Raw genomic sequence first — 144179 nt, forward strand, 5'->3', positions numbered from 1 at the left:
CCCTCTATTTTCATTCTGTTTATTTCTGAACATTTTAGCTTGCATACCTAAATGATCAAAGTCTAAAGTTAACAAATATTTTAATTTGTTACTGTCTTCTCTCAAATAATCCAATCATATGATTTGTGACTTATATGCTATTATTATAATATAGTGTAATTTTATATTTTAATAATTTTCCATTAGATCATTTTTAGAGTTATCCCCAATTTTTCATCTTTCTGGTTATAATTTCTTCTTACCTTCCAGTCCTTCCACCTGGGCTACTTTATTTTAGCTGAATACAACCTTCTTTTAGTTACTGTCAGCAAGCTCTTCTCATTTTTACTTATCTGAAAATGTCTTTATTTTGCCCTCATTCATATAAGGTATTTTCACATAGCAAAGCAAATACATCATCACGGACTTCTTTCCATTGTCATTATGGAGAGGTCAGCTATCACTCTAAATGTATTCCCGTGTAGGTATCTATCTTTTTTCTCTGGTTGGTTTTAATATCTTCTCTCCTTTCTGGTATTCCACAGTTTCAGCACAATGTATCTGGGAGCAGATTTCTTTTTATTTATCATCCTTCAGATTCTAAGATTCTTTGGGGTTCTTGAATCTGTGGATTGGCATCTCGCAGAATTTCTGCAAAATTATTACCTATCAACTCTTCAAATATTTTCTCTCTTATATTCTCCCACTCCCTTATTTTTTCTTTAAAAATTTATTTATAATTATTATGGATACATCATAGTTATACATAATTTATGAGATACATGTGATATTTTGATACAGGCATATCACATAGTGTGTAGTGATAAAATCAGCGTAATTAGAGTATCCATCACCTCAAGCATTTATCATTTCTTTGCTTTAGGAACATTCCATTTCTACTATTTTGGTTATTTAAAAATATACAATAAATTGTTGTTTAGTCATTCTATCATGCTACTGACTACTAGATCTTATGCATTCTATCTAAACTGTAGGTTTGTACCTATTAAATAACCTCCCTTTATTTGCTCCTCCCCACTACCCTTCCCAGCCTCTGGCAACCATCATTCTAGTCTCTATCTCCATGAGTTAAATTTTATTTATTTTTTTGCTCCTACGTGTGAGTGAAAACGTGCAATATTTGTCTTTTTGTGCTTGGCTTATTTTACTTAACAAAATGTCCTCCAGCGCCATCTGTGTTGTTACAAATGACAGGACTGCATTCTTTTTTATGGCTGAAATACTTCATTGTGTATACATACAACATTTTCTTTATCCATTCATCTGTTGATGAATACTTAGGTTGATTCTATATTTTGCCTATTATGAATAGTGCTGAATAGTGCTGCAATAAACAAGGGAATGCAGACATTTCCTTGATGTATTGATTTCCTTTCTTTTGCATGTATATACAGTAGTGGTATTACTGGAACATATGGTAGTTCTATTTTTAGTTTTTAGAGGAACCTCCACACTGTTTCCATAATGGCTGTACTAATTTACATTCCCACCAACAGTGTAGGGTTGGTGGGAGAAAAGGTTTCTCTTTCTTCTTATTCTCACCAGCATTCATTATTGTCTTTCTTTTGGATAAAATTCATTTTAACTGGGGTGAGATGATGCTTCATTGCAGTTTTGATTTTCATTTCTCTGATGATTAGTGATATTGAGCATTTTTACATATACTTGTTCGCCATTTGTATGTCTTCTTTTAAGAAATGTCTATTCAGCTCTTTTGCCCGTTTTTTTTTTGGGGGGGGGTTATTTTTTACATTATACTTTAAGTTCTAGGGTACATGTGCACAACGTCCAGGTTTGTTAAATGCATATACACATGCCATGGTGGTTTGCTACACCCATCAACCCATCATCTACATTAGGTATTTCTCCTAACGCTATCCCTCCCCTAGCCACCCACCTCCCGACAGGCCCCAGTGTGTGATGTTCCCCTCCCTGTGTCCATCTGTTCCCATTGTTCAACTCCCACTTATAAGTGAGAACATATGGTGTTTGGTTTTCTGTTCTACGGTTTGTGTGATGAGAATGATGGTTTCCAGCTTCATCCATGTCCCTGCAAAGGACAAGAACTCATCCTTTTTTATAGCTGCATAGTATTCCATGGTGTATATGTGCCTCATTTTCTTTATTCAGTCTATCATTGATGGGCATTTGGGTTGGTTTCAAGTCTTTGCTATTGTGAACCGTGCCGCAGTAAACATACATGTGCATGTGTCTTTATAGTAGAATGATTTATAATTCTTTGGGTATATACCCAGTAATGGGATTGCTGGGTCAGATGGTATTTCTGGTTCTAGATCCTTGAGGAATCACCACAATGTCTTCCACAATGGTTGAACTAATTTACACTCCCACCAACAGTGTAAAAGCATTCCTATTTCTCCACATCCTCTCCAGCATCTGTTGTTTCCTGACTTTTTAATGATTGCCATTCTAACTGGCATGAGATGGTATCTCATTGTGGTTTTGATATGCATTTCTCTAATGACCAGTGATGATGAACTTTATTTCATATATTTGTTGGCTGCATAAATGTCTTCTTTTGAGAAGTATCTGTTCATATCCTTCACCTGCTTTTTGATGGGGTTGTTTGCTTTTTTCTTGTAAATTTGTTTAAGTTCTTTGTAGATTCTGGATATTAGCCTTTTGTCAGTAGATAGATTGCAAAAATGTTCTCCCATTCTCTAGGTTGCCTGTTCACTCTAATGATAGTTTCTTTTGCTTTACAGAAGCTCTTTAGTTTAATTAGAACCCATTTGTCTATTTTGGCTTTTGTTGCGTTGCTTTTGGTGTTTTAGTCATGAAGTCTTTGCCCATGCCTATGTCCTGAATGATATTACCTAGGTTTTCTTCTAGGGTTTTTATGGTGTTAGGTCTTAAGTTTAAGTCTTTAATCCATCTTGAGTTAATTTTTGTATAAGGAGTAAGGAAGGGGTCCAGTTTCAGTTTTCTATATATTGCTAGCCAGTTTTCCCAACACCATTTATTAAATAGGGAATCCTTTCCCCATTGCTTATTTTTGTCAGGTTTGTCAAAGATCAGATGGTTGTAGATGTGTGGTGTTATTTCTGAGGTCTCTGTTCTGTTCCATTGGTCTATATATCTGTTGTGGTATCAGTTCCTTGCTGTTTTGGTTACTGTTGCCTTGTAGTATAGTTTGAAGTCAGGTAGCATGATGCCTCCAGCTTTGTTCTTTTTGCTTAGGATTGTCTTGGCTATGAGGGCTCTTTTTTTGGTTCCATATGAAATTTAAAGTAGTTTTTTCTACTTCTGTGAAGAAAGTCAATGGTAGCTTGATGGGGAGAGCATTGAATCTATAAATTACTTTTATAATTTTCATGATTTTGATTCTTTCTATCAATGAGCATGGAATGTTTTTCCATTTGTTTGTGTCCTCTCTTATTTCCTTAAGCAGTGGTTTGTAGTTCTCCTTGAAGAGGTTCTTCACATCCCTTGTAAATTGCATTCCTAGGTATTTTATTCTCTTAGTAGCAATTGTGAATGGGAGTTCACTTATGATTTGGCTCTCTGTTTATCTATTATTGGTGTATAAGAATGCTTGTGATTTTTGCACATAGATTTTGTATCCTGAGACTTTGCAGAAGTTGCTTATCAGCTTAAGGAGATTTTGGGCTGAGATGATGGGGTTTTCTAAATATACAATCATGTTATCTGCAAACAGAGACAATTTGACTTCCTCTCTTCCTATTTTAATACCCTTTATTTCTTCCTGTTGCCTGATTGCCCTGGGCCAGCCACTTCCAATACTATGTTGAATAGGAGTGGTGAGAGAGGGCATACTTGTCTCATGCCAGTTTTCAAAGGAAATGTCTGTTCAGCTCTTTTTTTTTTTTTTTTTTTTTTTTGAGACGGAGTCTCGCTGTGTCGCCCAGGCTGGAGTGCAGTGGCCAGATCTCAGCTCACTGCAAGCTCTGCCTCCTGGGTTTTTACGCCATTCTCCTGCCTCAGCCTCCCGAGTAGCCGGGACTACAGGCGCCCGCCACCTCGCCCGGCTAGTTTTTTGTATTTTTTAGTAGAGACGGGGTTTCACCGTGTTAGCCAGGATGGTCTCGAACTCCTGACCTCATGATCCGCCCGTCTCGGCCTCCCAAAGTGCTGGGATTACAGGCTTGAGCCACCGCGCCTGGCCTGTTCAGCTCTTTTGCCCATTTTTTTGTTAGGTTATTTGATTTTTTTTTTCCTATTGTTTGAGCTTCTTATGCATTCTAGTTATTAGTCCCTTCTCAGATGTGTCATTTCCAAATATTTTCTTCCATTCTGTGGTTGTCTCTCTACTTTGTTGCTTGTTTCTTTTGCTATGCAGAAGCTTTTTTAGCTTGACGTGATCCCATGTTTTCATTTTTGCTTTGGTTTCCTGTGCTTTTGTGGTATTACTCAAGAAATTCTTCCCAGACTATTCTTGTCCTGAAGTTACTTCTTAATGTTTTCTTCTAATAGTTTCATAAGTTTACATCTTAGATTTGAGAATTTAATTCACTTTGAGTTTATTTTTGCATATGTTGAGAAGTAGGAATCTAGTTTCATTCTTCTGTTTATGGAGATCCATTTTCCCCCAGCACCATTTATTGAAGAAGGTGTCCTTTTCCCAGGGTATGTCCTTAGCATATTTGACAAAAATGAGTTCACTGTAAATGCATGAATTTATTTATGGGCTATCTAGTCTATTCTTTTAGTCTATGTGTTTTTATGCCAGTACCATGCTATTTTGGTTACTATAGCTTTGTAGTATATTTTCAAGTCAGGTAATGCTTCACTCTGTTCTTTATAGAAATCTGATTAGGTGCACACAAGACCTTCTTATTTTGACTTCCATGCCTCTTAACTACTCTTTAATATTTTTTATCTCTTTGTATCTTTATGATACACTTTTGCATCCTATTTTCAGACATTTTTCTTCCAGATTATTTTCTCTTCATCTTCGTCTAATATTATTTAAACTCCAAGGATCAACCTGTGATATGAATCCCCAATGATTATTTTTCTTCACACAGTGAAAATGTTTGAGATAGTCCATTTTACTTGCAACATCCTGGAAAAGTATTATTTACGGTTTACCTTCTCAGTGAAATTTAGCCTGTTGTGATTCTTGTTTTATGAAGGGAGATGGTCTCCTATTAGATCTTCTTCCTTGGCTGACCTCTGGAATTTGTTTCCTGAGCCCTTCCTCTGCAAGATCAAATTCCATTCAGATAAAAGCTAGGTTCAGCATTCTGCTTATCTCTCTGGATCTCTAGTATGTATTATTTTATTTCTAGGTCAATGGCACAGTCTAAAAGATTTTTTAGAAATAATTTATCCTGACTTTTTAGTTGTTTGCAGCAGAGAGTCAATCAACTTGTCCATTTTGTCATATTTTCTGGTCTCAACCAAGTTTTTATTCTTTCCTCTTAAAAATTCGGATCCCTTGTGCTTTCTCACTGATTGAATCAATGAGTTGCAGCACTTTTAATAATGAACAGATGGAGTCTGAAGCCAAGAAGTCATTGCTTTGGCCCCTAAAGATGTTCTTAAACTTAGACTGTAGTGAAGCAGCATTCTGGAAAACTGAGTTTTGTTAAAAAAAAAAAAAAAAAAAAAAAAGAGTTCTTCAAAATAGCAGAAGCCTTGTGCTGGACAGCCTAAGCCAATGGCTGGATGAATTCATGTTTGAACCTCAGGGTTTGAGGGCCAACATGGAGCCAAGGGTGAAGGGGTGGCATAGAGAGACAAGGAGGCCCAGCATGAGCCAAGAAAAAAGACTGTGAGTTGCACTGATTTTTCTACAGAGGTTCAAGGAGGATGAGGCTAAAAGCAGAGATCAGGCAGGATAACATACACCTCTGCTGGTGGTAAGCAGGTGCCAGCAGGTTGTCTAGTAGCCAGAGAGGGCAAGAGGCATGTCCTTAGAGGCCTCTTAGAATCCAGGACATGACAAGTACCTAAATATGGACACTGTGGACCTCTTTCCCAATGGTATATGATTTATTGAGCTTTCATCTGAACTCTGAAACCATCTTCAGGGGGAAAAGTGTATCTTTGAAAGAAAACAACAGTCCTGTTAAGAAGTTTGAACCTTCAATTTGATTGAATAGGTAGTCAAAAGGACAGAGCTAAAACATGAACAAAAAAAGAGGCTGTTTTAAATAGGCAGAAACTGGGACACTTCTAGTTGGAATATCAAGCTTCCCACCCACCTAATGGATGGACAGTGAATAGAGATGCCTCACAAGAAGAGACTTTCTTATGTAGGGAAAGAGAAAAAATTATAATTATTACAAATTTCATAGATTGTGCATATCTATCTCTCTATGGATGGATGGATGGATGGATAGATAGATAGATAAATAGATAGATAGATAGATAGATAGATAGATAGATAGATAGATAGATAGATTTTTGAGATGGAGTTTTGCTCTTGTTACCCTGGCTGAAGTGCAATGGCATGATCTTGGCTCATTGCAACCTCTGCCTCCTAGGTTCAAGCGATTCTCCTGCCTCTGCCTCCCAAGTAGCTGGGATTACAGGCATGTGCCACCACACCTGGATAATTTTGTATTTTTAATAGGGATGGGGTTTCACTATGTTGGTCAGGTTGGTCTTGAACTTCTGACCTCAAGTGATCCACCTGCCTCAGCTTCCCAAAGTGCTGGAATTGCAGGCATGAGCCACTGCACCTGACCAATATTGTGCATACATATATTTAACTTGGCATAAAAGTACAAGTAATTTGGTTAATTAATTGATTTAAGTGATTAATGGTAATTATATCAGAAAACCTAAGTGAACAAAGTTCCTTTTGTTTATTTTATTTTATTTTTTATTTATTTATTTTTTTTGAGACAGAGTCTCATTCTGTCGCCCAGGCTGGAGTGCAGTGGCGCAATCTCGGCGCACTGCAAGCTCCGCCTCCCGGGTTCACGCCATTCTTCTGTCTCAGCCTCCAGTGGAGCTGGGACTATAGGCACCCGCCACCGCACCCAGCTAATTTTTTGTATTTTTAGTAGAGACGGGGTTTCACCGTGTTAGCCAGGAAGGTCTCGATCTCCTGACCTCGTGATCTGCCCGTCTCGGCCTCCCAAAGTGCTGGGATTACAGGCGTGATCCACCGCGTCCGGCCCAAAGTTCATTTTAATATTTACCTTAAAAATGACATTTTTGGCCAGGCGCGATGGCTCACGCCTGTAATCCCAGCACTTTCGGAGGCTGAGGCGGGCGGATCACGAGGTCAGGAGTTTGAGACCAGCCTGACCAACATGGCGAAACCCCGTCTCTACTAAAAACACAAAAATTAGCCGGACATAGTGGCAGATGCCTGTAGTCCCAGCTACTGAGGAGGCTGAGGCAGCAGAATTGCTTGAACCCAGGAGGCAGAGGTTGCAGTGAGTCGAGATCGGGCCACTGCACTCCAACCTGGGAGACAGAATGAGACTCCATCCCCTGCCCCCATAAAAAGACATTTTTGTTGATGGTCTTTGATTTGACAATTACATGATCTTAGGCATGAATACAAACTACTTCAAAGTTCTCTAGGCTATTCAAACAGAACCATAGCTTTTGTGTGGAGGAGATAAGTTACTGTACCCCAACAAAATTCTGGCCCTTACTTGTAAACTGAAAGGAAAGAACTAAGGCACTATAGTAGCTAAAGATAGACAAGTTGACCATGTATTTCAAAATGACTCAGTCTAACGGTCCTCCTACTTCTTGAAATGTCTGAGGAAGAGAAGAGAATACTTACCAAGCAGGGAAACTCAGATAGCTCTTTTAAAATTAAGTACAGTGTATTTCACTTAAAGTCTGAATCCATCTTATTTGAAGGAACCATATTTTCTTCCAGTCCTATTTTCAGGCAATTGATTTTTTTTAGCAAAACAAGCTCTATTTCAGTGAACAGTTACATGCAATTCATATTTTGGCTGGAAAGCTTTCCATATAAATAAACTGTGATTAGGAAATGCGACATTCATATTGTGGCATTCAGAATACTTTGGGTACCATAAGCATAAATAATAATTTTATACCAGATTTAAGTTTCCAGTTTTACTATTTATTTGACCATTATTTATTATATATTTAGGCGATGCAGACAGAGTAAGGAAGGAGATAGACATGGTTCCTAACTGTGAAGCTTACAGATTAAGAAGTATAAGCTATGAGTCAACAAGGAAGAAACCAGAAAAGGAAGAAGACAGAGTTGATGAATAAAGGAGAAGGAAGGGAGAGAGAAGAAACTCACAGAAAAAGTTTGGTGTCCCAGAAATCAAGGCTATTCATTGAGCCAGTTTATTTAGTTATAACGCCACTATGAAGAAAGATCAACTGGGCTGACTGTCTAAATGGGCCTGAAAATTAAGTAAAAATACTAAATCTAGGAAAACTATCTAACAACACCCTGAGTGAGACTCTAATTCTCTTGTTAGTTCCTTAACGAGAAACTTTCAAAATAGAATGACTAATGGAAGACTTAAGGAAGTATGAACAATATAGAAATATGGAATTATCTTGGTAATGTCTCAAACTGCATTAATACCAAAGAGATACCTCTCAGTGGTGACAGCTGCTTTGAGAACTGATTTCATGCTGTCCTCACTTTTAAAAATTATTCATACTAAAAGGCAATTGATAATATTTTTATGAACAAATAGCATTTAATATATCTAGGGATATCAGTATTTTTAAAATATAGTAAAGCTTTATTGAAAACCAAGATTAATAAATTCTTTTGGTTTCTTTTGTGACTAAGTTCACTGGAAAAAAATTAGAGGAACTCAAGTTATTTTCTCACTCCGTGGGAGAAAAGTTGTGAATTGAGAAATTGTGCTTCTAAACACTTAAAGGTAAGGAGCAATGGATTTTCATATTCAAGGAAGAAATTGTGGTAAAAAGTAAGATTAAAAAGATGTAAGATTTTGGAATGAGCTGTTGGATAGTTATTTTAAAATATCTAAATTAAAATATATCCATTTGGATGGGCCGTGCCAGACAGAAGAAAGTTAAAAGTGTATTACTCTGTTGAGAGATGTAATAAGTAACTACCAGAGTAAAGAGGGGGGGAAAAGGAGACATGGGAAGGCTCAGGAGAGAACATTGAAGAATATATTATATTGTTAATAGCAAATAGATAAAGGAGGATGAATATAGTTATGAAACTTAGATTGCTGGTTAAGAGCTGGACTCCCAAAACAAACACATGCTGTGTCTGTTATGAGAGAGAGATGAAAAAGAAAAAGAATGATCAATTTAAGGGAGCACCATAGCTCATCTAGGATCTCCTAACAGTGAAGCTGTGAAATAGAGCAGTGTGAACACACAGAAAACCAATAAAGACATGAATGGGAACATAAGAATTCCAACTGAGAAATTGGAGGGAGAAGAACCAGCACTCCAGTCAGTTTAATTACATATCTGTACTTTTTGTTGTCCTTCATTATCCCAACACCATATTTCTCTATGTCTATGAAGGACAGAATGAAAGTGCCTGAAACACCAGAACAAGAATTAAAGCAGCTTAAAGGAAGAAGCAACAGTAGTACTTAGCATTTGTAAAGTTTTGAAATCCAAGTTAACTTTTTAATCTCATTTAATTGGATTTCTGTGATGCCTCACACTAAAAAGAGAAGACTCTTGGGCTTCCTTCATCTTACTGGAAAGTAGAGGAAGCCATCCAAAGACAGCAGTATTTCAGTAGTGCCAGAGCCAATGTCTGCAGATGCTATCACTTGTCATGGGACAAATTGGAAGTGAGAAAATGTAGAAATAGCTAGGAGCTAAGACAGCACACTTCAGATATGTTCATCAGAAATATAGCATACTTGAGATATTGAAAAAAACATTTCCACACCCTAAATCTATGAATCGACATGTATCAGACAAAGCATGAAGGAGAATCTTGTTTCTTTTGCCTTTCCCTGCCATGGTTCAGAAAGAAAGAGAGATATATTAGCTATTTTACACCAAGACTTCAATGCAACAGTAATTTTCTAATGAGATTCCCTCACCATCTCTGTCACCTGCCCAGTCCTTGCTTCATAATCTTTTATGACTAAAACTAGTATAAAAGTTGATTTTCTCCATCAACTAAATTGTTTAATATCTCTGCTGTAGAATAGTTATAGACAAATCCCAAACATACTTATTAAAGTTATGTGACTCCATCCCACTACTTCCCTTTATACAACAGGCCAATTTCAAATAAAAATACACAATGAGGTTGTCATAACCTTTGATAATTTATTCTCAGTAACCATAATAAGAAAAAACAGCCCCATGTTGCTCCATTCATAGATAGCAGACACTTATCTAAATAAACACTTGATTGTCTAGCCTTGCAATATTATTTGTGTACTGGTGAAAGATTCTCAGTTAGGTTTAAGAATAAAATAAAACTTCTTTAGTTCAAATTTTTCTTATTTAGAATTGTGTTAAGTCACCCTTATTGTCTGTTACTGTTGTTAACATGTTTACCAAGCAAAATATTCTAGTGAAAATATAAAGGAAAAAACGTTTAAACTGAAATCATTCTTCTCATCAGATTCTTAAACACTTATTTATACTGCTTTCTCCTAATTAAATGCAATTAATGGTATTTATGCACTCATCTCACAAATTTGTGCATCATGATTAGATGCTTTTTCAGTAATATTCACAATTTTCAGAACTTTGTAATTTATTTAAAACACTTTCTACAATATAGTTGCAAGATTCAAGAACTTTTCAGGGAATGTAAGTTAATATAATAATGTATATCATCCTAGCTTTTAAAAATTACTAGCTTTGGAAATTTTAGATTGACTAGGGAAGGCTTCATTGAGGTAATATTTGAGTAAAGACCAGAAGAACAAGCAGATCTCTAGGAAAAGAGCACGCCAGGAAATGTAAACAACTTAGATGATGTGTTTAAGGGACACTGCGGTAAAATATGACAGAAGCAGTGTGAGTGAGGGAGAGGGCAGCAGGGCATAAGATCAGAGAGAAAATAGGGGATACTGATCATGCAGGGACTTCCAGGTCATTATAAGGCCTTAGGCTCTTAGTCTGAGATAGAAAGCCATGGGAGGGTCTGGAGCAGAGCAGTGATATGCTCTGACTTAAGGATAAATAGGATAATTATGACAATAGAGTAAAATAGGTTGAGGTAGAAACAGGAATAAGCAGTTAGAAGGCTTTTGCATTCTCTAAATGAGAAGAAATAATTTCTTGAACCACGATGGTAGGAATGGAGGTGATGAAAAGTAGTTAGTCCTTGATATAGGGTCCTTGATATAGTCTAATAATGCAAGCACGTTTTACTGATGGATTAAGTTAAAACTAAATAGCTAAAATAATTTTATAAGACCATATATTAGAAATTTACAAAGATGTTTTAACTAACTTGTGAGACAAAGAAGAAAGCATAACGAAAATTTTAAAAAGGAAATATTTAGAATCAAAGCAAAAGGTGTGAGATTCAGCTAAAGCATACCTGAAGGAAATTTATAGCCCTAAATGCTTGTATTAAAATGGAAAAGAGGCTAAAAATTAATGAGATAAGCATCTGTTCTGCCAATGGTGACAGAATGAGGTCAAAGAATTAGAAGGAAAGAAATAGTAAATTATAAGAGCAGAAACTGATACAATAGATGATTCATATAAACCAGAGTCATCAAAGTCAAATTTAGGTTCTTTGAAAATATTAATAAAATCGACATAATTGGCAAAACTGATTAAGATAAAAAATAATAATATTAAAAATGTTATCAAAACTCCAGGGGTTCAATCTAGGTCCTGCTGCTTGCCACACAGAAAGTCAATCACTGAGACAACCAGTATTGCCAGGGAGGAAGGCTTTAATCTCATTTAATTGGGCTGCAGCCAAGGACATGGGAGATCAGTTTCAAATCTATTTCCCTGGCCAATTAAAATTAGGGGTTTATATAGCAGGAAAGAAACACAACCATGTATGGAAAAACAGGAACTAGGGAGAGGTAAAGAAGAGGGATTGGTCAACAGGAAGCAGGTGGTTGGTTAGGCAATCATGACAACTGGGGGTCTGGCATCTCATTGTCCAGATACAGTGATCTGGTATGTTTTAATTCCTTGATGCTATCTGGGAGGCCTGATGGTTGGCTTCCTGAGAAAGGAACTCAGATAAGACAAATGTAACTTTCTCAAGTTTCAAGACTGGAAGGGTAAATTTCTATGTTTATTTGAGAGAAACAATTAACATAAGTTCTATGGGATAACTGGGCCAGTTTCAAGAATAAAAGATATGAATATAGAAACTGAGCGATTCAGAAGATCATAAAAGAATATTACAAGTAACTTTGTAATATAGTAGCTTAAAGCTTATAGCAGCTTAAATAAATAAAATGGCCAAATTTCTGGACAAAAGTAATATAACAAAATGGACCCAAGAAGAGACAGAAAGCCTAAATAGTCCAATAACCATAGAAAAAATAGAATCAATAGTCAAAATTTCCACACAGAAATAATTTCATGATCTAATAGTTTTATTGACAAATTCTACTAAACATAGGAAACAAATATTTCAGAATATAAGAAAAGAAGTGTGAGAAAACATTTTAAATGGTCCATTTTCAAGACACGATAAATCTAAGTACTGGCAGCCAGCCTGCAAATGTAACAAACTGCTGGGCTCATGTACCTAGAAGGTCACAATAAGCAAACAAAATGTAGAGGTGGGGTCAGCTCATTAAAGAGAAGAAAGTTTCATTATTGGGAAATTGAAACTTAATTAAGAGGGGAAAGGGATGGTTTATAACCTTATAAGGGGAATAATGAAACTTAGGCAACATTCGGGAAGATTTTAACCCCATAGTTCTCAACCAGTGAGGAACTGGGAGAGGGACTTGTGTGGTGAGAGATAAATTACCTGTTGTGACTGCCCCAATGTGCCGGCTCATCAGACACCTGATCTTTCAAGACTGTTATTAAAAAGTCTAACTTTTGCAGTTCTTTGTGCCTCTAAGTCCATTCTTTGGGTTTGGACGGGTGAGTGTGTTTCTCACAACCTGGTGGCCCATCCAGGATCTCTGTACCTGCATGGAGTGGGACTCCAGCCAAGAGGGGAGAAGTGTCCCACTCAATTTAGGTGGCCTGCTGTGTCCAGGTGTCCCAGCTCCCCACTGAAGCCATAGATAAACCCGAGACTGTTACTCAGGAGACAGTGGAGGTAACACAGGGAGAATAGCAAGCACCACGGCAACCAGGCAACCTCGTGCATGAGTCAAGGTAGGAAAATTGGACTATACGTACTGCCTTGGTGGTTGGGCATTTTCGGAGGTTGAGTATGTGTGTCTGAGACATATCCTAGATACAAAGCAAGTGCAGAGTCCCAATCTGTGGTTCCATTATCCCGCGAGGGAAACAGCTGGAGACAGACGAAGCAGTTGATTCACAGGGTATAAAAGAAACATCCAAGAAGGGGGTTGAGTACACAGGAAAACTCAGACATGAGGACCAGCTGAAAATGGGAAGCAAAAATTCTAGGCCTAGGGAACAAAGGAAGGAGGGAGCCAATGTGGCCACCTCCAATATCCCTGCAGATAATTCATAGGGAAGGATGTTACAGGCTTGGGGAAATAATCCCCAAACCAGGAATAAGGAAAAACAAAAAATGATAAAGTATTGCTGTTTTATCTGGCCCAAAGACCCCATTAGTAAGCCTTCAGTCATTTAGCCTAAGTTTGGCTCAGATGAGGATTGGGTGTGTCAAGCTTTAATTCTCTATGTGAATAATAAAACCCCATCCTCACAAAAAGAGATAGGTTATGCTGTCTGCTGGATCAAGTAATTAGCCCCCATGGTCCCCCTCAAAGAAGAAAGGGAAAAAGGGATAAAGTAAGAAAGGAAAATTAGAAAGAGAAAGGGGAAGGAAACAGCAAATGTAGAGGGCCAGAGAGGGACAGAAAGAGTTAAGTTGCTGACCCTGAAGGCAGGGGAGAGCCAGCTGCACAGCTGTGTGTGAGAGCTGGCTGCTAAAAACTTTTGATAAAAGCTGCTGCTGAAGCTTTGTCGTTTCAGCAGAGCTGTCTGTCTTTGCAGACAGACAGGAGGGAGCCAGGGCACAGCACGGCTTGGCTTGTGTTCAGAGAGAGAAAGAGGAAGAAACTGAGTGTAAGGGAGAAAGGAAACAGGAGATTATAGAGAGAGAGATAGAAGGAGAAAAATGAACGAGAGACTGGAAAAGACAGATCAAAGAGAGACACAGAAGGTGAGACTGGGTAGAAAAATAATGTAAAAGGAAGGAAGAGTAGAAGAGGAAGTGAGAGGATATGGAGAGGTTGGCAGGGCTCAGGGAAGGTTCTGGAGGTTCAAGCAACAAGGAGGTGCAGGGAAAGGGTGCAGTGAGGCCACTGAGGAGGGACAGAGCCCAGGAACTGGCAGATGCAAGTGAGAAAGCGATGTGGAGGAGAGTTTAGGATTAGGCTGCTTGAAGAGTAGTGGTTTGCCTACAGCAAAGTAGCTGTTTGTCAGCAGGCAGTAGAAAGGATTCAGGTTATGGAAGGGTAAATGGATGAGATAACCATTAAGGATTTTGTTGTTGTTTTCCTGAGAGGCTGTAAGTCCACCTGGGGTAGCTGTCAGTAAGGCTGCAGAAGGGTTGGGGGGCTACATAAGGAAGATAAAGTAGAAACTGCAGAAGATTGATGGATGGAATGAAAAACCAATTGAGGAATTACTGAGGGAAGCTCAGAAGGTCTTTGTAAGGAGAGAGGAAGAGAAGCAGAAACAAAAAGCGAAAATCATGGTTTCCACTGTGGAAGAGGTAGTCAGGAAAAGGTTAGATCAAGATCTCCCTCGAAGGAGACAAGGGAATGACAGATTTCGACACAGAGAAAGAAGGGAAATGCAGGGAAAAGCTCCTAAGACTATGAGTGGATGTTACAAGTGTGGAAAGCCTGGGCATTTTTAGAGAGAATGTCCTGAATGGAAGAAAAGAAGAAACGCTCATCATGACCGTTGATGAAGACTGGGGAAGTCAGGGTTTCCTTCTGAGTAGGTCCCACCAAGAACCCTTGATAAATTTGGAGGTGGGACCTGAGGGAGGAAAAGTGACACTTTGGGTTAATACTGGCGTGGCTCGCTCCTCCCTAATTCACCAACCAAGGGGTGCAGAACTCCACCCAGTAGGGAAAATTGACACTATCAGGGGTAAGAGGGGAGGGATTTGAGGTTCTGATATTTAAGAAAATGTTAATTGGGACCACAACAAGTTGAGGGGTCACTCTTACATGTTTCTGAAGCAGGAACTAACCTCCTGGGTAAAATCATAGTTGTGAGATTGGGTTTAGGATTAGGAATAGAGGAAGGACAAATAAAGGTAATGATGGGCCTCCTAACAGAGGAGGAGGAAAGAAAAGTTAATCCCCTTGTGTGGGTTGGGAAGGCAACAGGGGAGGGCTAAAAATCACACCCTTACAGATTGAACTAAAACAACCATGAGAAGTAGTTTGCAGGAACAATATCGCATTGCTATTGAAGGGAGAAAAGATCTCCCACCAGCAATGGAGGGATTGATTAAAAATGGGCTATTAGAACCTACATATCACCATAAAATATTCCTTTGTGTCACTTATCTGGGAGGGAGAGTTTCTGTGTTTGTTCCCAGACATCTTCCAGCTGCAGGCATCTTCCCCCAGTCTGCTTTTAGCTTCCCTTAGTGTGCCTAAAGGGAAAGGAATGTGCTTATTAAGGCCCACTGTTTTTACTGGGGCCCATTGTATGAGTGTGAAGTTTGGTGATAATCCAGGAGTCTTCCCCTCTCCCTTTCTGTGCTTAAACTGTTTATCTGTGATTTACAACCTGAACTTTCAGGTTGCCCTTTGTTAGAGGAGAATGATTGCTTTGAACTGCATGAGTTTAGGAAGGAAGCTACCTCAAGGGTGTTAAGGGAAATTATGGAAGGTTTACAAATTAGATGGGATTATCATACTCCTTGGCATCCCCCTTCCTCTGGAAAGGCAGAAAGAATAAATCAAACTCTCAAAAAGTATATCACCAAACTAATCTTAGAAACTAAAATGTTTTGAACCAATGTCTCCCAGTAGCACTCCTTAGGATTAAGACAGCCCCAAGAAAAGACTTGGGATTGTCCGTCTATGAGTTATTATATGGACTCCCATATTTGGACAGGGCTATAGATCTTCCTACTATGGAAATCAAGGACCAATTTTTAAGAAATTATATACTGGCCATATCCTCCACCCTGTCATCCCTCGGTTAAAAGGACTTCTGACTCAAACTCTGCCTCTTAAATTTGTGGTTCGCCACTTCCAGCCTGGTGACTTGGTGCTGATTAACACTTGGAAAGAAGACAAGTTCCACCCAAACTGGGAAGGTCCCTATCGAGTGTTCCCAACCACAGAGACCGCTGTGCGAACAGCTGAATGGGGTGGACTAACTATACTACAGTCAAGGGACTGGTAAAATAGACCCCGGAAGGGAGGGGAAAAGACCAGTGCACAGGTCACCTGAGGAACCCTTAAAGTTAACTCTGAGAAAAATGTAAAAAGAAAACATGGGACCGGGTGCAGTGGCTCATGCCTGTAATCCCAGCACTTTGGGAGGCTGAGGCAGGCGGATCACGAGGTCAGGAGTTCGAGACCAGCCTGACCAACATGGTGAAACCCCATCTTTACTAAAAATACAAAAATTAGCCAGGTGTGGTGGTGCGCACCTGTAATCCCAGTTACTCAGGAGGCTGAGGCAGGAGACTCGCTTGAACCTGGGAGGCAGAGGTTGCAGTGAGCTGAGATCACGCCATTGAACTCCAGCCTGGGTGACAGAGTGGGACTCCATCTCAAACAAAAAACAAAAAAAAAATGGTTTTTCCCCCCCTGTGTTGGGAAAAAATCCCACAACATTTTCCACCCAGCATAACAGATACATCTCCTTTTTCTGCTAGTATCATAATGCAAGACATGACATTTTTGTTCCCTGGGTTTCTTTCCCTGTGTTGACAGCCCCTAACCCATATACCTGAGGTGCTACTTTTGGTTCTTGGTCTAGAACAGCTGGATTGTCAATGGTGATGAGTATAGGACTGCATTCTGAATTCTGGCAGTTATTTGACAAGGAGCCCTTGGCCCCTTGGACACATGTAATTTCTTCTTCATGTGGCTGGGATGGGCTGCTATACAAAGAACAGAAGGTCAAAATGGAAACTGGCAGGGGCCTACTCCCTACCCAATCAGGCCCGAAACCAAATACTTGCTGCGTTTAAGTCAGCACTCTTCTGGTGGTCTACTATTAGGAGTGTGAATTGGATTAACTACATCTATTATAATCAAGAGAGATTCATCAGTTATGCTTGGAATGCCCTCAAAGGGATGGTTAGCCAGTTTGATGCCACCAGCCCAGTGGCCTGGGAAACAGGCTTGCATTAAGACGTGATACTAGCAGAAAAAGGAGATGTATGTGTTATCCTGGGTGGAAAATGTTGTGGGATTGTGAACAAATCACCCTAGGGGGTCTTTCCCTGTGTTGACAGCCCCTAAGCCATATACCTGAGGTGCTACTTTTGGTTCTTGGTCTAGAACAGCTGGATTGTCAATGGTGATGAGTATAGGATTGCCTTCTAAAATCTGGCAGTTATTTGGCAGGGAGCCCTTGGCCCCTTGGACACATGTAGTTTATTCTTCATGTGGCTGGGATGGGCTGCTATACAAAGAACAGAAGGTCAAAATGGAAACTGTCAGGGGCCTATTCCCTACCCAATCAGGTTGGTGATTAATGTAACAAAGACGGTAGCATCCCAGACTATAAGATTTGATGCCTGCCAGGTTTTACCTTGTGGGAATTTAGAAAATCAGAGATGGCTCTCGCAGGCAGATAAATATCTTTGCCCTGAACCAGATACAAGTTATAGTAAGGTATTACCCTGCCCCAGCTGGGATAACATATGGTGGACTACCCAATTTCAGGGTTGGACAGTAAACATAGGGTAAGTAACTCTGAACTGGAGACCCTTGAAGAATAAACTACATGTGTCCAAGGGGCCAAGCGCTCCCTGCCAAATAACTGCCAGAATTTAGAATGCAATCCTATACTCATCACCATTGACAATCCAGTTGTTCTAGACCAATAACCACAAGTAGCATCTCAGGTATATGGATTAGGGGCTGCCAACACAGGGAAAGACCCCCTAGGGTGATTTGTTCTCAAACTAATCAAGGACTCAACCTCCCATTTGCCTGGGACTACTCCAAACCCAGACCCTAATAAACACTTTGCCAAATAATGACCCTAAAAGGGTAAAAATAATTGAGGTAAAGGATTTAAGGCAAACCTTAGAAATTGAGACAGCATACAGGGATGTGAATGCCTGGGTCAAAAGGGTCAAATTTTTAGTACGAACCCTCAACAAGAGTAACTGCTACGTGTGTGCTGCAGGACAACCTCAGGCACAGGTGGTTCTGTTTCCCCTAGGATAGAATACCGATCCTAAAGGAATGTGTTGCATGTTGGCTGTATACCAGGATAAGGATGCTTGGAGAAATGAGACCTATAAGACTCTGTCATTGCTCTTTCCCACATTACAGAGGTTGGATCCCAGAGCAATCCTCTCATTCTCTGTAGGGAATATGAAACACTCGTCTTGCCTCTCTAGGCAGGGGTCAGAGTTCAGTAAGCCCATGGGAGAACTCCCAACTTGTACCTACATCCTAAATGTCACTGGTTAGTCAAGCAATGGCAATTACTCAGCTCTCCATATACCCTAGGCTGGTGATATTGTGGGAAAAGGAACCTCCATAACCTGTTACCATCCAATTGGACCGGGACTTGTGCTTTAGTCCAACTGGCCATTCCATTCACCCTGGCATTCCACAAGATACCTGAAAATACACATGGCCACCGAATCCGGAGAGATTTGACAAATTCTTTTGATCCCAATATATATGTTGACTTGATAGGAGTCCCTAGGGTGTCGCCTAATAAATTTAAGGCCCGAAACCAAATAACTGCTAGGTTTGAGTCAGCACTCTTCTGGTGATCAACTATTAAGAGTGTGAATTGGATTAACTACATCTACTATAATCAACAGAGATTCACCAGTTATGCTTTGAATGCCCTCAAAGGGATGGTTAGCCAATTTGATGCCACCAGCCAAATGGCCTGGGAAACAGGCTTGCGTTAAGACATGATACTAGCAGAAAAAGGAGATGTATGTGTTATGCTGGGAGGAAAATGTTGTACTTTCATTCCTAACAATACTGCCCCAGATGGGACCATCACAAAAGCTTTTCAAGGGCCGATAACTCTAGCCAATGAACAGTCAGAGAATGCTGGAATTGATGACCCATTTACATGTTGGGTAGAAGGTTGGTTTGGAAAATGGAAAGGCATGATAGCGTCAATCCTTACATCTCTTGTAATTGTGGCAGGAGTCTTAACAGCAGTGGGATGTTGTGCCTCTAAGTCCATTCTTTGGGTTTGGATGGGTGACTGTGTTTCTCACAAGAAGCAATACTTTCCAACTCATTTCATGAGGCTAGCATAAGGTTCATACCAAATCTTGTGGAAGGTAATAAATGAAAATTATATGTTAATTTGATTTATGAATGTACATGCAAAAATCTTAAAGAAAATATTAACACATTTAATTCAACAATTTATAAAAACTATCATACATCATGAGCAATTTTGATTTATCCAGGAAGGCAATATTAGTTTAAATTTTTTAAAATTAATGTAATTAACACATAAGTGATGAGAGTTTAGTTATATAGGCAAATCTCAGTAAATGAAGGAAAAAGAACTTTATATGATTTAATATAAATTCAAGAAAAGATATTAGCAAAATAAAAATTTCTTAACCCAATATAGAGCATTTATATCCCAAAGAGACTTTTAAAAAGCTAACCAGCCTCATTCTTAAATGTATATGAAATAGCAAAGGGCCAACAAGAGCCAATTCCCAAAAAAAGAAAAACAAGGTGAGCATCTTTGCCCTACCAGTTATCAAGACTTACCACATAAAAATATATTGTAATCAAAGCAGTACATTACTGTGAAGGGAAAGACAAACTGACAAACTGAAGAGAAACAAAAGCAGATCTGCACTTACATGCAGTAGTGATATTTTACAGGATGGTCATTGCAGATTAACAGGATATGCTGCCAGGACAATTGTTTATGAAAGTAGAAAAAAAAAAGAAAGAACAAACTTGGACCTTGCCCAGCATCATCACTGATCATCCCTTCCCACATTTACTCTTCTTTCACACACAAGTGTCTATCTCTGTGAACAGCAATACCATCTACCCAGTTACCCAAGCTGTGAACCTGGAAGCCCCCTTGCCTCCTTTTATTGCCCCAACATCATATTCTATTAATCCTCAAATCTACCCCTCTTTTTACCAATCCTTTACTGCATTAACTCCTACGAAGGCTTCAGGAGTCAGTTCTACGACATTTTAAGAAAACTCAGGTTAGGTTCTCCTCCTATGTAGTCCCATCACACCTGTAACCTGTCATCATACTTGCACTATTGTAATTGCCAGTCTATATTTAGGTAAGTTTCTGAAGACCTTCTAAAAATTATTTGAGGAAGAGTATCTTGTGTGGTTCATAGTTTTATTTTCAGTGCATAATATGCCAGAATATATGGCAAACATTCAAAAATATTTGAAGAATACATCAATTAATCAATAAATGATTTTATGGATGAATAGATACAAACTGAATAAAAAAGTAACTGAATTCTACAACTGAAACATGTGAAATGTGTTTATGTTCATTATTAATATTATTATTTTTGCAATATTCTCCAAATATATTCCTTTTTTTGCCAAATAGATTTAGTTTAAGGCAGTATTATTTCAGGCTATTTGAAAACCACTTTTGTCACATTCCTTCTTCATGCTGATTAAAGATATTTAACATGTAAGCAAAAATATTCCAAGTTCTATTTTTCGAGAATGATGTTTCTCTGAGAGGGAATAAATCATTCATCTTGCAGCATAACACAGGTTGTTACAGAAATTTTAAAAATAATTATCTTTCCTCTTCAAATAAAACATTAATTAGAATTGTCTGGAACATCTTAGGTACCCCAATACATTTTTGTTGAATGAATGAGAGATTAAAGGTATAAACTGTGTTCAATATATTTTAAAATCTAGACATGACCCTTCTTCTATATTTATTATTATGTTTTTGTCATTTCTTTCTGAAGGAGTTTGATTGGCCGATACAAGGATTGCTTGTTCCGAGCAGTCCTCCCATGAAGAAACCCATCTGTAAGACAACGGAGCCATATGCCCCTGTGCGACTCAGAGTTTTGCGGAATGGAGACAAGAATAGAAACAGATCCCTTACTATCCTTGGTCCAGACATCTCACCTGGATGGAAAACACAGTAAGAACAACTTGTTCATACTTATTAAATACACTTTCTAGTTTCTACAGATTTTTGTGTTCTTCATTATGCACGTTTTTCTGCGGGAATTCTGTATTTATTTAGCAAAAGGGCTCTCATATTGATATTTGAAGATGAAAACAGAGACTAGGACTCATTTAGTTTCTTCATCAGGAATTTGATTTGAACTCTGCTGATACAGAAGTTAATGGATTAGAAATGAGTAGCTCTGATTTTTAAAAGTTCTATTTTTAAAAGTTCTATGATCAATGTATATTTGAATTAGCATTTTTGTTTGAATTTTATAAATGTGTCTTAAAATAATTGAACTCAACATCCTTCTTAAATATAATTTTGTAACTCCTTATTTAAGTTAAATTATACACGATTATGTTTAAATATTTATAATATTTAATGAACAAATATAGTTCTCAAAAGTATAACTTTATATAATTTATAGTCTTCCTTGGAATAACATTTTAAAAGTTTATCACCCTAGAAAAGCGTTTATTGACACTTTAGCTTACCTTATTATTGGAATAAAATTTTCCCAATAGCCAATATTTTCTCCAACATTGAAGAAAAATCACCCACTGTATTTTCATTTTATGACAAAAGGCATCATAGATCATTGAAGAGCTCTGATGTAAAGAATGAGTTAAACACATTGTTTCTCATATTATTAGCAGCGATATTACCTCTTGACCTTTCTTTTGAGATGTTTAGAATATTTGAGGCTGCTGATAATAGCTTAGTATTACTTTCTTCACATTGATTAAATATACTTCATACATCGCTGAACAATGAGTAACATTCAGATTGGCTGACCACTGAACTGCCTGTAAGGATGATAAAGTAAAAAATTAATCTTCAAAGTAAAGTCAAGCCTGAAATTGAATTCTTTGACGCATACATTTCATAATTAGCTCATTCTGCTAGATGTAAAATGTGAGGGTAATGTCCTTAAAGTAATGTATGACTCTTCAAAAATAACACCCAAAGTTAACACAAAATTTCTGTTTCTTCCTACATTCATTTTTTTTTCTTGTTTTGCATCTTTAATTGTGGCTCAAAGTTACATACAGATATTATCTTATCACATCAATGTTTTAAAATGCATGGTTCAGTCAGGTAATCCAAACAAATTTTAAGAGATTGAAACAGTAAATTTGGACAACTGTTCTAGCAGAGAATATGTGAAACGCGGTGCTGCCCATATGCTATGTTCATGGAACAGTGTGTCCCAGTTCATTAAGTATTCAGGTATTAGAGTCACTTAGTTCACCATGTGAATTAATTACTCCCAAATAATTAAAATACACTGGCATACACTTAACACTAAAACTCTGCTACATATAGTTTAATTTCTCTGCTGATTCACAAAGTGTTCCATAAGATCATCAATAGCATTCCCCCACACCGCCCCCTGACAACCCACACCAGAGCTGTATGTAAGTACTGGTTCACAGAAGGTTTAAATGGAAAGTCTTGGCTTACATTGCAGGATGGCTGCATTGTCCAGCTTCAGAGAGCTCTGCTCACATGGTTATCTGTATGAATGGCATCCTCGAATTATGCCAGGCAGAACCCTTGCTGTGCCTCAGTGTATTTAATAATACAAGTTACCTATCTTCCAGAAGAAATAACTTCTATTGACATATAAGGATATATTACTTTCATTAACTTGAAACTCATTTATAAGAAGAAGGAGTGTTGGGCTGTTTAGTGTCTTTACAAGCAAAATCATGCTAGAATGATGAAATATAGATGTACTTTAACCAAATCTTGCTCTAGTAACATGCTGTCCTTTAGCTATTTAGTAATTTACTGGAGATAGTTTTGAGGAGTTTTTGTTGTTGTTATTAGTTCTTTCATCTACAAAGCCTAAGGAAAATCATATAGTATTTGTTCATTAATTAGTCAGTTATTACTCTAGTGAGTGACAAGATCTTGTCAATTAGTGTTAATAATGACTGTCGAGTTCATATAAATTAAGACCTTCATAATTTTTCTTGTGTCACAGGCAAATTTCATCTCTCAGAAATGTAAGTTAAACAAGAAAAATGTTATAAGTGATATTTAAGGAATTTTAAGAAGAAAGGCCCAAGATGAGGCTCTGAAGTAAATTTTATATTTTAGATTATTACAATATATGTATTACTTATTAGTAAGTTATGATCTCTGAACTCACTTGAGCTCCCTAATAGAGCTTGTAAGGCCTTTTATGATCTATCCCTGCATATTTCTCTAGCTCTGTTTCCTATCAACACTCCCCCTATTCCCACTCTCAAACCACCTGCCACCACTTTCCAACACTTCCTATGTACTTGAATAATAAAAGTCTTTTGAGAATGAGTTTAGATTTCCTTTCCAAATATTGACCCTGAATGAGATGCTCTCTCCTCTCGAGTTAGTTGTGGCTGCTATGTACTCCAGTCCTGGGCCTTCCACCAGTACGGCACCTACAATTCTGTTTCATGATTATCTGCTTATGTTTCATCCATGAGACAGAGAACAGGGATGCTTCATTCATAGCAGATGTACAATCTGCTATGTTACAATCATAGATCATTGTGTTCTGACTAATCAAGTTTTAAGGTATTAGAGAGTCACTTTGTTAACCACATGATTAAGGGCCCACATAGGCCTTAAATTAGTGACCACTGAATGAATGAATGGTTAGCTATATTTGATCACCATTTACAGTGAATGAATGATTATGAAGTATTTGATAACTATTTCATTTAATAAAATATACAGATTCTAAAAATGCACAAAATAGTTTTCTAACTTAAAACTATGAGCAGATATATATTCAAATTAAGCATCTTTTTCTATGATTATCATTGTTTATTTTTCAGTTTAAAAATTTTAAATTTGGGGTTAATAGTAAGACAATATACTAGTAAAAAATTACAGGTAAAATGAATGTAATCTCTGAATTTTCTTCAAAGTTGAAAAATTTATATTTCATAGTGTTCAGCATTATTAGAAGAGAAATAAAATAGTGAAAATGTATTGTCTTATAAAATTACTCATAGTATGAATATTTATGTAATAACGTCATGTTATTTAATATTTAATATGAAGTTAAATATTTCATTGTGATAGTTTTTGAAACTGTATATTTTAAAGAAAAAGATTACTTTAGGGCAAGTCATGATAAATTAAGACCTTATAATTTTTCATATATTAAAGTATGTCGAGATAATTGACAGTGTATTCTGACATATCAATCAAATCTTGGATCATTTGTTTCAGAAGTGTTCACACTGAAAAGAAAGAGAAAATCTGTGTCACTAAATATTCTGAAACAGAAATGGACCAGATAGAATTTCATCAATTTTTGGAAAGGTAAACACTTAATATTCTAAATGCAAATGCGTTTTCCATTTAAATACCTGAATGATTATTTATAACAGATAACATACTATATATATGACAAATACATATATATAGTATATACTATATATGGTATATATAGTTAAACATATACTCTATATATAGTTAAGTATATGCTATATATATACTTAAATATATATAGTATATTATATTTGGTTTATATTTGCTTGCATTAAGGATGGAGTAGTGAAATTTTTCTATTTCACCTATTATAAACCAATTTAAATATATATAAATTTGGTTTATAATAGGTTAAATATTTTACATATATATATATACACGTGTGTGTGTGTGTGTGTGTGTGTGTGTGTGTGTGTGTATATATACCTACCTAAGAAAATCAGTTGTTAACATAATGATTCTGGAGTTTCTAATCTGTGGAATATATAAAGCATGTGAGCCTATGATACCAATGGTAATTAATACAATTTTTTTCCCCTAAATGTCAAGGTCTAGCAAATTCCCCTAGCTTTCCGAATCACCAATTCTGTAAATATAAATTAATCTCATTTAAAAAATATATTTCACAATTTACAGCACCTTTCTTTGGTTTATATTTGGTTGAATTAAGAGTGGGGTAAATTTTTGTATTTTACCTGTTATAAACCGATTTTTAAAATATGACTGTCTTAGTCTGTTTTGTGTTACTGTAAAGAAATACCTGAGACTGGTTAATTTATAAAGAAAAAAGGTTTATGTGGTTCATGATTCTGATGGCTAGAAAGTTCAAGATTGGGCGTCTGCATCTGGTGAGGGCTTCAGGCAGCTTCCACTCATGGCAGAAGGTGAAGAGGAGCTGGCAAATGCAGAGACTACATAGAGGAGAAGAAGTAAGAGAGAGACGGAAGGTGCCAGCATCTTTTTAACAGTCAGCTCTCAAATAACTAATAGAGTGAGAACTCACTAATTTCTGGGGGTGGGGGGGCATTAATCTATTTATGAGGGATCTTCTATCATGACTCAAACACCTCTCATTAGGCCTCATCTCCATCATTGGAGATCAAATTTCAACATGAGGTTTGCAGAGGACAAACATCTAAACCATAACACTAACATATATCATGTTTATGAAATATGTTGTAATTTTTCTTTAATCAGTATTTTCTTACCAAATCAAGAATTAGGTCACTGCTGAAAGGTTGGAGCACTTGGTATGAACTTTTTCGCAAAATATGCCTTGTCGAATATAAGGGGATAGTTTTATTGAGTTTAAGGAAAATTATGCTATCTTTAGTTATTTAATAATTCACTCTGGACAATTTTGAGGTTCTCTTTGTCATTGATTTTTCCATCTACAAAACTGAAGTATGATCTAATGGTATAATAAGTCCCATTTTAAAATAATAGATACAGGACTTTTGTTGTTGGTGGTGGTACCTTCTACTTTCTGTAAAGTTGCTGGCAACATAGAATATTGGAAAGACCACTGGATTAGGAGGCAGTGGAACTTATTTTAACCCCAGCATTGCCACTAATTAGCTGAAAGTCTTCAGCAAAGCCCTGTCCTTCTCCAAGGCTTGTTTTCCTCAACTGTTAAATCAACAGTTATCTGTTGTATTTATATTATGTACATCAACCAATGTTGGATGTTCTGCTGGAGGTTTTTGGTGTCTTTTCTCTTCTCTTCTCTTCTCTTCTCTTCTCTTCTGTTCTCTTCTCTTCTCTTCTCTTCCTCTCTCTCTCTCTCTCTCTCTCTCTCTCTCTCTCTCAAACAAGGCATTGCTTGCTCTTAAGGAACTCCCAACTAACTTTTGGGGAAGAAAATTTGCTTAGTGAAACAATCAGAAAGCCACATGCAGCAGTCTTTATAACCATACAGAATTGAAAATGATCAAGCGATCATTTATATGCTGATATATATCCTGGTTTACATATAACCAGGAAAGAGAGAGAACATTGTAAGGGACAGCTGTCAGAGAAGGCCACGTGGAGAAGAAAGAAAATGAGACAAAAATCCAAAGCAAGACGATAAAGAAAAGGAGAAAGCACATGACCATAGCTTCACGAAGGTTTTGTTACCGTTTCGAAGGAACTGATTAGCATAAGAGCTCCACTGCTGCAGAGCTGTAGCTGACTGTGGATCTGGGAGGCATAGCTCCTTTCTTTAAAACTAGGGATCTTGCTATGTTGCCCAGGCTGATCTTGAACTCCTGGCCTCAAGTGGTCCTCCTACCTTGGCCTCCCCAAGTGCTGGGATTACAGGTATGGAACACCATACCCAACCTGCTTTATTTACTTCTAAGCTAGCCTTAGAGAAGTGGGGGGCCTGATTATCTGTTTAATTGCTTTATCCCATTGAGGAAATAAAATTTAGAAACATTATAAAGCTACGTCTTGCTGATGAGCATAAAGTCAACTGAAGTTCATTTACTGTAAACAGTACATTCTAACACAAAATATATTTAGGAAGAATCTTCTACTTCTTCCATAGGCAGGATATCCTCACAGTATTGTTTAGGAAATGCTCCATCAGTCTCCTGTAGCTCTACTTTTTCCTCACAATTCCGTCTATTTACATCTGTCCTAAAGCTTGCTGTCTAGGGTCCAGCCTCTCCCACCTCCAGCCCATTTTCCACCTTTCTGACAGTTATTTCTGAAAAGCAGACCTGATAACACCACATAATTGCTGTAATGCCTTCAATGGCTTTCTGCTGCTTATGGGCTAGAATGCAGGTTCCTCAGTCTGGAATCCTAAGTACTTTCAGTTGGTTTCTGCTTTATTTTTCAGTTTCATCTGGTCCATACCTTCCTCATGTCCATACACTCAGCTCCAGTCTAGCGCTTTTTGATGAAATCCTGTTTATCGTTTAAAACCCAACCCAAATATCACTCCCTTAGATAAGGGTTCTCTGGAAAAATTAATTGTTTTCCCCTCTGTTCTCACAGCACACTGGCCAGGTGCCGATGGCAGCACCTGTGACTTCATATTACACTTCAGTGGCTTACCTTTCTCTTCCCTGACCAGATTCAGAGCTCCTCAGGGAACTACAAAACTGTCATTCATCTCAAAATCCACAAGGCTTGTCCAGTGCTTGTTTGGGAGGGCAGGGGGTTGTGGGAGTGGGAAATCAGTGTTCAATGTTTAACCAGGCTAAAAACGTCTATTTCAAAGGTAGTTAAAGGGCTATAGTCATCACTTCTGGTGGAGGGAGCTGAGGAACTTGGTGACAAATTGGACTTTGACAACCTTGGAGAAAGAGCAAAACTACATCAGAAAAAAGCCAAGGAAGATTTTTTTTTTAGGTAGGAGAAAGAACACAGGCACAGAAATAGAAAAGTGTGGGGCATACCGAGGAACGAAAAGTCAATAGCAGTGTGTCTAGCTATTTATTGGTCATGTCTGGGACTGTGCTAAGAGCCCTTTTCAAAATCAACCTTTCATCTTCACAGAAACCCTGGAAGGTAAGATATCTAGCCTTAGACAGGTTAAATAATTTGTCCAAGTGCCACATTTTGGAGAGGAAAATGAGACGCAAATGGGTCTGACGGGCCCCAGAGTCCAGCTTATGACTAACAGTCCTGCGGAGAGAGTTGTCATTACGGATTCAGGGCCCTGATTTCTTTTATTTTCTCCCTTTGCTGCTGGAAGCTTTCTGTATGCAAGGTCAATTTTTGTGTCTTTTATTACAGGTGCACTGAGATTTTAAATTTACCTTCTGCAGCTCGGAGATTGTACAATGAAAAGGGGAAGGAAATATTTGCCTTAAAAGACCTGCAAAGAGATGAACTGGTAAAGACATGGATTTGAACCTGGCAATATTAATTTATGAATACCCCATCCAAGAAAGAATGCCCTTAAATATAAAAAGCTTTCCATTTTAATCCTTATTTTCTCTCAGAATTATCCTAACTGAGCAAGCATCAGAAAATAATACTAAGAGCTAACATTATTCTGGCATGGTTTTCAGAGTGGTATATAAATTAAACTTTTTTTTTTTTTTTTTTTTTTTTTTTTTTTTTTGAGACGGGGTTTCACTCTGTTACCCAGGTTGGAGTGCAGTGGCGCAGTCTTGGTTCTCTGCAACCTCCGCCTCCCATGCTCAAGCAATTCTCCCACCTAAGCCTCCAGAGTAGCTGGGATTATAGGCATGTCCCACTATGCCTGGCTAATTTTTTGTATTTTTGGTAGAGATGGATTTCAACATGTTGCTCAGGCTGGTCTCAAACTCCTTAGCTCAGGTGATCCACCTGCCTCAGCCTCCCAAAGTGGTGGGATTACAGGTGTGGGACACCGCGCCCGGCCGAATTAATCTACTTAATATTCATCATGATCTTAGACTCTAGAAATTAAGGAAGAAACTGGAGAAGGCCAAATTGTTAATCATTTGTAATTTCTGTCTCCTGCTCTGAAGGAGGTAAATTCTCTGCTCTTTTTGAGAGCTTCAAAATGTAGTTGTTTAATGGTTTCTTACTAAATGGTGATTTCACTTTTTCGGGACAAAATTATGTCTACTTTTTTCACACACTCTATTTGGGTGACTGGAGAAGGCTGAAAAGCAGAAGGACTTTAGCAGCCCAGCTTTTCCCCTCATTTATAGAATTTGAGGCATCCCGTTTGAAAAATTAGAAAAAAAAGATACCTTCCTTGATTGATGCCTACAATTCTTTGAACAGAGAACAAAGCTTGTACCATTTCGTCAGAACTCAACTCAGGCCCTGAACCTAAATAGTCCTGGAGAGAGTCTTAAACAGAAGTATCAATGGCCAATATCAGAGGCAGAATGGCAGGGTGGAGAGTCTGTTGTTCTCAGAGACTGCTAGATCTCATTTTGAATCCTGATGCCGTCTCTCCAAGCGTTTTGTGTGTTTGTTTTTAGTGTTTTTGTTTGTTCTGCTATGCTATTCACTGTGGGTTTTTGTTTTTGTTTTGAGACAGAGTCTCACTCTGTCACCCAGGCTGGAGTGCAGTGGTGCGATCTCGGCTCACTGCAAGCTCCGCCTCCCGGGTTCACACCATTCTCCTGCCTCAGCCTCCCAAGTAGCTGGGACTACAGGCGCCCTCCAGCAAGATCGGCTACTTTTTTGTCTTTTTAGTAGAGACGGAGTTTCACTGTGTTAGCCAGGATGGTCTCGATCTCCTGACCTCGTGATTTGCCAGCCTTGGCCTCCCAAAGTGCTGGGATTACAGGCGTGAGCCACTGCACCCGGCCCACTGTGGGTTTTTTAAAGAATGAATTTAAGGTAGATTACATTAAATCATACAATACAAAAAATTAATTTAATGGTAAGTATAGATGAGGCCACCATGGCAAAGCAGGTATGAGTGGAAGGAGGATAAGATGGAGCCAGGAGTGATTGTATATTTGCTAGAAATTAATCTGTCACTGCTCTGAAGAGTAACATGAAAATGAAAACATAAACAGTTAGTTACATCATTAAATATGTCCAAAAGAGAAAAAAGAATCTGTTGTTCAAAAGAAGAAATTTTTGGCTGGGCACGGTGGCTCACACCTGTAATCCCAGCATTTTGGGAGGCCGAGGCAGGTGGATCACCTGAGCTCAGGAGTTGAAGACCACCCTGAGCAACATGGCGAAACCCTCCCTCTACTAGAATACAAAAAATTAGCTGGGCGTAGTGGCAGGTGCCTGTAGTTCCAGCTACTCAGGAGGCTGAGGCATGAGAATCACTTGAGCCCTGGAGGCAGAGGTTGCAGTGAGCCGAGATCATGCCAGTGCACTCCAGCTTGGGCTACAGAGTAAGAGTCCATCTCAAATAATAATATTAGTAATAGTAATATATATTTACTATTATTAGTATTATTATTTGAAGTTTTCCCTGGGTCTTCGACATAGAATGTTGAATGTTTGCAATAATGACTTTGCAATGACCAGAAAAGTCAGCACTGAGGTTCTCTTTCTTCTTACTGAGCCTTTTTCAATATATCACTTTCTTTTCTCATCTGTAAAGAAATATTTATCCATTTAAGGACATTTAAAAATACATAAAAGCAAAAAAAGGAGGAGAAGAGGAAAAGTATCATCCATAATCTTGTCACCTGGAAATATCCACACTGACATTTTGGTGTTTGTACTACAAATTCATTTATACCAGGGGTCATTAAACATTTTCTGTAAAGAATGATATAGTAGACATTGTAGGTTTTGTGGGCCATATGGTGCCTGCTGTATATCAGCTCTGCTCTGATGCATGAAAGCAGCCATAGACAACATGTAAATGAATGGGCATAGCTGTGTTCTAATAAAACTGTACTCACAAAAAAAGACAGGGGACCAGATTTGGGTTTTAGGGATAGTTTCCCAATCTCTAATTTTGCCAATCTCTAATTTATTCCTTCTTTCCTTCTTTCCTACCTTCCTCCCTCTCTCCCTGCATCCCTCCCTTGCTCCCTTCTTTCCTCCCTTCCTTTCTACCTCCTTCCCTCCCTCACTCCCTTCCTCTTTTCTTCCTTTCTTCCCTCTTCTTCTTAAACAATTATTTTTTTAAACTTTTGTTTTGAAATAATTATAGATTCACAGGATGTTGCAAAAATAATATGGTACAATACAAAGACAGTTTTTTCACTTAATACAAAACTCTTGAAATTCATTAAAGCTGTTGCCTTTATCAGCAGTTTGATTTTTTTTGAAAGTACTGAGTGGTATTCCATGGCACCACAGTTTTCTTTAATCATTCACCTATTATATTAATAGTACATTTTGATTTTTTTGATTGTCTCCAGTTTAGATTATTACAGATAATGCTGCTGTGACAATTATATACAGGATAAGAGATGCTTTGTTTGATAGGTATATGTTTCATGTGGAGAACACTGGATCAATCCTGACCTGTCCATTGCTCAACAAAAGAAACAAATCTTCCTGAGGAACCTAGCATCAGACATTTCTAAAATTGAAATCTTCTGTAGCATACATAAAATAGAAGGTAAGCATTGGAATTATTTACCTTAATATATGCAGCCAAAATGAAAGGCTTGATGATACTGTTTTTAAAAAAGTCAAAGTTTGTTTAAACAGGTAATATTTCACCTCTGCATCTTGCTGTTTAACTCTTTAAAGTCATTTATATGTTTGACAGGATTGAGTATTTTAGTTCACACTACAGTTTGAATGTGCAAAGAAAACATAATCTTTTTATTTTGTCGTTAACAGATCTGACCTTCTTTGTGAGCCTCATGCATTCTCCAGTCATGTTTACATTTTGTTCCATCCATTAATTTAATTAGTCCCTTTAGGGAGAGCTTTCAGATTTCTCTATCTCCAGACTCTCATGTTAAGTTCCTCTCTAAGATAGAAAGAAAGCACTTGGGATGCAGATCTTCTTGCTTCCTGGGCTCTGCTGGCTGAAGTCTATGACTGGAGTGACTTGTGGTTCCTTCTTTTGGTTCAGACGATACTCTGGGTGGGTGTGCTTCCTCCCTGACTCAGCCTTCTCTCTGCTTCCTGTGGCCCTCTGGAGCCTGGCTATGACTGAGTGGTCATCTCTGCAGTTCTTGCTACAGAGCCACCTCACCCCTGCTTGGCACACACTTTTGGAAAGTTCCCCAAAAAGATTCTCAGCAACTCCTGGGTCTTAGCTGCACCTCCCAGAAACCAGATCCCAGTTCACGTGGCTGGCTGTGCTTCAGACTGGAGTAGCAAGGGTAGCTAGAAAGGGGACGTCATCATGGTGTCCTCAACAATGGCTGGTGTCCTAAACAATGGACAGTGTCCTCACTGTTTCCCCAGTTTAACTAAGATACCCAAAGTGAAGCCTGTAGAGAGAATCAGGATACACTGTGCTAGTTTTCTGGCTTTCTCTGTCTTGTTCCCCAAATCCCCTCTGACTCAGGAGTGGTGGTTTTTCTCCAGGTCAATCCTGAAGTTAAACCCTTGATACACTAAGTGGGAACTACAGGCTTTTGGAGAAACCATAGATCATGACTGTATCATCCTAACTTCCATGGTCGACGGCAATGTGCTGTTTGAATGTCAAAAACTATCTTTGGACTTTTGCTTTTATTTTATTCAAGTTCTGATTTCCTCATGATCCTCCTCCTTCCCTTAAGTTTTCTCCAGGAACCAGGACAAAAGTCCATATAGAGAAAAGAAAAAGAGACAAAAAACATTAGTATAATTTAAAACATTGCCCTGTGATATATATTGAACACTGTATAGTAAAACTTTGCATGTGTCGTTCAAGGCTTTCACTGGGACTGGGATTGGGACGTCCACTGATGAGTTTTGGATCCCAGAGAATGATCTAGAAACATATATCTAAATAATGTAGCCCATTTGAATAATTACAATATAGAATAACTGATCTTTGGAAAGACCTATTTTTAGTATTTTTGACTAAGGATATCTTGAGAGTAAAGAATCTACAAAAATTAATATTAAATTCAACTGAGTTTAATAAATAACCTATGAATAGACCAAATAGATGGATTTTTTTTTTTTTGCATTTGTATTTTAGTGTGTGTTTCTAAATTCCTGATGCTCTGCAATTGTAACTAATATGTCCTTGCAATTTGTGAATTTCTGCTCAGCTCTTGTTTTAGAAGTCCAAAGTGACATTGTATCTGGAAGCAAGCTTGCTGTGCATAAACCTGTAGCAATTTTTGGAGAAGAGAAGCAAGTTACAGAACCAGAAGAAAAGCAAATGCAAAAAGATGCTCTAACAACGGAAAATGCTTCCAGTGAAATTCTGTAAGTAATCAATGTAGCCCGAAAAGCTACCTGTCTGCTGTTTGAACTCAGCTCATTAGCCCGATAACAGCACAGAGCCCATGCAGGGAGCTCATGCCAAGTTTGTGAAACTAATGGCAGGTGAAGAGCTAGTATTTAATTAGTTCTCCAGCAAAATGATACAACTACAGCTTCAATGTTCAACCATCACAATGGTCTATTTTCAGTAATATTGTTATAATGTTATTATTTTTAAAAGGCTAGAATTTTAGGATAGAAAACATTTATTTGAGGAATTCATCAAGTTTTGTTTCCATAAATATTGACTTCAGGATAAATTAAGCTTCTTCCCTAAGTTCAAGCTAGACACATGTTAATATACAGTTATCATTCTGGATCATTGAAATAGCTTTCTGATTGCTCTCTGTTGCCATAATATCTTCCTTCCAATTTCCCTCTAAGTTAAACTGTAGACGATTAACTTTCTAATGCACAATCCTTTTCACATAGTTTTTTTAAGGGCTACCTATTGCAGACAGAAAAAACTTATTCATCTGGAATCCCAAGACCTTCTGACCTTGGTTCATGCCTGTCATTGACCCTCATTTGCATTCCCATGCCCACTGTCTTTTTCTGACACATGAATTCCAACCTCCAGCTCAGCAACAACAAGCTGTTGCCTGCATATTGCACATTCTATTTATGTTCTGTTGCAGACCTCTGAGCCACATACGAATTTCTCTCCACTGCAGTACCTTTACTTGCCCCGTACTTATCTGTAGAATGACTCTTTAGCATTGAAGTCAATTACAGCAATGACTGTACGTGGCAATGTACTTGTCAGTCCCTCTCTCCCTTGCCTACCCCTCCCTCTACCAGCCTGGGAACTGTTGAGGGCAAAGACTCTGTCACGTGGGTTCTAATCATCATTTACTGAATAAACGAAGGAAAGATTGAATGTGTTTCAAATTATAAAACCAAAAATACCTGGCCAATTACCACCGCAATAATTGTGAGAATAACTTATATATCATTGTTATGAATTGTTTCTATCCTCAATTATAAGAATATGAACTTTTAGAAACCAAACTTCCTTATTTGGATAGGTGATTCATTTGGTCCTATGACTGACAGTAACAAAGGCACCAGAAGGCATTTTTCAGAGAGAATGATTAGTCTTAGATGGCATCTTTCTCAACAGTCAAGGAATTTACCACAAACTTTCACATCCCCTTCTAAAGGAAGTGTCATCTATCCTTTGAGTAATTTAGTCTGCACTTGGAAAAAAAATAAACAGAAAGTAAGAGAAAAGAAAGAAACATTTTTGAGAGCAAAGATTCTCATTGTTCTGAATCAGGGATTTCGTGATGGCCTGGGGTCCTTGAGGTTAAAAGTGATTGGGTTCTCTCAGAGTACAATGCAGGCATCTCCTGCATATTCCAAGCAGGCTCTTTTGCTCAAGCCTCTTCTTGAATACTCCTAATAACAGAGAGATCACTGTTTTCAAGGAGGCCCATTCTAACATTTAAATAATTATTTAGACCATCTCCATCTTATTATTCCATGTGTTTCTCTGTATTATGCCCTATTCCTCTTCTACTTGGCAGCTCTTAAACTATTTTGAAATATTTTTTAATACCCTGGGTTATCTATTTTCCAGGCTGTCACTAGTCATTTGAACCATTTCTGATGACACAATCCTGAAATCATCCTAAATCATCTTACATTAGGAAGTCACTGTAAGATTTTTCCCAGACTTTCTTAAATGTGCTTGTTTGGAGGTTTTTGCATATTTAAAAAATGGGATGATTTAAGGAGGGACATGCATAAAGCCAGCAGCTAGAACATCAGTCTAGAAGGATCCTTCTTGATTGCTTTTTTATCATAAAGGTATCTGGCACAAACAATAAGAAAAATGGAAAAGCAATTCTGGTAGCACTTGCCTACCATTTTTGTGCTTTGCAGGATAAAAAGACTTTTGGAACATAGAGAGTAGGGCAAACTTTCTCATTTCCTCACTGAATCACAGGTACCTGCCCACCTCTTAAGCCTCGTCTAGAACTACCATCCCCTCACTCACTGCCTGTCACACCACTGTCTTTCTGTTCTTCAAATGGGCTAACCATAATCTTGCTTCATCGCATTTTCATTTGTTCTTTTCTCTGCTTGGAAGGCTCTCCCTCTAGATCCTCACGTGACTGGCTCCTTCCTATTGTCTATGTCTCAATTCAAACATCACCTCTCAGAGAAGCCTTCTTTGACTTCATTGCTAAAGTAAACCTTACCCCGTCCCAGTCAATTTCCATTACAATATCCTATTTTATTCAACGTATGGCATTTATCTTGTTTATTCATTTACTTGTCTATTTAATCTCTCTTCTTCCCACTAGAATGTAAACTCCATGAGCACTGATAACTTACCTGTCTTGTAGATGTTCAATAAATATTGATTAAAGGAGTGAATAACTAACGAATGATTTGTTCGATGAATGAACAAATCAATTAATAAAGCAAGATGGACTGAAAAATGACTGTTCTAAAACTGACCTGACTATACCTTATTTGCCAGGAAGTTCAAGAGCTGATAGAGAAATTCCGAGTAAGAAAATTAAACCTCTGGATTTGGGTGAAGAATCTTGTTTGCATCTTTCTAACTTTGTTAAAGCTAAGAATGACTTTTTTTCCCTCTCTCTCTTTTCCTCAAAGAAATGGAATTGGTGAGAAAGCTGTGGTTTTTATTTTTAACACAAGATGGCACTGTTGTTTTTTTAACTGTAAAAGGAGAGTTTTGCCTCGAGAAGCCGCTTGTGCTGCCTGCAGTTCTGAATGAGGCAGTCATTACCCACCAGTTTCAAATCTACATGTAATACTTCTATTACATTTGAAAAGAGTATGGTCAGCTCTGCTAGCACAGGAATTGTCCCTGAAGATTTTGGTAATTTAATAATGCTTGTAGTTACATCAAATTATCACAAGCACCTTGGTGATCAGTCTGTCCCAGAGAACTTTATTTACAGGTATGCAGATTTAGAGTGCTGAAATAGGCTTGCTGCTTTGCCTGTATAGTTATCCTTCCTCAATCAAACAGTCCTCATATCACGATCCCACTGAAGGCAAATGTGCTCTCAACAGTGGCCTGGAAATTTATATATACAGATCTATATGGCAGCTATTGATCCCCTTTATATCTTCATTTTAATATGAAGTCAGAAGGCTGACTCAATTATTCAAACTATGACTATTTACTCTGTTTATTGTATTATTCTCTGTCAAAAGCTGGCTTATCTGTGCAGATGCTATTTGAGTTTCCCTAGATTTCTCTGTAGAGAAATCTTGGAAAAGTTAAGATTTCTTAGCCTTGTCTAATGAGTAAACTTTACAAAACCGGGTAATCTAGGCTGTACTGTTCGAGTCAGAATTATGACCCAATTATGGGGTAGACAGAGGGAGTCTCATTACATGTTCATTGTGAATTTCTCAAACTACCGAGTAGTCAATCTTTATGATTTTTGAAATACAATACATGGTCTCATTTTTTTCTGAGTAAACATGACAAAGATGAATGCTGTTTATTATGTGATTGAGGGATTTTATTTGTAGCCTTATATTAAAAGATCTAAATGATGTATTAGTAAGATGTGAATTTCAAATATCAGGCACCCTTATGGAAATAAGATTTATAGATCCACCAACATCCTGCAGAATATGATCAGACTACACCTCAGAAAAAAATTTTATGAGCACAAATGAGATTTCTTAGATTAGTGTTTGCTTCTGAACCCTGATAGAGATTCACATGCAAGAGCTCATCTTCGAATGAAGGCTTGTCACACACTTCTCAGGTATGCCTGGCAGAAAGCTTCGCATGACTTTGATGAGGATGACAGTCTTCCAAAGAAAATGGAAAAAGGGCTCTTTGAAAATGTGGAACCACAGAAGAAATACAGGTAAAAAGTTGCAAAGGAATCCTCTTAAAGATTTCTGTCTAGTGTTAGTTTTCTCACCTTGGGACACATATATTCCTAAGAGTTTTCACTGCTGTTAGCTGCTGTTTCTATCAACATGCACATTTTTGTCTTATGGTTTTGATTAAAATATTTATGAAATTTTGCAGGGACGTCCTTTACTCTTTGGTTTATTTTGCTCAGCATATAATCTCTTACTCATTTGTGTTTTTTCTATTAAACAGTATGCTTATCCACCTTTGCCTCCTGACAACTTAGCACAGAGCCTGTATATTTGTTGAATGAGTGTGCGAGTGAACTTATGAATAAGCATTTAAGATGCCCTGATGTTTTTAAGAAATTAAGAAAATGCAGTTTCTTCCTTATTAATGTTTTTTGTCAATGTCCAATGAAATGACAGGAATATATAGTACTTTGTATTATTTCATAATCTAATACTTTGTATTATTTCATAATCTTTAGATACTTGACATTACAGCAGTTACTGGAACATGTGAATTAAATGTTTTTGACACTTCAACATTTAGCACTAGGCCATGCACATAGTAGGGGCCTATTAGATGTTTATAGATTAATTGACAATGTGTTGTGATATGTAACATGTTAATTCTGCTTAATATAAGATCCTTAAGAGAGCCATTTAAATTATTAATTCATCATTATTTTATGATGTGCTATGAATTGTCAGAGGTGAGTTTAAAACTTGGAGAATGGTGTTCTGTTTCGAGGGATACTGTAGACAGAGGATAGAAACAATCATAGTTTGAACAGAATTCCCTTATTTCTCTGTTTTGATTCTACATGCCCCTGGCCCTGTTCTCTTACTTAATTTTAAATTTTACTTTTTCCTCTTTAAATTACCTTGTCAACTGAAGTTCTTTTCTCTTTGCTAATGAATTTTCAAATATTCTCCTGGTAAACATTTATTTCTGTTACAAAATAAGCTCAGAATTCTACTTCTTATGTCAGCTTAGAAGTGCAGTGCTAGTAGCGTTGCTGTCATTCTAATGCTATGGTCTATCATTGCAAATTCACATGGTTCATATTGGAGCTCTCACCAACAGAACTTATAATCCCCAGCACATCAAGTGCAGGATCAAATGCATGAGACATTTTTCTGCCACTAATGGAGGTTTCTTTGTCTCAGCTGTTCACCAAAGCATAGTAAATTGCACAAGCATTGCCATCAGCAGTTCGAATACAGAGATGGGCAGATTATAAGCCTTGCTGCTCCTCAGCTAGTCTTGGGGGTTCAAGGTCCCAGTCTCCGGTCAGGCATGGAGGTGGTCTTGGTGGAGAAGAAATCTGATGGTAGTAATCAGCGCTGGATACATCAGGAAGACAGCAGGTAATCACATTATATTTGCGTTTAATATATCAAAAGGTGAATAGGATCCTAATAAGTCTAGCATGGACCCCACAGAACAAGCTGAACTATATTTGAGAGTTCTGGGTCTTCTATTTAACTTAGCTGATAATTCTTTATCCTAGCCAAAGAAGAGGAAGGGAATAAAATCAAATGTAAATGCTAGGTAAGCTACATACAATTTATCTACAATCAGATTCAGAGAAGGAATTTTCACTCTGATCTCCTGGGTATACAGTTTTATCTGGCCATTGGACTGAAGACCAAACTCTCATCAATGTCATTTTTATGAAATGAAGAGATCAAATAATTCTAAAAAGTCCCCAATTTTCAATTTTTTTGATACTTTTCATTAACTTACTCCCCATCCTTCCCCCAACACACACCTCCCCTCTCTCCTCCACCTTCATAAAATAACCAATTTGTGATTTCCACTCATGCAGTATAAACTAATTCCTATCTTAGCAAATATATCAACCTAATTCAGTGTCTGGTCCTGGATCCAAATTTAAACCAACTACAGTACTGTACAAAAGTTATTTTTGAGATAATCAGGAGAAATATAAAACAGCTTGGCTATCTGATGACATTAAGGAAGTCCTGTTAATTTTGTTGGGTGCAATAATGGTTCAATGGTTATGTTAAAAAAAAAAGTCCTGATAAGTTGGAAACATATTGTAGTATTTACAGATAAAATTAAAAGCTATCTTAGATTTGTTGTAAGACATTCTATCATGAACAAAAATTTTAAAACTTGAGGGGAATGGATGAAACGAGAATGGCAAAATGTTGATAGCTGTTAGGTCCATGCTGGTTGATTACACATTTCTCTCTCTCTCTCTCTTTTTTTCTTTTTTGGTGCGTATGGAACATTTCTTTAATGAACAAAAAAGAAAACAATTCCCTGTTTTTTAGATTGGTTTGCTTCAAATTCTACCATTAGTGTGATATGGTGGGTCTCCAGGGACCTCTTTAATCTCTTGAAATAGTGTACAAAATGTATGTTTGTGCATCTGTGCAATTTATTTTTTTCTGGGAAAGAGCTGAGATTTTCACTGGCTTCTCAAAAGTTCTGTGATGAAAAGGCTTATGAATCAGTACTTTGAGGGAGGTTGCACAAGCTTCAGCAGGCGGCAGCAGCGGGCCCTACGTGGGCAGGAGAGGAGCTGGTCTTATTCTGCCCACTGAGATGAGCAAAGCCTCCAGCAAGGAGAACTTGCTGGGCTGTTGTTAGAAAATATGGGAAAAGCAACTGTGTAGACAGACCTGGTGAAAGTGTTTCTTTACCCCATTCACCTGGGCTAAGCTGCCTTTGCAATGTGGAGGTAGGACAGCAGGCTTTTGTTTCTATGAATGGTTTGCCATATGGAACCAGAATTCATTCATTCAGCTACCAATGGTTATTGAGGGCAGTGTTTTAGGAGCTGTTGCTTTACGAAGAACAAAACAGATAAAAAATCTTTACCCTTATGGAGCTAACATCCTAGTGTTTCCTCATTTCTACACTGTATTTAGCAATTTATATTACTGCCTCGGTTTTCTGTATTACAGTAGAGGTCCCCGCTTAAACCTAAATTGGAATTTGAGCATGGCTGATAAATTTGGGTGGACATGCATGGGGAATGAGAATGTGACCCTGCGGCAAGAGAAAGCCATTGCATGAGTTTGACCCAGGATTACTTGGTCATTGGAAGAGAATACTAGTTCTGAATCTTACTCAGTGTCTGTCAGTGTTGTTTTGTTTTGTTTCTTTCTTCCTTCCTTTCATTATGACTGCTGTGGAGAAAGAAGGAGAAGGAGAAGACTTTAAGGGAAAACAAAAAAGATAAGTCAGTCTAAAACTCTATGAGATGTTGGGTCATGTGTAGCACTGCCTTGGAAAATCTAACCATGTGTAACACAAAATAGAAGGACAGTTTCTTTCCATCTCCTCCCACTTTGCAGAACATTCTATACTTTTGTCATCTTGGGAGCTCCTCATGTCAAGCCACGGAAAAGAGAGGCAGTTAGTGGAAGGGACATGGTGATATTGGTTGATCCCTCATGGGAAATGTCAGAGTCCAGAGAGAAGAGGTGGAGCATTGGGGACCCAGTGGGACAGGATTTGCTCATGAGCACAAGTCACCCTCTAGGAACACCCAGACAGACTTGGACAAGAGAGGTTTTGCAGAAGTCTTGTTGATTAGGTGTGGGCATGATTCAGAATCATATATGTCCCACGGCAGAAGTGTGTTTGCACAGTAACAGTAATTCTGAGCTTTATTGCACATCTTCCCTTAGCATATTGTTCTCTTTCATGTAGATGGGTGGCTTTTAAAACTCATTTGTTTGGATAAGCCGATGAAACCTAGAGAACCGTGCGTTACACTATGCAGTAGAACTCAGTGGAAAATTACATTTATGTTAACCACAGTCTTTTTATCCTCCATATTTTACCCAGGCAGTAAATTAGGGTATATATACCCATGTACATTACATATGTGTATAATATATATCACCCTATGGCTGAAAGAGGCTGCCCAAGAAAGGATAAACTTGCAATGGGGTCCCCTCCCCAAGGCTGGGGTTCAGGACTCATTAGAAAAGGTATGGTTCCATTCCACTGAATTGCAGAGCTGTTTTACTGGCATGCCTGGCCAGTTTGTCTGTGGTGGCTGGGTGTCTTAGTCTATTTTCTGTTACTTATAACAGAATACCTGAAACTGGGCTGGGCACGGTGGCTCACGCCTGTAATCCCCGCACTTTGGGAGGCTGAGGTGGGAGGATCACCTGAGGTCAGGAGTTTGAGACCAGCCTGGCCAACATGGTGAAACCCCGTCTCTACTAAAAATACAAAAATTAGCTGGGTGTGGTGGCACATGCCTGTAGTACCAGCTACTCGGGAGGCTGAGGTAGGAGAATCGCTTGAACCCAAGAGGTAGAGGTTGCAGTGAGTTGAGATCGTGACACTGCACTCTAACCCAGGTGACAGAGTGAGACTCCATCTCAAGAAAGAAAGAAAGAAAAGAAAGAAAGAAAGGAAGGAAGGAAGGAAGGAAGGAAGGAAGGAAGGAAGGAAGGAAGGAAGGAAGGAAGGAAATACCTGAAACTGGGTAATTTGTAAGAAATGAAATTTATTTCTTACAGTTATTGAGGTTGGAAATTCCAGCGTTGAGGGGTGCATCAGGTGAGAGCTTTCTTGCTGCTGGGGACTCTCTAGAGCCCTGAGATGGCACAGCTCATCATACAGCACAGGGCATCATACAGCACAACACATGGCGTCACATTCCTTTTCTTATAAACCCACTAGTTTCACTCCCATGATGACCTATTAATCCATTAGCCCTTTCATCTATGGATTAATCCAGGCAGACCCCTCTTTATCCAATCACCCCTAAAGACTCCACTTCTTAATACTGCCACATTGGGAATTAATTTTCAACATGAGTTTTGGAAGGGCATTCAAACCATAACACTGAGTGAGCAGGACATAATACTCCGGAACATATAGGGGGGTGCAGTCGGTTGCTGGGCACACCAGCATGCAGAGGGAATGGGGTGCTGGTACACTAGGAGGCCTGAAGCATGTGGTGTCCATGTCAGGCGGGCACTGAGCAAAGGAACAATAGGCAAGCCTGGGCTATGAAGGTGCCGGGAGACCTGCATCCTGGGCACCTGGCTGGAGCAGAACATCACTGGGTATTCTTACTCCCAACCGCTGACCCCCTGCCACAGCCAGAAAGAGCCGGAGAGCCCCTTCATCCTGCAGTCTTCTTCCAGCACTCTCTACTGAGAAAGCTTAACATCACACTTACTGTGGGGGAGAAATTCTTAAAGGATTCACATTCATTATTACAGAGCATGCATGGAGCTGAGAGGCAACACAGTGCTAAGTGGCACAGAGGGAGATCTAATCTGGTCATGCTACTTTGTAATGTGGCTAATCCTGTTTTCCCAAGGACCTTTCACCTGGTGAGTAACCCTGACCTTGTGCTGGCGGTGTCTATGACCAAGACTGGAAATGAAGTTTGTGGCTATCCAGTTATTGTTCAGGTAAGATACGTATGGCTAAAGATTAGTCATGGCCTTTTAATTAAATTTAAGTAAAGCTTTATGCTTCCTTGTAGTGGAAAAGAAAACTGTCTTAGAATCCTATTTGAATGTTGTTAAAATATTTACAATAGTCTGCCTAGATTTTAAATTGAACATGTTCATGTACCTCTTAATTTAGTTTAATCCAACAGATGGTGATTGTGGGCTTGCTGCATGTCAGGCACTATGCTAGTTACTGAAATCAAACCCAATGGCAAGCATGAGAAATTGTCCCAACAGCATTCATGAAGCTTATGGTCTCAGTGGTGGCTGCAGGCAGGTGGATGGCTATTAGATGCACCTAAATTTGATCATCAGGAACATATGCAAGGCTCCCGTTTCTAAAGGCCTTGGCAGCTGGAGAGAAAGAACCTAGTCAGGGAGGTCTTCCCGAAGGATGCAAGATCATCAATGTTAATTCTACCAAACGACCCATTTGAAATTCTCTTTTCATTCACTGTTGCAAATGCTTATAGCAGCCAGACAATTTATGGAGACTCCAGAGAAGTCTGGCTTCATTTGAGTTTTGGACAAAGACCTAGGAAGATCTTTTTTTCTCTTTCATATTTTTCTGTCATTCTCACATGCTTATAACCAAAACCACTCTTAAACGAGTATGTGTTTTTCTTTGCTAGTAAGGGAGAAAGTGTAGAAGCATTCCTGCTTTGCATTTACTTTCTGTGTCCTCCTCAGTATTTTCCATCCTCTTGTTGAACAGAATAGATTGCCTCCAAATAACATTTGTTTTATTCTGTGTTTTTAATAGCAACGAGGCAACTTGTTTTGCAGGCCCTGAATCCAAAATTGAGACATAGCAATCTGGACAAATATCAAAGCTTAATTAAGTCTTCTATCCTGGTGAAAAATATGGACTAAAAAATTATTCTAGGAGATACAGTACATATAACAATACGTTCTTCTCTGTCAGGTGCCTCTTCAGTACAGAACACAGTGAGATACAACCCCATACACATACAATTTTAGTACCTTAATCATTTTCATAAAATTATAGATATGGATGGTTTCTCCCAAGGTTACCATTTTGTAAGAAATAATTTGACCCCAAGGTAATTTGGATTACCTTTCAAGAATTTTTTGTTGCTAGTGTTGCATTTATTGAAACAACTGGTTTGTGAGAAAATATTAAAGTTCATGTAAAATAATAAAAATGAGGCATAGCAGGTTAATGCTACTAGATCCTTTTCTGTCCCTTGAAAATACAGTCTTTGGTTTTTCAGACCTCTGAGGGAGGCTTTATTGTCTGACCCATTAAATCAATTCTTGGGACTCATTTATTTTCTTCTTTGCTATCAAGCTCTCGCTTGGTAGAGTAGATGTTATTTATTACAAAAGTTCCTTGAGGTGTTATGATATATTTAATTAGGACTAGTCTACTGGTTTAAGTTCTGTTCAATTGAAACTATTTCTTTACTTGTACTTGAGCCAGCTTTCACAATTAGAATAAATATATTGTTTCTATTACATGTTTAACTGAATGTACTTAAGAAATAAACCTCTTTGATAATCAATGAAATGTAAATTAAAATAGCAACAAGGTACTTTTTTTCATTTATTATATTCGTGTTTTGGAAATATTGCCCATTTTTTGGCAAGAATGTAAGGAAAATGGGTCATTTAGTATACTATTGGCACAAGTGCAAAGTAAAATAATTTCTCTAGAAGGCATTTTGATATAATCTTTAAAATGATTTTTTTATCAGCAACTCTACTTCTAGAAATTCATCCTAAAAATTATCATGGATTTCCCAAATATTTATTTACACTATTTGTTTATTTTAGAGAAATTTTGAGAAAGAACCTACATGTTTAACTATTGAAGATTAGTAAAATATCCCTACAATGAAATGGTATATATTTTTACAAGATGTTAGAAAAAGGTTCAGGGAATATTGTTAAGAAAAAAAATTGCAGTTACCAAATTGTATGCATTTTATGATTCTATTTTTGTAAATCAAATAATGTGTATTTATAAAGATAAAAAAGATTTCATATCTAATCACTAAAATTTCAAGAGTAGTAGTTGTTACTGCATGGTGGGATTATGAGTAATTCTCTGCACTTTCTGGATTTATGCAATGAAAAACAAGACTACTATAACCCTCCCATGAACTCACTTGCCTCCATATTTTGCCTCTTTTTTTCAGAAATATAAGCCATACAACAATGGAGCTGCCAATCAAAAGTGGCGTTACATGAAAGATATAAAAGCACTTGTGGCCTTTCATAGCACTGCCTTGGATAAGGAAATTACATCAGCAAATTATGCTGGCGTCTGTACATCATCTGTGATTAAAGAGGAAAACATTGATCAACCAGTAAGTGGTTCCTTCCTCTCAAAGATAAAAGAAAAATAGGGTAAAAGAGAGTAATTTAATAAAACAAGAAAAATTTTCTCCCTAGAAGACTTTATGATCATACAAGTTGAATGCTGATTTTTGAGTGAAATCACTTAGACTCTGATTCTAGTAGTAAAGAATGAAGGAAAATTGTGAGAAAAAACCGAATTAGGTAGTTTATATTAATCTAACATACTTAAAATTTTTATTATGGAAATTTTCATACATATTTCAAAGTAGAGAGACTAGGACAATAAGTCTTCATTTATCTATCATTAGTATTTAACTATTATCTAGGTTTTGCCATGTTTGCCAACCCCAGACATTATATTATTTCACCTCCATATTAAACACATACTTCTAAAAATTTTGGACATTTTCTGACTTACACTCATCATGCCATTCTCACAGCTAACAAGATTAATAATAATTCTTTGGCCATCTAATATTCTATCCTTAATCAAATTTCCCAGGTTGCCCTAAATTTTTTTTTTATGGTTTGTTGGTTTGTGTCAAGATTCAAATAAGGTCTCCATGTGACACTCACTGGCATAGTCTGGCTCCATTTTCATATTGAATGCCCCTTAATGGGATTTGTTTACTTTCTTCTTTGTGGCATCCTTTGACTTGTTTCCCCATCCCCCATAATTTCTGTAAATGAAATTGAGTCCTATATTTGTAACTAGATTTATGTTTAACATTTTTTTTTGGCCAGAATCTTCACAGGTTTTCCCACATGTTTCCTATTTATCACTCACATAGGCAATGTGTGGATTTTCCATTTTTAGTCATGATAGTTATAAGTGGGTTCAGGTGTTTACAACCTGATTTCATGTTTAAAAATTCCCCAATGACATTTCACTTGATGTTGCCCTCTTGTTTCAAAAGGGTCAATTTTGTCTAATTCTATCATTTTTTCCTACATTGATTAACTAAACTTTTAATAGAAGGAAGGACTTTAGCTCATCAATTCAATATCTGACTACTCAAAAATATGGTTGTAAGGGAATGTAGGATGAACCCTAATTCTTTCTATTGATCTCACTTATCTATTGCAGTGTAACAAAATCCCTGAAAATTTAGTGGCTTAAAAAAAAAAAACCATTTTTTGCTTTGTGAGCCAGTGATTTGAGCTGAAGTCAGCTGGGCAGTTCTGCTGGTCTTGTCCCAGGTCACTAATGTGGCTACAGTCATCTGGTAGTTCTTTGGTAGTTGGGTGTTTTTATGGGGATGGGATGGTCAAAGATGGCGTCCCTCACCCATCTGGTGGTTGGCAGGCTGTTAGCTGGGAACATTTGGTTCTTCAACTACATGGCTTCTTGAGCAGGCTAGCTCAAGTTTGTTCACATTGTGGTCTCGGGGTTCCAATGGCAGCCAAAAGAGAATAAGCTCCAATTTGCAAGCACTTCTTACACATCTGCTTGCATCGCATTTGTTAGTGCTATGTTGGCCAAAGCAAGTAACACGGCCTTTCTCAGATTCAAGGAAAGAAGAAAAGAAAGATTCTACTTCATGATTGGTGGACCAAAATGTCACATTTTAAAAGGGCATGCAAATAAGAGTAGGATGGTTTTATTGTGGCCATCTTTACAAATAATCTGCCACAATTTCTAGTGGCCAGTTTGTAGAGTTTTAAACTGATGCCAGTTTACTTCCAACAGTCTCCCATGAGTTGCAGTTTTGTTTTTATTTGCTTGGGGTTTATTTGTTTTTATTTATATTGTTAGCATCATTAAAACTCATAGGATTTTATATATTTAAACATTTTCAAAATGTTTTAGTTATGGTTCTTTCTGTTGTTCCCTAATTGTCCCATTTTGGGGCAGTGGAGGCTCCTTCATGTTGGCTCCTGTGTCTTTTGGACATGATGATGGCTTCTTCTCTTTCAGGACACAAGATATCCCTTCATTGTCTTGTATATTTCTTGCCCCAAATCTGGAGCTGGCCATTCCTCCAAGAAGCTGATTTTACACACAGTTTATATTCATTGGTGTTGAATTGTCATTACAGAATTTGGAAATACTTTAAATTTTTAAATTTAGCATTTTGGCTAAATTTATGCTAAATTTAAATTTAGCATAAAATTTTAAATTTAGCATTTTGGGATGTTAAAAGTGCTATATTTATATTGTAAAATGTTCTACAGCAATGCTATAACAATTTAGATGCTCCTATATAAAGCCATCTTTGTCTCCCATTTTAGGGATACTATTATCTCTCACCTGATGGAAAGAGAAAAACTATGCTCTGCTTGGCTTGTGGACAATCCATGAGAACAGAGAAGGGATTGAAACAATTGCTTCCAGGGGTTCCATTCCTCTGTATTTCAGGCACCAAGACTCAGAAGCCCTTCTTACAAGGGCCATTCAAGGTCATCAGTGTGGCTGAGGTATGTAATGATCTGAGCTCTGCTAATGCATGTATGGCAACAATTTGGAAACTTTGATGCATTCATTATCTGCCTTGCACTCAAGTTCATCTCCACTCATCCAATTCATCTTCCTCAGATGCACCTTTACCATTCTACCTGCATTGATTTCCTTTTCCCCATTGTAATTTAAAATGCATTGTCTATTAATAGTTCAATAGACTCTTTGAAGTTAATTGGGCACTTCTGCAGCTTTAATCATTTACTGACATATTTCACTGTTCACAGTGTTGCTTTTAGGTGAGGAAGTAACCACAAATCTTTACTTCATGGAACAGCTTTTTGCCTATATCCACAGGAAAAACTTCCTTTTACTAGTATGGAACATTTCAGGGGGAATTGGACGTGTTGTTTTTAATGACTGTTCAGATTGGGGTGCCTGAATTCATACATCCATGTCTAATAGTATTTAGACTTCATGGAGGAAAAAAAAAAAAAACAAAAAAACTCTGCCACTTTCCTATAACTATAGAAGTAAAAACTAAGGGAACTTACACGCCTGAATAAAAAGGAGCGATTCCTAAAAGGTGAAATATCTTCCAGCATGGTGTGCTCTTCAGGGCTTGCTCACCCCATCCCCAGATCACCCTCCTCCCTTCCCTAATCCTGATACGCATTGGAGTTACAAAAAACAGGTTACAGAAAACATCAACAGAAGCGATAGCTTTGAAGGAGAAAGGAAGTCAATCCTCTGGGAAACCTGAAAGCATCTGGTTTGCTTTGAAGATAGTGGGATAATGTTAAGGAGGTGCTGAGGAGTTGGTTGGAAAGAATCTCCAATGCTACAGAATTTCAGACAGAACTTTGCCCTCAGGGCAGCATCCTAGTTTGGGATGAAAAGGGAAAGCAGAAGAGTGATGTTCACCACCCTTACTACCATGTGGTTAAAGCTACAACCATTCCCCTCCCCATTCATCAACATCTTCCACCATATGGTGGAATCATCCTAAAGTTAAAAATTCAGAGGCTATCTATAATGTTAGTGTATGATTACTTTAATCCAGGCTCTCTCTGGCCATTGCAGAGAGAAAGCAAAAAACAAATAAACAAACAAAAACAAGAGAATGCCAAAAACACAAGCCAGATGCCCAAAGTCACCTAGTGGCTCAGTGACAGGCCTGGGAGGGAACTGAAGAATTTGGATCCAACATCCTTCCAACTCTAGTATTCAATATCTCTAACACATGAAGAGAGCATTGCAAAATGTAGACACCATACACACATACACACATTTATTAAGAGACTGAAGTGTAGCAAACTAAAACAAGAAAGTTTGAGTAAATGTACAATTTATTTTAAAAAATAAATTAGGTTGATTTGTCGTGTGACGAGGCTGAAAAAACTCTAAGTTATTACCAAGCACGTCTATTGTCTTTACGGATGAAGACCTGCACGCAAGCTGCATCTCACAGTGGCATGGCAGCCACACACCAGAAGGCAGTGAAAATAATTGCATACAAAAATGGGGATGGATATCGTAATGGGAAGTTAATTGTGGCTGGAACATTCCCCATGGTAAGTGGCGATCACTTAAATGCTGTTTGTATCTTCAGAGGTAATGATAATGGCAATTCTTCTGACAAGAAAAAGCAGTGGGATTGAGTGATAAATGTCTCTGGCCAGATTCACCAGTTAAAGCTGATGAGATCAAGATCTCTGTTTACTGAAAGACATTTTATTTGATTGTATGTCAGTGGATACAGACTTAGAAACCCAGAATTCAGTTTTTAGATTGGCTCTAGAGTAGAGATCTGTAAGAAAGAGGAAAACAAAGCTACTAGATTTTCTTCCTTCTTATGATAGACGGAATGCCTTTTTCTGCCTTGTTTCTCATGCCAGCTTCAAGTTGTATGTCATCTGAATCATCCAATAGATGCCACCTCATTCACCATCTGGAGTATCTGGGCATTTATTTGTTGATAGGATGTTTTTTTTTACTTTCAAATTGGGGAAGCGGGGGCTGTGTTAGGAGCACCTATGTGGTCTGCCTTTGGGGCTGCTCCTCATAGTCATAGGAAGAGAGGAGAAGCTAGAAGGCCCAAACCAAGCTTTGTCCTTGCACTACTTGGTGATTATCTTGACTATTCACTCTGGCCAATGCCTTTAACAATGTATTTTACAAGTGATGTTTGATATGATATGGAGTTACCCTGCAGACTTCCTTGCAAGCACACATATCTATTCCCTCACCTCTTTGGTTGAAAATATGTTTTTAAATTAAGATATTGTTATTCAATAGACTAAGCGAAATACAGAAGTTAGCAACTCCAAGATTCACCCAGGGATCCACAGCTGGCTTTTATGGTCTTGGGCAAAAATTTTAATCTTTCATCCTGTTTTTCCATCTGCACAATGGAGGTAATAATACCTGTCAGTTCTTGGTTTGAAGGTTAACTACTTATTTATTTTGAAGCGGTTTATCAGTATGAAGTATTACAACAGTTGTATAACTTATAAAGCAACAAATTTGAAAGTGGATTTTTAAGTTGAACATTTCTTAGAAGATACTCTGATGCTAAAATGTATTAATATATGTCAGCTGCCATGTTAAATTTTTGGAGCTAGGAAATTTACAGCTGGATTGGACTACTGTTGTGAAATTAGGTAGAACAATCTAATATGGAAAATAATCTCTGATCAAAGATCAACATCAGTAGTAATTCAGCTTTCTATTTTCTCAAATTCAATTTTTTTTTTTCAGATTTTTAGAATGACAGGCTTTTAATGATTATTCCCAACCCTATCACTTTTGCCTGTCAGATTCTTACTGCCTGTGTTATCTAGCTTCTTACAGAATGCACGGAAAAACTCGGGCTTGCCAGAGCAGCCTCCAAAGTATATACCAAAGATGGAACTCCAATCTTTACCTTGCGTGATTTGGTTTTATGGGCTCTAGATGACTCCTTTCTCCAGAGAGACTCTGAGAAACAAAAGCAAGATGCAGCTCCTGTTGGAAAAGAACAGATAATTGTTCAAAGTATGGAAGGTTGGCTACAATCTACAGCATTTAGCTGATTCTATTTATGCTTGATCATAAAAATGTTAAACATGATTATTTCATTTAGTCACTTCTTCCAGAATTTCAAAATCATCGGAAGCTACTTTTGTGACCCAAAGAGTGTCAATGAAATTCTCATGTTGTTTTTACCTTGCAGAATTATAAGAAAAATTAAAAATTAATGCAAATTTTGATTTTAGCACTGAAACAATAAATAAATTAACGTATAATTAATAAAATATGTTTGACAGTTCAGCTACGTTATGGAACATAATCATTTTTTGTTCTTACTCAGAACCAAAACCAACTGGAGACCACTTGAGAAATGGGGGCCGGATCAATGGAAATCTCTTGCTACTATTAGAAGGGAAGGTGTCCTCTCTATCTCTCTGTGCTTCTACCGTCATTCAACTCCCCTTCCCTGGCTCTGTCTTCTCCACTCTTTACTATCTCCCAGAAGCTCCAGTCAATGACCATCTATTGTATTTTTGGGTACATTGCATGGTAACGGTCTGTTTATAGCTGTGTGTGTCTTATTAGACTATTTGCAGTTTGAGGGCAGTGACTGTGTGTGTCCCAAACAACAGTCTGCTAAAAAAAAGCAAGTCTTGGTAGTAGTGATTCAGTAGTTTTCTCAGTATGAGATCTCCACGGTTGTATTGAGAGGCATAATTTAGAAGTTAAGAACTTGGGTTTTGGAGCCAGAATACCAGGGTTCAAATCCCAGCTTTGTCACTTGCTAGCTCAATGGCCTTGGGTAAGTTGTTTAACTACTCTTGTATTCCAGTTTTCTTATTTATAATGTTAGGATACATTTTAAACTATATTTTACTATTTTAAGTTTCTTACATAAAATTTACATATTTTACTATTTGTAAAATAGTGAATTACTTCATGGTTATAGATATATATATATATTTAATATGTCTCCATTACATAGATTACATTGTCTTAGTCCACTAGTGTTGCTGTAACAGAATACCACAGGCTGGTTAATTTATAAAGAACAGAACTTTATTTCTCACAATTCGGGAGGCTGCGAAGTCTAAGAGCAAGACATTGGTAGATCTGGTTGTCTGGCGAGGGTTACGTTCTCCAGAGGGGAATAACGTTTTGTCCTCACACAATGGAAAGCAGAAAGGGCAAAAGAGCCCAGCACTGTGCGAAGCCTCTTTTATAAGGGTCTTAATTCTATTCACAAGAAGAGAAGCCCTTATGATCTAATCACCTCTTAAAGTCTCTTTCTCTCTTAATATCATTACATTGACCATTAATTTTTAACACTAGAATTTTGGAAAGCACACATTCAAACCATAGCAAATATATCTATATATCTATATTTTCACTTGAACACATATATACGTACATATATATATATATTTTCAATATCTGTATTCATTTGATCATCATTAATATATTCGTTTGGTCCGCATAAATATGAATATATATTCATATGTGTATTTATATATATACATGCACATATATAACTTAGAACAGTGCCTGGTTGATATTTACCAAACATTCAGTGAAATTACTTATCACTTTTGTGTATAGGATATTACTTATTTCGTCTTCAAACGAGTTTTAAGAAATAATTATGTGAACATTTAATGCCTAGCTGATTGCTGAAGCATATATTTCTGCCTTTATTTGGCATATAGAATATCTGAACTTCAGGTTTTATAAAATTATAATTTAAAACACTATTCTTTAAATTCTTATTAAAAGCCTGGTTGCAGTAATATTATTAATGTAGGACTATCAAAAAGGCATTCTTTTGATTCCGTCCCTTCCTCCCTATATTCTAAAGGGTATGCTTAAATCAGGCAAGGCTATCAGTAGACTGCTCCCTTTATGGAATTGTGGCTTGGTGTTATGCCATCAGTTTGCATTAAGGAACTTTAAAGAAACAGCTGTTGGTCAGAATTCAACATGGTGCTTACTATGCAGGCAGTGGTTAAGAGCACAGCCTTCATTGGCAGATGGCCTGGATTCTAATCCTTACTCTGCCACCACCCAGCTATGTCACTAAAGCTCAGTTACCATATCTGTAAAAGAAGACTGATAATAAGCCCTAACTCAGAGTCTTAGAGTATCATTTTTAGAATCACATGAGATGATATATGTAAAGGCCTTAATAAAATACCCAGTATATAGTAAGTTCTCAATATATATTAATTTTCTATTGCAAGGTACTGTTAGCTATATCGCAAATAGCCTCTTTATGAGGACCCTTAAATGAATTTTTCTCAGATCTCAGAACGAAGAAAAGTGCATTTTCTATGGAATTTCTCACTATATGTGGGTCATATGAAGCTGGAAATTGTGTTTTTCTCTTTGCTTTGGCCATTAGGAAACTCAGAGCCAAAATTTTGCTTTATTCTAGCCAGTAAAAACAGGGTATTTATTTCTGTTTAACAGTAAAAATAATATCTAACATCTATTTGATGCCTATCAGAGTAAACAGGCCAAACACTATTTCTTCTAAGCATATTACTTTGTTCTTTTAAAAAAAAGAAACAGCAGAATGAGATATTATTATTCATTTAAAATATAAGAACACTAAGGTACTTTATCCCTGGCTTTAGTCTATTCCTATACTCCTTTCCCCTGTGCTTGATTTTTTATCTCTATTTTTTCCATTTTGGAGTAGGTATTTTGGTAAGCCACCTCAAATTTCTTTCAGAACTAGGTGATGTGTAAGAAAGAAATTAAAACATATTTACAATCTTATTAGCTTTTTTTGTTGTTGTATATGAAGTTTCTGACCAAATTTATGCATTAGTCTTTGATTTTGGCATTGCTTGTTTAATCAAATTATTAATGAATAATAAAATATTTTGAATAAACAAATTCAGAAAGCAAATTTATTCATTATTCATTGAACAATGATAAATGTGTCATTTTTCCACCAGAAAATCTAAGAATGAAAGTGAAAAACAGATTATTTCCAAAATCTGTGACATCTGATAGTTTGGATGGTATAGATAAGTCTTTGCTTACCCTCATCCTCAGAAATCCTATTGCCATCTGGGTATCTTCTGGTGAACCATTTCTACCTCCAAATGGTAAGTTTTTTGTTTTTGCTTTCTTTCAAGCAAGTGTATGAAGGGAGAGAGAAATACATTTTATGCCATCATAAGAAAATGAATTAAATGGGTATAATATCAACATAATAACATCAAATTTGCACAAAGAACAGAAGGTTCATCAATTAATATGTGCACAAGGATAGCTATACTCTTGTATTTGCACATTTGCCTGTTTTTTTCTTACTGGAATGGAGTATTCTGCATGGAAAAATGTCTAATTTAGTTGATAAAGAGATCCTTGGTCTATAAGACTGAGAATAATGGTATACATTAGAAAATAACAAATGAGTTTAATTCACATGGAGGACGACCTGTCTGCACATTTTCATTTTTAAGAATTGCACCCTTTAGGCAGTAGGTGGATGTTTAAAAAATGAATGGTTCCAAGCCAGGCTTTCATCACCTCCAAATAGTTTGTGGAAGTGGAAAATGAAATATGGCTATTGCATATGGTAAATCTATATAATAAAACAGCATCGTTGCTCTTCTTTTTTTTACCCCTCCATTCCATAAAGAAATGCCTTAAGCCCTGTCATCTTTCAAATGAGGTTTCTTTTAATGACCCTTACCTTTTAATTACTTGTTTCTAATTGAATCTATTTCTTTGAGCAGAAAGTTCTTTATAAATTATTGGTGTGCGTGATAAATTACTGTTGATAAAGTATCTTGTATTTGTATTATTCTAGCTTTGCAGAAAGCAGAAAAATTAGAGAAACAGAACTGGCTGAAAAAGGACAGAATTCTGGCTGATCTAGATACCATGAGACACAAAATGAGACAGTTAAAAGGTCAGTATGAACTATACCAAGCATAACCATATTTAATTCAAAATGTAACCTCAAATTGCTAATGGTTATTTTCTACCATTAGATACCAAGTGTTTAACTAAGGAGCATTATATAAATATTGTTTTACATAAATCATTTGAGCAAAGTCTAAAACCTAATAATGTATTTTTGGTCTGATTTTGTATCTGTAAATTTTATATTAAAATGAATACCAAATGACTTCTGCATATGTTTTAAAAATTAGGAAAGTACCTGGGCAAGAGAAACTGTCCCGTTGTTTTGAAATAATCTCTCAATGGACATTTTGTGGGCTTTGGAATTAATCTTTAAACAAACCTTGCTGTCATTCCTTGGGTATTGCTAGGGAAGAATTTTTTTTTTTTTTTTTTTTTTAAGTAGTCTGAATGAGGAAGTACTAAAATCTTCAGAAGTCAGTGTCAGTAACTTAAAATGACTCCTTTTTACACAGCATGAGACATGCTAATCACAGTCCAAGTGATCAATTATTGGTCTCCTCCTTCTATTCTCTTTAACACAGAATCTTAGGTTTCTGACCTTATACTATTCCCAGGACTTGAGATACAAATGGTTCTTTGGGGAGAAACAGTGTACTATGGACTTGAGTCTAGGAAGGAACAGATTTCAAACTCAGTAACTGCCACAGCAGAATTTCAACTCCTGATGCTGTCTTGTATTAAAAGCATATGAATCTTGCTTCACTAAACAGCAGAACTAGTCCTAACTGCATTAGACTGAACTGTGGTTTGAAATGGCTATTACCAGCTGTTACCAAAAAGAAGAATTGGGTGTAAGTGAAAATAATTACTACTACTAACTTCTACCACTCCTACTATTAGACATTTTCACTTGAATGTTCCATGGACGTGTCCAGAACTACAACTGTCATATTACCCCAACACCAATGCCTCCTTTGTTTCAACTAGTAGTGGGTTCTACTACCATCCACCCAGGTGTTCCTCCCCAAAAACCTGGAAGTCATTCTTGGAATCTCCCTCTCTCTCACCTTCCCCAACCAAATATTCAGTAAGCCTTGTTACTTTGAATCTGTTAAGTTGATCTCAAATGAATGTCACTCTCTCAGTCTATATATCATTATCCAAGTTCAAGCTACCATCATCTATATATTCCTTGGACCATTGAAACAGTTTTCTAACTGGTCTCCCTGCTTCCGTCTTGACAACGGTTTCCATTCTATAAATAATGGTGACATTCTGAAGTTGAAGTTATCACGAAAAAATGCAAAGGTATTATGATACTCCAGGCACAAAATCTTGCAAGGTTTCCTATTATCTTTAGGACAAAGCCTTGAAACTCCTTAGCATGGCCCTTTATAATCTTGTTCTCTGTAAGTTCCTATTTCTTCTTGCCCACTACATTTCATACATTTTAACTTTCTTTTAGCTCCCCAGACATATCATGCACTCTCTTAACTCTGAGCTTTGGCACATTTTAGTTCCCTATACTTAAAAGTTTTCCCTCTGCTGTCCTCTTAGGTTGCTCCTACTCATTCTGTGTTTTTAAGGTTACTTGTTACTTCTTCCTGTAAGCCTTCCTCAGCATTCCAAGCCTAGGGTAATGTGGTTTATCACATTCTGAACTTCCCTCCAATAGTCATCATCACATTATTATGATTACCTGTTTATGTGACAGTCTTTCCTATGTTAGATTATACATTCTATACCGTTCTCATTTGTTCTCTGAATAGTTGTAGAATGACTGATTTAAAGAATAAATGAAATTGCAACCATTCGCTGCAGGGAGTTTCCTAAGCTCTATTCCTGCATCAGCTTAAATGCTGAAAATAGCACCTGGTATGGCTGCCTTTATTAAATTCTGATTTTATATTGTCTTCAGTTTTTATTACAATTAAGTATCTTTTTTTTTTTTTTTTTGAGATGAAGTCTTGCTCTGTCGCCCAGGCTAGAGTGCAGTGGCGCCATCACAGTTCACTGCAAGCTCCACCTCCCAGGTTCACGCCATTCTCCTGCCTCAGCCTCCCGAGTAGCTGAGACTACGGGCGCCTGCCACCACGCCCAGCTAATTTTTTTGTATTTTTCGTAGAGACAGGGTTTCACCGTGTTAGCCAGGATGGTCTCCATCTCCTGACCTCATGATTCGCCCACCTCAGCCTCCCAAAGTGCTGGGATTACAGGCGTGAGCAACTGTGCCCGGCCAAGTATTTTAAAAATTTTAAGTTAATTTGTCATCAACTACAATACCACTGTTTAAAACTCTGTATTTTGTCAGTGATGTCCATTCTGGAGGGATCCATTGATGTGGTTTCTCTTATAATTTAATGCTAACATAAATCTTGTCTCTATTGACAAAGTGGTATGTTTTCTGCTATTAAATATAAATTCAACACATGCTTATAAAACATTTACCCTCATGAAGGCCTTTTTCTAGCTGGTGAGATTATGAGGATAAATAAGAACAAGTCTTAGTTAACTGCAAGGTCTGTAAGATTGTGAGCTTCTTCAGGGTTGGCTAAAACAGGAGGTATGAATAGTTGTTAAATCAGCTATTCTATGTTATCATAGCCACTGGTAATTGCAAGAAGCATTTATTGAGCATATGCTATGTACAAAACACTGTGCTAAGCTGATTTTACATTTCATTGGTAAGCATGAACATTGCTAATATTAATCACAATACTAGTAATTACTTTGTTGGGTTTTCACGATTAAGTAACACATGTCAAATCTTTACTACATGGTTAGTATATAATAAATACTCAATAAATATTGGTGTAAGGATTCCTGAAAAGGCAACTCATTTACCCACTTGGGGTTTTATAAAACTGATAAATAAATAAAACTCAGGAATGGCAGATCAGGCTAAATTATCAATGTTACATGTAAAAGCAATGTTGGAGCATTTAATTTAGTGTGAAAGTGAAATAAGTCTGCTAACTGAAACCCTAGATTGGGTGGGCTTACCCTTGCAGACACAGGTGATTCTGAATAAGGGTGGGCCTCCCAATAAGACAGGGAATGGGGAGAGCTGTCTGGGCAAGACTCATCCCATGAAAGAAGAGCAAAGCACTTGTGTTCTCTAGTTTCTAAGAGAAACAATGGGCCGAGAATCCCCAGCTTATTTTTCCCAATTTCCAATCAGAAAAATAATCTGCAGTATCAGTGGGGCTCCATCCTCAAAATGAAACAATAGGACTAGGGAAGAGGCATGTCTCATTAATAGTTAGCGATTATAATTACTATCCCCTGATCTCATGTGAAATAAAATAGGATATATGGGAAAATGTAATAAGAAAATACAAAATAATTCATTCAATACATTATTGCTTGGTTTCAATTTATGTTATTCATACCTATGTAAATAATAGTTATCATAAAAACCTTTCCCCAAACTAAAATCTTTTGTGATGACATTGTCTCTTCATGAAAATGATAGCACAAATGCATTCATTTCCTTAAGACCATTAGAAGCAAGTTGACAAAAAAATGCATAATGTTTTTTCCTGTTTTCTATACTCAATCCCTAGCTCTCAACAGTATAAATTATAAACTGTTGCTGAACTCTCTGTAGATGAGCAAAATTGTATTGTTCAAAATGTATTCTAAATAAAATATTTGTTGAAATGTTATTTATAAAAATGTGTGGGCCATAAATTAATGTTATCTGCATTCTATAAATAGAGTTGGGTAAAAACTATATTTAGTATAAATTTGTGTTATGTATTTGTGAGGTGCCACCATAGTCTTCTCAAAAGTGCATTGCTTAATGGCATTGTCACTGTAACTCATTGACTGATTGATTCAATTATGTTTTCTTCACATCCATAAATTGCATATGAATCCTTATTAGAGACATAGCATTCTGGTTTCCCTGAAAAGTCATTGTTGCCATTTATTTTTATGCTGGATCTCTTTCCATAAACTTGAGCTAGAAGAGCACAAGTGCTTTATACTCTATAAGTACCAGATTATTTTCAGTTTCGTTTGAGTCATGGTCTGAAAATCTTCACATTAAAATTATGTTGGCAACAAAATTAAGACTCAACTTCATTTTAGTAATTCAATTGTTTTATGAACCTAAGTGTTACTCTCTCTAAGAAGCCTTCTGTGGTGCCTCAGACTAGGTTAGCAACTCCTGTTAGGAGCTGTTATAGCTCTTGTGCTTTCCTGGTGCAACCCAATTACAATCCACTATTGGTGTAATCATTTCCTTGATGTCTGCCTTCCCAACCAAACTTGAGGCAGGAACTTATTCTCCAACATGTTTGTGCTTGCATTATCCAACACAATGCCTCACCCACAGCTGTTGCTTAATGTAGGTTTTTGGAAAGAAGATACAAGAGAAAGCATTATTTTTACTTAGTAAGTTTAGAGATCAATATGAAATGCGGGCTGATTATATCTTCAACACAAAAAGAAAACAATTTCATAAGTGTGACTTTTTAAACCTGTTTTATAACTATTTTAAGTGGTCTAGTAGAAAGAACACATAAATTGGAATCACCACACTTATTAAATTATGCCTGTGATTCTTTAGAATACAGTATTCCAATAAATATTTTCTCTTACTACAACTTCCTAACAGCATAAAGGGCACAGCAGAGGTGTCAGAAACTAATCGTGCTCGCAGGGTATTATTAGATGGAAAAAAAGATTCCTGTCTCTTGGGTTAATATTATTTTAGAAATACTTAATCCCCAGGCTGCTAAGCTAATTGTGGGGGAAAGGCTTATTATTAGTAAAGAGAACAAAACATATGTTCCAATACTGGAAGGATGATAGGGGCTATACAAGGTCATGAATTCTATTTGACTAAATTACCGCTGAACCATATCATGGATGCAAGGCTGGGGCCAGTGTGGAAATCAGCATGTTATCTTCCTCTTCTATCTGTAGAGTACGTATGTGAATCCTGGCTATTTAAAGTCTAAAGCTCCCATATGAAGAGGTATTGTTAGATATTATTACCTTAGGCATCTTTGCTTTTATGATACATTTAGTATTTTAGCCTATGCTCCTGTGTGGAATGATTTATACGTAGAAAGCCAAATCAATTTATTTGAAATCTGAAAGCCTATCATCAGAAACAAAATTTCTAGGACTTGTTTCCTCAGGGCGGCGAGTAGCGGCATGTCAGCCAGCCACCATGGTTCCTACCAAAAGCCCCGTGCAGCCTGTGGTGGTTGAAGGAGGCTGGACTGAACAGACTCAAGAGGAAATTAAACTCATGAAACTTTTAAGACATACAGAGGTATGTTCTTTGGGATTCTGGATATTAAAGACGCTGCCCTTTTTATGAGTATTTAAAAGTACAATATTGAATTTTAAAATGACACTGTTAATATATTCTCAGCATCTGATCAGTTATGACCACATAAGCATATGCCAAGCATTGAGTTGGCATTTGAAGAGTAGCTGTCTAAAAGACAGCCAGCTCATATGAGGCTCTGTTTTGTTTGAATGGAGACCAGAAATTATGACCTTAGCAAAGAAGAGAAAAAGGCCCAGTGGATATGTACAAAGGTAATTGTAATAATTGTAGTCAAGTAGAGCCTTCTGGCTTCATTGCTCATTACTCCTAAGGGCATGTCTCAATATGTAAAAAGAGCAAGGAGCAAAATACTAATTGCAATGGAGACATTCACAAGTGAAGAATTAAAAAAGTGGTTTCAGTCCAATTGGTTAATCAGTCAGGACTGCCAGACATAAAAAAGTCGAAAAGATAAAGGTCAGCTGTTGAGAGGGAACCAGGGAGAGAGACCAGGGAAAACTTTTTTGCTTTGTGAAGTTTTTCATCAAAATGATATATTCCTATTTAATAAGATTTCTCAAATTCGTGAAATGTGTTCAATCTAAATCTTAGGCACGTGCCCAAGTCAAGGTTACTAGAACAAAAGGAATTGACATCCCTAGAAATATGACTTCGTGCCAAGCTAAGAAGGATAAATCACTGACCAGGGAATGAATGCAAAGCATTGAACTAGGACATGCTTGAGGTAGAATAAAAAGCTGCCTGGCAGGGATCTGGCAAAGTATAAGGGTGGCTGCTGTATTTTAAAAGACAGTAAGTAAGAAACAACACTCACATATACTCTTGTATGCATTTATTGGTTAGAGGAAATAATGTGATTCTAATAAAAAAACTCATCCGTTAGATGCAGAGAAATCTCTCAATAGGGGAAACATCATGCAAAAGTCCAAAAATACTTCTCTCTTCATTTCTTCACATTATAAATGAAAGTTAAGTGCTTTGCCAAAATGATTGCCTTATTATTATTATTCTAATGATTGCTCTTGCCTTTAGTGTTTCATTGAAGCAAGGGAGATTTACTAGTGTCAGTGACAAGAGAGGCTAATGTGCTTAATAGTTACTTCCTAAAATTTTTTCCATATAATTTATTAATTACAAGATATTTCTGGATTTTATCACATTCTTCACAAACACTATACAGACAGTTCTCTAAACACAACATTCTCTGGGTTTTTCTTGACAGGCACACCTTTCTGAAATCCGAGCAATGGAATCCAAAAGAAATTATCCAACTGCAACTAAACCTATAGCAGTCAAGCCGAGCAGCCTGTATAAGCAGCCCAACACAAAACGAGTGTGGATTTATCTAAATGGAGGCAGACCTGAAGATGGCACTTATGCCTGGGGCAAAACTGTTTCAGAGGTAAATCTAGTGTGAAAAGAGTGTTTCATAGGCCTGAGTTCAAATCCCAGCTCTGATATTTCTAGATTGTTTGGTCAAGCAAATTACTTCTATGAACCTCATCTTCTTGTCCATAAAATAGTAACAGCACTTTCCTCGTAGGATTGATCTCATGATTGAATGAGCTTATATGTGTGAAAATGTGAAGTTCAATGTGTCTGACATAGATGTGAATCTGAATATGACACTCGTCCAGCAGAGAACTGTGCCAGTTCAACCCACTCCTACCAAAGAGTAAAATCTAAACTTTAAAGCAATTTTCTTCATTCATTTTATTTTATTATTATTATTATTTATTTATTTGAGACAGAGTCTTGCTCTGTCACCCATGCTGGAGTGCAGTGGCATGGGTCTTCATCCGTTGTAAATCCAGTTCACAAGAGTGACTTTTTTCACCCATCATGAATCATTTACTAGATATGTTCTATCTAAGAAAAACAATGATACTCATTAGAGAAAGCCTATCATGTTCTTACTACCCAGAGTCCTAGAGCTGTTCGAATTCTCACTTCACAAAGTTAAAATATTGACTAAGGAAAGAGGAGTAACAGTTCATTCTTGGTTTGTAATTTCAGTCAGGGATACAATTCTGACATTTTTTTCTTAATCTTTAAATGAAGACTTTAGGCACATAATAAATGAATTTGGGTAATCTTTCTAAAAGTCTTATCTGTTGCAATGATGTCTTAAATAGTAGTTTGTCTTTTTTATTTTGTGAAATGTTTTCATGAATTTTTCTGGGACAAGTGAAAGTCATGTAGAGATGTCGTTGGTGGTGGGGGATGTGGATAGGCAAGATAGTATAATAGACTGGCTTGGAGAAGTTCATGGAGGCTGGTGAGAGCACATAGAGTAGCAGGGCCACCTGAGATGGTTCTGCCCCTGGACATTAATCCAGTTTCAAAGTGTAAGGGAGACCACTCTTCTCTGACAGGGAGTTTGACTAAGAATGGTGAGAGCAACTTCATATCAGAAGTTGACAAACAATTTGTTGTACTTGAGAAATAAGAGATTAAAATGTGAAAATGGATACCCCAAATTAGGAACATAAGTAAAGGATCTTCATACATGTAGGGGAAAAAGGAAAGTGATTTTTTAAAAAGATAGTGAAAGCTTTTTCAGAAGAGAGCTACCTAGAAAAAGCACTATAACAAAGCTGAAATGTCTTTCCCTGCTGGTTTCTTAAAAAATCAGGGTTCATGTTATAGATGCTAAACGTTAAAATGCACTTAAGTACTGCACCTAGAACTGATAAATTTCTGAGAGAATATGCAATGATTAATAAATGGGTAAAGGGTAGAGCTGAGACAATGGGGAAAGATAGCCTATCAGATTCAGGGTAGAAAAAGCTTACAATAACTTTGATGAAGATTACTTATATCTATATCTAACCGGGGGATGACTTTTTGATTTATGTGACTCTCGTGTAGCATATAAAAGGCATTTCATAACTCTTATTCCATGATCATATAATTTTTTATGAGCTTTATATATGAACAGCCCTATGCTAGATGCTGTAAATTATTTTTCTAATTTATGTCTGTGGAAATATTTTTGTAAACTTAATAGTGCTATATAATTGACAGCTTAACATCCATAGTAGTAAGTAGCAGTGGAGTCTGTGGTCTCCTTAAATTAATACGTCAGATTGACAGAGTTTTAGAAAATATATCTAAGGTTTACTTGGGAATGTAGAGAAATGGGCACTCTGGAAGTACAACTCTTTGGAAGACAATTTGGCTGTACATAGCATAAGAAAGTATATTTGCAGAATTTGATCCCAAGGATATTTTCATGAACCTAGGCAACAATTATTTATTAAGAATATTTATTACAAGCCTATTTCTAATAGAGCTAGATTATTAATAATTCAAAACCTCATCAATGGGGAGATGATTAAATGAATTATAATACATAGGATGAAATACAGTAACTCAAAATTACCTTTTTGAAATAATAATAAAGATGTTCAAGATATACTTAGTGAAAGAAGCATTATGTAAAGCATGTGGAGTTAAGTTCTGCACATATATATGCACAGATATAGAAAAAAGACTGGAATGATTTTATTAGATGGCCATATTATGGGAGACCTTTATTTTTCTTTCTTGTATGTTTTCCTATGTGTTCTATATTTTTAATGGTGAGTCCAGATTTTTTTAATAAGGAAAAGTTGCATGATAGGGAAGCTGATATTCCTCTGAGAGAAGTACCAATAGAATGTGATAAATGTAAAATTAGCAGTGAAGGCAGGAATCTCAGTTGAGAAAAGGGAGCACAGTGCCCACCTAGGGTAACAGACAAGGCTTTACAGAGGAATCAATAAGGAACTCTGATGGAACTTGAGAAATGGAGGAGATTCAACAGTAAGCAGAAAAAGCATTAAAAAGGATGAGGGGCACCCATCTAAATATAGGTGTTAGAATTCACAAAGTATATTAAATAGGTGCCCCGTGGACAGAGAAATTGGAAGAGATAGATGTGACCAGAGAGATTGTTTAAAAGCATATGGTAGACCCCATATACATAGGTATTAATTTTCTCAGTCAGCCATAACAAAATACTATAGACTGAGTATTAAACAGCAGAAACAACAGAAGTTGATTTTCTCACAGTTCTGGAGGCTGGATGTCCAAGATCAAGGTGCCAGCCGGATTGGTTTCTGGTGAAGCCTCCCTTTTTGGCTTACAGACAGCCACCTCCTTGCTGTGCTCACACATATTCTTTCCTTTGTGTGTGTGTGGAGAGAGAAAGGACTCTGGTGACTCTTCTTTTTCTTGTATATAAAGAAACCAGTCTCACTGGAATAGGGCTCCACCCTTATGGTTTTATTTATCCTTAATTACCTCCTTAAAGGCTCTATCTTCGAATATAGTCACAGTAGCGGTTAGGGCTTAAACATGAATTTGGAGTGGACACAGTTTAGTCCATAACACTATCCTAAACTCAACTACTTAAACCACTACTTGCCTGTAAATAAAGAAATGGAATGGCGAAATCAATGTTTTGGGAAGATTAATGTGGCCTACATGTATAAAAGGACACTTAGAGAGTATCTAGAAACTTTTAATCTCTTCCTTTTTCTTTTCCATGCTGTGTATTTTTGTCTTTAGGGGCTTGCATGCGATTCTTTGTCATCAGTTAGGAATGTATCCTTTCATACTATCAGGCTGTATAAAATGCCTCTGGAGGATGGACTGTGTGTGAGAAATGAACAGGCAGCAGGAAGGGTAGGGTTTGGATTTCACTGGGGTGTCTGGCTAATGACACTGACTCCAAAGAAGCTCAGAGTTTCAGTGTTTGAGACTTTTGCTGGAAGAATGAGAAACAGAGCACATTTCAAAGTGCTTCTCTCTACCTTCTATAATGAAACCCCCAGATGGTATTTGAATCCCATCCAATGTGGACTTTCTCTCAACTGCTTTCACTGCTGTCGCTATTCTGGATGATTTAGCCGTGTTCTTCCCACCCACTCTTTGAACATTGCTAGACTTACTCTCGTCTCCAACTCTTGTCGGCTCATCAGTCATCAGTGCACCAAGGCAGCTCTCTCTCCAGGGTTAGTGGCTCTTTCTGCAGGACCAGCATCTTTCTCTGATTTATGATTGCCTGTGCCCCTCCTTCTATGGTCCTGAAGCATTTGTCTTCTCCCATTCCTGCGGCAGCTCTCTGATTCTACAGAATCTCGAAATCAGAGTGTTCTTCCTTGCCCAGGAATGGTTCTGAATGCATGAGCAGAAGCTAAAGGAATGAAAAAGAGGTCTTTCTGATTTGGATAGGCAAGTACCTCACGCCCACAGGGAGCATGCAATAGTTCTATGATGCCCATGTGCCCCACCTGAGGAGACCTGGTCTATGAAAACAAAACTCAGAAAACAGACTGTGGGTGAGCAATTATTATGGAACAGTGTTTCTTCATCCTGAACTTTGTTATTGCAAAAACATTTAACTTACAGTATACACTTTAAAGAGGATACTTCAGTAAGTTTAGATACATTTGAAAAACAGAATTAAGAATGTCTTTGTTTTGTTTTTTTGTTTGTTTTTGAGATGGAGTTTTGCTTTTGTTGCCCAGGCTGCAGTGCAATGGCATGATCTCAGCTCACTACAACCTCCGCCTCCTGGGTTCAAGCGATTTTCCTGCCTCAGCCTCCAGAGTAGCTGGGATTATAGGCATGGGCCACCACGCCCGGCTAATTTTGTATTTTTAGTAGAGATGGGGTTTCTCCACATTGGTCAGGCTGGTCTCGAACTCCCGACCTCAGGTGATCCACCCGCCTTGGCCTCCCAAAGTGCTGGGATTACAGGTGTGGGCCACCACGCCCAGCCTAAGAATGTCTTTAAAGGTCGTAATATGACTAGATATCTTAGAACCTAATTGTACTGAAAATGTCTACTTTTTTCTTTTTAACTCATCTGTATTTGTTACATTCTTTTAGGGCAGAATGTGACTTGGGCACTACATTTCCATGCACAAGCCTCACTGAGTTACTTTTTGAACAGCTTTACAAGATGCTTAGGTAGGCTTGTAATTTTGCTCCTCTAAACAATTTTTTCTCTTTCTCTTTCTTTCTTTTTCTTTCTTTCTTTCTCTCTTTCTCTCTCTCTTTCTCCTTCCTTCCTTTCTTCTCTCCCTCCTTCCCTCCCTCATTCCCTTCCTCCCTCCCTCCCTCCCCCTCCCTTCTTTCCTTCCTTCATTCGTTCCTTCCTTCTTTCCTTCCTTCCTTCCTTCCTTCCTTCCTTTCTTCTTCTTCCTTCCTTTCCTTCTTTCCTTCTTTCCTTCTTTCTTGATGGAGTTTTGCTCTTGTTGCCCAGGCTACAGTGCAATATCATGATCTCAACTCACTGCAATCTCCACCTCCTAGGTTCAAGTGATTCTCCTGCTTCCCAAGTAGCTGGGACTACATGCTTGCACCATAACGCCTGGCTAATTTTGTATTTATAGTAGAGATGAGGTTTCACCATGTTGGTCAGGCTGGTCTCAAACTCCTGACCTCAAGTGATCCACCCGCCTTGGCCTCCCAAAGTGTTGGGACTGCAGGCATGAGCCACCACACCTGGCCAAACAATACTTTTCTTTGAGAAATAAGCCCTGTGGAGAATTACATTAAGTTGCTTCTGTTTAACATACTTATTTCTAGTGGACTAGTATATGTAGAATTGGCAACCACAGGGCATGAAAAGTTTAAAAAGTAGATCCTAGAAGAATAACAAATACCTTCCTTCTAAACATCAAGGTAGATTTCAGAACACTTCAATGCCAACATATTTGGTCTACTAAGGAATCTGGCTTGAACACTTTAGACCTCAAAGTTAATGTTAGGCTACATACATCTTACAGCACACATTATGTTGATCTGTTAAAAGAAACCAATTTGAATTTAAAAAGCATTCCTAACTCTGCTTTAGTGCCTAAAGCATCACAGTGTCGCAAGTAGAAGTTGAAAGACATCTTATCTTCCCCTTAAAGGAGCTGTTGTCATGCCTTACAGATCTTTTTAATGTTAACCAAAATAAAGGGAAAAAGTCATTGAAAATATATTATCAGAGAGAATAAAGATAAAATATTGAACATGAGTACAAGTCATTCTTGAGTCAGAGCTTAGTCTATGTCTTCCATGCATGATGTGTCATTATCTCCTTCAAGGAGCAGCATTTCATCAGTTACAGCAGATAAAATGCTTTATTTTCATATTAAAAAATTGTTTTTTGCTAAATTTATTGACTTTACATATAAATATGTCTTAGGAGAAATCAAGTAAAATAACCATAGATTGAATTTATATCTTGCCTTTAAAGTATGTTTTAGTTAAATTATTTATATATATTTTTTCTGTTTGTAAGTAGAAAACATGATCTCTACAGAACAGTGACATTTTAGTGGTAAAGAAAAATATAAGAAATACATCTTTCTGGGATCTTTTGAAACTACACAAATTTCTCTCAGATACCTATCTCTATATATTTCTAGGATAGCTCCTCATTTTTCCCACTCCAGATAGAAACTCAACTGCCATACCCTTTGGTTTCCTTGGTGTAGAAAAAAAAAAAAAAACAGTGACTGCTATGGATTGAATTGTGCCCCCAAATTTATGTTGAAGACACAAACCCCAATGTGACTATATTTGGAGATAAGGCCTTTAGTTGGTAATTAAGTTAAATGAGGTCTTAAGGGTGGGGCATTAATCCAGTAGAATTAGTGGCCTTATAAGAAGAGGAAGAGAGAGAGACCTCTTTCTCTCTGCTATGTCAGGACACAACAAGGAGATGGCTGTCTACAAGTTAAAAAGCAAGTCTTCACCAGGAGCTGAATCTGCTGGCACCTTGATCTTGGACTTCCCAGACTCCAGAACTGCAAGAAATAAATTCCCATTGTTTAAGCCACCCAGTCTGTAACATCCTGAGAAGAAGTAGTGACTATTATTATAGAAAATTTAGAAAAATAATAAAATAAAACCATATGTATCTACTGCAATCTCTTTTTGAAAATAATCTCTATGAATTTTTTATTAATAACATTTATTCTGTTTTCTAATTAGGAAACAGCATGTAGTCATTGTATTAAAATTAGAAAAAGGATAAAAGCACCAAGAAGAACATGAAAATTATATCATCCACAAATAACCAGTTATTACAATTTTAGTGTATATATTTCTAAACAATGATAATTCTTTTTGCCTTTGTGATCATAGTAGATCACATGTATATACAGTTTTACAAGCTGCTCTATTCACTTATTGTGACTTTTCCCCCCATATAATTTAACATTCTTTTTTTTTCTTTTTTTTTGAGATGGAGTCTCGCTGTGTTGCCCAGGCTGGAGTGTAGTGGTGCGATCTCGGCTCACTGCAAGCTCCACCTCCCGGGTTCACGCCATTCTCCTGCCTCAGCCTCCCAAGTAGCTGGGACTACAGGCACCCGCCACCACGCCCGGCTAATTTTTTTGTAATTTTTAGTAGAGACGGGGTTTCACCATGTTAGCCAGGATGGTCTCGATCTCCTGACTTCGTGATCCGCCCGCCTCGGCCTCCCAAAGTGCTGGGATTACAGGCATGAGCCACCATGCCTGGCCAATTTAACATTCTTTAAAAACATTATTTTCAATGGTATCATAACCTTCTATCAAATTGATGTATTATTTATTCATCCAGTTTTCTATTATTTGCCAGTTTGGTTGTTCTTCATTTTTTGCTATTATAAAGAGTGCTGCAATGAACATATTGATACATCAATCTATATTTATTTTCTGATTATTTTCCTTAAATAATTTCCTAGAGGGATTGCTAGGTCATGTTAATAAACATGCCTAAGAATTTTGATACCTATCACCAAAGTGTTTTCTAGGAATGTTTCAGGAGTTTATACTCCCATAAGTAGATATTGAGAATTCTCATCCACCTGTTGCATACATGAAGATATCAACAACACTGCAACAAAATCCAGTGATTTAAAAACATATTTACAGGTTCGACAGAAGAAAAATGTTATACCCATATTTCAATTTATATATTTTTAATTACTCATTGAGGTGATTTTTATTTGTTTTATGTTATCACTTATTGGTTATCTCTGAGTTCCCTACGTCTTTTGCTATTTTTCTATTATATATATTTTTCATATTGATAAAAGCTTTTTAATAAGTAGTAAGGGTATTACATGTAACTTTATCAGATTTATTGTAAGAAATTTCCAATTTACTATTGTGTCTATGGAGTTTTTTAATGTATAGAAAGTAATACATTTTATAAGTTTGTTCATTGCTCTTAATGTTCATATTTATCATCCTGAGGTCATATAAAGATTCACCTGCTTTTTCATCTAATTTTTTTAAAGTTGTATTTTTCTCTTACTTTTCCTTTTTTTCCTTTTTCTGGTGTAAAATTTGAGTGAAGCAATTTTCTCTGCTTTATTTGTTTGCTTAAAATTATCTCAGCTCTGTTCACTGACTAATCTTTTTTTTCCCTCCCCTCTAAGTTGGAATACCAATGCTGTGCTAAAATCTTACATATACTAGCTTCTGCTTTTAAATTATATAAAGTATGTATTACTTTTTAAATTATATATATTTATATTTTAATATCTGAAAGAAGTTGCCCATTGTTGCACTTCGTTGTCAGATTTTACTTGAATATTCTTGCCTGTTGATTTTTAAAGATGAAATTTGGAATTACAGTTCAACACCATAAAATCATCCTATAGGATTTTGACTGAAGTTGTATTAGACTATTAATTTCCTAAGAATGTAAACCTTCTACATTATTCAATTTCTACAACTAGGCTGTGGTATTTTTATTTATGTATTTTTTACATATATTAAAATATACTTAATATACATAAAAAAGATTTATGTATAAGTTTTTTTTCCTGTCCATCAGCAAAATTTTATGGCTTTTTTTTTTTTTTACAAGGGTCTTAGATTTTTAAATAATTGTTATTTCTAGTTGATTTTGTTTTGGGGATAGATTTCCCCCCACTGTATTTTCAAAATGCCTATTTTCAGTGAACAGATAAACTATTAATGTTTTAACATTTATTTTGTATTTGGACGCTTTGTTAAGTGCTTTTATTTTTGTTAATTTCTCATTTGATTCACGTAAGTTTTCTAAGAATGAAGTCATATTAAATTCACATGATGGTGATTTTGCTTACTCCTTTAAAATAACTGTTTCTCTTAATCTGATTTTATGTTTTATTGCATTGCTTATAATCATTAAAAAAAATTCTTAACAACCACAAAAGAAGAAAGCAATATCTTTTGTCTGCATGAATGATAAGAAAGAAGGCCGAGTGTATTGGCCCATGCCTGTAATCTCAACACTGTGGGAGGCTGAGGTGGGAGGATTGATTGAACCCAAGAGTTTGAGACCAGCCTCAGTAACATTGTGAAACCCTGTCTCTACAAAAACAAAAATTAGCTGGACGTGGTGGTGCACGCCTGTAGTCCCAGATACTCGGGAGACTGAGGTGGAAGGATCACCTGAGCCTAGGGAAGTCGAGGCTTCATTGCAAACCCCGATCATGCCACTGCACTCCAGCCTAGGAGACAGAGTGAGACCCTGTCTCAGAAAAAAAAAAAAAAAAAAAAAGATGAGAAAGAATACTTTGGTTTTCTTTTTCCTGCCCACCGCCTTTTTTGGTCGTTTCACATATTTTTTTTTTTTTCTCTATGAAGACTTATTTTAAAAGTTTTAATTCATTTATTTTCTGATTACTTTTGTAAGAGGTGTATCATGTTCTGATAGTCTTAATGCTTAACATTAGTCATTTTATATTATGACTTTCCCATAGTCAAGAAATTTGATTCATTTCCTAATAATCTGAAATATTTCTGTGTGATATGTCTTCTGAGGTTTTGTTTACAGGATGACATCATTTGTTTCTTTTAATCATAAATTGTAACTTGGCTGGATATAGAATTCTTATGTTAAAATCTTTTCCCCTAAAAACTTCATAACTTCATAGATTTTGCTTCACTTTCTTTGGTATTCAGTGTTACAGAAAACAAAGTGTAAATATAACTGAATTTTTCTCCCATGCTTGAAATCCATACTTTTTGCTCTGTAATATTTAAATTTTAGTCATATTGAGAGGTGAAGCCAGCTCGACTTCCTGGGTCAAGTGGGGACCTGGAGAACTTTTCTGTCTAGCTAAAGGATTGTAAATGCACCAATCAGTATTCTGTGTCTAGCTAAAGGTTTGTAAATGCACCAATCAGCACTCTGTAAAAATGCACCAATCAGCACTCTGTGTCTAAAGGATTGTAAATGCACCAAGCTAAAAGATTGTAAATGCACCAATCAGCACTCTGTAAAAACGCACCAATCAGCACTCTGTGTCTAGCTAAAGGTTTATAAGTGCACCAATCAGCACTCTGTAAAAACGGACCAATCAGCATTCTATAAAATGGACCAATCAGCAGGAGGTGGGTGGGGCCAAATAAGGGAACAAAAGCTGGTCACCCCAGCCAGCAGCGGCAACCCACTGGGATCTCCTTCCACACTGTGGAAGCTTTGTTCTTTTGCTCTTCACAGTAAATCTTGCTGTTGGTCATTCTTTGGGGCTGCATTACCTTTATGAGCTATAACACTCACTGTGGAGGTCTGCAGCTTCACTACCAAAGTCAGCCAGACCACGACCCAGCAAGAGGAACAAACAACTCCTGACGTGCCACCTTTAAGATATGTAACACTCATTGCAAAGGTCTGCGGCTTCACTCCTGAAGTCAGCAAGACCACCAGAAGGAAGAAACTCCGGACACATCTGAACATCGAAGGAATGAACTCCAGACACACCATCTTTAAGAACTGTAACACTCACCGTGAGGGTCCACGGCTTCATTCTTGAAGTCAGCGAGACCAAGAACCCACTGGAAGGAACTGATTACGGAAACAATATTGTTCATAAACTTTGCCTTATCCTAGGTCAGCCTACTTTATCTGAAGACATGGATCTTTATTTGGAACAGGAAAGTTTTCTTCTATTTTTTGATAACTGCTTAAGGTTAATGTATTCTAGATTCTTCTCCAGTAATGCCAATAATGTATAGGTATAATATCTAATGTCTTGACATTCTAAATATTTTTTTCTCTCATATACTTTATCTCTTTTCCTTTCTCCATATCCTGTGAGATCTTCTCCACCTAGTCTGCCCTAATACTGATTTAAATTTCTGTAATATTGAGTCTTTTTTCTTTCTTACCTTCTCTCCTCTTGTCATTCAGCTCTCTCTCCATCCTCACTTGAAACCCTATTTCTTCTCTCACTAGCAGCTATACAACTTTGGTTATTATATTTAACCTCTTTGTTCTCCATTTTTCTCATCAACAAAAGGGGGACAATAATTATTTCCACAAAACAAAATTAGATTGTTTTTGAGAACTTTTAGAAAAATACACAGTCCCAGGGCGGGCACGGTGGCTCAAGCCTGTAATCCCAGCACTTTGGGAGGCCGAGACGGGTGGATCACGAGGTCAGGAGATCGAGACCATCCTGGCTAACATGGTGAAACCCCGTCTCTACAAAAAAGTACAAAAAACTAGCCGGGCGAGGTGGCGGGCGCCTGTAGTCCCAGTTACTCGGGAGGCTGAGGCGGGAGAATGGCGTGAACCTGTGAGGCAGAGCTTGCTGTGAGCTGAGATCCGGCCACTGCACTCCAGCCTGGGTGACAGAGCGAGACTCCGTCTCAAAAAAAAAAAAAAAAGAAAAAGAAAAAGAAAAAGAAAAAGAAAAATACACAGTCCCTAGAAATGTGTCAGTATGTTTTAGTCAATGTTACTGTTATCAGCAGCCTCAGCATCTCTCCTGTATCTCAGCAATACTCCTTTCCTTTAAGCTATGGTTGTCTCATTTCTGTGTGTATCTGTGTGTATATTTATGGAAGTCATATTTTTTGAATTTGGGGGGAACACAACACAGATATTTTGAAAATGTACTCCTGCTGTAAATTTTTTTCAAATTTTCACCTTGAGTACAATGTACCCTTTTTTATGTTGTACGGTATTTTCATAAGCTTTACATTGTTGCTATTGTTGATTTTTCTATTTATATTTCCTTGTACAAGCAGAGATCTTTTGATAACAGAATAGGTTAGTTCTCTTTGGTCACCCTAGACATCTGCTTGGGAGCTGTCAGAATCCTCCCTCAACACTTAAGTTGAAGGATTGGTTTGTATGCAGAGTATTTAATCAAATTGCTTCTGACTGCATGGTATCTGGCAGGAGTAAGGCTGCATTTAAGACTACTCTCCTGTTGGTCCTCTCTGACTATCTTATTCTATAGAGGGGAATATATTTTTGGATAATTTCAATTATTATTAAATTCAATCCATTTGTCCCTTACTCAAAATACTGGGTGAAAAGCTGCACTTTTTGAATTTCATCACTCCATCACTCTTCTTGTCTTGGCTCATATTACTGATGCAGTTGCCAGATGCAAGGCGTCATAACATGCCCGTCCCCAACCCCTGCCATTCTGCCTTGTTGTGAGTTATAGCCTCTAAACAGATCTATAAACAGAAGTATTGATGGTCATTTGGAGGGATGATGTGAACTTGGTACCTGCATTTTGGGGGAACAGGCTTTTGGCCCTCTAATAGGTGAAAGCCATACAGGCAGGTGTGTAGAAACCTCTCACTTTCTTCCTGCTTGCTTTTATTATTTTGTCTTAAAGTTTTATTCACATTTTAATGGAATTGCCCTCAAGGGTCTGGCAGCATGTTGACTAATCTTTCTAGTACCATTGACACTGTATCTCTACATGTGTTTTTACGAGTAAGTATTCAAGACAAATTGAGAGAAGTTTAATAAGGCCTCTCTAGGAAGCTTTAAAATGTGTCAGTTGAAAACAAAAGACTTTTTAATCATAGAATCATAGAGCCAGTGAAGTCTTAGACCAAAATTTTCATTTTATCATTGAGGAGACTCTTTTGAAGCAAAGTTACCTGTCTGAAGTAACAAAGAGGCCAGAGCCTGGGTCTCCTCACCTTTTGATATTCTAGTTCCTTGGTCATTAAAAAAATTGTTTTTAGCTATTTTGAGAAGTCTAGATTTTCAATCCAGTTTTTATCAAATTTAGGAATTTCTTAAATAGCGAGTAGTTTTCTTCCTTGAAAAAAATATGGAACTACAAGGTAAGCTTCACTGGAGAGTCCTGAAGCTCCTCATTGTTTAAGCCCTTTAGGGAACCCTTCTTCCCATCCCTTCTACACCTATGTTTAACTATCAGTGGGCAAATAATCAAACTGGGATAACAGTTCTCTTAGAAGAGTTGGTTCTTTGATACATGATCATATTGTGTCATTCCATATTCAAATGTGGCTGTTCCTCTGTGTCTCAGCTGCTGCAAGACTGCTCCTCTCGTCTCAAAATGACCCACCCAGCTAGAGCACTGTACACCCCCGATGGAGAGCCAATTCAGTCCTGGGACGACATAGAGCGAGATATGGTCATCTGTGTGTCTATGGGACATGGTTTCAAAACCCCAAAAGGTATGTGTGATACTTTCTTTTCCATCAAGTTTTTGAAGAATTAAAGCATTCGGTCTTCTCTTCGAAGAGCTTATATCCCATCAGAATGACCTTTAATAATTATCCTCCCCAAGCATTTCTACTCCATGTTATGGAAGTTAAATTTATATATTTATGTCCTGGAACCTCGTGTTAACACTATTTGCTCTGGAGAATTCAATCGTATTTCAGTTAATCTTGAACCTTATCCAGGGGGCTTATTTGCAGAAATACCGAGAGCCTCATTTGAAGGTATTCCCCTAGTATGAACCCTGAGGAAAGTGAAGCTCCACTGATTTACTATTTTTCAAATTATTTAAAACGTAATGTTTTATTAATAGTAATTATATGGTTTGTAGTTTCTTTTCTTTAGTAATAAGTAAATATTTTCTAGAGTTATTATCTTGTCTATTCCTTGGTAATTTTCTTTGATAAATGACAGAAATTGAAAAGGACATATATTTGTTATTGAATGAACTCTAGTTCTTTATCCTAAATACCCTGATGAATTTAAAGCCTGTTTTTGTAGGTAGGTATATATTAGCAAAGATATAATTTTTGGGAGATTCCAAAGAACATTGTTATCACTCTAAAGGAAACTAAAAGATTAGGTAATGAATTGCCTGGCATTCCTATATTAGTAATAGTAGATATTTTCTTTTAAGAAGTCACCATAAAATTATTATTACTATGTTATATGTAATGTAGGCAAAAACTTCAAAACAGTTGCGATTGTATCTTTACATTTTGCCCAGAAAGGACAAAAGGATAGAAATAGAGACCAAAAGGTAGGGAGACAGGATTTATTAGGATGCCTAGCACTGTTCTGAGGGAAGCCACAAATATTCCCCCTGCACCATCCTACATTAGGGATGAGGCGCCAGTCCTTTTATTCTTTGTTTTCTGCTGTTCCCATCACCCATCACTACCCATCACCCTGGCTCTTGGTGACCCTCACTACATCGGTACTTAGAAGAACACACCAATGATGAGGTCCTTATTATCAGTAAGTATTAGTTAATAGCTTTCTGTATCCCCAAAGTGTGTAGGTTATAAAATAAACATAAGCTAGGCTCCTCTTCTGAGAGTTTTCAATCTAAGTAAGAATATGAACACACATGAAATAATTAGAGTGCAATCAAATAGTGAGCAAATGTGTTTAGTAGGAGGTACCTTCCCAGTCCCTTCATTATCTGGGCTTAGTCTTTCATATTCCTGGGATGGGCTTCTGTTGCCTGTACCACACCTTCCTTGCAGTATTGTATTCATTGAGCCTGTGTGATAAATAAAGCTAAATATGCTTCAGGCAAGCTAGCCAAAAGGGTATCCAACGACAGAGAGAGATGTCGGCTGCCTTCCCAGAAACAAACTTGTCAACAATAAAAAACTGTGACTGGAAGAGAAAAAAAATGGAAATGCAAATATTACTCTTTCTATCATTTGCCTCCATGTTAGCTCTGTGTATCTTTGATAAAGCTATGGAGACGAATGTTCATTTTTGCATCTTCAATTCTATAAACACATAGATTACCATCATATGAAAGTTTATTCCTTTCCTATGACAATAGGTTCCCTATGTTACCTTCATGGTGAAAGGATTAGTGGTTTCCTCCTATTGTCTCAGTTCTTTCCAATGAGCTATATGTGTTCTAGGAAATTACAGGAAGTCTCTGATTGCAGAAAGTCTGATTTAGTCATTCTTTAGAAACTTATTTTACTCTTGCCATTTTATTTTTTTCCTGAAATAATTAAGTTAGTAATAATCATTTATTAGAAATCTAAATATTCAGAATGCTTTAAAAAAGAAAAGATAGAAATGCAACTATATGCCTATATCTATTAAGGAACATTTAATTAATTAATCATTCCACTCATGATTTTTCTGTGACCTACTGGCTTAAGTATGTAGGAAAAAAATAAAGCAGTCTGGGAGTTTCAAAACCACTCTATAATAACTTATTTTATGCATTATAATACCAAAGAACATTTAGTATGTGAAAGTTAGTCATCAAAGAATCACATTGGGTTTTTAAAAGAATCAATTGGATTTTGCAAAACAAACCAGAAGCTATTAGAATGGCTTCTTTCAAAACAAGCCTCTGACGAAATTAAAAGAGTGTTTTATGCCATTTGCCATAAAATCTGAACACTGTTCTCACTGCTGCTTTCTATCTTTTCAGTGGGTCCAATTTTTAGACCAGCCCTAGGTTAACTTCCAATTCAGGCTTCATAATAAACCTGGAAAGAAGTCCTCCCTAGCAACTTCCACTCTCTAGCAATCCAAAGACTATTAACACATAACTGATGTGATAAGAAGTCAAAGTTGTAATGAGAGAGCCCAGGGTAGGAGCCAAGGATTTGTGAGGGGTCTTCAAGTTTTTCATCATCCTGGACTTTTAATTCTTTTCTATAACATTGACTTGTCTCTCAACTTCTTCCTCTTCTTTTTTTTTTTTTTAACAGAGTCAAAACAACTGATGGCGATCAGAGCAAATTATGTCAGAATCCGAAGGCAGCAGGGCCCTCAAGCCACAGACATTGTGGTGTCACCATCCACAAAGCTGCTGTCTCTGGCACATCTCCACAGTTAACTCCTATCAGAACCATCGGATTTTCTGCTATATTTTGCTGGTATAGCTATGTGCACATAGTCATGTTTGTTATGACATTATGATTATTTATCTCTTTTATTTTCATGCAGTTTCCCCCTTTCTTTTCTGAGACAGGTTCTTGCTCTGTCGCCCAGGCTGGAGTGTAGTGGCACAATCACAGCTTACTGCACCCTTGACCTCCCAGGGCTCATGTGATCCTCCCATCTCAACCTCCCAAGAAAATGGGTCTACAGTCACGCACCACTATGCCCAGCTAATATTTATATTTTTTGTAGAGATGGGCTTTTGCCTTGTTGCCCAGGCTGGTCTTGAACTCCTGAGCTCAAGCAGTCCTCCCACCTCGACATCACAAAGTGCTGGGATTGTAGGCATAAGCCACTGCACCCAGCCCTATGCGATCTTTTATAAAGGTTATTACCCTCCGCATTTTACATAAAGTGACATTTGATGCCTCAAATTTGTTCCTGGAAAGACAACAAAACTAGACAAAATAATGCCAGCAAAATAACTATCATTGGTGTATTTTCTTCCAAGAAAAAAAGGAAACTACTAGTCATTAGTGAAATACAATTTCACAGGATCAAATAGCTTATGTAAAATGCTTTTTAATGTATAATCAAACATTCCATCAAATATTCCATATATCAAATAGAAAATATGTTCCATATATGGAATGTTTGAAAATACAAAAAGACTCTGACCACTAAACACTAAATTTGACCCTACCTGATACTTTCTGGCTCGGCCACCATATTTTCCAAACCTCCATATTAAAATCCTTAATATACTGAATACAAATCAAATGGCTGGTGGCCACCAAATGCCACACAAATCAATCCTTTCTTCTCCAATTTCTCATCAGTTTCACCTGTAGTAACAGTGCAGGACCTTTTATGGGGTACAGTTAGATTCTGTTCATGAGAGTAAAGCTTGGCAATTCCCAATATATGCCCAGTGATCAAAAGTCATAGACTTTGTCCTCAATACAAAAACTTAGGGAAAGGATATATGCACTATTTAAAACAAAAATTATGGAAGGTTTATTTTTAAAAAAGAAATCAGGGGAGATCCCTAACAGTCTTAGGTATTAATCCTACAGGAAGGGAAGAATTTACAAGAAGAAAGAACCATTAAAAAAAAAATGTCAGTGACAAATCAGAGTTTAGTTTCTGCTTTTGGTGAAAAATTTCCAGAGAAATGCTCTTCTTCCCTGTCTTCCTCTGAAAACCACTCACAACTCTATATGAATATAAATTGCACTCTGGCTAGGTGTGTACAGAATGGCTCAGCTGGGCTCACTTCTCAATCCTCCACTTTAATGTGATGCAGGAAGGCAGTATATCATTTCTACTGAAGGGGGCTCTTGGAAATCGCTGCAAAACGCCTAGTATTTACTCCCAGTCTGCAAATCAGTAGGGCTGCATGAATAAATTCCTGCTGCCTCTGACACTACTAAAAGCAAAGCACATTGAGGTGAAATTTCACATGTTACATCAACAGCAATTTGCCCTTTTACAGACATTTTCTCTATGTGTTGTGCGATGTTAGAGATGTGAAGGTATTCCAATGAAGCTGTGTGCCATATAGGAGAAAAAGATTGCATGTGACTTCGGTTTTGCCCGCCCTTCCTTCCCTCCCTCCCTCCCTCCCTCCCTCCCTCCCTCCCTCCCTCCCTCCCTCCCTCCCTCCCTCCCTCCCTTCCTTCCTTCCTTCCTTCCTTCCTTCCTTCCTTCCTTCTTTCCTCCCTCCCTCCCTCCCTCTCCCTTTCTCTCTTTCTCTCTTTCTCTCTTTCTTGCAAGAAAGTCAAAACAAGAAGGGTTAAAAAACTTGCTCCCCATTGGAAAGGGAGCCAAGAGGACTCTTGCCAGTTGGGCCTCTCCCTAGAATGACTCAATCACAATGCCTCTATCGACAATTTTTTTTTTTCATTCCTTGAAAACGAAGACATCTCTCTAGGTGCAAAAGTACTTATCCCTTTCTGCCAGGGAAAAGTTGATTTGCTATGAAAATGGCATAATTTCACCCTGGATCAAATGTGCAAATTCTCGTGAAGTCGTCACTGTTGCATGTGAATACGCCTGAAGCGAAAATTGGTAATATCACACAACACTGTATCAAGCACCAGGAGACATAAGGCAAAAGTCTTAACTGAGCTTTTCTATTACTAGTAAATGGGATTTTAGATGTAATGTAACAGTCATCAACACATCACATTTTACCAGCAAGGCAGCAACACTTACTTTGTAGACGACAGCTAGCCCTGGGTATCTTGGTAGTTCATAGCCACTTTTAGCTTAGACTAAAAACAGCCCTGCTCTTTCTCTACTCTTGACCTTCCTCTTTGGTTGGCTGAAAGGTGGACTGTGGAGCAGTTTCTCTACTTCAGCAAGGACTGTAGGATAAGACCATTGCAATTCTGTTCAGCCATTCTAGGGTTTTAATAAATGCAGTAATTTCCTTTGGGAACATGTTTATCAAATTTGAATCAGCCTCATATATATAAGTCAGATTTCAGTATTTTTCTATCAACTGAAAACGATTTATTATTAAATACTAAAGCAACCATCCCTAAGTCCATGGCCTTCTCCAAAAATTTATTTCCTGCTGGTTCACAAACACCCTTAAGGTGATCCAGATGTTAATCAACAGTGTAGAAGCATTTGGGATTTTCCTCAGGAGAACTGCATTTTTCTGCCCACCTCTCTAGCTTTTGTGGCCTGATTAAGTGTTAGGGTAAAGTTGCATGTTTCTAAGCAAGTAAACTAAAAGCAATATGCCTGAAAGTCTGGCAGTCTTTCTGAGAATAACTAACAGTATTTATAAATAAGAAGCATTTTATCTGGATGCTTATGTCAGCTTTGTAAAACAGGATATATTAGTAATGATTCAAAATGCAAAGGTAGCTTTGAAGGGCAATAACCCTAAATCTCTGTTTTTTTTTCCTTGATTGTTTATCATAATTAAATATTGTTTTTCTAATTAAAAAAACAAAGCAACAATCAAATGACAGCAGAAGGATAAATATAAATGTATTCTTTTGTCAGAGACTCACTTAGCAATTGTGGCTCCTGGCTGTTGCAACATTTGTGAGCTAACCTTCATTAATAGCCCAGGGGTGCTGACTGCCATTGAGAGATTCGTGATTCACCATGGCAGCAGTTTTTTTTTTTTTTTTTTTTTTGCATCATTTGGAAGCGAATGATCAAAACACACAAATCTGCATTATTCTAGTACATCACAAAATCAGATGCAAATGTCCCCAGTTATGAGAAATTTAGACTCAGTGGTGATTCTCAGTTGTTTCTATTGAATCACTGGTTCTGGTTCCCTTCTGGCTTTGAACATATCTCAACCCCGTGTCCCCTCCATGAGGCCAAGTAAGTAGAAAGAAAGAGTAACAGGTTTGTTCTCAACACAATAAATTAGAATTCTGCATAAATGGTATGGTTTGGGGCTGAGTGGCCATAAGCAACTATAAAGCAAGATCAACAAAGACCACTCGGGAGAAAGCTGATGAAAGTAAATGGACTATGCAACTGTAGATATTCAGTGGGTACCTGCTGCCAGCTATAGCATTTTCTAATTCGATGAGTCTGGATTATGAAACTACTATCCATAGGCTGTCACCCTGTACCAAATGTATAAACAGAAATATATGACAGAGGAAATGTATATGCCCATGATGCAACTGGGTTGAAGGAGAGAAGAAGAAAGGTGATGAGAAATTCTATATCTATGGCAAGTAAAATGGTGATTCTGAATTGGATGTGCTATTGCTCACTGTCTGTGGTATCCCTCTGTGGGCTTGCAGGCAGATACAAGCTTCAGTCGAGCTGTTGGACCTATCAGGTCCTAGCTTGTCAGTCCTAGAGCAGTAATTTCAATATTGGAAACTGTTATTAGCGTTTTAGCTCAGGTGCACATACTCAGGAATGTCAGCTCTGTCAGACCAACTGAGGCAGCTGGGTGGTCATCTCTGGTGCCACCACTGGAAGCTGTGTTTTAAAGGAAATTTCCTGAAGGGCAGTGTCCTTTACTCAGCGACTATGCTGGAGAGAGGTGGAGGAGAGGAGGGAACTTCCCAGGGCTCCTAGGTTACTGCCTCTAAAAACCTAAAATCTGATTATATTGGCCTCATTTCCATTACTTTTTCTCCCTCTTCCCTCCTCCCTCTTCCTCCCTGCCTCTTGGCCTTTTCCCGTCTTCCTGGCCTTTCTCCTCTAAGAGTCTTTGAATCCCATCTTTCATTTAAAAAGTAAAAACTGTTTCCTGGAACTATTTGTGTATTGGCAAAAGACACTTCCTTAATATGATTCTCAAATTTGAGTGTGCACAAGAAACACCTGGTGTGCTAGATAAAATACAGATTTCCAGGCTTGGTCCCAGCACTGGTTATAATCTCTATGCCTGAGGTGGTATAAGGAATCTGCATTTTACCAAGCACCTGGGAAGAAGCTTGAGCACAGTGTAAAAAACTTTGCCAAGAGTTTTGGGCCTGCCAGGGACAGCGCTGTTTATTATAAGCAGGGCATGGCCCAAGTGATAAGTACCAGTTTTAAGAACAAAGTCTGTATTCAGGGGCTATGAAGACAATGAAACATTTGCTTTGTATGTGAGTGTTTGAGTCTAAATAGCCTCATGTTTCCTCATCACAGTTCCCTTAAGAAATGATGGAAATGTTCTTGAGTCAGAAATAACCACCCAGAGATTTTAACTAGGACCCAGACATTGGAAGGCTAAACAAGTGAGTTTCAGGTGCTGAAGTTTCCCATGTCCATTAAGCTGCCTTCGATGCTGATAAAATCTTGCTATTTTAAAGGTCACAGGAAGAATATCAGTGCTGTAGTACATATATCATGGAGCAGAGTACTTTTGAGGGTGGGGAAAATAACCAGCTTCCTGGAGTTTTCTTATACATTTTTATATGTACAAAGGACAGCTTTGGAACAAGGACAGGATTTCTATTTTCCATCATTGCTCTTTCTCCTGTGAAGGAGTTACTTGAACCTCTCTTTTCTGTTTGCCCTAAGTCTAGTCAACATGGAAGTCTGAGCACCTGCATCCCTGGCAGGCTCACCCAAGAGTGTGAAAATCCACAAGATATTATTTCAGTTCAGTAATAAATTATCTTAGAAAAATGAATTTTCAAGGTAGTTCTCTTGCCACATCAATGAAATCCATATAGCTTGAGAGACAGACACTTAACTTGGAAGACAGACACTTTCCTTGGAAAACAGAGAATACAAAGAAAATTAGTTTTTCTAACACCTAATTCATGTATATACCAGTTTGTTTCTCTCTCTCTCTCTCTCTCTCTCTCTCTCTCTCTCTCTCCTCTCTCTCTGCACACACGCACACATTTTTATATATTTGTACATTTTTATATACAAATATAAAAGTTTAAATTTTTCCTTGCCTCTTGTTTAGTCATTTTGATAGGGTAAGTCCCACTGTGGATTTTGATTTTTATTACTCTCTCTTCTACTACTCCACTCTCTAAGCCAGCCCGGCCAGCAGCTTTCCCAATGTTAAAACTGTGTGTGTATATATATGCAGGAGAGAAAGAGAAAGAGAGAGAGAGAGAGATCAGCTGGTATATACATGGTATATGCATGAATATATATATATATATATATATATATATATGTGTGTGTGTGTGTGTGTGTGTATATATATATTCAGGCACTCACTGTTCTAGGTGCTGGTCATGCAAAGGTAAATGTGACAGATGTGATCCCTGTCCCTGCGGGGCTCATGCTGTGTGTTGGGGAGGAGAGGCATTTAGAAGTTAAATACCCACATAAAATAATTATGTGTAATAAATAGTTACACATTGTGTTAAGTCTTATGAAAGAAACCAAGTTCAGTTAGGAGTAACTGGAGGGGAGGTAGGAGTGACATACTTAATGAATGGCATGTTTAAAGCCTTATATAAGGAAGTGACAGTTAAGCTAAAAGACAAGAATGAATCAGCCATTCCATATGAAAAGAAGCAGAGTGAGGGTTGTGGTAAGGAACAGGCAGAGGTGAGAATCAGGAAAGAGCGTGGCATGCTCAAGCTACCAAAGGAAGGTCTAAAGTAGCCACTGTCTAACAGAAAGATCACAGGAGCCACGTGGGTAATTTGAAATTTTCTAGTAGCTACATTTTTAGAAAAGTTAAAATAAATGTGTGAAATACATTTTCATACTATATTTTATTCAACTCAATATATCCAAAGTATTAGCATTTCAACATATCATCAATGTAAAATTATTGAGGCATATTTCCTTGTTTGTTATTGTTCTAAGGTCTCCATATCCTGTGTATATTTTATACTTACAGCACATCTCCATTCAGACTAGCTGTATTTCAAGTACTTCATGGCTACTTTTCTTAAAAGAACTAATTCTCACACACACACACACACACACACACACACACAAAACACTAGGACTGTTCTAGTTGCTGGGCAGGCAAAGGTGAATGTAATAGTTGTGACTGCTTGGATAGTCCTAGAATGTTGGAGTAACAGGCACAAGATGAGCTTGAAGAGGCATGCATGGGCTTGATTGTGAGGGCTTTGTAGGTAGTGCTAAGGAGTTGGGAGATTATATATATATAAAAGTGCACTTTATATATATATAACTTGAACAAGCTTAATGTAATAAGCAATGTCTAGTCCAACATTCACATTAGTTCTCTTTACTGGCTTCCCACTGCAATCTATATGTGTGTGTGTGTGTGTACATATATGTGTGTGTGTGTGTATATATGTGTGTGTGTGTATATATATGTGTGTGTGTATATGTGTGTGTGTATATATGTGTGTGTGTATATATATGTATGTGTGTATGTATATGTGTGTGTGTGTGTATATATATGTGTGTGTGTATATATATGTGTGTGTGTGTCTAAGTGTACTTAATACACTAAGTATACTCAATACACTAAGTGTATTCATGTTTTATCACCATAATTCCCTTAAGAAATGATGGAAATATTATTGAGTCAGAACTAACCACCCAGAGATTATAACTAGGACCCAGATATTGGAGGCAAAACAAGTGGGTTTGAGGTGCTGAAGCTCTCCAATTAATTAAACTGCCTTCAGTGCTGATAAAATCTTGCTATTTTAAAGGTCACAGAAATAATATCAGTGCTTGATATATATATATCAAGCTGGAATAATATAAGTGCTATATAAAAAGATAGAGCGAGAGAGAGGGAGATAGGTAGATAGATAGTGCAGTGGGAAGCCAGTAAAGAGAACAAATGTGAATGTTGGACTAGACACTGTGTATTAAGTTAGGCTTGTTCAAGTTACAGACACTCACTCAGTTTACCTCTGGTGATGGAGGTTTGTTGGGAGGATTAACAAGGAAGTAAGGAAGCACAGGAAAGCCCAACAAACAGGCTTCACAGTGGCCTTTGTTCAAGACGCATGCCTGTCTGGGTCCCAGTGGCCACCCCAGTAGTCTGCCATTCCTGCTCTTGACTTCCCTGTTTCTCTGTGCTTCTTGGTCCTCAGGTGAACTTTCTACTTCTCCGAGGGCTCTTCTGTTGTACACTAAGATATGGCAGCTGCCTACTCATGGCTTCTGTTGCTTCGTGGCTTCTGTTTATATTTTTTCCTGCCTTCTCTTTATATTTATTTTGGCTTCAGGGTCACTGTACCATCTGAACTACTTTCTTTGTGTCTTCTAACAGAAGATTGAATGGATGGCTTTTACACATTCCTTTAGATTAGGATGTCAGGGACACATGACGCAAAGCACAGTTTCCCTACATAAGGAACAGTGTGGACTGATCTCTCCTTAGAAGCTGTGAACATGGCATTGTTAGCATAGACATGTATTTCTGCCATTGTTATGGTTCTTTTCTCCCTTCACCACTGAGGAAGAAATTAGCAATAGGATCAGCTAGGCTGTCACTATTCCTAATCAGTCAGTGAGAGGCCTGCCCTTGGGTATACACTTAAAACTGACTTTGGTGGGGTGACTTTGATGTTATTTTCTAAGCAGCTGACACAAAATTGAGGTTAGAATCTGTGACTTTGATGACAGTATCAGGATTAATACCATTTGAGATCTTAAGTAACACTTCTGAACATAATCAAGTCTGTCTAAAGAAGTGGATGTTGCAGAGATTGGTAAAACTCAAGACACTCTCTGATTGGCATTCAGGAAATTTTTTCAAATCAATCCCAGTGTCAAACCCTTTTTATCAGACCTTTCCTTGCCTCTCGTTTAATGTAGTCATTTTGATAGGATAAATCCTATTGTGAATTTTTATTTTTATTACTCTCTGTCCTCCTACCCCACTCTCAAAGGCCAGACTTGCTAACAGCTTTCCTAATGTTAAAATATGAGTTCTGTTCACTGAGTGTGACAGTGGTCTGCTGTGTTTTGAGTTGTAAATCCTTGTTATTCTCTAGGATACCCATGGAGCAGTGTTATCCATTAGATAACACCTAGCTCCCATGGGAAGGTTGATATGGGCCATATCTATACATTTAACCAAAGCTATGTCTTCAAGAGACTTCTCAGGGAGTTTTCACCAGCAATAGGGGCACTGCAGCGGCAGCACATACCAGGGTCAATAGGACTCTACCTCGCTCAGGAAATGACGACGGCAGAGGTTGATTTTCATTTGCACAAGCATACAACTGTTAATATGAGTAAACTGGGATTCATTTATAGGATTTTGTAAATACTTCAAAGTTGCTTACTTACCCTATCTGACTTCAGACCACTGCCATCACTCACTGAGATAATTTTACAACTAGTCATTGCACACCACCCCCCAGAGCCTTGCTTCTATTGAATTCTTTGTCAAAGTTGTAGCCAGAATGATCTTTCTAGAATAAGAATCATATCATGTCACTTCCTCACTTAAAGAGCTTAAGTGGCCCCTGTTGCCATCAAAATGAAGTTCAAACTCCTTCCCATGTGCCCAAAGGCCTTTGGAATCTGGAGTTCCCCTGGCTCTGTAGTCTGGGTTCTCAGCCCTTTGCTCACAGAGTTCTCCACTCCACCCATTCTAAACTTTCCCCCATTCCCTGAGATTGTATATTCCCTCTTACTTCCATGATTTTGAACATTTTCTTCCTGCAGCTTTCGCATGTCATTGAATATGACTGTGTGGGGAACTTTCTTCCATGTGCTCCCCCTGTACCTGTTGCTCACACCTGTAGGACTTACCACTGTGAACATGACCTTTCTCTCACTGGTCTGCAAACTCCTTGAAAGCAGAATGTTCAGAATTGTGTCTCCAGTACCTGAATAGCCCTTACTACATAGCAGGTGTTCATGAATATTTGTTGGATGAATGCGAGATTTAGGGTCACTTGTTGATTTAAAAAGTTTTATTTTTGTTCCTTTTTAGCCATGCATTGAAATACCTGCTTTTCAAATATAAGTACTACACTGAATGAGAGTTTAGATTTTTGTAGAACTTTCTTCTCACATGCATTATGTCAATCCATAGAACATCACATTGCTTTCTTATAAAACAAATCTACAATCGTTGATAAGACAGTATAGACTGACTAAATTCCCTTCACCAAAAGGCAAACCAAAGCAATGTTGACTAGGAATCCTACTTTGCTAACTGTACTTTCAAAACACTCCAACAGCCTGTTAGAGTGGAAAACACTTTTCTTCCATCAGAGCCCAGACAGACCCTTGGTTGCAGGCAGACTGGCTTAGAAGGGAAGACTTGTCACCCCCTTTCACAAGCGTGATGATTTGTAGCTGAGAAGGGAGAGGCTGCTCTCTGAACCACATGCTCCCTGGTGCAGGCAGGCTAAGGAAAGATGAATGGCATTATAAGACAGACATCTGAATGTTTCGTATTAAATTAGTCCCACAGAGCACCCAGAATTCTCATTCCATAAATCACAAAGTAAAGTAAACTCACTCCCAGGTTAGATTGCTGTGACTTTGGCCTAGGGTGTCATAGATAATCTGAGAACAGTTAAACATTTGTCTGAAATAGTAATAATTTTGAGCATATTTACTCAGTGGCATAGAGGTGACCCAGACTGATCTCTGCTGCCAGAAACAGCATGTAAATGGAAGTCAGCCAATTTAGAAGATTTCCAAACAAGAGTCACTGCTTCTCACATCCTCTGTCTACTCTGAAACTGCCATGAGCTCTTTCAGGAGCTCCTGGGTGCTACAGGCCCAGATGAGCAAACTTCACCCTTTCTAAAGAGGAGGTATGGGCTGGGCCTGGTGGCTCATGCTATAATCCTAGTACTTTGGGAGGCCAAGGTGGGCAAATCACCTGAGGTCAGGAGTTTAAGACCAACCTGGCCAACATGGTGAAACCCCATATCTACTAAAAATACAAAAATTAGCTGGGTGTGGTGGTGGGCACTTGTAATCCCAGCTACTTGGGAGGCTGAGGCAGGAGAATCGCTGGAACCCGGGAGGCGGAGGCTGCAGTGAGCTGAGATCACGCCACTACACTTCAGCCTGGGCAACAGAATGAGACTCCATATCCAAAAAAAAAAAAAAAAAAAAAGGCAGGTATGAGAGAGCACTGATGCACCCCTCCCCTTCTATTACATTGCAGTTACAGCACCATTTTGAAATCCATCTTCGCCTTGTCTTGGTGTAAGAATCAGAGTTAGGAAGCATCTTGATTCCACCAAAGCCACATTTCTCTTCAATGACGAAGGCTTATTCTGAGACTATTTTACGTATTTTTGGATCTACTCTGGTTCTTCCATTCTTTAGCTGACATTGTGGGTATTCAGGACACTAATTAGAATGGAAGGAACATTGGACTGGGATTCATGAGATCATCCAACTTGATGCTGACTGGCCAAGGGACCATATAAGCTGCTACATCCTCTTCTAGAAAATGAAAAGAGCAGATTCCTCTCAAGTTACATCCAGCTTTAAAAGTCTGATTCTAATTCAGTGATAAGATATGATTAGGAAGATATGATTTTATTTTTTTCTCTCTCTCTCTTCCAGCTGATTCCTGGAAGTTCATCTGCTTAGTAGGTCCTTTCTACAGGTGCTCACCAGGATCTGCATATGGGGTCACCTTCATCTTCAGAAGCCCAATTTAAATCTCACCAGAGCAACAGAGGGAGGTCATAGCATGACTTTGTGGTAGCCGAGGCCTGGAGGTGGCTCCTTCCAGGGAAAGATTCCTGGACTTGGAGACAAAGCCCTGGCTTGAGTCTTACCTTCCTGTAGTCTTGGGAAAGTTGCTTGTTGTAAGACTCAAATGAGATCATCAACACAGAAAGAGAAAGACACTAACATTTTTAGAGTGTCTACCTGTACCAGGCACCATATTGGACTTTTACATAAATGTTGTCTGTCTCATTCAGTATTCACAATCACCCTATGAAGTAGATATTTCTTCTACTACTTTTACATTTTACAGATGGGAAAGCTGGGCTTTGAAGAAGTGAAATATCTTTGCCAAAGGCACCAGCCAATAAGTGGCAGAACTGGGATTTACACCCAAATCTGCCTAACCTCAAAGCCTGCGTTTTCCATTTAGGTTCCCTAGAAACCCCTTGTAAGTTTTCAGTGCAACAGAAATGTTAGATGTGGTCTTGGTAATTCTGAAAATGAGTTCATTAGATGCCTTGAAGTGATCGTTTTTATGGTTCAGTTGCTGCATATTTGGATGACTTTCCTGATGACAACTGAGTTAGGCAAGGTAAGCTACATTTGGATGCCCAACCCAAGGTGTGAGAACAGAAGTCTATTTCTCACAGTTCTGGAGGCTGGGAAGCCCAAGATCACAATCAAGGCACTAGTGTCTGGTGAGGGTCTTCTTACTGCTTCCCCACAGGGCAGAAGGTAGAAGGAAAAGAGAAAGCAAACCCACTCCCACATGCCCTTTTTATAGCAGCATTAATCCATTTATGAGGGTAAGTCCCTCATGACCCAAATACCTCTCAAAATGCCCCACTTCCCAACATTGTTGCATTGGGGAGTCAGTTTACAGAACATGAATTTTGGAAGTCATAGCAGACCACAGTAGATGCCATAATTAAGTACCACAAGACGGGTAGCTTAAACAACAGAAGTGTATTGTCTCCCAGTTCTGGAGGCTAGAAGTCCAAGATCAAGGTGTTGGCAGCACTGATTCCTTCTGTGGGCTATGAGGAAGAATCTGTGCCATACTCTTCTTAGCTTCTGATGGTTTACTGGTGCCGTGGACTGAATATCTGTGTCCCTCCAAAAGTCCTATGTTGAAACCCAATCCTCAATGTGATACTAGTAAGACCTGGGACTCTTAGGGGCTAATTAAGTCATGAGGGCAGTAGTCTCATGAATGGAATTAGTGCCCTTATGAAATAAGCCCAAGAGAGCTGCCATGACTCTTCCACCTTGTGAGGACACAGCAATAAGCCACCATTGGAACCAGGCACCATATGAACCAGGAAGCAAGCCCTCACTAGACACCAAATCTGCTGACACCTCGATCATGGACTTCCCAGCCTCCAGAACTGTGAGAAATAAATTTGTCTTGTTTCTAAGCTACCCAGTCTAAGCTATTTCATGAAAGAAACCTGAATAAACTAAGAAAAGCTGGCAATCTTTTGGCATTTCTTGGGTTGTAGAAGCATCACCTCGATCCCTGCCTTCATATTTATGTGACATTCTTCCTGTGTCCTTGGGTTCAGATTTTCCCATTGTTGAAAGGACATCAGTGATATTGGATTAGCGACCCACCCTACTCTAGTGTGACTTCATCTTACCTAATTACATCTGCAATGATCTTATTTCCAAATCAGATCACATCCTGAGGTGCTGGGGGTTAGGATTTTGACATGTGAATTTTGGAGGAATGCAGTTCAACCTGTAATAATCAGTAACAAAAATCCCCAAACCTCACCCACATAAGCCTTTGCCATAGCACAAGTGCCCTACCATTAAAGATTGCAACATTCTTTCTTGATGGCATGCCTCTCTCTTTTATGTCTTTCTTGTTCCTTACTAACACTGATGTCTGATATTAATGGAAAAACCATTAAAAAAAAACTATTATCCTATGAAGTAAAGTGAATGCACTCAACTGTAAAAGGAAGACTTATCGATCAATTTTAGTTAAACCTTGCTTGTCTGACACTTTGCTGCTAAGGAATGTGTTTTTATTGCCTGGCCAGATAGTTCAGATTTCCGGTCAGTCTTAGTAAAGACCCCTTTTATAACATTGATAAAATTTTATCACAGAGCTATGAAAACAAAATTAGATTTCATAACTCACATCAGGCCTTGAGGGGATGCCTCCATAAATTTTACAAACCCTATCAAGCTTTAATGCACCTATTCTGATAATTTTTTTCAATAGCAAATTCTACTGAACTTCATATATGCTATGTGTGTATATAAATGTGTGTGTGTGTGTTCATATATATATACATATATATAGTTTTTTTTCCCCTCTCTCTACCTTACAGGAAAGAAAACATTCTTCATCTACTTATAAACAGAAGACTGTGACAAGAAGGCCAATTACTTCCATCGCCGAAGACTCTAAATTTGGCAAATCTTCTAAATAACAATCCTGCATAGTTTATGAAAAAAAAATTAGTCGTAAAATTTATCCTTCAAAATAACTCAGTTTTTTCAATGGGCCTATTTTGAAGAATGAACATTGACAAATCAGACAATAGATCCATAAATTCATCGTATGACATACCATAATCGAGAGCATTGTTCACCATGGACATTTTTGTATGCTAATGAAATCTGTATACATTCTCTAGATTTTTCCAGTTTATAGTGTGGCTTATTGGAAAAAAAAACCGCATATATATTGAATGCATGTTTTGTCTCCCCAACTAAATGATAAGTGCCTAGAGGGCAGGAAGATGCTTGGTTTTATTTACTTGGGACAGAGCTCTACCCACAAGGGCTCACTGATAAAACTCATCAGTCCCACCCCACAGCAACATGATGGGGACATGAGGTTCGGTTCTTCTACTCTTGGCCTGAGCCGCAAACCAAAATTACAATAGTACAATGGGAATAGAGGATCTGCTTTATAAAATTTCCTTTCAGTCAGCTGCTCAGAAACTACAATCCTCGGAGTCAAATTAAGTGGAGTTATACTTGGATAGTCCTCTCTGCTTTTCAGAGGCAAGAAACACTTCTCGAAATAGTGCAAATGAAAGAAATGTCATAGTATAAACTAGACATCTTATATCCTTAAAATAAATCTTTGATGATTATACATTTTGGTTTCAAAACCCACGTTTGAAGAAACGCCCAAAAATTATGTGAAATTACTTATAAATGAATTGACAACATTTGAGACTTCGACAGACAATCATGAAGCAGTTCTCAAGCGGATTTGTTTTATATACTCCTTTAAGAATCTTTTGGAAAACCATGATCTCACAAAATACACATATGCGTTTTTTTTTTTTTTTTTTTTTTGAGATGGAGTCTCACTCTGTTGTGCAGGCCAGAGTGCAGTGGCACGATTCGGCTCACTGCAACCTCCGCCTCCAGGGTTCAAGCAATTCTCCTGTCTCAGCCTCCTGAGTAGCTGGGACTACAGGCGCCTGCCACCACACCCAGCTAATTTTTGTATTTTTAGTAGAGATGGGGTTTCACCTTATTGGTCAGGCTGGTCTTGAACTCCTGACCTCAGGTGATCCACCTGGCTCGGCCTCCCAAAGTGCTGGGATTACAGGCATGAGTCACCACACCTGGCCCAAAAAATGTTTTTTCATGCAATATTTGGGGGTTCACAGAGCTATGGATGAACTTTCCAAATAAGTTCTGATAAAAGAGATGATATTTCTCATTTCCATAATCTTTAAGGTGTGGGGGACACGTAATCCGGACTTCTCAAGTGGATGATTTCTAAATACAGGTCAGATGAAGTGATTCTAACTTTCACTGTAGTAATATTTTGTTATATTCAAAAACAATAAACCATGTAGATTTCTTAGCATCTGTGGGTGTGATTTTTGCATCTAGGAACCTGAAGTGGGAAAAGAGAAGGAAATATCAACTTCCTCAAATTGTGTTGTTAATTTTGGTCATTCCTTGGAGAAAACCCTTATTACCTAGAAGGAAAAAAAGCTAATTAAGTTGACATGTCTCACAATCACAAAGCCATTTTGCTGGCTCCTGTTATAGGCAGAAGGAATACATGCTGCTTTCCTTTTGTCTGTCAGGAGAATAATAGGGAACACTGACAGGCCTGGCAGTTGGGGAGTGAAACTCAGCAGAGGAGTGGCCGGTAAACCCACGGAGCCTCCATGGAAATCCCTGCTGTTTGGCCATAGAAAAATGGGGCACCTTGCGTTGGAACCCCCAGCTATCTCCACTACTGCACTTTTAGTGCATTTATCTCTTATCCAAGATGGTGATGTTACCAAATGTTCAGATAACTTTCCAATGATTTTATTCCTAAGTCATGTTACAACTATACTTCTGTTAATTTAGTCACTGTTTACTGTAGTTTCAGTTATAAATCCTGCACAAAATGCCTTCTGACTGCTTTTAAGGTATTTAGAAACATCCTTAAAGCTATTAAATTTTGATATTTAAAAACATACTGGATTATGAATTAATGTCAATGTCATTGGCTAAGTTATCAGATTATTAAGAGCACTAGACTAGGAGCCTGAAGATGCCCTTCAAGACCGCTATCCACTGTTTTGTTCCCAAAGCCCAGCATGGTGCCTGGAACACAGTAGGTGCTCATTAAACCTTTGTTGAATATCAAATGTAGAGCTGAGTTTCAACTCTAGCTTGATTCTCACTACCTATGGGACATACCTATTTTCTTATCTGTGGAATGAGAATAGTAATATTTCCCTTCAGCCCCAAAAAGTTATTTTTAGCATCAGATAAAATGAAGCATGGAAAAGTACTTTTACTGTATTTTTAATGAAAGTAGTAGTCTTCAAAATTAGGCATTAGCAGATAATCATTTTGACATTAGCACATAATATGTCAAGAGAAAGGAAAGTTCATAGAGGAGAAAACAAAAGGAGAAGGTACTGTAGGGGAAGAAAAATAACTTTCTCTCAACCCTTCTGAGTTCTTAGCTGGGACAGACCAGTAACAAAAGACAGACTAACAAGAGAAAGACAAACAGAAGTTTATTAATGTGTATATCCCATTTATATATGGGAGGTACCCAGGAAATGAGGAATTCGCAAAGAGGTGGCCTAAGTTTCAGGCTTAAATCCCATCTTTAACTAAAACAAAGGAAGAAGGGTGTGGAGAAGACCATTTAAAAGGAAATGGCCAGCGTTCTCAGAAGGGGAAGTCTTACCCAGTAGGTAAGAACACAGGTGTGAAAGCTAATGAAGGTTAGCTATGAAATGACCATTTATGTATCAGACACTATGCTAGTACTTTAGATGCATTGACCTGTTTAATCACACAACTATTAGCTTCACTTTGCATATCTGGAAACTGAGGCCCTGATGTTCAGTAAATTGGCCTCAACTCATGGCTAAGAAGGGGCTGAGTGAAATCTGAGACTAACAGTGTGGACATTAAACCCCTAAACTAACCATTGCCCATCTGTTTATTCCAGAAGTGTTTATTGAGCACCTACCATATGCTACATACTTACTGTATCAAGTTCATTTTGACATTAGCAGATAGTATGTCAAGAGAAAGGAAAGCTCATAGAGGAGAAAACAAAAGGAGAAGGTGAATGCAAAGCGTACCCTACTTGTTCCTTTGATTGAACTCAGGAGAAACAACACTTTTTTTTTTTTTTTTTGCTACCACTCTCTGAGCTTCTGGAATCTTTCCGTCTGCTCTCTGTTTGAACTTCAGCAAATATAAAACTTATATTTTCTCTGCTCCTGGAGCTTTCAGAATCCCAAAACATTTGGTTTAGATTAAATCCATTGACTGAGGCATTATAATTCGGCTTCAACACAGATGATCCCATCAACCATCGCCTTATCTAACTGAACTGCTTATTACAGTAACAGAGTACCCTAGTCAGGGGGCAAAGGCAGGGCCAGGGGAGAAGGTCATTCAGGTTTAGCAGCCACATGTACACAGCAGGGTGGTGTCCTTTTAGAATCAAGAGGAATGGATTCATAAAATCCAATCAGGAGCATGTGTGTGCATTTATACGAGCCTTTTTTTTTTTTTTTTTTTTTTTGCCTGAATCTAAATTATAGAGATTTTAATAGCTCCAGTAATTAGACAAGTATGCAGTCAACCCCATTATGTTCCTGTGTAATATCACACTCCCTAGGGTCCACCTTTTCTGCTTGCTGGGCTCCCTGCATGGGCCCCCTTCCCCCTTATTTTCTACCATAGGGAAGCGGTTTTCTTTTCAAAGAGCTTACTGTTCACATTGTTTTTATCCCCTCAATCCGGAGGTTGGATTTGCTTTCTCAGGGGTTTCACCATTGCATTGGCCAGTTACGTAAGAAAAAGACAGAGAGCAGGCTCTTGCAGTTCATTTAGATCCCCACAGTGCCTGGTGCACGCACTGGGAGCACAGTGGATGCGATAACTTGAGAAGAGTCTTCGCACAATGCCCGGTGCAGTGTAGATATTTCAAAATTGTTTACAACTCAGTGTATTTTAAATACACTTGATGATCAGATTATGGACCTTAAAGGGAGCAGAAGCACCTTATTCACTATCTTAAATTATGAAATCTTTTGTAGAAAGCTGCCTTTCTAGCTCACTGATTGCCTCTCATTAGTTTTTCTATCTAGCATTTTGTAATTTTCTATTATTCATAGTAATATTTCACTTCGTCAGCAGAGATAATCACCCTGCAGGTGCTGAGGGCTATAACTTGAGATATATTGGGCGTTCTGGATTTTTTTATATTGCTGTTTCTTCTAGAACTAAAAAAAAAAAAAAAACTTTGGATGATTTAAACTTAAGGGCAGGATGTGCTGTATTAGTAAAATTATGCAGTTCATCCAATTAAGAGATTGACTTCACTTTTCCCATCTACATATCCCATACATATTTTCTTAGGGGCTCTCAGAAAGCAGCTTTGGTGCCATTTACTTTTTGTGATTTTTTTCATGAAGATATTCTCAAGAATAATTGTAAAAAGATGTGTGGAGTTTAGTTTCCTGAGGTCAGCTTTTCCTATGCAGTCCTTCCCCACTAAAAGGAAAATAACAATCTATAATAAATTAACGATATTTCCTTCACGAGGATCTGAATGTTGTCCACTAGAAAGCAATTCCAGAAGTCTGTGAAGCTGGCCCCCACACTATCTAGAAACAAAAACAAAAACAATCCCCAAAACAACATAAAATCAAATGTTGAAATCATCCTTGGAATTGAGTTAGCTGTCATTGGCAAACTGATACTCTCTTTTCTCTAGGAAGTAGTGACAGCAACAGTGGTGGGGCAATGGTACTGAGGCTTGGAAGTCGGTGATGTTTCCTAAGACTGTAGTCTAAAAATCTTTTCTACCAAGGGAGTAAAGGGATAACGAGCTGGGATATTTTTGAAGGATACTTACAATTTGCAACACAAAATCTAGTGTTAAAATATGTGTGTTTTTTCAGCTCTAATGACTGAAAATGTTAAACTAAATATTTTGCTTAAACAAGTAAGGACGAAGGGGTTAGATGAGCAAATTAGAATGCAGAAGCTGCCTCTGCTGCCAGTTTTCTCTAGAAGAGAATGGCTAATTCATATGCGACGTATTCTTGTCTCTCCTTGGGAGAAAGAAAGGCTGCCCTGAGAGGAGCCCGACTGTTCAGCATTTTGCTGCTGGTCAGGATTGATTCCAGATGTGGGAGGTAAATGCTAGAAAGAGTTTGGAAAATGGAGTGGAAATGAAAAATCCCTCAGGCCATTTGAGTGCTGATGACAGATGAGGTAGATATTTTCAGGTAACTAATGAACTTGCTGGGAGCTTGGAGAGTGCTTAGCCCAATAGATATTTAACAGTCAGGAAAGACCCAGCTGAAATACATGGCTGCTCCCATGCACTGTGCACCCAAAACAGGGGGAAACGGGGAGTCCCAAGGGTAACACATAAATAATCGAAAGCTAAGACACAGACAGCTACTCTGTAAATAAGCTGAATTTGCCTTTTCCTGAAGCTAATTCACAATTTATATGGTTTTTTTTTCAATTTCTCATTATTTGATTTATCATGACTATTTCATCATTTGAAGAAATATTTTTAAAAATGTTCCCCATGTGTAAGTCAGTCAGGCAGAAGAAGACAGAAGAGCACAGTAGTTATAAGCAGAGTTTCTGGAGTGACTCAGACATGGGTTCAAATATTAGCTCTGCCACTTTCTACCTCAGTCTTGAGCAAGTCACTCTCAGCCTCAGTTTCTTTATTTATAAAATGAGTAAAATCTTAATATTTATTTTGGATGAGTTGTGAGAATTAAGTGAGATGTTGTATGTAAAGCACTTAGCTCAACACTCAATTAATGCTCAATAAATATAAAGCTAACATCATAATTTTTGTTACTTCAGGAATGGAGTTTGCGCCAGGAGGCTCAGCATGAAAAGAGTTTAATCTTTTTAGTAGTAGAGATTTTATGATTTATGAGCCATTCATATCATTAACAAGTGCTGCTATTTTGCACTTTAATATTGGTATTTCAGAGTTCTTGGTTGCAAGCAACAGAAATCTATAATTGACAACAAAAGCAACCAGGAGATTACATGAAGGGAAAGAGGGGGCTCACAGAATTGAAGGGATGCTGGAGAACAAGACTTGTATATAAACAGGAAGCCCAAGAAGCTGAAGGCAAGAAGCAGAGCAGGAGACATAGAAACCTATGGTACCTGGGGCAGAAAGGCAGGTAGGTAAATAACTTCCTATTATTTACCTTGGTTCCAGACTAGCAGCCCAACATTCAAAGTCTCAAGAGAGAAGATCGTGCCTGACGGACCAGGCTCCATTCACATGCTCAACTCCTGTCTGAGAGGACAGGGAGAGGAAAGATATGTAGAAGATGAGCCCCCAGCATTAACCTCTCACCTCAGTCACAGACACATGGAGAAACTGGGATACTATAAAGAAGGAAAAGGTATGCTGGTAGCCGAAACTCATAAACATCCATCATTACTGATCCAATATTCTATAACACTTTCCACAGATTTTTGCTTTCTTCTAAGCACATGCTCTTGGGTATAATGATCATGTTGCTCAAGTTACACTCCCAAGTTCTAAAAGCTAAAAAAGACTTAAAGGCAACTACCAGTTTCTCTTGCATGACTTAGAAAGGGAAATCAGTGCCTAGACTCCATCTCCAACCAGGTAACAATGGTCTGGGCAGAAAGACTATCTACACACACACACACACACACTGAAAGGGCCAGAAAGGTAAAGCCAGCATTGCCACATACAGTGGTGCAGATTGAGAAAGCAAGAGGGGGCTGAAATTCAGTCTTCATTCCTCTCAAGATGCCTCTGCCCAGAGGAGGAAAATTCTTTTTTTAATTTTCACGAGGACACCGCACATTGTCAAGCCCTGAATGCATCATGCTACATCAGCTCAGAAGGGGTGCCAATTTTGAAGTTGGCCAAAGTAGACTTTATGGGCTAGTGGTGGCCCGTGCTAAATTCCACACTCCCCAGAAAGGAGGGAGAAAACAAATGCAACAGGGATGGCTGCCTCCCTCCATTTCTTCCTTTTGGCATTTTTTTCTTCTTTTTCTTCTTCTTTCTCCTTGAATTGGAAAATCTCAACACTGAAGGAGCCTTGGACAACCACCTAATCCAATACTCACTGAATAGTTGAGCATAATACCCATGGCAATTGGTCTTCCACATGTAAGTATCTCCATGGACAGGAAATTTGCCACCTTACCACATAGCCCTTCTCCCTTCTGATAGTTCTGAGGAAAATTCTTTCTTACATCGACCTGAGATATAGGTACTTGTAATTTCTATTCCCTCTGATTAGTTCTATATCTGTGGCTGCAGTGAGCAAGCCTGACCCTTCTTACAAGTGAAAGGCCTGTCAATAGTTGAAGTCCTAGGTGATGCTTCTCCAAGGCTGTAACTTTCACACTCAGTCCTTGGGCAACATGATTTCATGATAGATCTGGTGAAAACTTCTTTAATTTATCTCTCATTTGTATTATACAGCCTTCTTACAATGTGTCATCCAGAACTAAATGTAGTAGCCAAACATCTCCAAATGAAGCTTACTAGAATGATAAGTATTAATAATCATAAAAGTCATAATAAAAATAGCTGCCTCAACTAAATTAAAAACTTACTATATGCCAGGCATTGTGATAAACACTTTACCTATAATATTTAATCATCATAACAACCCTTTCAGAGATTCTGTCATTTTTTCCTTTTATAGATGATGAAATAGCCTCTGAGAGGTTAAGTCACTCACCCAAAATTTCCACTGCTAGGAAGTGGTAGTGATGGGATTCAAACCTGGGTGGCCCTGAGACCAGAGCTTCCGCTCTACCCACTTCACTATACTTCTCTTACTACAGGTAAAAACCATATCAACTCTCTTCTTTTTGCCATTTCTCCTGAGCACTCACCAAGATTTCACCAACCTTAAGCAAATTATCTGATATCATCCAGTGCCAGGGTTCTCATTCTGGTAGTCATTTGCATGAAACATTTTTTGATAGAGATTATACTGCCAGGTCCTGAAAGGAAGGGTATATCAAAAATAGGTTGTGGGAGAGTAGGAAGTATTGCACCTAAACTTCCATGATTAACTCCATGTGTTTTACTCAAAGCATCAGGTTGCTCTTTAGACTTCTTGGGTGCTTTGGAAATTTTGATGGTGCTTTTTGGAGAGTGGCTTCAGAAACCAAAAAAGAGTTGAGGGCAATTACTGCTTTAACCAAAACAACAGAACATTAGGAAGTTCAGTGCAGTCCCCTAGCTTCTCCCCTTCTTTACTCATTTAATCCTGCAGAAGTCTCTGACTTATGGTATACACTGAATTTCCAACTTGGTGGACACTGGCCCTTTTCATTGTCCTAAGCTCTTTTCATTGCTCTGTTTCTGGGCCTTATGGGAAATGATTCAAGCACTCCATGGAAGATGATCAATTCTCAAGCTAACCCCAGGCAAGTATGAAGAATTCTCCCAAAACCACATGATAGCAAGTTGATAAGATTTCTCTCATCTTCAGTCAGAGGAAAGACCAAACTGCTTCAACAAATTTGCTTTCTTAGAGCTGGGTGTGGTGGCTCACTCCTGTAATTCCAGCACTTTGTGAGGCCCAGGCAGAAACATCACTTGAGCCCAGGAGTTCAAGACCAGCTTGGGCAACAGAGTGAAACCCCATCTCTGAAAAAAAAAAGTTTATTTCCATAGCTGCTACAGCTGTCCTAACAGTCCTAGAACTCTGGAAAGTCGGTAAGCTCTAATCACCGTAACTGAGTTCACTCTGCCCTTTAGAAACAAATTAATTCTGTTAGGATTGCATCAGTAAAAACACGTGTAAAATGGTGTCATAATACTAATTGTAAAATTCAGTGGCAAAATCCAGAGTGTTCTGAAGTAGCATCTCTCTTGTTTAGGGCAGGAGTTCCCTTCAGTTTTGCCCGTTCTTTTGTCTCAGCCCCTAGCTTAGTGCTCAGCACATGGTAAACAGTCAATAAATAGTTTTTGAACATCAGCTTTAATCTAACATAGAGGTGCCTTAAAAATGCCTAATCCTTCAAGAGGTTGTGAAACATCATGTATCTTTAATTGTCAGCTACTTGGAATTGTGAAGTCATTTTTCTATTTGCTCCACACCTTAGCCCCCTTAGATAAAATAGGCTACTTTTATTTTTCACCAGTTTGTCTTTCCACTACTGTCAATGGTAACTCAAACCTAAACCTTTTGATGTAGATACATCTCCACAAACGAAATGTTTAAAAGGAATTCCAAATTTTGGTCTCTTTCACACTGACTCTATGCTGAATATGTAACGTCACCTTTTAAATTTAGAGATTTTACTGACTAAGGTTTGTCACTTGGACCTCAAATTTTAAGAAGAAAATGCTAGATTATAATTCAAAAGATCAGTTTTACATTTTATATGTAATATAGCCCACTAGGTGGCATATGAACACATGGAAAACTCGGTCTATGTATTAAAGATGAATCCAGTCTACTGTTTTAAAAATAGGTTTTGAATCACATTGAACTATGTGGTTGTAATAGTATTGAAACTTTTTGCATTTGTGAACTGGAAAATTCGGTGGTGAAAGAACTGTGTTTCTGTATTAGATAAGAGATGTCCTAATAGAATCCTGCTGCTCCTTTTGATGGAGTACCGTTCTGAAATTGCATCCAAGGATGAAAAAGTTGGTACAGTGGCACCCTGTCAAGTAGCTCCCATTGCTGTGAGGTGTGATTAAAAGACACATAAGCCAGCAGAAAATGTGACACAAAGGGTATCTATATAAAAAATTAACAGGCTACTTGATATCATTTAGGCCAGATTTAGAAACACAATAAAGACCTTGTTTTAGTCTGTTTTGTGCTACTATCACAGAATACCATAGCCTGGGTAATTTATAATGAACAGAAATTTATTGGCTCATAGTTCTGGAAGCTGAAAAGTTCAGTATCAAGGTGACGGCACCTAGCAAGTGTCTTCTGGCCACATCATCACATGGCAGAAGGTGAGAGAGTGAGAGACGGAGCAAGTGGAGGCTAAAGGCACCCTTCCAAACAGTACAAATCCCACCATGGAGGTGGAACCCTCATGGCCCTCAGCTCCCAGTACTGTTATGATAACAGTTAAAATGTCAAATGAGTTTTGAAGGAGACAAACATTCAAACCATGGCAGCCCTCTTCCAGCATTCAGCATTTCTGGGTTAAGGAAATGGAAGTAGTTTGGATGAGGAAAGGAAGGCTTCCTGAAGAATCCCTCCTCCAGTGGGAGCACAGCTGTGCCTGTTAAATGACAAAGGTTTCTCCTTGACCAAACTCTACTCATTATTTTCTGAACTCTTTTTTTCAATTAGTCTTCTATTTTTGGACTTCTGTGTTCATCTCCGCATTGTCTAGTTCTAGCAAGAACACTGCTAAGTCAGTTCAGCTATTCTCCATCTTTGATCACCTTTAATATCATGCTCCACAATCCCCCAGGTGATGTCACCCTGGTCTGGCCTGACTTCAGTGAGAATCCCATTAGGTTGCTTTAGCTACTATCCCCCTCTTATCCCTAATGTTTCCTCTTACCAGTTTTTGCACTGAGCCTCTCCACCCCCCACAACTCTGCTTCTTGGCTATAAATTTCCACTTTTCTTTGTTGTACTCAGAGTTGAGGCTACTGGACTCAGAAAACAATACCCCAGAGTATGGTGCTTTGACATGCTGGGGACTTTGATCCAAAGAAGCAGCATCAGAAACAAAGTCTCTCTGATCTCCCTCTCCCCTCAGTCCTGTTTCTCTCCTGAAGTGCAAGGAGGGGTTTTCTCTGAGTTTTTCCTCATCTGATTAAGAGAAGTCCCTCCTCCATAAGGCATGCAATTTTTGTAAACTCTTTCCCTGGAAACTACATTAACCAGAGAAGATTAATTCCTATGCAGGAGAGGAGACTAAAGGCCTCCAGGCCCAGGATACATTGCCAGATAGACTTTTCACCTATTCTTCTGAGGGTAGTAACCCTCAGAAGGTTTTATCTGCGTAATAAGACAACCTTTGTTTGCAGTGCAGTTTCTCCCCTCACCCTCCTGTAGCTTGGCACCACTACCCTCCAGGAGCCTCTTTCTATAGCTCAAAATGCTATTTAAGCTTCAACCATCTGGCCCTTCTTTGAGTATCATATTTTGTGTGGCTCCCATGCACATGTGCATATAATACATTTGTATTCCATTTCTCCTGTTAATCTGTTTACTGTCAGTTTATTTCATAGACTCAAATTACCAAACCTTCAGAGGGAAAAAGGAAAAAGCTCCTTTCACCTCTAGAAGTACAGTCACCTCTCTCTTGCACCGCAGAACCCCATCTCAGTTGTCCTACTTCTATTGCAATGGTCCTGAATAAAGTCAGTCTCACTGCCCTTTAACAAGCATCATGAATATTTTTTTCTTTAACACAACCTCTCAGCTGTGGCCCTTGTTCTGTTTAGATAACTAGCAATTTGGCCAAGAGTACATTTTGAAGACCTCCTGCCATCTTTCAAATTTAATAAAAATAGCTTTAATAACTATATGCTTTAAGAAATAATATTTATCATTTTTGTTTAAAAATGTTCAGTTCTTTAAACATTTTACTCTAAGATCCTAGATCTTTAGAAAGTTTTTCTTGACTTTATAGACCTGGGTCAGTTACCCCCTGCAATGTGCTTCTACAGCACCCTATGTTTCTGTTGTTATTGCTTCAATTACACAGGACCATTACCTGTTTAAGACTTGTCTCCCCCTCTAGACTGAAAGCTAGGGTAGAGAACCTGGCTGCCCTGCTTACCACTATATCGTCAGGGGGATGCATAGCAGTGCCTAGCACTAAAAAGGTATTTGCTGACTAAACAAAAATGACTTCTGAAGAAAGTGAATATAGTGACCTCTAAACTGAAAGTCTTAAAATGTTTGCAAGGGATCCTCTATAACATAAAATTCAAAGTTATTCCCTTCCTTATATTCCCAGATTCCAGTCTCTATTGTTATGCTGATTCTGGCCTTCTGCTTTAAGTCACCACCAGAGCAAATAGCGTCCAAAAACCGCCACCCAGAAGCAACTTTGGGCTGTGCAAGCCAAATTGAAAGTATTCAATTAAATTAACATTTATTGACCACCAGTAAATACGAGAACCAAACTGTACAGGAAATATTTGGTATTTTACCCTCACCAGGGATGTTCCCAAATGCACTATTATGTATCAAAAGGTCTTATCATTTTTCTTTAATTAGATACCCTTGGATGGATGTACAGGAAACAGTGTACATTATGCAACAAAGTTTTTCTTAATTTTTGTCAAAGACAACCTTGCAAACGGGACTGGAGATTCTAGCAGCTTCTGGCAAGGAAATTTTATAAATGAGAGTCTTCGTAGCAGAGGTCACAAGTTTAGTCTCTGACATTGTATCAACTGGATTGGCATCCCAGCTCTACCACTTCCTGTCTTGAGACCTTGAGTACTTTATTTAACCTCTTATGAAGCTATAGTTTTAAAAGGGTAAAAATGGCATCTATCTTATGGGGTTATTGGGAAGATTAAATGAAATAACATGCATAAGCTCTTAGCATAGTGGCTGGCCCATAGCAAGAGATCAATAAACATTAGATATTATTATCATTATTATTTATCAGAATGGCTTTTCTTAGAAGCCTTTTGTAGTCAATGACAGCCAAAATGAATATTCCATAGGTTCTCTCATATATCTTTTGGTTCTGTCCATTAGACACTGATGCTGTGCCTACAAATAAGTATACATGTGCCCCAAGAATATGCTAGGTTTTTGTATTGAAATCAGGAGCCACTATAATCATCTACCTCCTTTTCCTGCTTAGAATAAATTTTTCTCTCTATTATTCCCAATATTAGGTGCCTCCCCCAATTTATTTAGTCATTTATCTGTCTATTGAACAGACACTGATTGCTAAGTAGTAGGTTTTGAGAATGCATAAATTCTACCTCAGAAAAATCTGCAGTGTAGAGGGAAAAGTGAAACATGCACATACACGTAACTTTAAAAGGTAGAAAGTGATGAGAGTCGGAGGGGAGAGACATAGCACAGTGGAATTCAGAGTGGGGAGTCGCTGCTATACTATTTCAGGACTCACGTTGTGTGCCCATATAGACGGAGAGATGCTAGTCAGAGGTGACAACGTGCTAGCAGCCTTCGCTCTCGGCCCCTCCTCGGCCTCAGCGTCCACTCTGGCGGCGCTTGAGGAGCCCTTCAGCCCGCCACGGCACTGTGGGAGCCCCTCTCTGGGCTGCCTGAGGCTGGAGTTGCCTCCCTCTGCTTGCGGGGAGGTGTGGAGGGAGAGGTGCGGGCGTAACCGGGGCTGCGTGTGGCGCTGGCGGGTCAGTGCGAGTTCCGGCGGGCGCGCGGGCGCGCGGGCGCGCACACGGAGCGCGCACAGAGCGGTCGGCTGCGCCGCCGGCCCAGGGCAGTGAGGGGCTTAGCACCCGGGCCAGGAGGTGCGGAGGTTGCGTCGTGTCCCCCAGCAGTGCCGGCCCGCCGGTGCTGCACTCGCCGGGTTTAGCTGCCTCCCCGCGGGGCAGCCCGCCATGTCTGAGCTCCCCCGCTGCAGTGGGCTCCCGCGCGGCCTGAGCCTCCCCAACGGGCACCGCCCCCTGCTCCATGGCGCCCGGTCGCATCCACAGACCAAGGTCTGAGGAATGCAGGTGCAGCTCGGGAATGGCGGGTAGCCCTGCCTGCAGCACTGGTGCACGATCCACTGGGTGAAGCCAGCTGGGCTCCTGAACTGGATGGGGACTTGGAGAACTTTTATATCTACCTGGAGGATGGTATGTGCACCAGTCAGCACTCTGTATCTAGCTAACCTAGAGGGGACTTGGAGAACTTCTCTGTCTAGCACTGAGTCTAGCTCAAGGATTGAAAATGCACCAATCAGCAGTCTGTGTCTAGCTCAGGGTTTGTGAATACACCAATTGGTACTCTGTATCTAGCTAACCTAGTGGCAACTTGGAGAACTTTTATGTCTAGCTAGAGGAGTGTAAATGCACCAATCAGAACCCTGTCAAAATGGTCCAATCAGCTCTCTGTAAAATGGACCAATCAGCAGGATGTGGGTGGGGTCAGATAAGGGAATAAACGCAGGCTGCCCGAGGTAGCCAGCGGCAACCGAGGTCCAGTTCCACACTGTGTAAGGTTTGTTATTTTGCTCTTTGCAATAAATCTTGCTGCTGCTCACGCTGGGTCCACACTGTCTCTATGAGCTGTAACACTCACCACGAAGGTCTTCAGCTTCACTCCTAAAGCCAACAAGACCACGAACCCACCAGGAAGAACGGACAACTCCAGATGCGTGCGTTTAAGAGCTGTAATGCTCACCACGAAGGTCTGCAGCTTCACTCCTGAGAGTGAGGCCACGAACCCACCAGAAGGAAGAAGTTCCAGACACATCTGAATGTCTGAAGGAACAAACTCTGGACACACCATCTTTAAGAACTGTAACACTCACTGCGAGGGTCCGTGGCTTCATTCTTGCAGTCAGTGAGACCAAGAACCCACCAATTCCAGACACACTAGCGAGGATACAAGTAAAATGGAAGCCACTGTTGTGCTTGTTGGAAATGAAGGCCTCAGAAGCAAGTGACTTTTTGACCTTCTCCTTCCCTCTTGTCTCTCAGTCCCGTTCTCCCCTGAGGCTAGCTTTAGCCATAGAAACTATAATCCCTTTTCCCCAAGGTGGGCCATAGAAACTAGAACCTCTTTGCCCACAAGCGCACCATAAAACACAAAAGTATTGCTCTAATTTTCCCTCTGCCTTTCAATGTAAAAACTGCCCTAAAATTAATTATCTGACCTACCTTGTTTAATTGTAGGTCATAAGACTCCCCATTCTAGAGAAGGGCCTGCCCCACACCCAGAAGGAAGGAAAGCTGCCCAGAGAAGCCAAGAAGGACCTAGACAGACCAGCCTCACTTGGTATCCCCACTTAGTCCACTAGCATTAGGTCATATCCTTTTTGTCTAATCATATTTCTACACAGCTGTTCATACTTTAACCTAAGCATAAAAATGGACACTTTCTCCTGTATCTGTCAATCTTCATTCTGAATGCTCCCGTGTACACACATTTAATACATTTTTATGTCTTTTCACCAATTAATCTGCCTTTTATGAGTTGATTTTTCAGCAAACCTTCAAAAGGCCAAAGGGAAAGCTCTCCCTTGTCCCCTACATACTTAAGGAGTTTGGAAACTTGGAGGGAGACAAAATTGAAGCCATGAGTGATTTCGGTCTATATACCAGCGATCGCCCTGCCTGGCCCTCAACAGGCCTTCTAATTGGAGAAAGAAATATCCTGAAGAATATTTGTAAAAACAAAAACAAAAACACCAAAGCACCAATTTCATACCTGGACAAAGATGTCTTGAGCTGAAGGAAGAAAATGAAAGCAACACTTACTGCCTTATCACTATGAACGAGAAAGTCTTATAGGGGTGGGCACATTTTGCTTTATTTTTTTGTCCCCATAGCACTTGGCTTCAAAGAAATAAAGATGGTGTTCACCAACCAGACAACTTACCAGAGCCATTTTTTGAAACGATGCCCAATAATCAATATTAATTCGGTTTATATCAATGCATATTTATTAAATTCCTGGCATGATCAAGACATAGTGTTAGATGCTAGGGTAACACACAGGCATAATGAAGACATATGATTTCTGCCTGCTCAATCCCAGGACAGGACATCGAAGTCAGGTGGGAGAGATGAGATGGGCACAAAGAGCCATGCTACAAGGTTTAGTGTGGCAAGTCCTACAGGAGTAGTATTAAGAAAAGAGCTGTCGAAGTACATAAAGCAGAGGGAAAGGATTTCTGTCTGGGTTACTGAGGAAGGCTTCATGGAGGCAGTAGCATTCCAACCAGGCCTTGAAGGATGGATATCAGAAGACAGTGTTGGAAGGAAGATCAATTTACATGAAGGATGAGTTTAAGCAGAGGTGTAGGCAGGGGATTGTCAAACGAATTGCAATATGGTCAAGTTAGAGAAGCACTTTCCAATCTTTATGAAACCAAAGGACCCTTCTTGAAGTAAGATTCTACATTGACCCGCAATGTGCTTAGAACAAAACTCTGGTCTAAAATCCTGGCTGCACTAGAGATCTACAGAGCCTGGTTTAAACCCCAGGGTTGAAAACCAGAGAATAGAAAGTCATCCTGGAAAGGCAGGGTGCAGCCTGCTTTGCACATCCAAGAGTGACTGTGGCCCCAGGGACAACCAGGAGGTTTGGGAGGTTTCTGAGCAGAGAAGTGACAAGATGAGCTATACTTTAGTGAGACTCTTCTAGTGATGATACATAAGATGGGTCACAACAGGGAAAAACAACTTTATCTTGAAGCAATATAGATTTATAGAAATTTAATAAGAAATTATATATCATAATGAATCCCAAGAGCTATAAAAAGTGACCAAATCCCCTGCCACAGTCCTGCAGAGGTTCTTTCTGACAGCCTTAGCTGCTAAGAAATTACTTCAGACTTCAGCAGAGGAAAGAGTGCCGATTTTGTATTTCTGGAAACTGAGGTTGTTGATGATATGGTTGAAGGTATGGGTTTTGAACTCACACAGACCTGTGTTTGAATTCCAGCTTTTAACCAAGTTTTTAAAGCCCAAATGTCAATTCTCTTATCTGCAAAATCAAGATCATATCAGTTTTGTAAGATTATTGTAGGGATTAAGTGAAGTCATTTATTTAAAGTGTTGAGCATAATGCTTAGCAATAGTCAGCACTCAAAACATAATTATTCTCCAAGACAAATTAAGCTACCATATTAAGAGGAATGGGTGCCAGGTAGAATAGCAGAATCATTTATACTAATGTGGTTGCTGGGTTTCCCTTTGCTGATGCACGCCTAGCCCTGTTCTGGATACTTCCCTTCTCTTTGTTGAGCAGGGTCTCCACCAGCAAAGGCCCATTCCAAGAGCCCCAAAGACATTACTCACTTTCATTCCCACCCTCATTTAGTGGAGAGGCTTCTCTCTCTCATATGTTGATCTGCACAACTAGCTTAGCAAGTTGAGCCTACAACAGAATTCCTAAGCAACAAAAGAGAGAAATGACTTTGTTCACACTATCAAGAAGCATGCTTTGTGGCTACTATTAAGATAGATTGTGCAGCAAATTGGTGAAGGCCACATGGTGTGTCAGGGTGTATGTACAGTAATTGAAAAGTATTGCTTGCACACTTTCAGTATCTGGGAAATCTCCTAGCAGACAATGGCATCAAGGAATAAACTGTATCATAAAGGATGGATTCTAGCTGCATCCAGGACAAATGTCGCACACATGCCCGGGGGAGTCTAGGAAGGGCTGATGTTCCTGTTTTCCATGAGGCAGAGACAAGAAAGGAATTTTGTCGAAAACATCCTCTGTGCTCTCATTTCCCATTTTTAATTTGGCTCAGCATTTTAAGCTTCCTCAGATGCCCACCTGGAGAGTCATGGCAGGCTCTCACTCTAGTGCTTCCCAAGTGTGTCCAGAATCTTCATCAATCTCTCTTGCTAATCCTCACTCCCAAGGCTTGAATCACCCATTTCCTCCAAAGTCTCTCATCTAGCTGGCAGTTGCACCACGTTTTTACAATCACAAAATGCAGAAGGCTGAGTGAAGACTTTGTTTGCCTTATGAATTTGTTCTTTGGTGTCCTTGGCTTGGGTCTGGGTGGATGAGCTTTGATTAGATTTCAGAACTGAGATTGAGTTCCTATGGACTCCACTGGGAGCCAGAAGAAGAATGAAGTGACAGAGGGACTGCTGATCTTTGACCTTGGCCCACTGATGGCTGTTGTCATCACTGTTGGTGGCTGCTCTGAACAAAAAATGCATTGTCTCTCCAACTATTGTGGCCTGGCCTTCACAGTCTGTCTTCACAGGATGTAACCTTTAATCAGGGATATGTTCTTCGACCTAGGGCAAAAGGTGGGTGAGGAAGGCAGATCAAGCAAGTTAGCAATATTCCAGAGACTCAGGACTTGAGAAGGAAACATTAAGGAACGTGACAATCTTAATAGGAATGAGTTAAAAATTAATATTCACTGCAGTTGCAATATATTAGACACTTACATTGGTTGTTTCCTTAATCCTCTCAACTACCCTGGGAAGTTGGTACTCTCTCACTTTTTAGATTAAAAAATCTGACCTTTCATCCTTTTCTCTTTAACATAGGCAACAAACTAGGTAGAACTATGATTCTATGACTTGACCCCAGGCAGTGAATCCAGAGGGTGGGAATATAACTACTACTTGGCATTACTCTCATGAATCAGGAAGGAAGTTGAAAACTAAAGTGGCTTTAGAAGCTCTCCCAACTCCTCTGGAATCAGGAAGTCAAAAGCATTCTCTGTGAAAAGTTTCTTAGGTTCCTTTCCCACTGTCTAACTCGTCACCATCTTTCAAGGGTCTGGTTAGCACCCACTTCTCCGTAACTTCTTCCTTGAGAGATTTTCTGGAGTCTCATAACAATTATCTCACCCAAATTAGCTCAGGACTTCCTCAAAGCAAAGATATTGATTAAATTAATTAAAAATTGAACTTAGAGAGGGTTCATCTAAGATCATATTTCTAGCAAGTACCTGAGCCTGGATTTGAACCCAAGATATCTGACTCATAGTCAGTGTGCTTTATCTCTACATTACATTGTCTTCTCTTATTAAAGGCTGGATGATATACTTTATCAAGTAATCTATACTTATTGCTTTCTTTTCTACATGCCCATATAGGAAAAGAAAAATAATTTTTTTCTTCAACCATCACAGGCTCTTTGTTCCAATGGATCCCTATAGTGAAAGACAATAAGAGGAAACAAACATATGTTTATTAATATGTATATTTCATATCTCGTGGGAGAAACCTAGAAAATCAGTAGTTCTCAAGGAAGTGGAATTGAATTCTAGCTTATATAGCATTATTGGAAACAAGTGCTCAGCATAGCCAAAAGAAACCCACACTTAGACAGAAAATTTCTCAGCAAGGCAACTTTACTTCTGCAGAAGGGTACTGCTTGCACCTGATGCAATCGCAAGAGCACACCGAACAAAGGAGTAAGGAGCTTTTAATCCTAATGCAGTTCCTGTTTCTGTGTCCTTTGCCTATTGGCTGGGCTTGGACCACACAATCTAAGCTGATCCCGATTGACTGAGACTTAAACTTTTCTAAGTAAGGTAAATGTATGATTTGCAAAAAGAAGAAGGTGGGGAAGAAAGTGGTAGGGTTGATTTACAACTTTTACAACTTATGACCAGGAGGTTGAGTCTTTGAAGAGAAACTTAGTTGTCCCAGCAGCATCTTCAACAAAGAACAATACATTTTAGAGAAGTGACAAGACAAAGGCAAAGAACTTTGAGTCTCCCAAGAGCAGCAAGTTGTAAGAAGGCAAAACAATGGCAGATAAAGGCTGGTTAGTGAAACTTATGCATGAAAATTCCTCCAGGACCATCTCTAGACAATCAGGGTCAAAAGTTGTCTTTAGTGGTTAACCTTTGTTCTTGGAGAAAACGGGGTGGGATGCCTTTTGTCTGTATAAATCTATGTCCTGCTTTAAGACAAATAGAGGGAGAGTAGAGAGCTTTCCTGCATTTGCTTCTCTTAATTGTCTTTAGCTCAGTAATACTTCATATTTGGGGGTGGCACAATCTGGCCTCCCACACCCAAGAGACATGTCCTAGGCTCTCTGAAAGAATCAGAGGTATTAGTCTTGTTCTCAGAGAGCATGCATTCTAGTTTACAATAACTTCTGTCTGTCTTATTTGTGCAAATAAACTATCATCACACTTGAAATTTGGAAGAAACGATAGGGAAAGGGAATATATATAGTAGCTAGCAATGGCTTTGGGTAAAAGTATCTTGTTATGACCTGTTCTCTGATAGTAGTTGTCTTTTCTCCTCAGTTAATTATTTTTTTGTTTTTCTTTTAGATGCTTTGATTTTTCAATGCTATAGAAGATCAAAGAAAAAGAACAATTTCATGTTCAAAGTGAGAAAATATGTCACATTTTTCTTTGATTAGTGCCTAGGGCAGTGTTTTGTTTTCTTTAAGTCACATCAAGTCTGATTCCAGACCTGATGGATTCAGTCTGAAACAGACTTGAAAAAATTCAAGTCTGATTTTTTCACCACTTTGAAGTGGTGAAAAAACTCAGTATTGGAGATTACTAGAGTCCTTTATCCCTTCAAAGTAACACCCTACTTGGGAGGTGATACAGTTTGGATATTTGTCCCCATCTAAATATCATGTTGAAATGAAATCACCAAAGTTGGAGGTGGGGTCTGGTGGGAGGTGCTTGGATTATGGGGGTAGATACCTCATGAATTGCTTGGGCCATCCCCTTGGTGATAAGTGAGCTCTTCCTCTGAGTTTACATGAGATCTGTTCATTTAAAAGTGTGTGGCACCTGCCCAGCCTCCACCACCCCCCACACACACTCCCTCTTTCTTCCTGCTGTTCTTGCCATGTGATGTGCCTGATCCTCCTTTGTCTTCCACCATGATTGGAAGCTTCCTGAGACCTCCCCAGATGCAGATGCTGCTACGCTTCCTGTACAGCTTACAGAATAATGAGTCAATAATTAAATCTCTTTTCTTATAAATTACCTAGTCTCAGATATTTCTTTATAGCAGTGAAAGAACAGCCTAATATAGAAAATTAGTGCTGAGGAGTGGGGCATTGCTACAAAGATACCAGAAAATGTGAAAGCATCTTTAGAAGTGGGTAACAGGCAGAGTTTAGATGAGCTTGGAAGGCTCAGAAGGAAGGAAGATGAGGGAATGTTTGAAATGTCTTAGAGACTGGTTAAGTGGTTGTAAGCAAAATTCTGATAGTGACAGTGAAGGCCAGGTTGCCAAAGTCTCAGATGAAAATGAGGAACTTATTGGAAACTGCAGCAAAGGTCATGCATGTCATGCCTTATCAAAATATTTAGTTGTGTTGTGCTTCTACTCTAGGGATCTGTGGAAATTTGAACTTCATAGTGATGATTTAGGGTATCTGGCAGAATATATTTCTAAGCAGCAAAGCATTCATGAAGTAGCCTGGCTGCTTCTAACAACCTACATTCTCAGATGCAGGAGCAAAGAAATAACTTAAGTTGGCACTTCTATTTAAAAGGGAAGCAGATTAAAAAGTTTGGAAAATCTGCAGCCTGGCCATGTGGCAGGGACAGAAAAATAGCTTTTATGGCGGGAGGGGGAGGAGAAGAATTCAAATAGGCTGTGGAACAACCACTTGGTAGAGAATTTGCGTAACTAAACGTGAGCCAAGTGCTAATATCCAAGACCATGGAGAAAAGGCCTCGAAGTCATTGCAGAGACCTTCAAAGTGGCCCCTCCCACCACAGGCCCAGAGGCCTAGCAAGGAAGAATGGTTTCATGGGCCAGGCCCATGACTCCACTACCAGGTACAGCCTCCAGATACTGCTTCCCACATCCCAGCCACAGTAACTCCAGCCAGGACTCAAAGGGACTCAGGTACAGCTCAAGCTGCCACTTTGAAGAATGCAAGCCATAAGCCTTGTCTACTTCCATGCAGTGTTAAGCCTGTGAGTGCACAGAGTGCCAGAGTTAAAGATACTTGGGAGCCTCTGCCTAGATTTCAGAGGATACATGAGAAAGTTGGGTTGCCTAGGCAGAAAGTTGATGCAGGGGCAGAGCCCTCACAGAGAATCTGTACTGGGAGATTGTAGAGGGGAAATGTGGGGTTAGAACTCCTCCAAAGAGTCCCCACCAGGGCACTGCCTAGTGGAGCTGTGGGAAGGGGGCCACTGTCTTCCAGACCCAAGAATGATAGATCCACCTGCAGCCTACACCTTGTGCCTGGAAAATCTGCAGGCACTCAATGCCAGCCCATGAGAACAGCTGCGGTGGCTGAACTCTGCAAAGCCAGAGGGGTGGAGCTGCCTAAGGCCTTGGGAGTCTACCCCTTGCACCAGTGTGCCTTGCATGTGGGACATGGTGTCAAAAGAGATTATTATGGAGCTTTAAGGTTTAATGACTGCCCTGCTGGGTTTTGAATTTGCATGGGGCCTATAGTCCCTTTCTTTTGGCTCATGTCTCTCTTTTGAAATGGGAATGTTTATCCAATGCCTATACCCCCATTTTGTCTTGGAAGTAAATAACTTGTTTTTGATTTTACAAGCTCATAAGTGGAAGAGACTTGCCTCGTCTCAGGTGAGACTTTGGACTTTTGAGTTAACACTGGAATGAAGTAAGACTTTGGGGGATTATTGGGAAGGCATGATTGTATTTTACAATGTGAGAAGGACATGAAATTTGCAGGTGCACAAGGGTGGAATGATATAGTTTGGATATTTATCCCCGCCCAAATCCCATGTTGAAATGTTATCCTCAATGTTGGTGGTGGGGCCAGGTGGGAGGTGTTTTGCTTATGGGGGCAGATTCCTCATGAGTGGCTTGGACTATACCCTTGTGATAAGTGAGCTCTCATTCTGAGTTCACATGATTACCTGTTCATTTGAAAGGTGCGGCATCTTCCACTGACTCTCGTGTTCTTGCCATATGATGTGCCTGCTTCCCCTTTGCTTGCCACCATGACTAGATGCTTCCTGAGACGTCTCCAGAAGCAGATGATGCTATGCTTCCTGTACAGCCTGCAGAACTATGAGCCTATTAAATCTTTTTTATATATAAAGTACCCAGTCTCAGGTATTTATAGTAATGCAAGAATGACCTAATACAGAAGGCTTGCATGATATGGAAAATAGAAGAAGGATAGGAGGAAAAGGGATTGAGGAACTTCTGGCTTCTTTTTTTTTTTTTTCTTTTTTTTTTTTGAGACGGAGTCTCGCTCTGTGGCCCAGGCTGGAGTGCAGTGGCCGGATCTCAGCTCACTGCAAGCTCCGCCTCCCGGGTTTACGCCATTTTCCTGCCTCAGCCTCCCAAGTAGCTGGGACTACAGGCGCCCGCCACCTCGCCCGGCTAGTTTTTTTTTTTTGTTTTTTTGTTTTTTGTCTTTTTAGTAGAGACGGGGTTTCACCGTGTTAGCCAGGATGGTCTCGATCTCCTGACCTCGTCATCCACCCGTCTCAGCCTCCCAAAGTGCTGGGATTACAGGCTTGAGCCACCGCGCCCGGCTCTTCTGGCTTCTTACATAAAGCCAGTATAAACCTTGTTGAATAATACCTCCAGTATGTAAACTAGAAAAATAAATAAAAGTCAACTCTGAAAGAAAATGCTATAGGAATATATGCATTTCTAGGTCTTGGCTCTGGTTACAAGTGAGAGAAATGTCTCTCCTATGAATCTATAACCATAAGCCCACACTCTATCAGATTTGGCCCTGAAACAACACAAGGTTAATAAATAATTTAAAGTGATCTCAGGTAACAATAACCAAAGATGTCTGGGAAAAGCAATGGAAATATTATTTGGAGGATTAGACTTCAAAATCAGGCTTTAGAGAATTACCATGGATAATAGTTCTAAGGAACATGAGCAAACAATAAAAGATGACTAAATGCATGAATAAACAAGCCACTATTATCAAAAGTCAGTAGAAACAACAAACTATGGAATCTGAACTGCCAAAACTACAGATGCTGGAGTTATCTGATACAGAATATAAAATGATATCATTTAATATGTTTAAAAAAATAAAAGAGAGTATTGTAATTTTGAAGAATGCAAAGAGATGGAAATGGTGAGAGAAATTGAAAAGACATGGAAGACAGATTGTGAGGGTTCAATAAATGTCTACTGGAGTTCCAGAATTGCTAATAGAGAGAATTGGAGACAGCTCATATTCAATAAAATAATAGCTGATATTATTTTTCTTGAATTTATGAAAGATATCAATAACCAAATTCAGAAAGTCAAGTGGACTTTGTGTTGAAACTTCAGAATACCAAAGACAAAGTGAATACCTTAAAACTATCTAGAAAGAAAAGACAACTTAATTACAAAGACACAACCACTAGAATGACAACACAGTTCTTAGAAGTGACAGCAGAAATCAGAAGACAGAAAATCAGTATTACCAAAGTGCTGAAAGACAACCATGTTATTCTAGAATTCTATAACTTCTAAAATCATATGTCAAAAATGAAGGTTAAGTACAAACATTTTCAGGTAAATAAAAGCAGTGCGTGCCACCCAATAGGTGCTCTGTCACTAATATAGACTCCTACAGGACTTGTGAGAGAATAAAATAATCCTAGAAGGAAAACTTATGATGTTGGAAGTAATTGTTAGCAAAGAAAAGATACAAATATGGGAAAATTGAAAGAAACATTGATATATAAAGTAATAATAATGTTTAATATGTCGGGCAAACCAAAATAAAGATAAAATGAAAACCCTAGAAAGTAGCCCTTAAGCCAGGAGGGAAATGAATGGAGTTAATATAGTGATCTAAGTTCTCTCAAAATTATCCAAAAAGGGGAAATATATTGATTTTTTAAAAATTATTTTGAAACATGCAGAAAAGTTGTAAGGACACCATAAGTAACTTTTTTCCCTGAACCATTTGAAAGTAAGTTGCAGACTGGAAGCCCTATGACCCATGAATACTTAAGTGTGTGATTCCTACAAACAAGAATATAAATGAACATCAATACATTACTATATTTAATCCTTATACCTATTCAAATTTTGCCAATTGCCCTAATAATATTCTTTATAGCAAAAGGATTCTGCTCACAATCATATGCTGTGTTTAATTGTTACATCTCTTTAAGTTAATATTTTTTTTCTCCCTGATTTTCATGGCCTTGACACTTGAAAATTATAGGCTGGTTATTTTGTAGAATGTCCCTCATTTGGATTTATCTGATGTTTTCTCATGATTTAAGTTAATTCATGTTTGGTAGAAATAGCATAGACATAGTACTGTGTTATTGCATCCTGTTAAGTGGCTGTTCCTTTCTGAAGATGCTAAATCTGACCACTTGGTTGAGGTGATATCTGCCTGGCTTTTCCACCCACTATGGAAAAGCTATTCTTTTTTTTTCCTTGGTAGTTAATTAGTACTTGATAGAAGGTATAATGAAACCATGAAAATAGCTCATTCTTCATCAGATTTTCATGCATGTATGTACAGAAGGTGCCTGACTCAATAATTTTCAACTTTACGATGGTGAGAAAACAATGTACATTTAATAGATACGGTATTTTGAGTACCCATATAACCATTCTGTTTTTCATCTTCAGTATAGTATTCAATAAATTATGTGAGGTAGCCAATACTTTATTATAAAATAGACTATATGTTGGGTGATGTTGCCCAATTGTAGGCCATTATAAGTGTACTGAGCGCGTTTAAGGTAGGCTAGCCTAAGGTATGATGTTTAGGAGATTGGGTGCATTAAATGAGTTTTCAACTTAACGGTATTTTTAATTTACGGTGGGATTATTGGGGTGTAGCCCTATCATAAGTTGAGGAGCATCTGTATTTCATTTTGACTCATGTCTTTTTATTTTATTAAATGGGTTATAATCCATTATTCTCCTTACTTAATTTGATGCTTAAATTGTCCTTGGTTTTATCAATGGGAGTTCCATCAGGTGCACTTTTGTGTTATTTTGAATGTCCACAGCATTCTTTGAATAACTCCTTATTTTATGGCATGAAAAAGATGTCATCTTGTTCCTTCCTTGTAGCCCCCATGGGAAGATCTCCCTCACCCTGCTCTCACTCCTTCCCCTTATGCAGAACCACCAACCTGATCAGAAGCTCTCCATCACCACTTGGACTTCAACGTCCCCACAGGCTGCCTTCCCACATGAGCATTCTCCTAACCCCTCTTGAGCTTCCATACCCTGAACCAGAAGCCTGCCTTTATCACTGAACCTTTCCCAACCTCCACACGGATACCTCCTTGCTCTGCCTAGGTCACTTTCTGGAGAGTACACACAACCTCCCCCACTCAAGCTCTGATACTCCTCATCACATTGCCCTTCCATGAGTTGCTTCACTCATTCTGAACAGGCTCCAACATCATGCCCAGGCAACCTCCTGCATAGACAACCTCCCACTCAAACACAGTTCTAACACTCCATGCCAAATGGAGCTGCCCTGCTCACTCCGTGTAGATACCTTCTTCACCCCAGTTGTGCTCTGCCAGCTTCAGTCTGGTGGGGATTCCAAGCTTTCTTGGCCCACCTAATGGATTTAGGAGTAAATTGTTTGGGAAGGGAAAGGAATGAAGGGAAAAGAAAGGCAAGGAAAAAAGGGGAGAAGCAGGGAGAGAAGAGGAGGAAAGAAGAGAGAAGCGGAGGGAAAAATGGGAAAATAAGTAGAAAAGGTAGAGCTTTATTTTTAAAGCTTGTTAAACTAAAATGCATGTTGAAAATTTGAGGTTAATCCTTAAAAGGATAGAGATCAAGTGTGTAACATCAAAGCTAGTAGAAAAAAAATGGAATAAGAAGGAAAAATCTAAATGCAAAAGAAGGCAAGAAAAGAACAAAACAAGAAACAAACAAAAAGAGACAAATAGTGCTAAATATATTGGTAGAATTTAATCTAAATATGTTAGTAATCAAAATCATTGAAAAAGATTCAAATTATGTCATTCAAAGATAAAGATAATTAGACTGGACATAAAAACAGACTTCCACCTATATGCAGTTCATAGGCCTGACCTGAAACATCAGGATACAGAAAGTTTGAAAAGGTCCTGGATGCTGCAGTGAGCCAAGATTGTGCCATTGCACTCCAGCCTGGGCAACACAGCAAGACTCCATCTCAAAAAAATAAATAAATAAAAAATAAAAAGCTCCTGGACCCCGTTTTGCGCTTCGACTTTGGAGGAGCAAGAGGTCCCAGAGTCCAAGTGATGAAGGAGTCTCTGCTCAGGATGGCGGCCCTGCATAAGACCAGCTGAGCTGGATGGCAGGGTCTCCTGCAGGGCCGCAAGGAAAGAACAAGATGAGCCTGAAACATCTTTTTTGTGCCATGAAGTAAGAAAGTGCACAAAGAATACTAGGGACATGTCAAAAGGACATAGAAGCCAGTGTGAAGGGGCTCATACTGGGCAAATCTCAGTGATGCTGATGCCTAATAGCTGCTTTCCCCAGGTCAACTGGCTTCTGTCTGAGTTCCATCAATGAGAGACTGAGTCTGGACTATCAGTGGAAGACCGTGCCCAGGGGTTTCCTCTCTTTCAGGGAGTCTCCAGCTCTGGGGGATCTTTCCTGCATTGTTACAGCCCCTCTGTGGTTCTAGCTAATGTGGGTGACCGCGACTCCTGGGCTCTACTATCACTTTCTCTCCCCCTTTGTTTCCCCGCCCTCTTCATGGTAGCAACTTCTTGCTGTTGTTAATCTTTACATTGCTTCACCATCCCTGTTGGGTTTCTCTGAATGCCTATCATTTGTGTATCCGATTTCCTGAATTAAATTCCCTCTGTTTAGATATTTAAGGGGGTTTCTGTTTTTCTAATTCAACCCCTACTGATGCTATAGGCAAATATTGGCAAAAAGAAAGATGGTATAATTATGTTAACATTAGACAGCATGGACTTTCAGGCAAAAAAACATGCATGAGATAAACATATAACTTAACACAATTATGGAATATAAGAAAATATAACAAAATTCTAAATAGTACGTACCTAGTAATCTACCAAGTTATATGCAGCAAATACTAACAAAACTGCAAAGAAAAACAAAAAATCACTTTTTAAATGGGTGATATTTAGCACATTTCTCTCAGTAAGTGATAGCTTATGCTTTCCAGGAATAAGAATATAGATTTCTAAAATACAATTAAGAAACTTGATCTAGCAGACATACATGGGCCATCACACCAATAACAAGAGAACACATATTTTGTTCAAGCACACATGGATCCCAGATCATATTTTACACAATAAAAGAGGGCTTAGCAAATTTCAAAGGGTATCATACAGCCCACATTCCTGACAATAATACAATATGTTAGAAATCAATGACAAAGAGGCAGTTAAAATAATCTCATACATTTGGGAGAAAAAAAACCTCATGAGTAAAGAGGAAATCACAATAGAAATTTAAAAATACTTATATCTGAAAAATAATAGAAAAAGTAAAGTACTATTTTAGGAAAAGTTGATGCCTTATAAATTTCCATATAAAAAAAGAAGGAAAGCTAAAAATTAAGAATTTTGAATAAGAAGAACACTCTAAACCCAACAAGAGGACAGAAAGTGTCAAAAATAGGAGCAAATATTAATAAAAAATTAAAAAATAAGTTCAGCTGCATTAAAATAAAGAAATTTTGTTCACCAAAAAGCATAACAGAATGAAAAAAGAACATATACTGGAAATGGCATTTATAGCATATATTAGCAGCAAAGGAACAGTATTCAGAACATAAATAATGCCTACCCACCAATAAAACAAATAACCCAACCCAAAAGGACAAAATAAATAAATAAATACTTTACAGAGGAAGAAACTTGAACTGGCATAAACATATGAGAAGATGCTCTACTTTATTAATAATAGACTAAATCCCCAATTTTTTTTTGTTGTTGACATCCACAAGAATGACAAATTTTAACACATGACAATCCCAAATGTTTGTGAGGAGGTGGAGTAATGAGGATTTATGTACTGTTGTTGGTAATGTAAATTGAAACAATTTTTGTGAATAATCCAGTAAATTTGGATATGCATATGCCATACATATGACCAATCAATTCATTTTCTAGGCATTCCCTAAATTAACTGATGCACATATGCACCAGTAGCTGTGTACAAGAATGTCCATGCAACATTTTCGTAAATATACTTTATTTTTAGAGCAGTTTTATGTTCAGAGCAAAATTGAGCAGAAGGTACGGAGTTTTCATATACTCCCTGCTCCTACACAGGCACAGTTTTTCCACTATTAACGTCCTGCACCCCAGGGGTACCTTTGTTATCATCAATAAACCTACATTGACACATTATTGTCACCCAAAGTCCATGGTTTACATTAGGGTTCACTCTTGATGTTGTACATTCTCTGCATTTCGAGAAATGTGTAATGGCATGTATCCACCATTTTAGTATCATATAGAGTAGCTTCACTGCCTGAAAAATCCTCTGTGCTCTCCCTATTGATCCATCCTCCCCTCAAACACACGTCAACCACTGATCTCTTTACTGTCTTCATAGTTTTGCCTTCTCCAGAATTACATATAGTTAAAATCATACCATATGTAGCCTTTTCAGATTGGCATCTTTTACTTACATGTGCATATGAGCTTCTTCTATGTCTTTTCATGGCTTGATGGCTCATTCCTTTTCAGTGCTGAATAATATTCATTATTTGGATGTGCCACAGTTTACTTATCCATTCACCTACCAAAGGACATCTTGGTTGCTTTCAAGTTTTGGCAATTACAAATAAAGCCACTATAAACATCCTAGTGCTGGTTTTTCTATGAACAAAAGTTTTCAGCTCATTTGGGTAAATACCAAGCAGCATAACTATTGGATCAGATGGTAAGAATATCTTAGTTTTGTAAGAAACTGAAAAATCATCTTCCATATGCCTGTATCATTTTGTGTTCCTACCAGCAATAAATGAGGGTTCCTGTTGCTCCACATTCTTGCCAGCATTTGGTGTTGTCAATATTCTAGATTTTGGCCATTCTAATAAATGTGTAGGGGAATTGTATTGTTATTTTCATTCTCAATTTCCTAATCCCATATGATGTTGAACATCTTTTCATATGCTTCTTGGCTACCTGTGTATCTTCTTTCATGAGGTATCTGTTCAGGCCTTTTGCCCATTTATAACATCAAGTCGTTCATCTTTTGATTTTGTGGGTTTTTTGTAGATTTTTTGGATAACAGTTCTTTATCAGATGTGCCTTTTTGCAAATATTTTCTCCCAGGCTGTCATCTAATTAATTGTGACATTTTCTTTTGCAGAGTAGAAGCTTTTAATTTTAATAAAGCACAGCTTAGTTTTTTTTTCATGGATCATGACTTTGGTCTTATATCCAAAAAATTATTGCCATATCCAAGGTCATCTAGATTTTTTGTTAGGTTATCCTCTATAAGTTCTATGGTTTTTAGTTTTACATTTAGATCTATGACCTATTTTGAGTTAATTTTTGTGAATGGTGTAAAGTCTATGTCTGGATTTTTTTTTTTTTTTTTTTTTTTTGCATATGGAAATCCAGTTGTTGTGGCACCATGTGTTGAAAAGGCTATCTTTGCTTTATTGTATTATCTTTGTTCCTTGTCAAAAATCAGCTAACTGTATTTATGTGGATCTATTTCTGGGCTCTCTATTCTGTTCTATTGACCTCTCTGTTTATTCTTTTGCTAATATTACATTGTCTTGATTACTGTAGCTTTATATCAAATATTGAAGGCAGGTAATGTCAGTTCTCTAACTTTGTTCTTCAATATTGAGTTGACTATTCTGGCCCTTTGTCCATAAACTTTGGACAATCAATTTGTTGATATCCACAAAATAACTTGCTGAGATATATAAATAAGATGAACAGATAAACTTGGGAAGAACTGAATCTTTACACTATTGAGTCTTCCCTATCTATGAAGACAAACTATCTTTCCATTCCTTTCATTCTTCTTTTATTTCTTTCGTCAGAGTTTTATAGTTTTCCTCATATAGATCTTGTCCATATTTTGTTAGATGTTACTTAAATATTTCATTTTGGGGGGTGCTAATGTAAGTGGTCATGTGATTTAATTTCAAATTTTCTTATTCATTTCTGGCATATAGGAAAACAGTTAATTTTATATATTAACTTTGTATGCTGCATTTATAGTTCTACAAAATGATATAATCACTTAGTTCTATAATTTTTAAAAATCAGTTCTTTCAGATTTTCTACATAGGCTATCATGTCATCTGTGAACACAGGAAGTTTTATTTCTTCTTTCCAAATCTGTATACTTTTTATTTCATTTTCTTGTCTTATTGCATTACCTGGGTCTTCTAGTACAATGGTGAAAAGTAGTGATGAGAAGGGACATCCTTGCTTTGTTCCTGATCGTAGCAGAAAAGTTCTGAGGTTTTCACCATTATATGATTTTAGCTGTAAATTTTTGTAGTTGGTCTTCATCAAATGTAGGCAGTTCCCATCTATTTCTAGTTTGCTGATCAAGTTTTTATTATGAGTGGGTGTTGGGTTTTGTCAAATAATTTTCTGTGTCCATTGATAAGACCATGTGATTTTTCTTCTTTAGACTGTTGATATGATGTACTACATTAATGGAATTTTGAACATTGAACCAGTCTTGCATACTTGGGATAAATTCCACTTGGTTGTGGTGTATAAATGTTTTTATACATTATTATAGTTGATTTGCTAATATTTTGTGAGGAATTTTACATCTGTGTTTATGAGTGATATTGGTCTATGGTTTTCTTTCCTTGTAATATCTTTGTCTGGTTTTGGTATTGGGGTCACATTGGCCTCGTGGAGTATTAGGGAGTATTCCCTCTGTTTTTATCTTCTGAAATAGGTTGTAAAGAATTGGTATAATTTCTTCCTTAAATATTTGGTAGAATTTACCAGTGAACCCATCTAGGACTGGTGCTTTCTGTTTTGGAAAGTTATTAATGTTTGATTTAATTTCTTTAACAGATGTAGACCTATTCAGATTACTTATATATTTTTGTGTTTGTTTTGGTAGATTGTGTTTTTTAAGCAATTGGTTCATTTCGTCTAAGCTATCAAGTTTATGAGCACAACACCATTTTAATAATAAAAATAATTTGAAACAACCCATATATACATAATCATTAAAATAGATAGATGAATTGTGGTTTAGTCATCTGATGGGATTTTATACAGCAATAAAAATATATGACCCACACTTGTGTTCCTCAATCTTTTTTTTTTTAATATCATACCCCTATGAAATCTTTTTAGGTATTTTTTCTGAACAACCCTGGGTGAAATTTTAATGTCACAGACAAACTGTATATTTATAGATCATATATACAACTTTGCTGTAAGTATTAAGACTAAGATATAGATCATATATATAACTCTGCTGTACACATTATGAACCAAATTTTACCCCTCGAGGGCGATATCACTCCCATTAAGAAAGCATGATTCAATCATCAATATAGATGAATCCTAATATCACATTATTATGTTCCAAATAGGCAACTCAAAACACTATGTTGTTTATGAACACAAATATATGTGGTAAAATTAGAAAGAAAAACGAGGTTAGAATAAACATAAAAGTGCTTCAGTAGTTTCCTCTTCAGAGCAAGTAGGCAGAGGGATGGGTGAGTCACGCAGGAATTTTAAGTTATTGGCAATAACTTAAGCTGCTTGATTGGTACATAGGTGTTTTAAAATTGTTAATATTTAAAATGGACATATATTCCATATACATTCTTTTGCATATATTCTACATGTTACCAAATAAATGTAACACAAAGTGATAAGTGCAACTGCACAGGTGGATTTAAGTAGATGACAAAAAGGAGAACATGATCCACTGCCCGCAAGATTCAGACAGGTCTTCAGAGAAGAGGCTATGAGTGGATATGTTTCTAAAGGTTTCATAGGAATTTACAGGTGGGGGCAGAAAAAAAATTTTATGTAGAGGGTTTAGACACATAAAATTGTTTGGGCTTTGGAGGGATTGTAAAGAATTCAATATACTTTGGAGCATTGAAAGTAGGGGAAAATGTGAGCTATTGATGCTTGATAAATGTAGAAAGATTAAAACTACAAACAGAGGGACATCATTTCTGTAGGTTTCTTCACGATAGGTTTTATCTCATGCCTAAAGCAGAATAAAGTGGTCTGAACTTTTCTTGTAAATAAAACTACCAGCCCCACCTCAGAGTTTAGAGTTCTAATCCTTGACTGAACAAGCTGTGAGTTCTATACTGCCATCTGTATCCACTCAGCCTTCTTCCCATTTGGCCTTGCAAATTGTTCTTTTTCAAAGTTCAAGATTTTTAATCCTTCTGGGCAAGGCTTCACTAATTAAAGCCTAAACAATCTTAAAAGCAAATGAGCTTTTGGGGGCCTGGGCACCATTCCATGGCTCTGGATCCATTGTTTTTATTTCTTAATACTCAAAAAGACTTCTTTGTTTAATTCTGAGCTTCCATAAGCGCCCTTTTCTCACTTTGAGTCTCTTTCCTCCCTTTTGGCTCTACTTTAGCTCACCACAATTGGTCTAACAAAATCCCACCTAAAAGAAGCTCATCTTTTTGAGGTCACATGATCTGATTCTCTTTATAAATGCTTACTACATATGCCAGTCCCTCAGCTCAGTCACCACTTGTAGTTGCTTCACATGTGTCATTTCCAAGACAGAAAATACAGATGCAAAGTGTGTAAGTGCAAAGAGTAATCCATTCCTGATCAGAGAAAATGGAATTTGGGAGGTAACCCTTGATGTACCGGATGGGGGCATTTCAAAGAAGTCATAATTCATGTGCCTTTTCTCCCTTCAGCTTCCATTCTGGGAAACAAAAACAGCATTAGAGAAAGAAGGAGGCAGATTCTACAAAGCCAAACCTGATAATGAATCATCAGTAAAATACAAGTTTTTGACACTTCCTTAGTGGATTACTAGCAGAGAGAGAGAGAGAGAGAGAAAAAGAGAGAGAGAAAGAGAGAGAAAGAGAGACAGAGAGAGAGAAAGAGAGATCAGAGACAAAACAGATCTGGGGACCGCCCGATCTCTCTAAGGGCAAAATGCATTGCATTTTGATCATGCCGGTCTCATTTTCCTCTGTGACAAACCTTAACTTTTTAACCTTTGGTGGATACTATTTTCATTAAAAGGTTTTTCCATTGTTGTGAGTTAAAAGTAATTTCAATGCTTGTGCTTAGCAAATCAATAAGAAAAAAAAAAGTAGCTACCATGTAGATCTATATCCCTTTAAAAACATAAGTAGAGCATGTGTTATACAAATTAACAGAGTTCAAAACATGCAACAGTTTTGTCTCTTTTCTGTCCATAATCAGATAAAATCAAAGCCTCCCTGATGAATTTGCTCAACCATTTTCTCTCTTTAGATCTAGGTATTAGTTGTATCTTTGAAAGTGATTGATAGTCCTCTACATAACAAAATGATCTCTTCCCTCCTCACTCAGAACATTCTCAGTTAAATTTACTCGGATGCCTAGGAGGCTTTTAAGGTGTTATCACCTTCTTCCCACACTTGAGGAAGCAGCTAACACAAGTGGGACATACTACCTGGGTATACTAGTCACTCATCAGCACAGGTCAAGGATAAGGTTCATGTCCGAATTGACTTAGAATGGCAAGACTTATTCACTTGGATATCCTATTTGAATCTTGAAAATAAACAGTGTCACCCAAAGATCAGTTGAAGCTGGATCACTTTGTTTTAGTGTTTAAGTATAAATGGTTCAAGTCCCCACCGAGCAGGTTAGTGGAAAAACCAGCAACAAGCAACCTCCTCCCTGAGCCTCCCAATATCCCTAGAGATTCTCCGGGGCTTATAGTCTTTTTAGTCACTTTTGTTCTTACTACCTCTTTCCTTTGAATCCTTGCTTTCACAGGGATCTCCACTCTGGCAGCTGTGTCTTTCTTTCAGGATAACATAGAAGTTAACAGCATAGAATCTGGAGTTAGTTGCAGCTGAGTAACTCTGCCTCAGTTTCCTCATCTGTAAAAATGGGCTAATAGAGGTCAGGTGCGGTGACTCATGCCTATAATCCCAGCACTTTTGGAGGCCGAGGCAGGCAGATCACGGGGTCGGGAGATTGAGACCATCCTGGCTAACACGGTGAAACCCCGTCTCTACTAAAAATACAAAAAATTAGCCGGGTGTGGTGGCGGGCGCCTGTAGTCCCAGCTACTTGGGAGGCTGAGACAGGAGAATGGCATGAACCCGGGAGGCAGAGCTTGCAGTGAGCTGAGATGGCGCCACTGCACTCCAGCCTGTGTGACAGAGGGTCACACTGTCACAAGAAAAAAAAAAAGGGCTAATAGAACATGGTTGTTTTTGATATTAAATGAGCATAAAGCACTTGGAAAACAACTGCCACAGCAAAAAAGCTTTGTAAGCATTAACTATCCCGCTTTTTCACCTCTACCCAAAGGTACACAGCCCTTTTATCTCTGCTTTCCTGAAGCAGCCTTTGTAGGTAAAAGGATTGTACTCAAGGCTCAGCAGCAATAGAGGTGAGTACCTGTAGCCTGATTTGTCAATAATAACAACGTCTCCTCCAGTTCTGCAAAGCACAAGAGCACTCACTGACCATTTCCTCCTCCAGTCCCTCCAGGCTCTCACCAGGGTGCTTGAGCTGTTCCCCTTCAATGTCCTCCTTATCCCTTCTTCCTCCCTCCTTCTTCTCAGCCCCCTCATTCCCTCTGCTCAGACCCTCCAAATCCCCCTACTGTTTTGAAGAACAATTCAACATCGCTATTTGCCCAGATGCATCATTTGGGCCAAACCTTTGGAAGCTTCAGCGTTAGACTCCAAGAGGACTTTCCAGGCATTTTTCAAAATACAGAGCCATTTCAACAAAGAAGTTTCCACTCCCTGAGGGCAGAAAGAGCTGCCAACAGTTGCGATTTTTAAAAACACCTTTTCTCTGAGTCATACTCAATAATGACAATAATAACTAATGCTTAGAATGTGCTTTGCGACCACCACAACTGCCTCACATCTATTATTATTGCAGTCCTTTGAAGAAGTACTTAAAACTTCCTGCGTCTCTGTTTTCTCATCTGAAAAATGGAGAACATATAATAGCAACTACCTCATAGAATGCATAAAATCATTAAGACACTGCCTGGCATTTGGCAAATGCTTAACTACTTTGTTATTTTCTCCATTTGACAGCTAATGGAATGGAAGCTGGGCAGTGTTGAGTCCCTTGATCACAGTTACCAAGAGAAAAAGTGGGCTGGTCGAGATTTCATCCCAGGCTGCTGCTACAAAGCTCATCATCTGCCTCCCTCAAATCAAGCACTACACCCAATAATAGGGACTAAACCCATATCTGTAGCTTCTGAGTCGAGAGATCTGAATAGAGAAATCAGCAGTTAAAATAAAATTAAAATAGCTCTGAACATTTAAGAATGAGGGAATTTCACATGAAACACTAGATATAAGACTTCTCGTGTAAAAACTGAAGTATTTAGCCTACATTAGTTGATGTAAACCCCCAGTGAGAGCTGAGTGGCTGCTGCTTTTTCAGAATGTGGCCTCCTGGTATGCCAAAGTCTCCAGCTTGCTTTGCTTTGTTATTTTACCAACCCGGACCCTGCTAACATTTGCATTTGTACCCCTTGCCGTTACTATGGCTAATCTAAGTATATAGCCTACATTTATATGAGTTACGTTTAGTGATTAACAAATCATCCCTTCCTAGGTATGATCTAGTGGAAACTTCAAGAGACCCTAGTGAGCTGACTTTGTGGCACCACAGCAACAAAAGGCACACAATTCTTTTCACACAGAAGCTTTCACAGCTCCTTCAGAATGGCCTCTCTGCTTGCCCTGGCCACTGTCAAGTGAACTGAATGGAAAGACCCTTCCAAAACTGCTCAGGTCCCTTGCTCTGAAAACTCTGCTATGGAGGTTCTGAGACTTCTCTGAGCATGTCCAGAGCACAGGTCTGGACACAGCTAAAGAGTCTGTGGTCGTACTCATGACGGGTCTGCTTAAGACATTTTCCAGAGTGCATTTCCTTGACTCATTGCTGCAGGATGCTAACCAGCCTCCCTACCACCAATTCCCATGGCTTCAATTCATCTTGGATCCAACTGACAGGATAATCTGCCTCAAACATCTATCTTATTATAACCCTCACATGCTCCAAACCCTACAGAAACTCCCTATCGCTGCTTGCATCCAATCCACCTTTTTTAGTCTAGCATTCAAGGCCATCATCAATTATTCTATCCCTGGTGGAACATCTCCGGCCTTATCTTGAACCTTTCTATGACATGGCCCCTCTGCTCCAGATAAAACAGTTGGGGGACTGTCTGCATTTCCTGGCTTCCATTTATGGTTCACCTTCCAGAAACCATCCCTGGGTTTCCTCCTCATCTAATCACATCTTTTTTTTTTTCTCTATCCTCTTATTATGTATATATTTTATATCATTTCCCTGAAATTAGCTCAATTTTGTGCTTTATCCAAGCACAAAGAAATTAATACGTCCCTCCTCTGTCTTGTGCTTGTAACAGGCATTACTGGTCAATCATGGTGCATTCTCCTGCTGAGCTGTTCACAGTTTCTAAATATTTCTCAGTGTTAAACTCCAGGAAATGACCACTTGTCAATTAGAGTTGGATATGGCACATGACCTGTTTACCATCCCTGCTCTACCTTGAAGCATCATCACAGTTCAAAACTGCGGAAGTGGGAAGGCTCAGCGGAAGGACAAAGGCAAGGACAAGGGCTTCTTCATTTATTTTTCCTCATTTCCTCTCTGAAGTTCAAGTCTCTCTATGTGAAATGTGTAGGTCACGGTCAATGGAATCATATAGTCCTTAAGATTGGTGACTGCTCCCCATCGATTCATCTCCAAGGCTGCCTGGACTCTTCTCACAGTGTCCAAATGGCTATAGTAGATCCAGTCCCTTCTATGTTAAATTAAATGGGAAGGAGCAATATTCTTTTCCCAGAAGTCAGAGAAAATGTCATCGCGTCTCATTGGATTCAAGTGAGTTACATGATCCTTCTTGCTCCAATCCCTTTGCGTGTGTGTGTGTATGTGGTGGAGGGGGGCACAAAGTGTTATAATTGGTCAGCACTGAGAATCATGCTCTACCCTTAAACCTGGAGTGATCATGCAAAGAAAAGTTGAAGGTGCCAGAAGACTTGAAGGCTGTTGGGTATGAATTATCTTAAAAATTACATATTCATGTCTATGAAGTACGAGGCATCAGTCTAGGTTCTGAGGATACAGCAGTGAACAAAATGAAGTTTCCATCCCCTGGAATTTATTCTGTAGTTGGGGGATACAGAAAATAAACAAATACATGTGTCTATAATAAGTCTGGTGGAGATAATTGTCACATAAAAATATAAAGTAGGATGAGCAACATAGTGAGGGCTATGATGCAGAGGGAGGTGTGATCACTACTATTTTATGTAGAGTGGTTGGAGATGCTGCCTCTGCTAAAGCAAATCTTGGCAATGAGCTAAAGCAGTTGAGGAAGCAAACCAGACAGAGATACCTGGGGGAAGAGGAATAGCATTCCACACAGAGGGAATAGCAGGAGCAAAGTCCTGAGGTGGGAGTATGGTTGCTGAACTTGAGGACCATCAGGAAGGCCAGTGTGAGTGAGGGGAAGAGGGCAGGTGATGAGATCAGGGGTTAACTGGTGGGAGGTGGGACAGGGAACCGATATTGGAGGATCTTTGAGGCCCTTGTGGTGACTTTGGCTTCTACTGTGAATGAGATGGAAAACTACCGGAAGGTGATGAGCAGATGGTGATACAACCTAACTGTATCTTAAAATAATCATTTTCATTTCTCTCTGCAACCAGGGTTGGGGTAGAGGGGGTGGGGTGGGAGTGGGATGACTAGCTAGGAGTCTACTACATTTTTTAGGCAGAAAATTGTGGTGATTTGTAGCAGGATGGTAGTGATGGAAATGGTGAGAAGTGGTTGGATTTGAGACATGTTCTGCAGGTAGAACAGATGAGATGTCCTGATACTGGATGTGGGGTGTGGAAAGGGAGGAGGCAAGATGACTCCACGGTTTTGGGCCTGAACAAATGAAAGGACAGTGCTGCCACAGAGAAGACTGAGGGAAAGCAAGATTTAGGATAGAATAGTTTTGAATATTTTAGACGCTGAGAAGGGATATCGAATCAATAATTAATATATAAGCCTGAAGTTTAAGAGACAGAGGCATGGGTTGAAGATTTAAGCTTGGGAGTTGTCAGCATCAAGATGGTATTTAGCCTGAAAAGAAATGAAGAAACCAAAGGGGATTGTACAGATAGAAGAGAAAAGCCAAACCAGATGTGAGCCCTGCAGCCCTCTCCAATAGTATCTGGGGCAAAGATGTCCCTTTACAGTGGCCCTGAGTGCTAACAGCTCCCCTTCCAGGGATTGCACAGTGAAAATAATTTTCCCTTTGGTTTGACTTTTTGCTGAACTCCAATTTTTGTCTTTGAATAAGACTTTTCTATTTCATTTTAAACTTTGCAAATGTTTTCCATGCATAGCCCCCTAAATATTGACACATCAGGAAGGTCAGCCTAAATGGAACTGCCAAAGCAAATGCTGGGATAGCCAAGAGCAGAACTCTGGTTTATCTTGGAAGGCAGGACCACCATGCCTTGGCTTTCAAGGCCAGAATGGCCTGCACAAGGGCAGAGAAAGATATTGGCACAGGGCAGATGATGCCATAGCCAAGTCTTGTCACTGCATGGGCACTTGGATAGGGCATGAGAAGTTCAGCCAGGTCAGGGGTCCTATGCTGGGACCCCCAAACTCTGGGTCGGCATCCCAGTGACTGGTGCTCAGGCAAGCTGCAGGGCTCCTCTCTCCCCATTGGCCAGGTCGATTAATCTGGTGGCTAATCAGGCCCCTTTGAAGGGGAGAGGGGGGGCGGATGAAAGAGTGGCACACCTGTTTTCACTTGACTCCAATCCTGAAATAATTCTGTGGCTCCTACAAGATTTGAAACAAATTAAATTTGAAAGGGCAGAGAGGGCAGCTTTGAATGGTTGGCTCTGTGGAAAAATGCTGGTTTTCGCTCCAGGAGATGGCTTAACTGAGAGACTGTATTCCTGGCCTCGGTGGCTGGGGTGGCTGTCAGTGCATGACCGTGACTCAGGCCTTGTGGGGTGGGTTCTTTTGCCTTGTTATCTCTGGCATCAAGCTTTTGCTTTCTGGACTTTGATAATGTCAGTGGAAGGTTATAATGGTAACAACATGAAAGGCCGTTGTCAAGAGGAGAAGGCATGCAACCCTATTTGGGGAATCTGTGTTTTAAGTAAAGATACACTCTGCAGTGACAGACCCGATTCTGTTAGCCCAACATATGGAAGATTATTATTGGACAGGACCCTTTAGAATAATCAGGCTCATGCTTCCTTTCAACAAATGAAAAGACTAAAGCCTGATGGAGCTTCTGTTAGAGGCAAAGCTGGAATAGCTAAGGCAGGGGTTCCGGCCTGGAGCTCTCCTATGCTTATCTTCCGAGTGGTCTCCAGGATGAATAAAAAGAAGTGTTGTCAGAAGAGTCCCAGGCCTCCATCTGCCTTCATAAGAATCTGAATCTTACTCAGGATTTGGGGAGTGAGGAGGCAGGAGTGGAACAGGAGGCAATTCTTCCCATCTGGACCAAAGCCCCAGGAGTTGCAATGATGAGAAAGAGATTTCTCCCGAGACTCAGAGCAGCAGCAGATCCTTTCCTTCTTCCACTGCTCGCCTTTTACCCACAAACCCTTATGGAGCATCCCCCAGGTGCCAGGCAGTGGGCTGCTGAGATGGAAACTGGCAAGTGGGCCTCTCTCGGACTTAACAGGCTTGCCACTTTGATCTTTCTTATAGACGCAGCCAGATGTGATCAGTGTGGCAACCTGCCTCCTTCATCTGTTGCCAACTAGGGGTTTGACAGAGAAGTTGAGAGCTATGAGGTCACTGCCTTTTATGGTATCTGTCATTAATACCTTCTTGGCAACAGTCAGAATTTTCTTGTCTGAGACCTAGGGCAGCTGATTAAGCACTCCTGCTAGCTCAGGGTCTGGTCCTGACTGATTTTAAGGCCTCTCTTCATCCCCTCCCCAGAAAGAGAAGCTAGAAGGCCCAATTGCAAGGCCACTTTGACCTTTGCTTCAGGATCCTTGCAGACTGAGACATTTCAATCAGTCCAAAACACAGAGACCTCTCTAATGAGGACTTGTCAAGACCTTCTGTTTGATAAGGGGCGGATTCTGTCGCTGTGTCAATTTTCCTTCCCACTGATGTTTCTGTGGCCTTTGATAGCACAGATCACACACACATAGGTGTGTCTTTCATGCTTCTGAGCCTCACAGACCAGGGTCTGCCAAGCCATCATTAATATGCACCTCAGTGCAGCTGGTGGGGAAACTGATAGAAATAAAGGAGCCGAGGTTCCCTTTTATGTGAGCTCAGGAAACCCACCGTATACAAATGTTAAAATGGAGATTGTTCTTCAGAGCAAAAGAGACCTATAGAACAAATTGTAGTCACTTGTGTTGGTGGCTTTACAAAATTGGGACTATATACTGCCTTCTTTCTTTAATGTTTATTAAGCCTTAAACATCACCCAGTCCTGTACCTTTTCTTCGAATTAGGCACAGTAGTGGTGGGAGTTTTTTTAGTTGCAAACAATAGAAGCCAAATCTGGAAAACTTCAGTAAAAAGATAATTTACTGGAGGCTGGAAACTAGGTTTAGAAATAGGACAGAAACCAGTGCTGTTCTGGGTGCAGGCAGAACTAACAATTTAGCCAGCTATGCTAAGTACTTTCTCTGGAATACATGCCCTCCACCTGTTTTCCCATTCTTTAATTTTCATACAAGGTGTGATAGGCTGTTTGGCTTAGTTTGGGTGATGTGGTTTTTCTTTGGGTGGCAAAGACAGGTAGGTACAATGGGAGGGGTGACTTTTCAAAAGACACTAGTGCTGTCGTTCACTAGAGAGACTGATTGCCAGACAACTAAATAAGTCTACACCTAGGCTACAGTCAGCAATGCTTAGTCAGTCTATTTCCTTCTTAAATCTGTACCTTTATATCTAGTCTCAATGCCTTTGTCATGATGATATCTACCTCAATAGAGCTGCTATAAGGAGTAAAAGAAATAGGGTATGAAATTTCTTAGCATAATGTCTAGCATTTAGCTGAAGGATATTATTAATTGCATTTGAATTTGATAGACTTTCTAAGAGACCTCCCTAACTACTTTATCTTCAATCTATCCTCCATATCACTGCTAGAGTGAACTTTCTAAAATGCTAATCTAATTGTGCCGTGCCTCTGCTCAAAAAACCCCCATGGCTCCCACTGACTACAAAATAGTCTAAAATTTTTAGCTTGCTATAATACTGGATATTTACTCTTTTATAAAGTAACGCCCTGGTAAATGCTGAATAACTTGTATCCTGGAGTAGGAGGGGCAGGGAATTTATACATGTATATGTATATATTATTTAGTTATAAAGTTTATTGATATAACAGATATGTAGCTCACTCTTTACAAATAATTAAAAAGTACAATACTCTTGTAAACTTCCTTTAGCCAATCGATTCTTACAGAATGCTTTTGTTAATTCTTGCTAAACTCCTGTGTCTGTTGCTAATCTATAGCTGCAATTGATGAACAAGTGTAGTTCCAACGTGTCAGTTGATATTTTCTTTTAGCACATAATATAAAGGGGAAACACTGAAACTTCACTTATCATCAAAGATGTGAGTCATCTTTACTGAATCAGACATTTGCAAATACCAGAGGAATATTTGTTCAATATTTTGTGCTATTTACAATGTAATGGTTATGGATACATTTGCATCACTAACTTTCTCCATCACTTTCTTGAGTCTAGATAATCAATAGAAAAATAAATTCATCCCTGATTATCTTATGTTGTCCAGGCTGGTCTGGAACGCCTAAGCTCAAACAATCTTACCAGCCTCGGCCTCCCAAAGTGCTGGAATTACAGGCTCCTGGCCTATATAAATCTAAAAATGGCTATGTTTGGTATCATCCTGCAAAATTTCTGAAATATTAATGATTGGCTCTCACAAGTCAATGCAACCCAACTCCAGCACACCATTGCATTTACTCCTAAGGCTTAGCAAAAACGTATTTATAAACATTTAGGGAATGAAGGAATAAACACAAGGGTTTATCTCATCCAAAATGACTTTACTAGTTTTCTTTCCTACCCTCTCCCACAGTGCACCCTCTACTCCAGTCAACAAAGTGAGAAGGGTGCTCTGGTGAACATCAGTTACTTTTGCCTGCCAACAGCATTCACCTTCCTTTATCTTGGCAACGAGTTATGGATTTTCCTTTAGGAAAGCTTCCCCTCCCTTGCTCTGAGTATGTGAAGTTCAGGTGGAGTTACCCCATCACCTCACTCCTGGGTGGACATGTGACAGAAGTCTGGCTGCAACTAGGACACAGCAGGCCAGGGAGCAAACTGGGATGATCAGAGCCAATGAGTGCCAGTCCCGGGACACTTTCAAGAACTACTGGGAAGGAGATGTACTTTCTCTCTGGGGAGTACTAAGCTGGTAAGTTTGAGCTGCTGAGGGCCTTGCCTGCCACCACTTAGGGAAAACCTGTCTGAATCTGAACCAATAAGAAAAAACAGAGCCAAGAGCTGGAGAAAGAGATTATGGATGATCATTTGAGCACCTAAATTCAACTAGTATTTTACTTCTCTGTGCCCCAGTTTTCCCATTCTATGAAGTGAGGATCACGTGAGTACTTCCTTTATGAAATTGTTTGGGAATTACACACAGTAAGACATATAAATCACTTAACCAGTACCTGTATTGTTTACTTACATAAGCTGATAATCCCTTAAAAAATAAAAAAATAAAAAGAGTGATTGAGTATGTGTCACTTGTAGCTAATACAGGTACCCAAGGAGTAAATTCCGTTGCTGGTGAAATCAAACTTCAAGTCTCTGCCCAGGGTGAACCTAAGGACCAGTCAGTTTGCAAAAGGCAGTAAGTAACCTGTTGTCACCCCAAGCTCTGATTCTCTTCTCTTATTCTCCCTTTGTTAGAGTTCATGGTAGGATCAGTCAGGCTCCTGGTACAGAGCAGATATTGAAAAAAATATTGAGTCAACAAATGAATGAATACCTTAATGCCTTGTGTATTATTGATGGCTGTGAAACAAATTACCCTCAAAACTTAGTGGCTTAACAATAAACATTAATTAATTTTCACAGTTTCTGTGGGCCAGGAATTTGGCAACACCTTGTCTGAGCCATTCTTGGTGGAGTCTCACGTGAGACAGAGTCAGAAGTAAGCCAGGGCTGCAGTCATCTGAAGGCTTGACTGGGGCTGGAGGATTTGCTTCCAAGATGGCACACTCCCATGGCTGGCAATTTGATGCTGTCTGTTGATGACAGTCGTCAGTTCCTCTCCACATGGGTCTCTCCACAGTGTACATCAGTGACTTGCAGCGTGGTGACTGGATCCCCCTAGACTGAGTAATCCAAGAGAACAAGGTAGAAATTGCAATGCCTCTGATAACATAACTCCTGAAAGTCCTAATCCATGTGGAGGATACTAAACTGTTCTTTGTCACACAGATCAACCCTGATTCACTGTGAGAGGGGACTAATTGAAAGGATGAAATGCCAGAAGATAGGGATCATGTGGCACCATATTGGAGGCTGGCTACTACAGCCTTGAATGGATCAGAATTCCTCTCGTTAGTCTTGTCTTTGAACCACTGTGGGGGAAGGTGAGATCTTTTGAGTTACTTGAGATTTGGCTTTTGTAAATTAAAGTTCCTGGTATTAATGACTCTTAGACAACCTTGGTGCTATAACTTTAAAATATTAGCTGCTAGAAATTTGGATGTGGCAAAGTAATTTGGGAAAGATGCAGCCAAAACGTTCTCCTTGACCTCTACAAACACACATACTGTCACAATTCCTTTACTGCCTGTTGAATTTTCACAATGGAAGCATTCTTCCTGAGTAGAAATGAAATTAAGCTCTTCTGGGTAATCCCACACTTTTCCTTATATGTACTGACTTCAGACAAGTACATGTTTCACCCAGTAAATACAGCTCAAGGGCCCAGTTTATTCCTGGAAGAGTTGAAAGAACTGACATCATTTTCTTCTTGTGATCTGTGGGTATTTTTCACTTGGTGAGAACTGGCACCAACGCCTTTGTTCCAGGCATGGCAACACTTGGATACTGTGTTTCCAAAGATTCCAACCTGAGCCTCATTGAGTTGGAAGAGGCTCAGGTTGGAATCTTTTATCATTTCCCTGGCATTCTTCCTTTACTTGTAGGGCTATATATTTTCTCACTTCCTTTAAGTCTGCACACAGCCAGGATAATGTATGATTTAGGTTAGGGTACAAACATGCAGGAATAGGGTATAATTGCAGGCTCTGGAAAACAGCCCCACCTAAAACTGCTCCTCAAGTCCTACTCATCATTTGTTCTCTCCTATGGAGCCAGTCCTGAATTTCACACAAGAAAGCTCAAGGCCATCAACATTTGGAGCAAAACTGGAGTTGGCCTGCAGGCCCTGAGCAGGTACTTTTATTAAATGTTATTATTTTATTTTTGCTTCTGAAGAGTTACTCTGAGATTTTCTTAAAACTTTGTGTAATCCCTCACCCTTCTTCTGGCACAGTCATCAACTTAATAAGCATTTATTAAGCTCCTACCATGTGTCATCAGATGTGAGAGGCACTGGAGGTATGAAGAGCCCATGGTTTCAGGGGAATGATGCCTAAGTCATCACATGCTAAACCTGTGCTAAGTACCCACATCAGTGCAAGTCATGTAGGAGCCTTCGTAGGGGACATGAGAAATGAATGGAGCCCTTAAAGAAAAGAATATTTCACCAAACAAGAAAATGATTGATGGAGGGATCCCTGCCACTTCCAACATATCCAGAAACACAGGCTTCATATGAACCTTAAGAGCATTTTGGGGCAAAAGTAAGAAACCCAACATGGCACAGAGAGTGTAGAGCCAAGAAAGGCTATGTTGGGCTGCAGTGGTGGGGTTTTCAGTGCCTAGTAATTTGGATTCATGCAAGAGGCCAGGGGTTTTGAGATTTTTTTTTTCAATTAGCAAAGCTTTTTTTTTTTCCTAACTAAAATTTCCCATAGACTCCCAATATTTAACATAGATACAAGACATAAGGTTACTTTTGTGGTCACACAGGGAAGGGTTTAGACCAACCTTTTGGTTCAGTCTTCCCAGCACCATCTTCCTACTCCACAGGGAAGCCACTAAATTACACTCTAGAGAAGACCAAACACAGAACAGTTTAGAGAACACCTACTATGGGCAAGAGGGAGCTTAGGAGGTTTTTCATAAAAAAGTAAAAGTGTCAGGCACGTGTGTCTGTGTGTGTGTTTATGAGTGTGTATGTGTGTGCATGTGTGTGTGTGTGTGTGTGAATTGGCATTAGCATGGAAACAGATTTGGCAGTGAGACTAGTTAGGAGACTATTGTGCTAGTCCAGGCAAGCCTCCTGGGACCTTGGCAGTGGAAATCACAGTCTCCATTCAGAACCTTATCTAGCTCCCAGCTAAACCTGGAATCCCCTTCATAACCTCTTCTGTATGCACCGCCTAGACCTACTTGAAGACCGTCGGTGACGAGGGACACAGCACCTCCTGCTGGCTAACTCTACCTTTAGATTTTACTTCTATTAAGTTAATTATGGCTTGGGGCAGCTTTCATCTGCTGTTTTTCTCACTGCTTTGGTCGAGGTACAAATGTAAACCCTCTTTTGCTGGAAGCCTTTGCATATTTCTCTGTTTGATCAACTCAACGTTTGTGAGGTTCTCAGCATATGCCAGGCTTTGTGCTCCATAGAAGGGGTATAAAATGAAGGAGCCCTTACTCTCAAAGAAAGTAGCGCCCTTTGAGGGTATGAGGGGTCAGGCTCATAATGACATCATTACTGTATAGCTATGGGGACACTGATTAAGGAGTAATGAATTCAGCCTGATTTGGTGTCTGTTGGGAAGTAGAAGTCTCCCAACAGGGACAGTACACTTACTTGTTGCCATATAAATGAGTTGAATTTAGTTTTGTCCACAGGACAAAGAGAATGGAAAGATGATAGAGTGAGGAAGGGCATCATAGGCACAGGTGATGGTGTGAGAGCACGCAAGGAGGTATATGACAGTCCATCCGCAGGCTCCATCTCCTCTTCTTTCAGCTGCTCCATCTATGACATGACATATAACCTAGTTGTTAAAAGTGTGTCTTTTGGAGTCAGGCCGCTTGGGTTCATAACCCAACTGTTTCATGCATTAAGCTGTTTGATTTTTGGAAGATTGCCTAACCTTTCTCTGATATAGTTTTCTGGTCAGTAAAATGAGAATAGTAATATTACCTACTTTATAGGGTTGTTGTGAAAATTAAACAAGTTAATTTACATAAAGCAATTAGAACAGTGTCTGCCATGTAGTGAGTGGAATTGGTTGGGTGTGCTTTGAACACCATGGCAGTTATGAATGGCAGGTTATAGATGCTACAGGAATTTCAGAAGCAAGTTCTCTGGATGCAAGTTCTCTGAATGCTGACTGAATGCATAAGGTGAGAGAGGAAGAAGTACTGAAATTCTGGTGACCATCTCTGTCCCAGAAGGACAGTGCCTTTGGTGCAATTTGGTGTCCATTTAGGGGTGGGCTGAGGGGGCAGCTCAGCATAGGTGACCTGCCCAGTCAATCCCTGTTCCCCAAGAGCCTTTACTGAGAGTGCATTAGCACAGGCTCAGGAGCAAGTTGTTCCTTAGTTGGCAGTTGGAGTTTCTGGCACAAAGAGTGTGGATTCCAGAAGAAGCCACAGGGAGCTGGAGGCTCTAAGGGTTGGCTTGGCATGTCTTTGAAGTTAAAGCCTCTGGGCATCTGTGTGCTTAGGCAAAGGCCAGAGGCCACAGAGCTGAGCGAGGTCACCACTATCCCCAGCATGGGGACAGCATGCCCTTCAAGCCCAGGGACCAGCCTGCAGTCCTGGATTAGATCACTCAGAAATCACAGACCTCAGGAATCAAGTAAGGCCTAAATGATTTTCACTGTGATATGGTAAAGTGAGCACAGAGCACAGAGACTGGAGCCCGAAGACCCTGGCAAGTGTGACCTCAACTAGTTATTTAAACTCTCAGAGTCTGGGTCTTTCTTTCCTTACTTGTAAAGTAGACATAACAATTAACTCAGCCCTTCCCTTGAAAACCACTGTCTATCCCAGAAAGTGACTATGAGGGTCAAATGAGCTCACAGGAATGAAAGTCCTTTTGAAAATGGAAGGCCATGCAGTTCCTGAATGTGTTATACTCTTGCCTTCCCACCTTTACCTGTAATACTTGTAATATCTTTTTTACTATCTTGCCACCTATTAATCACTATGCACTTTTCCTTCCTTCTCTCCTTCCTTCCTTCTTCCTTCCTTCCTTCCTTCCTCTCCTAGTCCTCCTCCTCCTCTTCCTCATCCCCACCCTCCTTCCTCTCTTCTTCTCTTCCTCCTCTTCCTCCTCCTCCTCCGCTGCTGCTGCTGCTGCTTCTTCTTCTTCTTCTTCTTCTCCTCCTCCTCCTCCTTCTCCTTCTTCTTCTTCTCCTTCTCCTTCTCCTTCTTCCTCTTCTTCTTCTTTCATTCTTCTTTCTTCTTCCTCTTCTTCTTTTTCCTTTTCTTCCTAGTCTTGATCTTAGACTAGTTATGACTTCCTCAGAGAAGACTTCCTTGTCCCTAAGAGTGAGCTGTATACCTCTCTGTGTCCTCCCACATAGAGCCCATAGAGCCCCCTGCACTTTTATTATCACAACACGTTTTACTCTCCAGTGAAGTTGCTTTTTAAACTGTCTCAACGAAAGATGTTACATGCCCCTCAAGGGTAGGGTTGTGCCGTAATCCCTGTAGTCACCCCAGTACTAGAGTACTCTGGGGATGTATATTTGAATAAACAAACAAATGAATGAATTACTAAATTACTGTGCAGATGTAAGTGGTTGCCATGATATTGGTCAACCAACGTTTACAGTGTGACTATCTTGTTTCAGGTTCTGTATTAAGGGCTGGGAATATGAAGATGGACAAGAACCTTCCTTCTGCTTCCTACTCATAATAGAACATGTAAGTGGATAATTACCACAGAGTGCAGCTCCATGGACTTATAAATGAGGTAAAGAGGTGAGCCCTTCAGAAAGCATTGTAATATACCAATGTAAAGGAATGATTCATTTACACCGCTTTAGGGCATGTGATACAAGAAAGAGCACTGTTTTCGTCTGCTGGCTGGTAAGGTTGGGCTCTGCTTATGGGACTGAGACAGGGCTGTGAACCGGTTACCTGTGATGGGCAGGTGAGATGAAGGCTGACATTTCAAGAATATTCTTAATGAAATAAAACCTTTAATTTGGAAAAATAACTGTATGAAGTGATTTTAAGCAATGAGATGATGTTAGGTGTGTCAGGATGAATACTTCTCTGATCAAACTTCCTGACCCTCCTCCTCCCATATGTATTTTTTAAGTTTCCTGTTCCTCCTCCTAAAATAGTCTCCAGGAAAAATGATGGCATTGATCTATTTTAGAAAGCATGGCATGGTTCCATCATCCTCCCATAGACTTATTTTTAATTATGAAAATCTTCTAGATCAATCTTGCTTTCCCTGTGGCTTTAGTAAGTTTTTCATCCAATGTTTCGATGAAGATAGAATGAGCAGGCTCTCTGTCAGAAGCCAAGAGACCTTCTCTCCAAGCCAAACTATAATTAGCTCTGTGGCCTTCAACAAGTCACTTAATCTCCCAAGTAGGCTCTTCTTTTTCAAGTCAGGTCTTTGATTCTAGGTGTGGTTCAGTCAGACTCAAGAGTGAATCCTGGAGTCATCTTTGATGTTTCATTACCTCTTTATTAACCCTCGCTCCTCTTCAGAGAGCCTATACAAATTTGTTAATTTTTCATTCACAATATTTTCTATAGGCATTGCTTTTTTTCTATCCCCAATTGTAGTTTAAGATCTTGCCAAGTATCAGGTCATCATTTCAAGGGTCCTATCAGTGGGCCCTTGATTAAGGAAGAGGAATGAAGAGACAGAGCCTAAATAACATGTTAAGGGGTTGCCCTTGAGGAAGTGAAGGTGCGCGGGATTGACTTGAGAGAAAGAGTGACTGAATCTCAGGAGAGCCCCAGTTGAGCCCATAGTCTCTGTCCAACCCTGACTCTGAGGTCCAGTGATAATATATTGGAAGAAAGGAGAGGAAAAAGAGACAGAAAAGAAAAGTAAAAATCAAAGCAAGAAAAGAAACAAACTATTGTCGGGTCAGGGCTTAATACTCCTGATCCAAGAAGACCTCACAGCTCCCTCGGAGGTATGGATGAGTATCTCCTGTACATCCTTGGCCCACAGCCATAGAGCTCTCAAGTGACAGGCAGAATTTGAACTCAAGTCTTTAAACTCAGAGATCTTTCTGAATGGTAGAAGAAGGCATGTGCTAAACTCTAGAAACTCTTCTCATCATTCTGGCACCCTGGGATTTTTTTCAAGCTCCTTTTAGGATGGTGTCAAACCTTTGTTGGCTCAAGCTGACATATTTCCATCTTTCTTTCTTTCTTTCTTTTTTTTTTCCTTTTCCAAAAGATAGTTCTGTGATCCTAGCATGGAGAGAAAGTTTATATCTTTCCAAGTCCTAGTCAATCAGGTGTATTCATTGTACACAGTTTTGTTTTATCAACCCTTTTGCTTCTGATATTCCAGATTTAACCTTATACTAATATGTGCTTCATGCACTTAGACCAGACAGATACATCTGATGAACTCCACCTTGATTTTCAGATTGGAGCTAAATTAGGCATTAAAATATGGTCACACACATAAGAGCACCTGCATTTAGTCATCTTCCCGTTTTCAAATGTGAACCTAAAGTCTTGGCTCTTATCTATATTTAAAACTGACATTGTTAAATGCATAAGCACATCTGAATTATTTATATTTAGGTTTATACAGTCTCCAGCTGCAACCATATATTTCAATATCTTTAAATTCCACATTGCCATCTGGACCAGATTGCTGCTAAATCAAATCAGATAAATATTACCTTTCCAGTACCTCTGATTTATATCAACCATTCATTTCCAAAAGCGCAGCCCTGTTAAATCCAATCTAGTTTCAAAAAGCTTATGAAATTAGCTCACTTTCGAGGATTTGATATTCTTCCTCTGAAGCTTCAGCTTTCAAAGGACCATTTGGACAGATAGAAAAGCAGTATGGAAGCAGCAGAGCTAGGCGCCTGAGATTCATTGATTATTGGGCAAATCTTCTGTGCCTGACTTCATCCAATTACTCAAGACTTTTCTCTAATCAAGTTATTGTGAACCAGTTTATAGACCACAGACATAAAATATGCAGGTTTTAAAGTGGTAGGATGTTCTCTATAATTTAATTTGGCGTCTCTCTGAGCTGGAGGAGAGTTTTAGCCAAATATTCAAAAGGTGAGTAGAGAGATTGAACTTTTAGAATTATATTTTTGTAGTCTACTTTATACTGATTCTTCTTTTCCTGGAGAGTATATACCAAACCAATTAGAGTCGATCAGTTTTCGCTAGGATAGTCCAAGTCTGAGATCTTTATTTATTGGTGAAAACAATAATGGCCTATAATTTTGTCAATGAACAGTTCATATCTCAGGTAAAGCATCAGCATGTATTATATAGAAGGAATGAAAGAAGGGAGGAAGGGAAGGAGGGAGGAATCTAAGCACAAAGGATCCTAAACCATCAGAGTGATAGGAGCCTGAATTATATGCACGTATTTCTTTTATTTACATACAGTCACCTATAGATATTACCTTTCTCTTTCTCTACCTATACGATTCCATGTCTGAACTTATTTAGCAAGTCTAATGACTAGAACATGAAATATTTTCCAAATGGCTCCACTGAATGGATCTGCAGTCCATCACTGTACAGTTGGAATGATGTCATAAATGGTTACATTTTAATCCTTCCTGTATTTTCTAAATGGGAATAGGGAGGGGGGAACTTGGAAGAAAGTGGTTTGCATATGATATTCTAAGCCTGAATAACTGAATAAAATCCTAAATGTAGGAATGGAAAACCTGTTCTTTCTCAGTATGACTTAGTGCTAATTTTTCTTGCACACACACAAAAGAAATATCTCTCTCTTTAATGGTAAATTACCATTTATTGTAAATGTGCCATATGAAGGAAGCCATAAGTCATTGTTATTGACCTATTATGATTCATTCTGCTTTGCCCTGAATTAAATAAAAATGTGCACTTTCGGATAATACACTTTTAGTTCAAGTCTTCTTTTACTGGACTCAAGCCTGCTAGATTTCCCAATCACACAGCTTTGGGGCAAATGCTTGACTTGCAAAGCGGATACCTCCTTGTAATCACTGGTTGTCCTTCATTCTGTCCTAAGAACAGGAGATGGTCTTTAATCTCTGAGTTAATAGTGTGTGAAATCAAAACTTTCATCTAAAGTAAAGGGAAAGCAGAATCCCCAAGTATTTTGGTTTTGGGTATAGTGCAGAACAGAGGAGGAAAAGTCAAGAAAGAAACTCATTTAACTGAATGGAAAGTTAATATATTCAAAGAACTTGGGAGAAAGTTATTCTGAGGCATAGAGAAATTAAAACTTAGACTTCTTAGATGAAAGAAAAAGCAAAAACACCTCATAAGTCCCTTGAGGAAATAATAAACCTTACACTAAGAGAGAAAAATAAATATAAATTGTAAAGTGGCAAAGTGCAGAGAAGGAAGCCTTCTTGGTTCGTTAAAACAAAGGTTATTAAAAACATTCAAGATGTTTTATTCTACATTATCTATTCCATCTACAATGTAGATGCATATGATATATCTGCAATTATACAATGTAGATGGAATAGATATATCTGCAATTAATAAGTATTTCTCATTTAATTAAATATATATATTTATATATATATATATATATAGAGAGAGAGAGAGAGAGAGAGAGACAGAGACAGAGAGATTGAGGGGGGTAGAGAGAGAGAGAGAGAGAGAGAGAGGGACAGGGTCTCTCTCTGTTGCCCAGGCTGGAATACAGTGGTGTGATCATAGCTCGCTGCAGCCTTGAACTCCTGGGCTCAAGTGATCCTCCTGCCTTAGCCTCCCACAGTGCTGGAATTACAGGCATGAACTACTGTGTCCAGCCTCAAAAGATATGTATTTTAAAGGTAGTGTTACTTTTCCTAAAAGGGCAAGTTCTGGTGACTCACATTCAACATACTAATATCCACTGAATTTTCGACGATGTAGAAGGTACCACACACAGGTCTACTTTCTACTTATAAGAAGAAACAACTGACAACATGAACTTGTAATTGAGACAGCATTTCTGAGACATGCTCCGAATGTACAGGAAATTAATGTCAATGCTTCTGTGTGTCCCTAGCTACAAACTCTTTGCTCCAAAGTCAGAATGCAAAGTGCAAAATACTTGAATGGTAAATGAAAGAACTGCAAGACCAAGTAGCAGCACATAGGAATAACTTACAGTTCTGGTGCAGGACCTGTGATTGGAATGATGATATTTGTTGAGAAAGGAAGTAAAGAAGGAAGGAAGGAAGGAAGGAAGGAAGGAAGGAAGGAAGGAAGGAAAGAAGGAAGCTGGTGCAACTATTCAAGAAGCATAAAATGACACCTGTAAATTTAGAGTAAGGCCTCAAACTATGTTCAAGGAAAATTGATATCATATTGCCACTCCTACGAATTAGCATCAAGTATTACCAAGGAGGGTAAAATGTTTCTCAAAGGGAGAAACAGAGGGTAAATAAAGGGCAGAACAGAAAAATTATTATAAGTATAAAAGTGTGTGGGTGCCAATTAGTAATAAATATTGTAGGAATAAAAATAGCCCTCGGCATGAAGAAGGAAGGTTACTTGGTAATTAAGGAAATTGAGAGGCTTATTGGACATCTAAAATATCAGGAAGGAAGATAATGAAAGCGTAATTGCAGATAAAAATTATAAGATTGTCAAAAATGACTGAGGAGTGCTGAAGTTGCAAATGAAATGGAAATATCAAAGCAGTGCAGATAACATATTACTTGTGTCTTAATTGCTGTAGGTAAAAAGCAAAGGGAAGAAATGATGACAGCAGAAAGTGGAGCTCATATTTGTCTTTGAGAGCCACTCGCAAGAAGGCAGATCTCAAAGTGACAGCCCTGGACATGTTGAAAAATAATTTATTCAAAG

General features: G+C 38.6%; 1 protein-coding gene and 1 long non-coding RNA gene across 3 annotated transcripts in view; both read left to right on the plus strand.

Moving 5' to 3' along the window:
- The first annotated feature begins 21181 nt into the window (after window positions 1–21181).
- LOC696721 (doublecortin domain-containing protein 1) lies at window positions 21182–91699 on the plus strand. Its single transcript, XM_077963127.1, has 18 exons — window positions 21182–21357; window positions 28390–28489; window positions 31507–31642; window positions 33246–33405; window positions 37173–37331; window positions 38497–38697; window positions 42654–42747; window positions 44952–45122; window positions 47347–47532; window positions 48883–49086; window positions 50356–50548; window positions 53485–53637; window positions 54348–54449; window positions 59560–59696; window positions 60940–61119; window positions 73993–74143; window positions 76625–76792; window positions 90194–91699. The coding sequence occupies exons 1-17, from the start codon at window positions 21224–21226 to the stop codon at window positions 76750–76752; spliced, it is 2589 nt and encodes an 862-aa protein (XP_077819253.1). The 5' UTR covers window positions 21182–21223; the 3' UTR covers window positions 76753–76792; window positions 90194–91699.
- A 41654-nt stretch (window positions 91700–133353) lies between these two features.
- Window positions 133354–144179, plus strand: part of LOC144334512 (uncharacterized) — an 18382-nt gene continuing 7556 nt past the window's right edge. The window contains exons 1-4 of one of the 2 annotated variants that reach the window (XR_013404472.1): window positions 133354–133950; window positions 134178–134459; window positions 134544–134698; window positions 138995–139067. This is a non-coding gene — a long non-coding RNA (uncharacterized LOC144334512). The remainder of the gene's footprint in view (window positions 133951–134177; window positions 134460–134543; window positions 134699–138994; window positions 139068–144179) is intronic. The other variant, XR_013404471.1, reaches the window with a different exon arrangement.

This window comes from Macaca mulatta, chromosome 14 (assembly GCF_049350105.2).
Source record: "Macaca mulatta isolate MMU2019108-1 chromosome 14, T2T-MMU8v2.0, whole genome shotgun sequence".
Taxonomy (NCBI): Eukaryota; Metazoa; Chordata; class Mammalia; order Primates; family Cercopithecidae; genus Macaca; species Macaca mulatta.

Excerpts from the sequence above, each read along its gene's own strand:
- LOC696721 (XM_077963127.1), top strand. The coding sequence starts at position 21,224 with ATGAAGAAACCCATCTGTAAGACAACGGAGCCATATGCCCCTGTGCGA. Across the intron at positions 47,533-48,882 it reads AGGTCATCAGTGTGGCTGAG|GTTGATTTGTCGTGTGACGA; the intron begins GTATGTAATGAT and ends AAAATAAATTAG. Across the intron at positions 59,697-60,939 it reads AACTTTTAAGACATACAGAG|GCACACCTTTCTGAAATCCG; the intron begins GTATGTTCTTTG and ends TTTTCTTGACAG.